Raw genomic sequence first — 130976 nt, forward strand, 5'->3', positions numbered from 1 at the left:
CTTTATTGACACCATTCTTCTCATCGTGAGAAGAACATGTGCAAGAAATAATTGACAATTGACAGCCATTGACATTGGCAGTCAGAATGGAGGGACGTGAACTTTGCAGAACACAGCCAGCAAACCAAGGGTATAACTGTTGTGTGCATTCAAACAGCTTGTGTCATTGCATATGCTCTCATACTCTAACTAATGCAGAGAGCAGCTGACTTGAGCCCTGTTTTAAGATGCTGATCACAATATAGGGCCTTAAGGCTAAGACAGGGTAAGAGCTCTGATTTAAATCTTCTCATTGTCAGCAGTGCAGTGCACACCAACATTACCCAAGAGTATCTGGTCACTATGGTGGCAGCGTTCTGTGTATCACTTCCAGCAGTCAACTTGGGTTTGTCTGAATTGTAGCAAATTAAATCAACTCAATTGTGTAATTAATGCCAATGGGTAAGATGAGTGTGACTCGAGGGAGCCATGGAATGTTTTTTATGTCTTGCGATTGGCGCTTTTCTTTTACATGGAGTTCAGTTTGCATTGAAGTGTCAGTAAGCTTGCTATACAAACTTGTAAGTCATCTATTAATTTTAGATGGGGCTAGATGGGGTTAGCCGGGTTATGCAGTGAATCTTGGATATGTGTTAGATGGCTATGCGATCAGCTCATTTGTTAAAGTGAAAATCCATCCTGAAACAAAATTCAATTGGATTTTATTATTGAATCAATAGATGTGAATGAGTAGTTTAGGCATATGGCTCTCAGAAGCAATAAAACCAATACTGACATCCTATACTGACCTGATAACAGACCTGGATATTTCTATATAGGGCACCCAAAAAAGGTCATATGGGCGTGGTCACACCACACTTTTATTCTACCTATGAGGGCGGATTCTGCCAATGCATTTCAATGGGAAATGGAGCGTTGTTTCGCAGCAATCAGCAAATGGGAGCAAAACCGCTCCATTCCCATTGAAATGCATTGGCAGAATCCGCCCTCAGAGGTAGAATAAAAGTGCGGTATGACCGTGCCCTAAGTGAACAATTCAATGGAAAACCCCTGATTTATGATACGCTGTGAAAATAGGGCTGTAGATGCAACAAAACCACATTTTAATCTGCATAACACCCCCTATAATCAACGCCATATCACTCATTCAAGGACAGAAAAGGGCAACAATATATCTTCTAGTGGGAGTGTGCAGACGACCAACATCTGTCTACTCTACACAATGTGAATATGAACTTACCGCCCCATTACAGGACAAATTCATCAACAAGATAGGGAAGGTAATCTTTGTCATATTGTTGCATTATATAATGGTAACCAGTAATCTATCTAGCTAACGTACATAAACTGAGTGATTTACCATGATTACTTTCCGTGAATTTTGAACAAAACAACAACTAGAAAAGCACAATTCTGTGGAATTGCAAGTGTGTTTTTGCACCGACTTTCAAGCTTTGAGACTTGCATTAGTACAGTATGATGATGTACTTGTACTCACTCACATGACATGACAATTCACAGGGACTCTAAAAGTTGCCTGAATTAATTCGGGCAACTAATTATATCCAAATAGACATGTATTAAGAGCTTTGGGGAATTAAACTTTCTTTCAAAATGTAATGTACAGGTATATGATTAATATTATGTTCTACTGTAACTGCAGTAGATTACAATTACTGCATGGTCAAAATGTTACTATTTGACCCATTTCATCTGAAGATATATTTATCAATGGAAAGAAGAAAACAGAAGGGAAAGGAGAGAGATATGGTGGAGCGTCCTATATAGGCTATACAGCAATCAACTTCAAACAGCAATCAACTTCAAACAAATTATTAACATCTAAACTGAATAAGGGGACATTAAATTAATTTTTGCTCTAACCTACCCAGACCAATGTCTGATTCAACATTGAAAAGTGAAAGGAAGACATAAAAATAAGGCCCGATACTTTCGGCCACTCTTCAAAAGATTGCTGCAAAGCATTAGTGAACTTATATCACATGGCTTGTCTCAGAACCACTCTATGATACTGTATGGTGGAGCCTTTTTCAAGATTGCCACTATGATGCATCAACATCAAATAATGTCCTCCCTGATAGGGCCTGGGGAGAAATCCTTTGTTCTGTTGTAGATGAATCTGAGCCCTCCTCACTGCCAGCTACACACCTAATGTACATTAATTATAAGTGACGCACAACTGCAAAGTTGCATTCAGCACTGAGCTGGGAATGAATAATGTGTTTACAAGCTGCCAAAACCATTCAACATTCCCATTTCTTACCAATGATTGTGAGTACAGCTAGAGTCAATTTGAAAAATGTGTGCAGGTGTAGATTAAAAAGTAGAATGTAATTTGGCAGGGTCTAGCTGTATCCATGGGCATGAGCAGTCTTGTAAATGGTTCAGTCAGCATGATTTTGTCATCCTTAAAAGTGAGCTATATATAGCTAGTTATCATGACTAGCCTAAAAGTGTTAGCCACATTCATTGGATGGGGTTGGCGCTAAGACATTCTCCTGGTTTTATTTTCCCTTTCTTGCTTTCTATTAAATAATAATTGCTTAGAAGCAAAAAAACAGACTTGTATTTTCACCCAATTAGGTGAATATGGCCTTTGTTGCGTGCTTCATCTGGTGCATAACCTTGCAGGTCTGAATGTATTCAAATAGTCAAACCAGTCAAACAATACTCTCACTAATTGACACATCTTAATTCACCCAGAGGGCACATGGAAATCACCTGGCATAGGTTGTTTGAAATTTTGGATTACAAAGCCAGAATACACTTGACACATAATTTAATACCAAAATAAGAATAAATGGGTAAACTGTATTTCACAAAAAAGGGTATGTACCAATCTGGGAACCCATTGGAAAAACAGTCTGTCTCAAGAGACTATCCCTGGTTGTGTCATGCTAGAATGTAATGTACTGTGTGTTCCTGTGCCATCCCTGTGCATTCTGTGAGGAGTCTGAACGCCTAAAACTCAACTTCCAGTCATACTGTGTGTACACCCATCTCTCACTTTTCCTCTGGCTGTCTCTGTCTTTCACCTTTTTTCATTACATCCTGTGTGTGTGTGTGTGTGTGTGTGTGTGTGTGTGTGTGTGTGTGTGTGTGTGTGTGTGTGTGTGTGTGTGTGTGTGTGTGCATGTGTGTACCTAGTACTACAAAAGGTGGGTGATTTGTAACCTTCGTTACTGACAACAGCTAAAAATAGCCCACACCATCTCACCCACCCCTCCCTCTTTTTTTCATCTTCCCTCCATCTCATCCAATTGTATCTTGCCCCACACATTCAGCCTGGTGTACATAAGCATACCCCCTTGTTTAACCCATTCTGACCGGGCACCCATTTTGGTGTCAGCATCGTGTTATGCTTTAGCTATTGAAAAATAGCAGATCTACAAGCTCATATCGCGCCACCGAGTGGCGCGATACGAGCTTGTAGGTCTGCTATTTTTGAAAAATTCGAAGAACGACTGACATTTTTAGAATCTGATCTCAGGTCAGAATGGGTTAATCAGACCAGTTTGTGTCCAGTGGAAACCTCGTATGAATCTGATCTCAGGTCAGAATGGGTTAAAGGGATGCTCTTTAGATATTCAGCACAGTGGTTAATGCTTATGTATGAGTTCTGAGCTGTAATGTCTACTGGAAGTGATGCCTCAATTTTTCACACCCAGTCACTCGGTTTTGAGGTTCTTGGTCCCTCATATGACCCATTACCCCTATGATAATGTAAGTGTTGGGCTTGTTAACAGTGATGCGTGCACAACCACAGTGAAAAAATCGAAATAAAAGGTCCCCACACTAGTTGTGAAGCATCCCAAAAACCTACTGTGCCGTAGTGTAATGTTATATTAGAAGGCTATAATAATAATATTTTACATTGCGTTGAACATACATGTCAGTGAATTGCTAGAATTCTGTAGTATAATAGTTGACTATAATAATTACTACTGTAAAATTAGGTATTATATTGAACATAAATGTTAGTTTATGCCTGCACAGACACATTCAATCATTCATCCTAAAGCTTATCTACTGAACATGTGTTATCATCCACAGTGCAGTGCACCAACTCTTTATTATGCCTGCCCTACACTGATGTAATAAACCTTTGTCTTTCTTCATATGTTTTTATAGATGCGAGTTAATATAAATTAAGCAAATTACTCAAGCATTAATTGAATATCTGATCTACAATGATCTGATCATGATACTAGCCAATGCCTGTCTAAATGTGCTCAAACAACAGTGAGCCGTGAACAACAGTCTTACCTGGACCTGATGAGTTGAGATGATTACAGGTTAAATGTTCAGGCCTAGGTTGTCCTCTTCTGAGGTGAACTTGTGCTCTGCAATTTCATCTTTATGTACATTCTTGTGACCTGAATAAAAATGTTTGTTTTATAATTTACTAACATAGTTTCTAACTCACCAAGGGATGTAACAGAAAAATGTAAACTACACAAGAAACGACTGGAGGAAGAAATACCCTCCTTTTCCTCACTCGGTTGAAATCCTCAGTCTAGTCTCAGTGGTTAGTGATGCGTTGTTTTCTACTCCTTTATGATTTCTGGTCCTTCTTTCCTGTTTCCCTTACTGGTCTCTACCCGGTTGTCCAAGCGACAGTGTCAGTGAGAGTCAGTTCTTTCACTCCCTCAGCAGCTCCTCTCTCATGGCTTTGTTCAGCCTTGTCTCCTGACTGGCTCACTAAAGGAAAGATGGTGGGGGTGGCTGTGTCTAAATCGTCACATACCACGGGTGGATGGACAGTGAAGCTTGAATACTCTTTAAGGGACCTAAAAAGCGGGCAGGGGTGGTTTTACCTGCAGTCACTTGATTTGATATGGGCAATATGAAGCATTGTGTCATGAGACAGGCAGCAGAGCTCCCCTCTCACATTAGAATTGGTTTAGTCTTGTCTAGTCTCAGCTGGGAGGGGGATTGTTATATGAGGGTAATCAAAATAACTGGCTACAGTAGGAGAAAAAGTGCCAGCAATTTAGAAGAATCACCTGGAGCAGAAGTATATTTCAGGCCGAACCTAATTAAAATGCTTATCTCCATCTGAATAAATTATATGAACATAATATAAACATTTACCATAAACACAAATAATGGCAAAAAAGGTCCACAAATCTTGCTGCTCCAACACGTTTGCTATGCGAAATACACACAATGTGGTTGAAGAATTTGTGTTTCACAGTGTAAGTGTAGCAGCAAGCTATTCAATTGTGCTGACTTTTTTCTTTTTGACCTTGCCCTGCACCTGCACTAAAGTGAATGAGCATTACATTTTTGTGAATTATTAAATGATATGGTGCCATGTGTATTTATACAGAAAGAATGTAATTGGTATGAGTTTTGTCATGTTTGCTTTCATGTGCTAGTTGTTTTACCTGAAGCAATGCCTCTAGTTCTGTTTTACCATAAGCCATGTTTAGAATAATAATCCTGTCTCTTTCTCATCTAACATTAATGACTCCCCCTGTGTGATGCTATTGCCCTCCAGTTACTCAGTCATATCCTATTAAACTATCCCCTCACATCTCCATCTTTACTCAAGCTTACATCCCCTCAATACATGCAAACACAGAAATGACCAGTCTATCATCCAAATGGGCACATCAGAGAACAATCTGGCATCTACAGTACATTTCCTATGGTTCTAAAGCTCAGTGGCACTGACAGGCAGTGACCAAGGCAAATAAATAATGGGGTTGGAGGCTGTGGTGCCAGTGTCACTGCAAGTCAATCTGTCTCGGCACTCTGCAGCACACTTTGTCTTCATCCCGTTGGGGAGTCTGTGACAGTCTCATCTGACTAACAGACTATTTCAGCCCCTTGGGATCAATATGGGGAAATATAGTGAGTCGAGTCACATGCAGTGGCTGTGTAGCTGGATCATGAATGATTCAATAGATCTTATCATAGTGAGCAATTGCTGTAGTTAGTGTATAGCGTATAAAGAAACACACAAAGAGTCCTTAGTTCAAGTTTAATGAGTAGCCTACCTCTCACACTGACAGACCTCATTCAGTAAACATGTCACACACATTGGCAGGCAAGAACTTCCAGGCAGTTTGACAGATATGATAACAACTTAACAAGTACATTTAAATAATACAAAATATAACCAACTAAAACACTTTCATTCATACACACATGCAAACCGTGAGGCCATGCCTATGTTCCCTTAGTCCCACTTCAGCTTATTAAACATGGGATGCGATTTAGGGTTAAGGGAAGGGGTTTTGATTGAATAATTTATTAACATGTTGCAAACAGTCCGACAAGTACAATTTAACAAGCTATGCAAAAAGGACAACACAAAACCCCCTGGGGGCTTGTTTCCATTGTGGTCTTATGTAATCTATTCATCATCAAGACATAATTATGAAGTGTATGTTTTGACAAAACATAGGGGCTGAGGGAACGTAGATACGCTCCCCATACTGTACAGTGTACACATACAAACCCATGCAGAACTCTCAGAAGGATAGACTACACTCTTTACTATCCCTGATCACATAGAAGCCAGAATGACTGTGGATGGTCCGATTAAGGCATGTCTTCCTTGATTTGGAATTTTTTCACTTTTCTTTTACACTTTTGGCTACGAGAACAATTTCACAATATTATGAACACCTACGGCACGTGGGAAAAGTTTTGGAATGAATATATATATATATATATATATATATATATAGCTCGGAGATTAATGGTCTCAGCCTATTGAAGTTATGAGAAAGTTGTACAAAGTTCACATTGCGATTAAAATCAGCTACAGCATAAGTGGAAATGGAACCAACTGCAAGTAGTAGCTTGGTGATGAGGTGAGGGTTTTGAGGGGAGGTATTCTGTCTCTGCCTAAGGTGCAGTACAGCTTTAATTGGGGTTAGTTCAGAGGATAGCTACACAACGTGTTGAGTTCACAACCAGTACTATGTGGATATGCACTCTATTTGTAACTAATCCAGTCTGTCGGAGTGTTGTAGTAACCTCTTGTTGCTGAGGCAGGTATATTATTTATATATCTATATACAGTATATACATAGCTATCCAAATACACATGAAAGAGCCTCCTGAGAAACACAGCTCACTTTTGTAGTGAGCTGTGTTTTGTGGTAAACTTTTGGTTACCTCTCTTGTGTATACAGTATATACCCATGGAATGATTGCATTAACGAAAAACCTGACATACAGCTCTAGAAATGGAAAGACATTCATTCCATGGTACAGATTCTGTGTTGGCTGCAGCCAGTCTGTGTCTTCATTCTGTGTTATAATATTGCAGTCAATTGGATTTTCACTAGATTTTTCTTGCCATGCAGACACACCGTTATGCAAACTGATGTAAAAGTCTACACAACTAAGTGAAAACAGCCACTCTAAAATAATTTCAGCACTGGATTGCGTTAACTCATTGATATCTGAGGTAAATCATACAGATGCAAACTTAGTCAAGTGGAACATAAAACTACTACTAGTCTCCACACACTCACACACTCCCCCCCCCCCAGTTATCCAGCAAACAATCTTAAAGCCTAACAAACATTGTGTCAAACAAAGGTACACACTCAGCTAGGACAAAGTATGTAAAATACTCTTCTATCTAATAGGTTGTTGGTTTAGCATATGATACATATATACAAGAATACATAGAAATATGATAAACTATGACCTCTTCTCGAAATAGGTCATTAGATTGTGCCCTGTACCGAGTGCTGCTCTTGCCCTTGAACGCCTGCGCATCTGCAGGCACAAATTGTAGTATAATCACAATCGCGTGACCGCCGTCTACAGACCCCCACGCCTACATGGACATGGCAAGTATATATTCTGGCATTAAAATTTCAACGGTATCACATCTTCAGAGTCTTTAACCCAGTTTTCTGATTTTTCAAAAATAGTAGACCTACAAGCTCGTAGCGTGCCACTCGGTGGCACGCTATGAGCTTGTAGATCTGCTATTTTTCAATAGCTAAATTATAACTTAATAATGTTTAAAACACCAAAAGGGGTTCCCGCCCAAAATGGGTTAAGGCTGATGAACACGAAATATCATCGAATGAGGAGTACTGGAGCACACAGACAGTTGAAGCCGTTATGATGCAGGTGCAGATTAAGATTTTGATGATAATACATTTCATCTGAGTCAAGACTATGATGAAGATGTAATATCATTGAAACGCTTGTCAGCACCTGCAATAAAAAGGCTTTAACTGCAGCGCTCTTCCTCCTTACTGCTACTTGTTCTGCTCCCGAGACACACTGTGTCCTGTCTGTTATGGCTGAGTCAGAGAGATAAACCTTTCTTTTCAAAGATGCAGATAATCTTTGTTAATATTTCAGCAAAGCCAATGCTGAAAATGCCCTGTCCTGTGCATGAGTGTTGCTGGTCTCCATTGCTGTACCGTTTTAAAGCAGTGAGATATTACACAGTCAGTGGCCCTGGTACAGGGCAACAACTGTCAGGAATGCACATGTGTTATGGTCACTAGTCTGCAGGCGTACTGGCCTCACCCCTCAATGCACACCCATTCTAGACTTACACACTCTCAAAGACATCCTATGACAGGAGAACGGTTACTTTTCTCTGGCTACCACAGATGGGTCTCCCTGATCTCAGAGATTATGTTGTTGGCTTTTTGTAATGCCTGTGAAACAAGAGAGAATGGAGGGAGGGGAAGAGATAAGTGCTGGTTATTAAGAGGGCATCTAAAGGAGCATCTCCTGATGCAGTAAGCCTACTCGGGAAATAAAAGCAGCTGCCATCATTATTACCTCGAGCATCTGGGCGACTTCAGTGCGCTGTTGTGCTGTGTCCTGTGACTCAATAAGCAGATCCTGCAGCAGAGGCTGCTTGTAGAGCTGACCCACCAGCTCACTCTGCAGGCGTTCCTTCACAAAGTTCACCAGGAAGTGCATCACTGTCTTGGGTACACTGTAGAGGTAAGGAACAACAATGGCCATTAAGACATTGAGACGCATAGCACAGAGTTACAGTAGCTACAGTAACTGGCAAATGGTTAGACAATTTGTAGACTTGTTTCAGCTGACCTGTCCTGGATGCTTTGGCGGACGATGAGGAAGTAGCTCTTGATGAGGCGCTGGATGACCTCACAGTCCCTCTGCTCCCTGGTGCTCAGCCTGCGAGATATGGGCACTGCCTTGCAAAGAGGGTGTAAGAAGGCCAATGTCAGGGGTGTGCGATGATTTCACTACTACTAAGTGCTTAAATTCACTGTTAATCCCACTACTCACTGTGTCTAGAAGGTTAATGGCATGGCCTTTGCTGGGACTGCCAAAACCCGCAGCAGCTGGATATTTCTCCTCTGCAGTCTTTTCATTCTTCCAGCGTTTACCTCCATCAAGACACTCTGCCTGACGAAGAGGAGAAAAGAGGAAGTCGGCAAGTCAAAGCAATTTAGCTTGAGTCTGGAAATGAAATAATATATTTCAAAGGGATCACTAACACTTGGTTGTATGAACATTATAGATGGGAACGGAAGCACTGTGGAATGAGATGTGCTCTTTTTAACATATGGGCATGCATCAGTTACCCATTTCCTTACCCGGAAGAAAGCAATAACTACCTGTTGTTGACTGTTGACAGATGCAGAGACCTGCGCTGCGTCAGTAAAGTCTGGATGCTTTGTATTGATGTAAGCAAGCTCTATTGCAACTAAATTGTGGACCTGGGGACAAGTATTGAATAAAACACATTTTAACTCCGTGTCCAAAAGACACATCAAAACCTGAACTACAAAAACAAGACATTAGCTTGAGGACCAAACGTAAAGGGCCAATTTGATGATTTGATTTTAACCCCACTAACGGCAGGGATCTAAGGACTAGACCTACGGCTAAAAATCATTCATCAATTAATTACTTAATACATCTGTGTTTAATCACCATTTCATTGGTAACTGGCAGGCGCTTCCTCAGTAATCCAGTCACCACCTCAACAATAGAGTCGTGAAGCTTTGGGAAACGCAGGAGCTCCTGGTAAAACACAAGCATATATAAATATACAGCATATATGTATGTGGTTTACTGTAATTAGAAATGAAATTAATCAATAATATTGATGTTGATGCTTCTACACAAACCTGCGTGCTGTAAGAAGAGCAGTGTTGGATGATTCGCTGAAGCTCCTCGTGCACCAACTCCACACAGCGCAGACTGGGCTCCTCCAGCCGTTTGATCTGCCTCTTCACCAACAGCTCAAATGAAATCTCTGGCACAAAGAGGGCTGGGCGCGGACCCTGTGGAGCGATAATGCACCAGCTGTACCCCACACACTGGCAAATGTGTTATTTTTATGCAAACATAAAGAATGAGAGCTAGCACTTACTGTGGCATTACGGATGGCAGTCAAGACGTCGAGATCGGTTAAGCCACCCAGGGGGTCGATGGACTGCAGTGTGCGGCCAAAGGTCTCATGGAATATGTAGCATATCCGGGCCCCCCCACAGCTGTGGAAGGACAAGATTCAGCCGATGGTTTAACACAGATCTTTGGGGATGAAATGCTGCGTGTCAACAATGTCAATAAAGCTGAAATTACATGCAGTCAACCAAAAAGAGATAATATTTGCACTCAATATATTTACATGAATTAATTGGCCATGGATAAGATATCCATGGAAATGAGTCTGCCGCGGCACTAAATGCGTTGAAAAAGTAAATGCACTGTATATAGATTTGAACTGAAGATTGAATAATGACTGCACACAGCATTGAAAGGTACTGTTGTGACTCACAGCTCTGAGGTCTGGATGTATCTGGCTGTTCCCTCTATGGTGTGGCAGTAATCACTGGCAAACTTAGTGACAATTTGAAGCAGGGTAGCGCTGTGGTCCTCGACAGGCTGCCCATAGCCATTCAGCTGGGCCTGGTACTGAGAAGTCAGCATGGTCACACGGGTCTTCAGCTCTGGCAGGCAGTCACGAATGTGGTGCATGAGCAGCCTGCTGAGCGTTTTGGCCATATAGCGTGAACCGCAGCGGGAGGCCAGAGAGGGATAGTGACGCTGCAGAAAAGCTTGCTCATCCCTTGATGAGTCCTCCAGGCTCTTCTGGGTGTTGATGTCATGCTGACTCCTGGTGAGATTACCAGGAGAGGGAAACAGAGAAGCGTGAAAAAGAGAGCAACTGAGATAAGGCAGTCCACCTAGGAGCACAGCAGGTGTAATTGGGGTATATTTATTGAGATAGCTCCAGCATGGCACAGAATTCTAATGCACCTTTAGGGCCAGTTAAGAGATGCTCTATTTCAGAAAGTATGGTACGTTGTGTAGGAGGAAACAGATGAGATGTTGACCCTCCTCCCCCTCATGCACACAGTTTTCCACTGTGCTACTATAGTGTTTGAATTGATGCGTCAATTGAATTAGATGTCAAGCTCTTAGAACTACTTTGAAAATAGTGTGAAAGTTGTGTGGTTTTCAGCAATTTCACCTTACTGAAAGAAATGAATAAACTGATCGAGTGTATGATAATTGCCCTGAGCACCACTGCAAAAAACAGAACACATTCAATTTGTCTGAAAAGCATGCCAAAAAACTGCAGGGAAAAGATTAAGATTCACTACATCACACATTGTGAAACTGGTGTACCATTATTACAACACAAACTGTGGCTGGGGTCACTCAATGTGAAAATAACAGGTGTGGGGAAAAAAAGAAATGCAAGAACAGTAGGCAAAAATAAGCACAAATAAATAGACAAGCAAGCAAACAAATCCGCCAGGCTGACAATGTTTTCGCCCATGTCCGTCCAACCACGTGTGTGTGTGTGTGTGTGTGTGGGTTCCATCCTGGAGGCCAATCTTTCCGGTGATAAAATGGCCACCAACGTAATCAAAAAAGTCAATCAAAGAACAAGATTCCTTTACAGGATCTCCTCACTGGTCAACAAAAACACCTTGAAGACCTTAACAGGAGCCCTCGTACAAGGTTTCTTTGACTATCCACCTCTTGGTTAACCTGACGCTGCCAGATGAGGGCGGTATTGCGGAAACATATTCCCCAACACAACACTCATCTGGGATCTCTGACGGAGTTGAGCCCTGAGTCAGATCTGCTTCGTACCGAACCAATCAGCGTGAGCTAAAGGCGGGATGCGGATGTGACGGTATATAGACACGTCGATATGATTGGTTGTGTTTGCACGCCCACACGGTGATAGACAGACGCTCCCATCCAATCATCTATCATGTATCTTGAAAAAAAGGAACAGCCCCGTCATCGAATTTGCTTCCGCGATCCCAGATCCAAATAAGCTGTGAAACAAATTTGTGTAGCAAGCTTTTTGGATCTGGCAGCGTCAGGTTACCTCTTGGTACCACAGCACCTCAAAGGCCCTTAAAACAAGGCTCCAGACCTCCCAAAACAAACTGGTCAGGCTCCTACTTGGCCTCACCCCCCGAACGCACCTCACCCCTGCCCACTTTGACAGGCTGGGATGGCTTAGGGTTGACGACAGAGTACAGCATCTTGCAATGGGTCTGGTCCACAAGATTCGATACACCACTAAGATACCCATGTACCTGTCTCGCTCCTATGCCACCAAAATGTGGAACGCCCTACCAACAGTCATTAAGACATGTGAATCCCTTGACTCCTTCAAAACCGCTCTCAAAGGGCACCTACGGATGGCTGCAATTCGAAACTGGCCTCTGTAAAATCTGAATGCCCCCCCCCCTTTCCCCTCACTGTATATGTATCTTTTCCCTTTTTGCTTCCTATATGATGAATTCCTGTTCTGTTCTTTAACTACATAGAAGTGTCTATTTGTATGTCTCTAAATGTTTTGATGAATTGAACAATGTGGACCCTGTTGTAAACAAGTGTAATGCTTAATTGGGTCGTCCACTCACAGTTAACAGTCTCTGTATTGAGTTTGTGCTTGAAATTGTACTGTAATTCTACAAACTGTTAATAAATATTTCAATCAATCAAGTGTGTGTGTGTGCACAAGCACGCATTCCCTGGAGGCTTTCTTTCACATGGGACTGTTCTAGCACCACCAGGAGGACGATTTTTGGAAAGAAAACTGATTTTTCATATTACATCCTGATTGACCCATTTTGTTAGCTTGGCTCTAGCCCCTAAATCAACCCAGGGACTGTATGCTGGCGATTCAGGTGGTCTGGTCTGGTGAGTGACACTGTCAAATTTTGTCCAAACATCGCACCAATCGGTACACGTTACACATTATCTCTATAGTCATGTGAACAAGACGGGTGTGTCAGATTTTTCATGTTCCATCCTCATTGGCTAAGATTGGCTTTCAAAGATAGCAGGAGTAGGGTAGGCCCTGGGTAGGCAACCCGGCCTGGCGGAGACCTGTACACGTTTCTAGTTTATTCTGCAGCCGTAACGACAAATGACAGCAACCAGCAAAACATGCTCATTATAACTGCAGAATGAACCAAACCAAGCTCATTCTTTCCAGCTCTTACATTCAAAACAAACCTGTTAACTACACCGATAATCCCAAGTCTAACGGGGATGACCCGACCCAGAAGAACCTCTAGAGCGTCCGTTCCGGCATCCATCAGGTCCAGCTTAGTGACCACCAGCAGTGTCCTGCGGCCTGAGAAAGACACAGACACAGTATGTGATCATCTCCAGAACTGGACAAACACATTAGATTGTTCTGATAAACAAGTATATCAATGTCATGCCAGACAAACAACACCAGCTTGGAGGCATTTGTAGGCTGTAGGGTGCCTTGGCTCTTAGCAGTGTTGGGGGAGTAGATGAAAGAGGAAGGTGGGCCAATATACTGTACATAATGGCTTACCATCTTGGTCAACCTCACGAGCCAGTTTGAGTGCGTCAGAAGTGGCCAAGTCAGAGTTGGCAGGTGACACGGCGAGAATGAGAGAATTGGGATTAGAGATGAAGGACATGATCATCTCTTGTACTTGAGTTTCAATATCTTCTGGCTGGTCCCCAACTGGAACCTACAGTGACAAAGATTCACATTAGCATTACAAACTTACATTCATGTCAATAATTGGTTGTGTAAACGATGAGTGAGATTCTTTGACAATGCCATCTCATTTGGCAATTTTACATTAAATTTTAACACAAACACAATTAGCAACATTGGCTCACCTTAGTGATCCCAGGTAAATCAACAAGTGTTAGATTCAGGACTTTGGGAGAGAAAATCTTCAAATAAATAGGCTCTGGACTGATTCCCTGGAAGGTATAAAAAAAGGGCAAAGATATGAATCTTAAAATATAACTTGACAGGAACTGAGAAAAACAAGCTGGCCAGGTAGCATTAACACTTAACACTGACCTTTTTGTCACCTGAACAGCGCTCAGTCTCTGCTTCAATTTCCTTACGGATTTCCAGAAAGTCTGTGAAGATCTTTCAAACAGAAAAATGCATGAATGACTCCTGAACTAAGAGCTTCACACAAGACACAGTTAATGAATGTCATTGAAATTGACAAACCTACCTGGTTCTTGCAGTGCAGGAATGTACCCCATTCATCAGCCTTTATGCCTGCGGAAATGGAATAAGTATGAATGATTTTTGTGAAGAGATATATGGAAATGGCAAACATTATGGGTTAGGTTTAGGGGGATAAAGAAAGTAAAATGAAAAAGAACATTCTTTGAATAATTTAAGACAGATCTCGTCTCAAATCTCGTCAGTGAATTTAAACATGGCGACATTGCACAATGTCGCCATGTCATATTATATCAACTGAGGTAATTAGACAAAGTAAAAGCTGATTATCTACTTGTAAACAGAGACCTGGGTAGCTGTGTTGGGTGTTTTGCGTTACCCCACTTCCTGAAAAGTGGAAGAGGAAGACAGAATGTTAGTATAGAAAGTATCCTGGCAGAGTGCAGTAGCATCCAGTTCAAGCAGTAAGATGACATGCATGAGTAACCAGGGTGACTGCATGTTTCAGTAAGTTAAATTGAAGTCATTTAATACCAGTGGCTAGAATTAGACATATACGTAAGACCCACCAATTTCACCAGTGAAAATAAATGAAAAACCTTGCCATCAGGTGGATTTCAAACTAGGGATTCAGGGTATCAAGAATAATATTTCTAGAGCTCAGACTACATTTAAGACTCTACATTGAACTCCATAGAAGCCTTCGATGTCTGGAAATTATCAAATGATTCAGGACATGCAGGCACCCCGAGTTAGAATTTTAGAAAACATGCTCAAGTGTCATGCATAACTCAAGCAAAGCAAAGCCAGTTCAAATTGTATAGTGCATTTCAACAAGGAAAATTCAATGTGCAAATGAAACAAGCATTAATACATTAAGAAGCTCATAGTCAGTCATGCATTTAAAGCTCTTTAATAATGCAGCGAGAGAGAGGTGGTTTGTCTCTTCTAAATTTTAAACACTATAGTGGGCCTACAGTATACGCTCTTAGACCCTTATTAACCTGGCTTCAGAAAATAAAGAAAGAAAGTTACTATGTTTACCCAGGGTAACTGGACTAAGCTCAAGAACTTGTTTACAGCCAGGCCCTGCTCATAGAACATTTCATGGTAGGGGTTCAATGCCTTGTTCAAGGGCACTTCAGCGGTGGTAATTTTAACGTGCCGGTCCGGGGATACGAACTAGCGACCTTCCGCAAACCGTTCGGCCACCGCTGCCCAGAATGAGGCACCAGTGTCATGGCGGGCTCTGAAACAAAGGCTAGTGCATTCGTATTCCCTCAAAGATCTTCTATATTCTAATTTGCCCTTTACTCGGTACAGTTCCAACTTCCAAGTTCAGTCCCTTTGTTTCACAATTGCTTGCCATCCATGTATGGAGAGTGGCAGAGAAACAAAATACTGTATGTGGCTGTCCCTTTTCATGGAACCCATAATGCCCAATTCTTTCTAAAAAAAAAGATTGGTGGCGAGTTAGTTAGACCCTTGGCGGTTTGCTTATAAAAAAGATCAGGAGTCCTGATCTTTTTATAAGAAAACCACCAAGGGTCTAACTCTAAGGAGCACTGGTGATACAGTTAGTAGTGTCACCCACTACCATGTGGCTCCGAGGGAGTCTATCTATGAGAAAGTCTGTTTGTGTGTCTCCAGAGCCAATATCCCAAATGGCTGGACCGATCAGTGCCACATTTCTTGTTCAGTTTGCAAAGATTTTTTATTTTTTTGAAATAAGTAACTTAAAAATGTATTTTATAATGGAAGTCAACAGGGGCTGTGGGAGTCATACATAATAACCAATACATGACTGACATCATATGGTGGCCACATCAAGTCTGAGATTCACATTGGAGCCACTGTTCCGATGTGGACAACTTTAAAACAGGCTTAGTGTAGATTCTGGAAAATATAAGAGGTAAAGGTATATATTTTTTGTTTACCTGTGGTGGAGGATACTTAATGAATTAATTGCTTCCATGGTTATCCATTGATGCTGGTTATTGTACATACAATTCTTGAGAAATAATAGAGAGAGACACCTGGAGGACACTAAGGCATATGCAGCTTTCTTTTTCATTGATTTTAGTCCAGCTCTTAATGCGCTTTAGACTCATGTTACAAACTGCAACAGAGGATTGAAATTAAAGCAAAACACCCCAAAATTACATTATGAAATTCTCAGATGTCACTGTCTGCGATTCTGAGCATATTACATAGTCAAATCCTGAGTGTTTCAATAAAAGAACGTAAACCGAAAAATCTAAACCAAGGATTTTGCTGTGTAGAATAGATCAACATGATACATCACTTTACCAATTTGAAATTGAACAGTGCGTGGATTGGTGTGATGCTCACCAATCACACCAATGTGAAGTGTGAATGTGAAGAAAACTGCCAAGATGATATTCAATCTAAAGTCAACTGGTGATTGATAGTCCAGCAATAATTCACAATGTACACATAAATCTGGTCCCTTCATATTGGTGTCCACACTGACAGCTCACACATATTGCATGCAATATGGTACCACTTAAAAACGGTAAACAAAAATAATGCATTAACTAGAAAGGTGTGGTTACACTAACATGAGTCGCGAGGAATCCACTGGGAACTGAATTCTGTCTTAGTTATAATTATATATTGTGATGTCGTGACTCGTGAAGCATGACAACAGTAACAACAGTGTGTGAAGCACGACCAAAAGCTTAACTTTTCTGTGCAAAAGTTAACAAAAAGCAGGTGCACTTTGCTGGCAAAACAAGAAATACGAAAACGAAAGATAGTGCATTGCCTACAGCAACCACACTAATTAATGGATCCATCCTCCAGGTAGCTCAGATGGGAGAGCTCTCACCTTTAAATCACAGGGTTCTGAGTTTGATCCTGGGCATCACTAATTGGGCGTATGAGTAGTAGCACAGCTTGGGTAACTACAGTAAGCCATTAGCTGATGTGGTGTTCCACCTCATCAAACCATCTCTCAGGGGTCTAGCGGCTCTAGCACACTGTTGCTCGGCTGATACAGCCAATCAGCCACTCCTTACTTACTCCTTATTTACTACTAATATCTTACTCCCTCAAGATATTAAATAGAAGCAAACAGTGATACTAATTTAGTCTGTTACCGGTTTAGTCTGTTTCGGAATTGGCATCCTGGATGCCAATTCCGAAACTCTGCCCTACATTTTCCAGAACGTTATAGCGCCACCATGAGGCCGATTTTTGCCAAACACTTTTATTTTATTACTCCTACATATTTTATCCATACATCACGCAAATCTGTACACAGTATCTCTATAGTCATGTGAGCAACACATCTATCTGTCCGATTTTCCATATTCCAAAATGCCTCAAATTATGAACGTAACATGCGATTTACGTGAACTTTTTTCACATGAGCCTCATGGTGGCACTATAAAAGGCTGATTCGTATTTTTACCTAGAACACTGCACCGATCTGTGATTTGCACGCACACTCCCTGGAAGCCAAGGCAAAACCTTTGACTGGCATCAGGAGGCCGACTTTTGTAAACGAGTAAGACGCGCAAACGTGGGAAGCGAACGCAGCTCGTACATATTTGGGTTTTGGACGTATAGCTGCTTTGGGGACTCCTTGTGCCCCTTTTGTGCCCATATATGGAGCTGAGTGGACCTGGCCCCTTTTGTGCCCATATATGGAGCTGAGTGGACCTGGCCCCTTTTGTGCCCATATATGGAGCTGAGTGATTGCTGATGCAACACACTCCATATTTGGATAGCGGGACAGACACACGGACAGACAGACAGACGCACGCACAGACATGATCTGCTAGGTCTCATAGTAAGTGCTCATTGCGTTCGCAAACACATTTTAAAATGACTCCTACAGATTTTATCCAAAAAGCATGTAAATCGGTACGCAGTATCTCTATAGTCATGTTATCAAGACGGATCTGTCCCATATTTCATATTCCATCCTAATTAGAAATTCACATTGGCCTATTATAGTCGCAACAATCTGTTTTAATTATCTCTTGTCTTATTATACAACATTATTGTATTTTTATTTATTTTTCATTATTATCTATTCAGCTCTCTGTATCTGTTCATCTTTTGCTCCATTCCACCCTTTATTTTATTTACAGTTAAGATCGTAAAGGTTCTATGGCAAAATCATCTTGCACCACATCCTCTTCATAAACTGTTGCACAATACTAGAAGCACAAGTCCTGGTTTCCAGACTGGAAGATGTTGACAGGGGTGGCCCAAGTGGGGCACCAACCTATGCAAGGGTGGAATGAAGAATTAAGGGCACGCCACGTGCACACAGACCTAGATACATACACACACATGTGTGAATTATGACCAATTCATCAGCTTCAACTTTATAGTGTTACAGTTCTAGTTTTGTCTGATCATTTTTCTATTTCATCATTTCCAATTTCACCTGTTTTTCATGTACCGGTACTTGTATGATTTCTCACTATGTTACTGAACAAACACTATACTAGCAATGATTACTATCAGAATATAGCCAAGTGCTATTATCTGGGCTTATAGCAGTGGAAAAATGCATTGCTACTACGCACTGGAAGCCACCCACTCCCACTTCTTTCGGTTGTGGTGGATGCTAACATCTAGATACTGTGTGTAGTGTACACACACTCTGTGAAACTTAAAAGCCTTTTAGATTGATCCTCTATCAAGGTTAGTAGCTTAGACCTCAGGGGGAATGGGTGGCCAAGAGGCAAGGACTATTATGATTTTCTTTCTTGCTGTTTTTTCTACCCTTTCCATTTCATATATTGACTAAACATTTTGATAACTGTTAAGCGACTATGTGAGAAAATAATCTTAAAGTCGCTGAGAGGCGATGGGATGGGCCAGGTTGTCAGACGTGCTCTGCTCCACAAACAAAAGGAATTCACTGGGTCCAAAGCAATGCGTTTAAGGGGTAAGCAAAGTAAATAACTCAAAGGGTGCTCAAACATAAGGCAAAGTAACCACAGCGATCAACGTAAATAAAATAAAGCAAAATAAAGCGGTATAAAGCGGTCAACAAAAGTGCGGCTTCCCACACACCCCCTCTCTCTAACTGTGTGTGAAGCAGGTGAACTAGGTGAGGTATTGAATGAATCAGGTCCGCCCCTATGCCCGTCAATCATCCACATTAATCACCAGTGACAGCCCACTCATTTCATAGACCAAAGATAATAAGCCAATTCATGGCTCCTACAATAAAAACAACAAAGAGTATACCATTTTCCATTTGCTTTCGGTCCTGCAGAGGGGGCACATTGACCAGCTGCAACACAAGCGGTCGTCTTGTGACTATGCCTGTTCCCCTTGGCAAGAAATCCCGTCCTGCAAGGCTCTCCAACACTGAGCTTTTCCCACTGCTCTGTTAGTAGACAGAGATACAGAGAACACGTTTCAGAACAAGATTTGACATGTTTGAAATGAAGCACACTCATGTGAATAACTGATGTAATGTCCACAACTGTAAACAAAACATTACATACCATACCGGTATTTGAAAACACAAATAATATGCCCTATACTGGCCACCATAAAATAAAAGTCTGAGTTCCCCCCCTCCACCGCTTTTTCCCCATATTGTAGGCTACATGTTTTTTTCTACTTTCTTTATATGATGATTTCCTGTTTTTTCATATAAGTGTATATTTGTACGTCTTTAAATGTTCTGATGAATTGAAAATGGTGGACCCAGTTGTAGACAAGTCTTAGTGCTTTATCATGGTTTCATCCACAAAGTAGCAGTTTTTGTATTGACCAGTGCTTTCGTTTGAAATGTACCCATTATACATACTGTGAAACAGTTTTCAATCAAAATCACTCTGTGTGTGTGTGTGTGTGTGTGAGTGAGAGTGAGGGAGAGTTTCATCCTGAAGAGGGTAAGAGATCACTCCCATTTGGATAGAAATTATTAATTGTCTGGATAACTTGGGATTTATTTTCATTGAGGAAGCCTTGTTCCAATAAAGAAGTACTTTTTACCTATTTAAACTTGAAAATGGGTCAAAAATGACCAGCACAATGGAAGGGTTAAATATCAAAAAATACACATTGCATTATATTTAATTCTGTCAGACTGACCTGTGATCCAACCACAACTATTTGGGGGAGCTGAATGACGTCCGCCCCCACGGTAAGGACAACCTCCTGAAGACGATTGATGATGGGAATTAGAGTCTCCATTCTTCTAGTAAAATGTTGTGCAGACTTGACAACTTAGCATGAGAGAGGGAGAGAGCAAGTTCTCAGACAAACACGATAAGAATTAAATAATAAACTATTTGCAACGGGGTGCATGTGCATCGCAAATAGTATTTTATGGAACATAACACAAATGAGAAAAAGGTAATAAATAATCCGATTCCTAACCCACTGATCTGTTGAAATAATTCGATTTAAATGTGGTTCATGCACTGGGAAGACGGAGCACGAGTAATCTAATACGAATATGTAGTGGTCCACTGGTCCTGATGTGAGATAGTGTGTAGCCAGTCGTTACACCATGTCAAGGCAGGAGTCGAAACATTGCATCCTGCAACTTTACAAGCTCTGGGACTGTAGCACAAACCAAACATCACATACTGATCCTTATAATCTCCTTGCCGATGTATAAAGTCTACAGAGGATGCAACAATTAAATCGCAGCAGAGGAAACGATTTTTTTTAAATTGAGTGAACGATGCTAACGAGTAGCTAACACTAGCTTAGCTCTAGGGTGGCCAACAGTCGCCGTTCGGCCTTACCGGTATAACATTTAGATTTTCTTTACACCCAACAGGTCCGTCACTTCATGCTTTTACTAAATCAAGCCGGTTCCAAGCCTTTCATATGCTACCCGATTAATTTATCAAAATTCAGCAACAAGGAATATCAACACCAATATTGTTTACGGTGTCATTGAGAAGTAGCCAGTAGGTGGGGCTCACATTTTCTATCAACGTGATTGGTTATAAAATATGAATCATCACGAGCTCACTCTTGATTGGCGAAAACCTTCATCAGTCAATGTGTTAACCCCGCCCTCTACTGGTCCCTCCACACCCTAGAAACCAATTAAAATACCCATCTATATCTTAAAATTACTTTAATTTACAAGAAAACACATTTAACTTGTAAACATGGTCATGAAATACACAAAACATTGCAGTTTTTTTTTTTTATTGTTTTTAATGGTTTATATAAACACAGTATTTACAAATCATACAATGATTACCAGTTAGATACTGAATAAAAACAGGCTTTACCTTCTGACAGTTAACAGAAAACACGCAGCCATCATCCAACACAAACATAACTAATAAATATCCTCCAGCAGAAGTTAGTGTCTCCTTGGAGTTTGAGCAGCCAGAAATCAAGGGGAAGCCAACAGCCAAACAGGAGTCCTTTGTATTCAAATTGGATTTGATCCTCAAATCTAAATGTCATTATTTAACAGCAATGGCAGGACAAAAACAACAACAAAAACAAAGAGGCCAGGTTTTCTTATCCAAGCCCTATTTGTGATATAATCAGCGGACCGGCATATCCGCAACGAGTCATTAAACGTACACCGGATCTGGGCCCTCTGCAAGAAGATAAGGTACGTCTTCTCTGTGCCTCTGAACACCCCTCCACCAATTTTAAGACCAGAGTTCTCTGTTGCAGGCCGTCAATCCATGTATGAGCTGTCCATGCCATCACTGTCTGGATGAAGTAGTCGTCCTGCCAGGCGCTCAATATCATCAAGACTGAGTTGTCTAAGTGAACGTTCATAATCCTTGAGGAACAGTAAGCAGACATCAGTCAAGACAGTCAGTACTTTGAAAATGTGAGGTGTGTGACTGGGAAATATAGATGACAATAATTCTATAAGTCTATTTTTGGAAACCTAAACTCAATTTCAATATTTTGTTGCAATGAAGCACAACAAGAATGCAGTGTTCATCGATTACCTTGATGAGTTGCTCCTGAACTTTGGCTGCATCTGAAGGACTAAAATGTTTGGCAAGGATGGTAGAGAGAGTCTGCCACACTCCTCCTTGTGGGATGCTGCTACTGCTGCTTGCCATCCCTGTAGCTCCAGTCCTCTCCCCCGCTGGACGGACCACCAAGTTCAACTTGGCCTCCGGTCCGATAGAGTAGTCACTCAATTTGTGTTCATCTGAAAGTACAAAGACTAAACTTGTAACACATAAGGAGCATGTGCTAATTGGCTCAAATGAGCAACGTTCTCAGATGGGTGTGAAACCACAGTTCCACTGGAAATCTACCTGCAAGTGCTTTGCCTTTATAAAGCAATCGCTGCTGATTTGCAGGTATGTTGAGACGTTCCGAGACTAGTTCTTTGACTGTTGAGACTTTCTCATCTTCAGTTACCTGAAAGATGAAAAACACTGAGCAGTGAAAAAAACTATTTTGGGCAATCATGTAAAAATCACAGTTCAGTTCATCATTATTCAATTGGCCAGTCAACGACACCAACATGCTTCACATTTGCTTCCTTCCCATATGCTTGAGATCAAATTAAATGTTAATCAAACACTATAGATGTTTGTCAGCAGTGCAGCACTACCAGTATTCATCATTAGTGTTGATTTTTTCCCCCTCCTGCCCTGTCAAATGTACTGCCATTCATTGTCCTGTCAAATCTGGCTTGCAGCTCCACATTTCTGTAAAGTACATACGTACGTACATTCAGAGGCCCTAGCGAAACCGGATAAACCGGATATTAAAATATGACTCGCAAATGTGCTCAATATTAACAATTAACGAATATAGCTTCAAGTAGGCTAAAGGTGGAAAGTATACAGTACACTAATGCAACTCCACTGATCGTGTACCAGGCACTGCAAATGTTAAGTAGCAATGGCCATGATGTATTTTCAGGAATATAATAATTATTGATTTTAAATAAGGTTCAGTAGTCCAATTTGCAAGATGGAACTTGCAAATAAGATAGACCTCATTCATGTATAATCATTACACAAACTATGCCAGGATGAGGCATTTTAATTGTTGCCATTGGCAACTATTCAGATGCCTCAATCCCACACTGTTTAAAATAAAATGACAGTTATATTGATGTGTAGAGTCACAGCCCAAGTGATATGAATATTTTTGGTGCATAAGTGATTGAGATCAGATTAGTAAAAATGAGCAATGACGGATGCCTTATTGCTGCTGGTGGTACTACCGGTATGTAACTTTTTTGTGAATAGTGGATACAATGTTATTTTGTACAATCTGTATGGTAGTGTATGCTAATACAGAATATAACATTGTGGTGGTTGGTTGTATTTGATCTCCCTGCTCTTCTAGTCTGACATTTAGATCATTGTTAATTTTGTTGACTAAAACTAAAAAGACTAATGTTTTGATATTTAATCGACTAAGGGCCGATTCATACTCCTATTTTAGAGCCGAATAAAAGTCGGTTCGGCTCTGTAGAGCCTACAATGTGACGTCATTTGAGCTTTGGGGGGGCGGGTACCGTCCTAAAGTCGCCTCTTCGGTGCTACTGAAAGTTTCTGACGAGCCGAAATCATTTCGGCACTACAGCGGTAAAATAGGAGTTTGAATCGGCCCTAAGAGTAGACTAAACAATTTCAGAAGACTAAATCGGACTAAGACTAAATGGTGTGATAGTCAAAATACTAAAAAAACACTTATTTAGATGTGGTTCCTAAGTGGTATTGCCTTAAGGTGAAAATTACATTTCTCTTAAATCACACCCGTGTGAAGTGAGTGGTGCAACTCTGTGTGTACCTGGAAGTTTCAGACCCAGGAATGCGCCCCGGGTACCGGACCCCAGGGGGTCCCTCTACTGTACTGTCACTGTACTGTTACACCCGAAATCATCATATATACAGTTAATGTGTGTGTGTGTGTGTGTGTGTGTGTGTGTGTGTGTGTGTGTGTGCAATAGTGACACTTGGTTGTGAAAACAAACCAAACGCTATTGTCGTGCTCGGACAGACCCAGCCAGGGTCAGACACACATAGCTTCTTAAAGTGGTTGCACCACTTAAAAAAGTCAAATAAGTTTAGGGATATATGGCGAATATAGGGCCCTTATTATGCATAGTACTCTCCAAACATTTGACTTCTCCAGACATCTCCCCCATGGTGGAGTGAAGTGACAGGGGGTCTGTACTGTCACACCCAAAATCATCAGTTAGTGTGTGTGTGTGTGTGTGTGTGTGTGTGTGTGTGTGTATACACACACACACACACACATGGTGGTGAAAACCAACCAAACGCTATGTTCGTGCTCGGACAGACAGACCAGCCAGGGACACACACAGCTGTCTATAGGAGTTGCACCACTCAAAAATGTCAGCAACTGCCCAGATGAAAATCCTTACTTCTGTTTTGAAACAAATAAATGTCACACATTTTAATCACTACTCTACAGTGCAATGTCTAACGCTTCTTTTAGGCACAGTGGTGTTTCTGTTGAGGGTATGGCAAACGGGGTGGCAAGGAAAAGGCCCAATATCCAGTGTGTATACAAAATGTTCAATTAAGATCGTTTCACACCAGCACTGTAGTTACAAATGAACAGGGGGTGCCCTGGATGGTCGCAATAATAATGTGTGTAATGTTTTTTATCCCAAGGCAAGTCAATTGTACTAGCTCAAGTTTTTTAAGTTGTGGAATTAAGTATACCAACTCCATAAAGAAGCAGTATTAGAGGAAAGAGATGAGGCCATGCAAGACCCATAAGTTACAGTGCATCAAGTTGTCCGAACTAAATCTTCGGACAAAATGCATAGTTTATACTGTTCCCTAAAGAAGGAAGCCTTCGTTTACTTGGACGAAGCAATACACGAGCCTTTATCAGCAGAGCTGGTTGGTAGAACAAACAAAAACGCTAACGTTACCGCTAAGCTAACAAGCTAAGTGGCTAGGTACCCCCGGTGCTCACCTGTACATTGCATTCTTTTCCTTGAAGCGGTTTTACAGTTAGAATCATTTTGTCGATTCGCTAAGTGCGAGACAACTACTCCACGTTACGTTTTAAGTCTTGAGAGAGAAAGCCACACCAAAAGAGTTTACTGCTTCACAACAACCTCACAGATCCTCGTCAACGATCCATCTTCTTCTAAGGCAATGGGCATCGGTTTATTCTCACTCAGTCGGCGTTGCCAACAGCGTAACCCACAGGTGGGAGTGCGACATTGCATTTCTTATTTACATTTTTTAATTTTGTATTTTTAAATACAGAAACTGTTAACTTTGGACACACGATAAAGCATTACACTTGTTTCACCATTTTCAATTAATCAGAACATTTAGAGACGTAAAAATATAAACTTCTATATAGCCAATTAAAAACAGGAAATCATCATAAAAGGAGGTAAAAAAGGTAAAAACAAAACAAACAAAAAAACGTTTAAGGGGAAAAGGGGTGGGTGGGGGATTCAGATTTTACGGGGCCAGTTCCGAATTGCAGCCGTCCATTCATCATGTGATTCACGCTTATACTGCCCACAGTGCCCATGGCTAAGCCAGCAGCAGAGAAGAGTATCCTACTCTACACACCTGTCCATCTGTCGAGTGAGCTGCGGAGCTGTCCAGCACCCCTCAATGAGAGACGCAGTCACGCTTATCTCTTGCGGTTTGTGCGGTAAGTGATCCTTTCCCAGAACATTTCACGCTGTTTTATGTGAGTTTAGCGCACGTTATGTGAAGACAAAACCGAATGTTATTTGTTTTAAAAACATATAGCCTAATAATAACAACAATAATTGTAATATAGATATAGTAGCCTATACTAACCTAATAACAATAATCTTATAATAGGCTAATAATTATCACATTACGTAATTTGTTTGGAAAATAATATAGGTTTATGTGGGCATGCAGCGTAGGCGCATGTGCGTGGGAATGATAGGTAGGCTATAACTACTGTATAAGGTAGACAAGAGCAAATGGTATGCATGTATAGGCTACAATAGGTATTGTAGTCTATACTTTAAGCTACTGTCTATCATAGTAGACTACAATACCGTATTGTAGCCGCGCGTAACGGTAACATGCTATCATTTTAGAATATCTATAAGCAACTGGTGGTGTGATAGCCAATATAAAAGATTCGGATACCGATCAGTGCGTTGCGTTGGCATAGTATAGCCTAAGCTTTTTTATTTTATATATTTTTTATTTACACAACAAAAACAGTATAGGCTATAGTCTACAAAAAGGTAAAAAGTGCAGGTGAGAAAAGAAACCCATGAAGGGCTTATACTGTTATACATGGTTATTCTCACCTAAAATAATAAACAAATAGTAGGCCTATAGACAAAGTAAGGTATGACAAACAACAAAGTAGGATATACACTTTATGGTGGCGCGTTATAACAGGCCAATTCCTTTTTTTTTTAAATTTTTATATATTTTTTATCCCACGATTTTGCAACCCATTTTTCACCCCTGTGTCAATCATCTAATGTGATCCTGGGCTCTACACACCCTCCACCAACCTGGGGAGAGCAACGGACTTAACTCATGCTTCCTTCATGCTTGAGTGTCCAAGTTGCTCCTTTACACCTGACAGGGGGGAGTTTCCCTGGTTGGACGTAGCGCGTGGAAGGAACACGTTATTCCAACCAGTTCCTTTCCCCTCCATCAGGCGCCCCGGCTGGCCAGGGGGAGGCAGTTTAGAGACCAGGATTACTGCATGTTTTTGTGAGGGTACCTACCCTAGGGGACACGGGGAGAACATGCAAACTCCACACAGAAAGGCCCTTTCGCCAACCCCGCGCCAACAGGCCAATTCCTGTTTTTACCTATAACTGCACCGCTCTGTGTACAACTTTGTATGCGCACTCCCTAGAGGCCAAGGAAAAACCTTTGCCCTACCATCAGGCCGATCTTTGCAAAACACTTTTTTTCCTCGCACAGATCCATAGGGCCTACATCACGCAAATTGGTATACACTATAGTCCCGTGTGATGAAACATTTTGGCAAAACTAAGTGTGAACCACTTTTCTGATTGGGGTGTGTGTGTGTGTGTGTGTGTGTGTGTGTGTGTGTGTGTGTGTGTGTGTGTGTGTGTTGCTCATAAACTTGTGTCACTTGGCCTAGATCTAGATGTAATGGGCACACTTCGAGACCTACAGTTTGCTCTGCAGTTGAAAGTTGAAGAGCTTCACCAGCGGGACACTCTCATAGATGAATTAGAGCTGGAGTTGGATACTAAGGATGAACTCATCCGAAGACTTCAGGGAGAACTGGATCGTCACAGGACCACCATTGCACTCCCAGCACCCACCCCAGGTACTGACAGTGACTATGGACTGGTCTGGATCCATATACAAGCAAATATTAGATACTGTTGTCCCGTACGATTGTATATACTATTGCTCTGCCTGAAAAATGTATTAAAGTTCTCAAGGCTTATGGTAACCCAAGATCCAACAAATAATTCTTCAAACTATACAAATTCTACAGTATGCGACTTCACTCAAAACCTTGGATTATTTGTTACCTGTTATCCACTTTGAGCCTTGTGGCAAACTAAATGCCTATTCTTGACAGGGTGCTCTGCCCAGGGGGAAGAGAGGGAAGAGAGAGAGAAAAGGAAGACCATAATTTCAGAACCCTTTACTGTGGACCATAAGATCCTCGCAAGGCTCGCAGCCATTTCACAGTCACACACAGGCTGTGACAAAAGTCCAGCGTAAGAAAGCATAATACTATTGCTCTGCCTGAAAAATGTATTAAAGTTCTCAAGGCTTATGGTAACCCAAGATCCAACAAATAATTCTTCAAACTATACAAATTCTACAGCATGCGACTTCACTCAAAACCTTGGATTATTTGTTACCCGTTATCCACTTTGAGCCTTGTGGCACATAAGGCCTTCACAGAGTACTTGAAGGCCTTAATGCACGACAATTAAAACAATGATCATAACCGTTCCACTCCCAGGTCACAGAATCTGATTCAGGCATCATTTCTAAAGAGTGTCTTCTTGAAGAACCTTACTGGTGGGCAAACCAGAGCTCTGGTGGACTGTATTCATTCCACCACCGTCAGCCAAGGTTGTTGTGTTATTCAAGAAGGATCCATTGGAGCTCATGCATACGTCTTAGATGGTAAATAAATAATTTCCTATACTTTATACTAGAGACATTTCAATAAAGCATGAGATAAATTCATTAGACAATTCATAGAACAGTAAAAGATTATGACTTTGGAACAGCACAGTGATAATTGTGTTATATTGCATATGTGATTACTTTGATTTGCAGCCAACAGTTATGATAGTGTATAGACTCCATTAACACTTTTTCAAGTGTATCTTTTCAGCTGCTTCCTTGCTACTGTATCTGGGTGAAGGTTCTCAAAAGTGAATACATTTAACAGTATCTCTCAACATGTGTGGCATGGTCACACAAGCAACATGACAAAATCATGTACAGTATACACCCTGAGGGCGAGAAGCGACCTCTCGCCCTCGCATCCGCTTGGGTGGCGACAGACTGCTGGGCGAGCACTGGCGCTTTGGTCAGATCAACATATGGAATGTATTTTGTACTGGTATATATATATGGAGCGTGTCTTGTGTGTACAGGGTTTGATGAGGTCAGATCAACATAAGAAATGTCAGCTCCATATATGGAGATCTAAGGGTGGCAGCGAGGGCAGTGTCTTGAATGTACAGGGTTTGATGAGGTCTGGCCAAGTGGCCATATATGGAGCGTGTCTTGAGTGCACAGGGTTTGATGAGGTCAGATCAACATAAGGAATGTCAGAACAGGTCAGCTCCATATATGGAGATCTAAGGGTGGCAGCGGGGGCAGTGTCTTGAGTATACAGGGTTTGATTAGGTCTGGCCGTATCTTGAGTGTACAGGGTTTCATGAGGTCAGATCAACATATGGCATGTCAGAACAGGTCAACTCCAGGCATATTTGGAGATCTAAGGGTGGCAGCAGGGGCAGTGTCTTGAGTGTACAGGGTTTGATGAGGGCCCAGGTTTCGGGCCTGTTGAGAACTCTAGTTTTCACTTTGGGGTGGACAGTTATCAGTCAAAAGTGAGACATCGAAGACGGGTGGGGTCATATCAACATATGGACAGGATCAACAACAGGTTAGCTCCATAATTGGAGATGGAGGCGTGATGTCACGAGGCGTGACCATATACGGAGGTGTGACGTGACACACAGAAATTCAGGTTTTCATAGTAAATGCGACCTACAGTCGCAATAAGCAGAACTGCAAGCATACACATACATGGTCTAATTGAATCTTCATGTCACATTTTTTTTACATGTGCTTGACTGATTATTTGTGTTCTTTGCAGATGGGAAGTTGGAAATGACGAAAGACGGCCAGAAGCCAGTCACAATCGAACCGGGAAACATGTTTGGAGAGCTGGCACTCTTGTATAACGCCACCTCTCTGTGCAATGTATCAGGTATCTTGTTATATAAGTGCATGCTCATTCAGCGGAAATACGTATATTTATCACCTTATCACCGTAATATGTGGTTTATTCTGGTCAGATTGAGTTGGCATTCATATGATATAAATAATTATTGTTCATGAGATTATCATGGTAGTAGAACTGCAGTCTCAGATTTAAGACATCAGCTGAATGTCAAATCAAAACACTTGTTCAGATCTTATCTTAGACATCACAGATTCAAACATGTCTCACTGAGATTCAGAGACTAAAGTCTTCACTCATGGTTAGACCATGACTTATCCAACAAATGTCAAGAGAAAGACATGGTTCCTTAGAAAATAGAAATTGTGCTATTGTCTCCCTCCAGCATCTGATCTCAGAGTCCTCTGGGAACGTACCAGCCACTGCTACTCACATCTGACCCGATTTAGCAAATAAATAGGCTGTGGAAATGGACCGGATCAGTACAGATTGAAAAATCTGTACTGACACACACACACACACACACACACACACACACACACACACACACACACACACACACACACACACACACACACACACACACACACACACACACGCACGCACAGGATGCTCTCCTTCCATTGCAGTTTTCAAGTCACATCAATGACCCCTTTTTGCTTCTTTTTTTCACAACACCCTGTGTGTCTTTACACACACACGCACACACCGTGCGCGCGCGCACACACACACACACACACACACACACACACACACACACACACACACACACACACACACACACACACACACACACACACACACACACACACACACACACACACACACACACACACACACACACAAAGAAGGAATGTGGCACATTCATGAAACAGATGGTCTTAGACAGAATGTCTTAGACATGACCTGAGCTACAACTGCCTTCTCCACAACAATATGAATTCTAAAACCCTTCATTCTTATTCAGTCATTAACCATGTGAGGTGGGCTCATGTTTGCTCTCTTCCTGGCCCTCAAGGAACAACCCCCCTGAGAGACTGCAGGGGAGTAGGAGAAATGGGGCCAAGGACATTCAAAAGCACAAGTAAGATCAAGGATTGTGGTGGGGAAGAATATTGCATCAGGCCTGTGTTAACTGGCCGACCTTGCCTAATACTGTTTGACGTTGTTTCATTTAGGTGGTTTGAAGGATTCAACTGGGAAGGGCTTTGCAAAGGCACTCTGAGCCCATCCGTCATTCCCAAAGTAAGACTCCTCCACATCTGTTTTGTGGTGTTGCCTCTATCTATGTGCACATAGTTTTTTGACTGCCTGGTTTAAATGCTCATGTTATGTAGCCTATTGTCTTTCAGTTCAACCAATGTATGGAAAGAGCCACACCACCTAGTCACTATACTGAAGATGTAGAAGGCCTACCAGAACTGGAGACAAACTGGGACAAGGATTTCTGATTTATCGATTGTCATTCTGGTTTTGAATAAACAACATTCTGGAAAGAATAAATAAGATTTTTATTTTTATTTAGATATTGTCCAAAGAGTTCTAGCTAAAATTGATTGAATGAATGAAGTCTGCAGGGAATGAGCAAAAGAACAATTCAAAGCCGTTTAAAGTTAGGGTAAGTGATATAGTGATAAGTTAGGGTAAGAGCTTGTAGATTTGCTATTTTCTGTGAAGAGATGGTGGAGGGAAAAAGAGTAGACCAAGTATACCGAGCCAAGTTTAGTGAGTATTTCTCGGGTTTAAATGGTTAAATGTCTGAATATAGTCATTATTGACAAAAAACGAATAATAATAATTTACACAACACTGATGATGGTGCAGTCAAACAATGAAATCTATGAAAAGGTTTAATCTGCAACATAATTTTATATTTATGTAGTGGGGGTCCTTGCTTCATCCCTCTCTCAACTAAGGGCAAGGGGTCCTTTATAGCCTGAAAAGCGTTGAAGACCCCTCCCCTGAGTGTTTGTTCAGTAACTCTCCAGATGAAACATTTTCAAGTCAGGAAACAACTGTAGGCCTATCCATTCAGAAGCACCCAGGATGACACTGCATAAACAAACTGTATCCATTCAGAAGGAGAACTCGCCCAGGATGACACTGCATAAACAAGTGAATTTGGGAGTGATGAGATTAAGGAGCAGACTAGCAAATTAGGGTTTGTTTGATTGATTGAAGTATTTAACAGTTTGGAGAATTACAGTAAATTTCAAGCACAACTCAATACAAAACTGTTAACTGTGGACGACACCATGTAAGCATTACACTTGTGACTTGTTTACGGGTCCACCATGTTCAATTCATCATAAATGGACCAGAGCTATAGGAGAAGACACATTTTGAGAGCTCTGATAAATGGGTAGTTTCCAAATTGGCTGAAGATTGACCTACCATTTATTAAAGAGCTGGAGAGACGCAGAGACCTCTGCAACTGAACAAACATTCGCGCAGACGAAATGAAAGCCTGTGTATCGAGGCTAAACAAACACTCTAATATATCATATCAGCAAGCAATATAACATTATATTTATAACAAATAAATAAAGTTTTGCTTCATGCAAAACATTCCACATTCGACCCTCACTTCCACAGATGGAGCTGGAGGGTCCTTACTCATTTTGTTTCACTTATACATTCTGAGACGCAACTGAAACACAGTTAAATACCAATAGTTAGAAAGTGACGTCAGGGAAAGTGTCCAGGTCGTTGCAGTGAGCGACGCTGTGGGCACATAGGCACGTGGTAAGGGTAACGGGTGGATAGCGAAGTATTGGGACTGGGAGCGCAGCGCAATCTAAAGACAATAAGGTGACCTACAGTACATTTCTTTCAGGTAAGCACCGATTACCTTCTGCAAGTCCTGTCGTTCCTTTAATACATTCTTAAATTGCATAGATCAAGTCTTCGAGAGGTAACTTTTCAACACTCTCCACTCCCTAGCCTGCCCTACATAGTTTATCGCACTCTGTCTACCGTTCTGTCTTTGAGAGTCTTGAGACGTCGTTGCGTTCCTTACAAGTTACATCTTAAAGTTGAATCATATGAAAATATTTTAATTATATGAAATTATTGATCAGCACTCAGGAAAGGCCGACAGCAAACAAAGTCAACACTGCGATGCAAAATATCAGTAACGTTTACCATCACCGGCACCATAGTATGCCTCCCCATTTGTATACGTTTGCGTTTGTTGAAAAGTTGAGCATAGCGAAGCGATCGTTTTTTCTCTTCCCTGAACCAAGATAATTACTAGTTGGAACTTGGAACCGTGGTGGCGGGTTTGGCTAGGAGGAGGATACTCTGTTGGTTCTGCAGAACCAAGGGTTCTACTGATTGTACCTAGCTCTGGTCTGGTTCATCGCTATACTCTAACCTTCCTCTGGATAATGTATTTTGCTTGAGAATTGAGAAATATATGTTATGTTATCTTTCCCCTTCCCAACTCGGACCGACATGTTTAAATGTGTGGATCATGGATGGAATGCACGCCTGAATTGGCATTCCTCGTGTCTCCCTGAGTCCCTGCTCTGAGTGCTCTCCCAAGTCCCAACAGAGCATTTGACAATAACATAGTTACAGTAGGGCAAACGAATATACAGCATACCCCCCCCCCCCCCCAAAAAAAAAGTTTTTCAAGGTTCACTAAAACAGAAAGATTCTGTTGTAGGCTATCCCACTATACAGTGCATGACATGACAGCCAAAGCTAGCTGTTCTAGATTCAGAAATGCTTTGTGTTTTAAGTGCATTTTATACAACAGGTATACATTATGATACATGACCAATGAAATATTATGACCTGCATGAAAGACTGTCTTTTAATTGAGCTATAGGCTACTTGACTCTTTGTATCAAAACCCCTGATTGTGAGTTGTGACCGAGTATGTCTGTGCTTCATTTAGGAATCACAGCCAGAAAACACCAGTGCATTTCAGTCCTATCCCCTTGCTCATTCCCTCCCCATGCATGCATCCTCACGTGTCCCCCTGTGCTCTCATCTCATCTCTTCCCAGACCGTTCTGTTCACAACTTCACATGGAAAGAGTTCATTGCTCTGAGTCTGTTGGTGTGGGTACTAAACAATGTCACATTGTCCCTCGCAATAAACCACCCCCCTCTTCACCTCACTACCTCCTGTAGTTTCGTTTGTCAGGGATAACATTTCCACTCATTTTGCCAGAGAGATGCCCTAAACTACTTTGTGCATTTGCACTGTTAATGTAATTCATAGATTTTTGTAGTGGCAGCGTTTTCCTTTTGATCATTAGGAGTGGAGCATATTAACTTATTAAGTACTACGTGACCTTGGCTCAAGCAGGAGACCAACCTCACTAGCCATCTTGGGCATCAGGTTTGTGTAAATGTAGACGCATGTAGGGCTGAAACAAGCATTTTTTATTGATTTTACCAGTTAATTGAAACAGATCCTGATTGAAAGCAATTGTTATGCTTGCATTTTTACATCTTTTTGCTTCATGAGGGAGGATGTCTGGAATGGTGAAAAGTAAAACATATAAACCTACTTCTGTTGTAATCATTGTTACAGATCGGAACCTGACAGGTTCAGATCAAAACCTAATTGTTTGATTGACAGGGTAAGTCATGGTGTTGTTTTTGTGCCATACATCATTTTTGCTAGATTCTCAGCTCTGTCTCTACTTGTCAGCAGGGGTGAAGTGCACAGACATGTAAACTGCCACTGGGAAGTATTTGCCATTTTCCTGTAAACAGCAGGATGGCATTTTATAGCACCTTTTAATATGAATTATGAGCCTCTCCAAGTATTCAAAGGGGAATCTATGTTACACTTTAGTGGTATCTACACTAGCTTGTGTGCTGGGATAAATATACACTTTAACCACACAAGACTACCCACAGGAAATTCAAGAATGGCTAGGATGTCTAATGCACTTTCTACAGGTAGTAATTATGCTTGTTGACTGTTGTAGAACATTTATTTTCAAAAGTCTGTTATTCTGCTTTCTCTGGGCTCTGATAGGGAGTAAGTGCTTTGAGCACAATAGTGCCTGTCTAGCCTTGACAATAGGCATTATTTTATGAATGGAAGCAAGGGAGGAAGGGGTGATAGCACTATTCGCACTATTCGTTCAGATAAAGGGAGAGAAAATGGGTTACAGCAGGGGATATTCTTCTCACAATGAAGCATCATTTTTTTCCCCATGTGCCACATCTCAAAAGACCATTCATTCCATATACTTAAATAATTTGCATTGTTGGTCCAACATGTGCAAAGTGGCAAATAAACGTTATTAGTTCACATAACTCAACCCATGAAGATTATAAATTTGAGGAAGTGTGGCATTTGCTTCATTCATCTTTTCAGGGGATAAGGAAGTGGGGAAAGATTGGTTTGGGAGAAAGGGGAGGGACATCGCTCTACCCCCTCTTCTTTAGGAGGGGGGGGGGGAGTAAACTGGGTGAGAGGTTGAGGCCTGGGGGAGCTGGTGGGTTTTGGGTGGGGGTATTAAAGGATGATTTCACCACTTCAAACTATCTTCATATAATTGGTACTCACAAATGTTCGTGGTAAAATTGCACGTCTGTGTCTCGTAGGAGGGCTGTGGTCTTTGTTTTTAAATTATTGAGAAAAAATATTATACAAATGTGCCCACATCATTCCTATGAGACACAGACCAAGTAGAAACAAGAATTGATTATATCAATTAATTACAAGCTGCTGCATTATATCCCATGGCTGAGAGGTCGGCTAGAGGCAAAATGTGTGTGGTTGCCTAGAGACGAGGCAGGACGATATTATGTCGTCAGTACAGCCAATGAGAAACATAGGTCTCAACTAGAACTGCACTCTACCGAGTGCATACTTGCTTGTTGCACAATAGTAGGCCATAAATGGCCTACTAGTGCGCAAGCAGAGCGCGCAAGTACTTTCGACCGCTCCAAACCGCTACAAACTGTCAAATCTCAGTTTCTGCCTCTATGTATATGATTAGCGGTATACTGTGGTTACTTTGCGCCCTATGCACCGTCCCAGCCTTTTCGATGCGTATGCACCGTCCCAGCAATGACTAATGACTAGACATACGTATAAATATACTATATAGAGTATGTAGTTGTAATTTGATTAGCAGTATACTGTGGTTAGATGGTTCACAGACCCACTCCAGTTTGCATACAAGCAGCAGAGAGGCACGGATGATGCAGTGATAACTCTGCTGCATCACACCTACGCACAGCTGGAGAAGCCCAAGTCCTTTGTCAGGATGGTATTTGTGGACTTCTCGAGTGCATTTAACACAGTGCAGCCTCACCTGATGGGACAGAAACTCCTCCGGATGAATGTCAACTCCCACCTCATACTGCTCATTCTGTCTTTCCTCACAGACAGACACCAGACCGTCAGATTCAATGGCAACTACAGCTCTAACAGGACTGTGTCCACCGGGGCACCACAAGGATCTGTCATCTCACCAGTCCTGTTTACCCTGTACACAGATGACTGCAGCAGCCCAGACCCTGACATGCTATTCATCAAATATTCAGATAACACGGTTATTGTCGATACCACCAACACCAATAACCGCATCATTGGGCTAATGGACTATTTTGCTGAGTGGCGCAATAACAACTTCCTGGACCTAAACCCCAGCAAAACTAAGGAGTTGCTGGTGGACTTTAGGGCCCGCCCACTCCACCTCCGGCCCTAGAGATAAATGGAATAGCAATAGAACGTGTCGAAGAGTACAAATACCTCGGCACCACCATCGACCATAAGCTCACATTCAAGACCAACGCGGAGAACATTCACTCCAAGTGTCAACAAAGGCTGTTCTTCCTCAGGAAGATGAGGAAGCTTCAGGTCCGACCATCGATCCTGCAGGCCTTCTACAAGTCCTTTGTAGAATCCATTATGACCTTCAACATCACATCATGGTTTGGTGTGATGCGTGCCATCAACCGGAACCCTCTCGACAGGGTGGTTAGGATCAGCGGCAAGATCATTGGGAGGGACCAGGAGTCACTCAGCAGCATCCATAAAAAACGGACAATAAAAAAAATAAATAAAATAAAATAAAACTTTATTTGTATAGCACCTTTCATGACATGAAATGCAGCTCAAAGTGCTTTACAGAGAAATGGAGGATAAAAGAAAAGCATGGCAACAACATTAAAAACAAGCAGTAATGCAGTGAGGACATGAATAAAAAAATAAATAATAATAATAATAATAATAATAATAATAATAATAATAAAAAGAATAAAAGATCAATTAAAAGCAATGTTGTAGAAGTGGGTCTTGAGCTGAGCTTTAAAAATGTCTACAGAGGCTGCCTGACGAAGGTACAGTGGGAGCTTGTTCCATGCCAACGGCCCGTAGAAGCAAAAAGCTGCTTCCCCGTGTTTTTTAGTTGCCATTTTTTTTGGCAAAGCGAGCAGGCCGGCAGTGGAAGACCTTAGGGGGCGGTTTGGGACATATTTAGGCAGGCAGTCATGTAGGTAGGAAGGTGCGAGACCATTGAGAGCTTTATAGACAAGTAAAAGAATTTTAAAATCAATCCTAAAAACAACCGGAAGCCAGTGCAGTGATGCCAAAACTGGAGTAATATGTTCTCTCATCTTAGTTCTAGTTAAAACTCTGGCTGCTGCATTTTGGACAAGTTGTAGTCTGTCAGTTGTTTTCTTAGGCAGTCCTGAAAAGAAGGCCTCTCAAATAGTTGAGGACAACACACACACCCTCCATAACCACTACGAACTAATGCCCTCAGGCGGCGATACAGAGCATCAAAACTCACTAAAAGGGGCTCAGCTAGCTTTGTGCCCACCTCCATCAGACTCTTGAACACCTAGGCTGAACCCCCCCCCCCCCTCCTCCTCGTTGGAATCCCTAACAAACAACCCCCCCCCCCCCCCCCTTTCCACCTGATGGACTATAGTGAACTCATAGGTTGCATACAGTAAACATTTAGATTTTTAATTATATTATGCTTTTAAGTAGTTCCTCTTAAAAAGTCGTTTTTATGATGTTTTATATAGTATCTGTGTGTACTGTGATCTCTGTTGTCTTTACCACTGCACAAAAGAAGTTTCCGAAAGGAAAAATAAAGTTCTTTGAAGTTGAAGTTGAAGGTTACTTTGTGCCAAAAAGTGACAGCCGTCAACCATTTTTTTGGGTATGCAAGAAAAGCAGCAAATCTGTGCCTGGTTTGCTGGGACCAGATTACACAGATGTCCATTTTTCTTACATCATCATTGAGAGCTAGTCATACATATACACACCACGTACTCTGGTATACATACGTGTACATATACATATACTATATAGAGTATGTAGTTGTAATTTGATTAGCAGTATACTGTGGTTACTTGGTGCCAAAAAGTGACAGCCGTCAACCATTTTTTTGTGTATGCAAATCTGTGCCTGGTTTGCTGGGACCAGATTACACAGATGACCATTTTTCTTACTTCATCGTTGAGAGCTGGGACCAGAGTACATGGTGTGTGTATATGTATGACTAGCTCTCAATGATGACGTAAGAGAAATGGTCATCTGTGTAATCTGGTCCCAGCAAACCAGGCACAGATTTGCTTACACAGAAAAGTGGTTGACGGCTGTCACGTTGAAGAGACCGGGCGAAATTATTACTTGCGCGCTCTGCTTGCGCAAGTAACTACAGCAAGTGGGCGTGAAAGCACAGCAGAGAGTGCATTGACCAGCTGTCCTTACACAGCAGCTAGTAAAAAATTGTTCTCATTCAACTGGTGGTCCATGGATCACTGGTGGTCCGTGAAGGAATTGCATGTTGTCCCTGATCATGCATTTAGAAACATAGGAAAGTGAAGACTGTCTTTTATTTTTATATATATTCTTTCCTGAGAAACTAAATGACCTGGTGACCTATGAGGCCTCAATCTTGTCATTTACTTGGAAGTCTTGTAATATCCTCAAAAGTCCATAGACTTGGCTGGCAAACAAGTTATGTTGCACTCTAAACAAACATAAAAAATCCCATAGACTTGGCTGCCATATGACGTTAATCTTCAAAAGCCATGCAAAAATGGTGTGTGAATGAATGGTGAAGGTAATTGAAGAGTTTGTTGTGATGCAGTTGGATGCCTTCCAGTTTTTCTCCTCTTTTCACATTACGCTTTTGGGGAGCATGAACTATTAAATCTCTGGCACAGTGCTATGGGGCGGACCTACAGGCTATGAGCCATCGTGCCACCCCTCCCCCTCACCCCATCTTACCACCAACCCCACACTACTGTACACGGCTGCAACTCAAACCCCTCTCAACCTTGTTCGTTCTCTTGTCCCATCTTTGTTAGACGACAAAGCAGTGGTACAACATGACTGAGAGTAACCTCAGCGCCTGTTTCTGTTAAGCCAATCATGGTTACTTCCTGATGGCCCCCCCTTCCCAGTTTACTGGCCAGGCCTTTTCTTTTCTCTCCCGAGTCCCCCACTCTGCCAAGCCTGTGGCCCAGGGTTGTTCAGCCGGCCATTGAAAAAGAATCAGAACAGGGCTGTGTTTTACTGTAACAAAATGGGGCAGGTTCTTTTATTCCTATTCCTTATCAAGCTGGGTTGGTTGAGACGGTGATGAAAAGTAGAAGTGAGGCAGTGTTCAAATGCTGGATCGTTTTCCCCTTGAAAATTGTGAAAATAATGTATTATTGAAACTTTTTTCCTTTCTTTTCTTTTTTCATAGCAAAATGTTTCAAGCGATTTAAATGTCAGGTTACAGATTAATTAACTTAAGCTGGTACCGTGTTTGTATGCTCTTTGTGTCTGTGGACTCACTAACAAGTTTAGGAATTTTGTTAACCGGTTAATGGTATACATACAATAGTCAAGGTTTATTCTTTGTACTGCATTTCCAAAGCATCCTTTTTTTGTACTTCAGCACCCTTTTGTGCATAGTTCTCAGCAACATTGAGCAGTGTCTTTGAAAGCACAATAATTGCCTCCCATTTCACTGGATTCCATTATCAACGTCATTCATTCATTCAGTCAGTCAGTCATTCAAGCATACTCACACTGCGCCCCACCCTCCCAACCCTGTCACTCTGTCTCCCCCTCTCAGTTATGCATTTTCAAGAGTGGTTACGATCAGTTCGAGCCAACGGTGGAATTAAAGTGCCGGAATCCGAGGACATCTGGAGCCTTCTTCCCTCTTTCCCTCTGTCCTCTTTCTCCCTCTCCTCCCTCTCTCTGTCGCCGTCCTCTCTGTTAGGTATAGGGGCCCTGGCCTCAATTACTGCTTACTGGCTGGTGACACGTCCTCGACCCATGCGTCCCCCCTGTGATCTACAAGCCCAATCTGTGGCTGTCCAGGTGAGTGGATCATGGTTCTGATCTTGGTTCCATACCAGCCTCTATAGTCTATACACCATGAAATTCAAAGAGTGTACAAATGGACCAGTGCTGCTCATTTAACGCAAATTATTTTATTGTGTAAATATCTTAATATTTTGAATAAATAGCAGTAAATAATTGGAAATGTTTCTATACACTGTTTTTCAGTTTAATGCACCACCCTTGTACTCTATGTGCAAATATCAGTGACAATAAAAGAGAACTCTGATTTTAAATTATAATGATTCTGTTGTGAATGTTAATAGGCATACTTAATTAACTGATTATACTGTATAACTGTGAGCGACGAAAATTGCAGATCTTATAATATTGCAGATCAGCTATTTCCGGTGTGCAACACGATGCGCAGTATAGCTTAGTCCCCACAGGAATCTGCGGAAAAAAGGCTCGATTCCGCGGCGAACATTCCGGCGACATTAACTTATTTACCCTAAAATGACCAGTTAGTAGAATCTTTCATGAAGATTCCAATAATCGTTTTTGGGGATCGATTATTATTCATGTTTTAATTATTTGTTTTGGTTGCAAAGGTTGTCATTCAAACCCTGCCCACAGTAACTACAGTTTAGACTAGAGGATACTGTAATAAGTAATATGTTTTCTTTTCTGCTTTAGCATTGTCAATTTGTCATTGTCAGGACTCGGGACAGGGATTCAGTTTCAGTATGAACCATTTGGACAGAATATAGTCGGCGTCCGACTATATTCCACAGACATTCTACTATTCCACGGATGGTCGAGAATTCCACGGACAGCTTTGAAATCAGCTGTAAATTCCGCGATCGCGGATTCCTGTGGGGACTACCAGCTCAGGCTTTGACATTTCTCTAAAGGTGTAGTCACATAATTGAACTTTTTTGTTTTTTTGGGGCGTTTGTTATAGGGAGAGCCCAGCTGTAGACGTTCTGCACTTCTTAAGGATGACGCACTGTTAGAATTTTACTATGATGACACCAGGACTGCGTATGACATGTTCCAGAGAGGCGTGAGGATTGCTGGTGAGCTGCTGTGCTTCGGCAGAAGCGGGGGGGGGGGGGGGGGGGACCTTTCTTTTTTTAAACTAAATTACATGCATGTTGTAATCCCAAGGAAATGGCCCATGTCTAGGCTTCAGGAAGCCAGGGCAGCCCTATGAGTGGATTTCCTACACAGAGGTCTGACAGAAATTCTGTATTTTGATACACAAGTATAACAAGAGGTTTTACATAACACTGTTCCTCACTGACGATCCTGCTATTTCAGGTGGCTGAGCAAGCACAGGTGCTGGGTTCTGGGCTGCTGGCCAAAGGCTGCCAGCCGAACCCGGAGCAGTTTGTTGGAATATTTTCACAGAACAGGCCAGAGGTACACACAATTATGCCCATACAGATTTATTAGATTTTTTAGATTTGTTCCCACACACTGGGTGGTTACTTGAGTTTTAGCATATATATTTTTGGTGATGGCATGTAAGGTCAGCTCTGCCTACCAGCTGCGTCGCAGGTAGGCATTTAAGACTCGAGTGCAGCTTAAATGAGTCGTATTAAGTTTTCACAGAGCATCTAAATGACATTATTAATTAACGAATAGCTACCTCTTGGCAAGTTTTGCCTGTTAATTATCACTTTCGAGGGGTATAAAACATTGTTTTTTGAGTGTTTTGTTGACCTTCGGGTCAAAAGTCAACCTGAGCATCACTACTATCACTACTACACAGATATGATACAAGAGTCTAACTGTGTTACTCTGTCTCCATCTATTGGCAACAGTGGATCATTTCAGAGCTGGCCTGTTACAGCTACTCTATGGCAGTGGTGCCTCTATATGAGACACTGGGGTTGGAAGCAATGGTTCACATACTCAACCTAGGTAAGACAACCCCCTGAAAGCACCACCAATGAAATGAAATCAGTGTGATATTTAATGTCTTTGAGCGAGAAATTAAAAGACTGTACATCAGTGTGATTGCAAGGTAAGAAACAACTATCACTGTCCACTTTTAGCGGAGATTGCCTTGGTGATCTGTGACCGGGAGGAGAAGGCTACAGCCCTTTTGGAGAACAAGGAGAAAGGAGACACTCCCACCCTGTCCTGTCTCGTGCTTTTCAACAACTTCAGTGATGCCTTACTGGACAGGGGAATGAAGTGTGGAGTAGAGATTTTGCACCTGTCACAGCTCATGGTAAGAGTGAGCGATACAGAAGAACTTAGTTATGTAACAAACACAGAGGTTGTAGAGCTTCTATGCTCATTAGTTCTGTTCTCAGGCACGGTATGGCATGTTTTTCACTGACATGGTTGATGGTTGTAGTCAAGGGGAAGGCGCATGAAAGATACAAAGAGTGTTTAAGATTATTTCAAGCCATTTACACTAATGCTTTAGTATAGTGTTAAACAGGATATATCATTGCTGTCAGGAGGATTTTTTTGAGATTTTTTAGATCAAACTGTCTGCTAAAGCAGCTAACTCCACCGTGTCTCCCCCTCTCAAGTCACAATAGGGACTTTAAGCAACGACGGTTTTCAGGACAGCTCCGCTAGGTGGAAGTACGGCTGCTATGATGCAATCGCCGTAGTAGTCAAAATCGTTAAGCAAACAGCCATCGGCGACGGGTTCCCATGGTGACGACGCATCTGCAGCATGTGTCAAACATATACACAGACAAGATTAAAAAAAGAGAATACCCCATCGCGCGTCAGCTAACTTGCCGATAACTTGCTTCTTACATGCTGGACATGATCAGCAGTGAAAAGAGGAAGGTGCTAGAGCAATTTGTGTTATTCTAAAACAGTTTTAATAAACATGGTTATTATTATGACATAATTGTCGGTTATAATTGTCGGTGTAAATGTATGACAGTTTATTTCAATAAACATGGTTATGACATGGCAGGTTTATCTATCGAGCACTGATCCATTTGCGGTTGCCGGAGCGGACTGCAACAGCCGTCGTTGCTTAAAGTCCCTAGTACCAACTTTGATGAGGCAGTATTGCTTTGCTTCTTTTGAAAATATAAGGTTTTCTTTATTTCCTGAAAAATTTACATTTTGGACTGGAGTTACAGGTGGTTCCTCCCCGACAGCAGAGATATACTGTAGAAGAAACAGTGCCAGAGTCAGATTTGAGCCCTGAACATTGTGATTATGTGGACAGTTGTCAGCGTTCTTTACGGGTTGACCAGGGTACTTCAAAGATATCAGTTGTTGTCAGTGTAGAAAGTGTAGCCATTTGCTCAAACAGTGTATTCAAACAGTTAATTCAAAGAGTTTAAATATAACTAAAAACCTTTCTTTTCCCATCTTAGGATATGGGACAGCAGAACCTCAAAGATCCTGTGGTGAGTTTAACGACACTCACAAGATATGTTCCCGCATACAAAAGCATCCAATAAATATGTAATTAGTCTTTAAATACAAACGAAACATATTTTCTCATTAGCCGTCTCGCAAAAGCCTTCAGTGTTTGCTGAGGATTAAACCAGAAGTATATGAACGCCTTTTGTCCTGTTCATATTCATGTTCTTTGTATTGCCGTTTACTTGCAGCCGCCCCAACCTCAGGATCTGGCTGTCGTATGCTTCACCAGTGGAACCACAGGTAGCGTTTCCCCCATAATTACGCTTCTGGTCCTCAACTCTTGAGGTCACGTGCGTTGTTAGAAAAGCGTCCATCAAACGCCTACTAACAACCACTCATTATGGCATGGCCATAGTCTTTTCATTGCCACACAGGCCACTGCAGTAATGCCTTGTTTATTTATCTAGGGAAGCCTAAGGGAGCCATGATCACCCACGGCAACATCGCCTCCAACACCTCCTCTGTTATTAAGATCCTGGAGGTCTGTCTGCACGACATCCTCATTCCCTAATTGAAAACAGCTTCACGGCTACGTTCAGTTCTCATTTCCTTGTCACCATCTACACTAGTCCCCATACGTTCTCCCTGCTGTGTAATGGCATGATTCATTTGATGTTTGATTGTCCTTGCAACTGGAATGCACTTGAGCTAATTGCCTCTGTAAAAGATTGTCTCATCTGATTGCTATTGTGAAAGCTAGATTATATCTGTGATTGTTATACATTACATTCAGTTAGAAAACATTTGGTTTTGCCAACTACGTGTCGTGATTCAAAATGTTCCCAGTTTTACATTTGTTTCTTTGTCCATCCTAGGGATCATTTGTGATCCAACAAGAGGATGTGTCGATCTCTTATCTCCCCCTTGCTCATATGTTTGAGAGGATGATTCAGGTAGTTTAACCTCTGTCCCCTTTTTGTGATTGTTGTCACAGTGTCTGTGTATGGGTTAAAAAAATCAAAAAATCAAAAATAATTTACAAATCAGACTTACCCATCTTGCAGGTGTCGATGTTCTGCCACGGTGCCAGAGTAGGATTCTACCAAGGTGACATCTCTCTCCTCATGGATGACATTAAAACTCTCAAGCCCACCTTCTTTCCTGTAGTGCCTCGCTTGCTCAACCGCATCTATGACAAAGTCAGTGAAATAATATTTGCACCGATTATTATTGTATGTTTATAATTATTTATGTATGTTTATGTTTTTTCTTTTGTACAAAATAATCTGTACACTGGAAATTGATTTTCAGTGCCCAAAACATGTATTTGGCCATGTCTGGTCTTGCTGATGGTGCCATAATAGACATGTAGTCTGCAGTTAATATAACAATTAACTTGCTTTAAGCTCAATACTACAATCAGTACGTTTGTGTTGACTTGCCTGAGTAGATACTCGGTTCAGTGACGTCTCCACTGCGCCGGGCTTTGCTTCACTACGCTGTGCGGCGGAAGCAGGCAGAGCTTAGCAGTGGGGTTGTACGCAACAACAGTCTGTGGGACAAGCTGGTGTTCAACAAGATTCAGGTCAGTGTTTTAAACCTAGTTCCGACCCAAGATAAAACTGTTTAATTTGTATACACGTTGAAAATATCCGATCTACAAGACGACAATGCACCATGAATGCAAAGTATTATGGGCTTGTAGATTTTTTCGGTGCGCAACACTGTTGTACGGCGGAGCACAAATGAAGGATTTGGAACCTTAACAGAACAATCACAGTGGTCTGAATGATCCCATAGACTACTATCTCCAACAGTATCTCTTAACCAGTTTGTCAGACGATCCTTGTTGTGACTATCAAGAAAGCAAGCAATAATATCTGTACAGTACACCATTTAACCCATCTAAATCCCACATCTCTATTCCAGGCCAATTTGGGAGGCAATCTGCGGTTCATCCTTACAGCATCAGCGCCCATCTCTCCGACTGTGCTGTCATTCCTCAGGGCCACTCTGGGATGTCTGATCTTTGAGGGTTACGGTCAGACTGAGTGCACCGCAGGCTGCACATTCTCTATGCCGGGAGATTGGAGCGCAGGTAAAGGGCTGATGTTTGCGCAGCATCTCTGCTGAAAACGGCTCTAAAACGTTGTGCGTCTGTTAGGGATGGGTATCGTTAGGATTTTTGTGAGTCCGATACCAGTTCCGCTTATCGATTCCGGTTCCTAACGGTTCCCTATTTCGATGTATGCATCCATGTGTGTATCAGGTCACGTTGGTCCTCCCTTGCCCTGTGCGATTGTAAAACTAGTCGACATCCCTGAGATGAACTACTACACCAAGAATGGAGAGGGAGAGGTGAGACAGTCTTGGGAAAGGGAAAGTAATTAACATATTGTGTGAAGTAGACCATTTGTTACCTAATAACACTGCTCCTGGCTTTTCGTGCCATTAGATCCTCATTCGTGGCCACAGTGTCTTCAGGGGCTATTTGAAGGATGAGGAAAAGACAGCAGAGGCCTTGGACAGTGACGGGTGGCTGCACAGTGGAGACGTCGGCCAGTGGCTTCCAGTGAGCTGAGTGACAAATAAGGACTATTCATGATCAATGTGTTCTACTGTACTGTAAATAATGACTTTAAAACCTTTCTGTCAGAACGGGACATTGCGCATCATTGACAGGAAGAAGCACATCTTCAAGCTGTCCCAGGGAGAGTACATAGCTCCAGAGAAGATAGAAAATGTCTACATGCGCTGTGTTCCGGTACTGCAGGTGTTTGTGCATGGAGATAGTTTACAGGTACTGCAGGGCTATACATAATATACAGTACGTGATTTATTAGGCTTTGTGCATAACTGTTATCTTGAGTTTCTCAAAGGTGGCATACCCAGTTCAGTTTCCCACAGCAGCACATGCTTGGTGTGGCAATAGATTTAAACCGGAAAGATACAGTATGACACCTTCATACTTGTATGAATTTGTCATACATTACACAGAGAGCCTATTCACATTTTAAATGGTTGATTGAAAATGTCTGAAACAATTTTACTTCATTTTGTATTACTTGGTGCCAGTCTCATCTAATCAGCATCGCTGTGCCCGACCCAGAGGTATTCACTGGGTGGGCTAAGGAGAGAGGATTTGCGGGATCATATGAAGAACTTTGTCAGAATACAGTACGTCATTGTCACCTCTTTGTGTACCAAGCATGTCAGACTTTCACAGGCGCTGTATGAATTTCTAAACTGTGTTATCCTGTTCTTTGAACAGGATGTAAAAAAGGCAGTATTAGAGGACATGACAGCTGTAGGGAAGGAAGCAGGGCTGAAGTCGTTTGAGCAGGTGAGTAATTGCAAAGAAAGTTGTTCATACCTAGAATAAAGATAGCCGACAGTCATAACGCGTTTGTCTGTAGGTGCCGACATTCGTCTTGACGCAAGTCATATTGACAATTATTAATTTGAAAATACATCACCTCTTTGTCAAGCGTAGGGGCAATGCGAAATCTATCCATCACCAAGTCTATGTCTGTGTTGTAATGATGTAATCCACGTAACTCGAGAACCGTTCGCCCCACCAACTTCAAATTCGACACACGCATTCCACACCACCACAGGGAGTGCAGGGCTCGGTGTCAAGTCGGTCGGACCCACGGTTGTTCCTGCCCAGGGTCCATATATGGAGCTGGCCTGTTCCGACGTCTGCATAGACTCCATATTTGGGCATGCCTGACAAAGAACTCCATATATCGGCATTAAAAGAGACAGACAGAATATCTGGGTGGGGCATGCATTTCCAATTTGCATCATTCCAAGCAAGCCAGTGCCCTACGGGCACCGCTCTAGTTAGCCTAATGTGAAAACCACATTTTGTGGTTCAAAGGCGCCATGAAGAACTTTGATAGAAAATTAGTTGTGACTCGATTGATGGCATCTTTATTCTAGGCTCTTAACAATAATTTAGAAAATATACAGACAAAGATGCTAACAGTGTTGTTGTTCACATCTCTTCATTTACCTCCTTTCAGGTGAAGGACCTATACTTGCACCCAGACATATTTAGTGTTGCCAATGGCCTCCTCACGCCCACTTTGAAGAGCAGACGTATTGACATTCGCAGAGTCTTCCAGGAACAGATCTCAAGCATGTACAACAAGAATGTCACGTAGAATTCCACCAGCACCAATGTTGTCAATCAATAGACAAAAAAGTAGGGCAGAGAATAATAGTTGAAATACCTTTTACCTGTGCCTTAATCAAAATATACAATCAGTTATATTTTGGGGTGTTGATATTCCCTCCTGAAAACTCATGAGTCCATCCATTACACAGTCTTCATTACACATATGTGCATTAACACTTTACATACCATGGCTACAGAGAAATAACAATAAATGGGACAAAAACATTTATTTTGAGCATTATAGAAAGACTCCTAATGCACAATTATTGTTGTAGCGCTGAGATTGGACAAGCTCGTATATAGATAGGTTTCTGAATCACAGAGCTGCCGTGACTAATTCACAACTTTACTTCAGTTGCAACTGGTACTTAAAAATATGTATACATTTTATAATGATCACGTGATAGATGTATGTTGCATTTTGTTGACAATGTGCAAGTTCATTCCTGTTCACTCTACCCTACATCTAGTTTCCTTTTATATTATTGATAGAACTTGGATCAAAATTAATTTGTAAATGGAATACAAGGGCTGAACTCTAAATATAAAGCTCAGACATTTGTTGAGAAGTTGCTACTTTAACGAATTTGTTTAAGTGTCACTGAACATGAATTTTAGTTACTGTGAATGATTGTGTTATTAAATTGCATCACTGCTGCCACTGGAAAAACGTCATGAGTTTATTTCTGATGAAATATTCCCTTGAACTGAGTTAAAACAAAATACTAACCCTCACATGCAGGCAATCTCTAATATTTATATACACATTATTGCCTCTACAGCACTGGTGATTAATGTATTGAGACCGTTTATTCTATATATTTTTTACATTGTTGTACATGAAAAAGGACAATGCAAAAGATAGTCTGTAGTGTAGAGAATAATCAAATTGATCACAATCCTAGTATTTATACAAATACAAATTTAAAAAGCATGATAAAATCCACTCTTGTTAAATTAACAACATATTCACTCATTAAATAACATTCACAAATTAATGTTAAAAACCACTACTAATTTGGAAAAACCGCAATACAATTACTCAACTTTAAACAAACAGGACTTCAATGCAGAACACAGATAAAGGGCACACATTTAAAGGCATTTCCTTCAAAGAGTAATTTCATCATCCAACTCTTTTCAAGAATAAAAAAAAATCACCTATTTGGTGTGAAATAGTCCACCTAGCATCCTACCGAGACATTTCCTGATGGCAACAAGGAAGAGGAATGACCATACAATTTGGTCCTAAAGAAAGGAAAACCAAAAGCTGGCTTCTCCAATTTGATTTGATATGGCATACAGTGTGTGAAGACAGGCCTCTATAATAATGTCTATTAAAGTATAAAGGCCACATCCCAATCGGAGAACCTGCAACAACAAACAATAGAACAAAGGATTCTCATTGTGAATAAACTGCAGTTAGGCCTGGTGGAAGTGTTGGGTATGCTCCACTAGAGGGCGCAACCGCTTTGATTTTTGAGAAGTAGTGTCACGAAGTTCTCCACAAATCTCCACAGATATTTAGTTGGGAGTCCTTTCAGCAAAATTGTAATTGACAGGAGAGTTGTTTTCAGGATATTTTACCCACAGTCAAGACAATAACGCAAGTACTTTATGTACATATGTTACAAAATTCATCTTGAAAAAGAGACAAAGCTTAATTAGTGATTAAACCTGAGGGTTGAGTGTAGCGAATAGTACAAATGTTATAATCAACACAACAGAAATCCTTCTGACTCAACACCGCAAACTGTTTTGACATACTGAATTCTTCTGGAACTTCAGATATGCTGCATTATCTGACCCCTGCAGGGATTGCTTTGCTGTTGCGTTACCCTGCTAATTAGTTCTGAGAAGAACTGCTTCATTCCATTATTGGAAAATAAATAGATATATTGGCTTATAGTGTAGTGCTGGGCTAATGGCTTAGTAAATGTGGCATTTCATTTGCTTTGTGAGAGGCTGAGGCTGAACGACATAATGGATAGATGGGAGAGAAGAAGCAGAGCAGCACTCTGCGGGGTGTACAGTGATTGTGTGTGAGGGGGAAAGGAAAAAGTTGTCAGTCTACCCAGGTTAAGGCCCAATGCTGTCCACATGAACTACACAGGAAACCCAAAGAGTGAAATCCATTCAGTGAGGCATGAAAGGGAGGAAAGTAGTGTAGTAGCGGTCCTTCCCTTGTTAAATGTTTCCTCCTCTGTCAGTCATCAGCGACAATGGACAGAGCGCGTAGCTCACTGAGCTTGGCCTCGTTCTCCTTCTCTCTCTGTTCGTCCGTTAGCCCCGCCTGGTCGATCTGATCCGTTAATTCACTGAAGATGTTGTGCATCTCAGTGAAGTACACCACCTGAGACAAGACAAGATATAAGGGTAGTTAACACAACGTAGTGGCAAAAGAAACAGACCGGAGAACCATTGGTTTCCCAATTCAGATTATTAAAACAGTCAAAGAAATAAGAAAACCACCATCCAATTTCATATCCAAACTATTCCAGCCCAGTGTGTAACTTCAGCTTGACTTAACAGTTTAAGGCTGCCGGTCACACACCTCTTCAACCCTACTAACAAGAAGTGAGTTGGGAGGAAGAGGGCTCCGGGACATTATAAAACAACTCAAAGCCAAAAAGAACCAAGCACTTTGGTGGGTAGTGACCCTGCTTTTTCTCCTCCAATCTGAACAAGCCGTACAGAATGTTCACTGAAAGCTTTCTTGACATATCCCACCCCTGCTTCCTCCCCTAGTTCATGAGTCAGGATCCCCAGAGAGTATGCTTTGATGATTAATAGACTTTAATCACATTACAAGACTCCACAAGAGTGGGCAGAGAATGAAAGTACTGGGATCTTCAACCCCTTGAAACACTCCAAAACCACCACCACACACCTCTATATTTATTCACGTAATCATGCATATCCTAGTGTTCTTATTTCCCATTTTGTCCCCAATTTAGTCATTGTCAATTCCCACCATGTTCGTATAAGACAAGTCCCTGTCACTGCCAGCCTCTACTGTTCGGCGGGTGTAGACAACCGTGTGTATTCTCTAATACACATGTACTGGCAACATGTATTTGCCAGTCACTTATTGACATGAGGCGTTTTCACAAGGAAGGTTTGGAGGAACACGCCATCCCCTTTCTGTTCTGCTCCCAACAGGCACCCGACCGGACCCAACTCGCTAGTGCAGTGTCAGAGAACTGGCTTCCGACCCGCAAACCATTGGCTATGTTTGCGCATCACGGCCAACCTGGAGGCACTGTAGACTGCAGTGGAATCCAACCCGTCTCTTAGTTTGGCAGGAACTCCTTGCATCGCCTCTACAGTGCTCTTACGGTAGTATTGGTCACTAATTTGGTACTGGGCCTGGGTTGTTAGTCTGTAAGCTGAGACAGGAGGGCGAACATCGGTAGATGCTAGCATTGCAATAAACTGAGTTATGAAATCAGAAAAATGGCTAGTTCAACCTGGAAACCCTTGCACCACTAATACATTTGGCAGAATTACTGGAGAAAAAATCCATAAAAGTCTCAAGGTAGAATTTTTTGCCAGCTAATGGAGGCCTTCGGGTCAGTGCTTAGTCTCAAAGTCTTTTGTGTTTATACCAAAATTTGCCACCTAAACCACATGAGTGGGCCTTGAGTATTGGGTTACTGCAGTTTGTGGGGGTAATGTGGATCTTTTTTCCCATTTCAAAAGTGGCTTGTTGAAAGGGCCATCGGAAATGTCCGTTCCAGTGACTATAATGTACACCAGATCAGTGTGTGGATGTCCCCTTTAACATGGAGACTCTATTACTATTAATCCAGTCATCATGGGACAGCGCACAGGAAGGGACTGTGACCACCGGCACCTACTGCATAAAAAAGGAACCTTTAGGTTTATTTATATGACGTTTGTCAAGGCATTTTTACACACCACTGATTGCTTAATATTTATAAAAAGACTAATATGACATCGCTAGAAACCTATCCCAATAAAATACACAAATTATACAGGAAAGAAAAGTGTAAGCAGTTAATCCATTATACCACATTGTTGAAAAAGTGCTTTGGGAAACAGATTTAACAATTGGACAGATCAAATGCAGAAAAAAAAAGAGAGAAAGAATATACACTGCAGAGAATACACAAACTGAGTGTGACAGTGGGAATACTATGAAGACAAAGTCTCAATTCAGCAACATCTGTACAGGTGGACAGTTCAGGCTAGAGCAACGTGTCCCATCGACAGACACTGGATGGGACTCCTGGTGGAGGAGCTGGAAGCCTCCTAACAAAGGCAGTCATTGTGCTTGATTCTACAGCCTCGGGGAACTCTGCAACGCTAGCCTGGAGGAAAGGGAGTGGAGAACTACACTGAGCAAGCAGTGCACGTGTGCTCGGGCCAGCGATGAGTTCCACTGATCCACTGGCCACCCACGTGTTGCTTTGAGTGTGTGTGTGTGTGTGTGTCAGATACATGAATGAAGATTAAGTGGAAAATAATAGCTTAATAGTGACAGTTAAGGAAGGTTCCCATGCCAATGATGCTAGACATTAATAAGGTAAAAGCAAGTAAGAGCTCAGTTTATGCTTTGATAGTTGACCTGAACTTGAGAGTTGAGTAAGGTAATCGTATAGTTTAAACAGGCACCCATGTTCCATCCTGTAATCCTATGAATTGACATAAGGTCTATGGATAATCTTGTTTCACTAATTAGGAGCATGTGCCAGTTAACTGTCAAAAAAAGGAAATGATATGACATGTAGCAGGCTGGGGGCAATGGCACTGCAGCAGACGCCCAGCTGCTTTAAGGAAGCCAACAGCGCCAGGTTGAGAAGGGCTAGCAGGACCAGAGTGGAGCCAGACAGACGTGGCCTTCCCGGGCTGTATGCAGTGTTGTGGGCCATCACTGGAAGATAATTACATTAGCACTGTGTGGACAAACAGGAGGCTAGGGATAAGGCACTCCTTCACAACACTTTCTCCAATGTTTGACCCATCGTCTGCAGGAGCAACAACTCGTGTGCAGTAAGTATGCAAAGTGTGTCTGTGTGTCCACGTGAAGCACTAACCTGTGCCCGAATGAGTGCCTCAAAGCTGGGCTGGAAGTAATCGATGCGACTGTGGTAGAACTTGGGCATCTCATCCAGCAGCTGCTTGTTTTTGGCCTCAAAGTCCTCCCTGACCGGTCTGAGCTCCTCTCTGGCCTGTTGGGGTGGAGGTGAAGGGTGGAAGGAGCACACCAATGTTCACCATCACTTGTGGTTTTACACAACATTCTCCCATATCAACAATCCAAATCATCCAGTTTTTCCTTTCTTTTTTTTAGTGCAAAGACAAACAAACTACACATTAGAAACATTTCAACAGTGTAGTTTCTTATGGTTCATTCGAAAAACAAAAACATTTGCCAAATTCCCATGGAAAGAGACAATCTGAGAAAAAGGCAGTAATCACGACCACAGTGAGGAGGAGTAGGAGTAGGCAGACTTGGCTGTGAGGACTCCAAGGCAGGAGATGCGTGTGTGTGTGTGTGTGTGTGTGTGTGTGTGTGTGTGTGTGTGTGTGTGTGTGTACGTGTGTGTATGTGCGTGCGTGCGTGCGTATTGGTGGGTAGTCATGTAGGCATGGAGCTAGGAATTATGGGACGCACCATGGATGCACGTGTAACCTAGAGCTAGTGTGTGGATATTTATTATTGCGGGAAGAAGTTGTTGTGGACAATAACACATTGTGAATATTGCATCGTCCATCAATTAAGCGTCTTCTTTTTCATATCCTGAAATGGCTCGCTGGTGTTTTGTCAGGATCGTTTCTTTAAGTGCAGAGAGATTCAAAGGGCAGGGATGTACGAGGCCTCTTCAGGCTTTGTTCCCCTGACAGTGCCTTTCTCAATGTGTGTGGGTGGCTCGCCATGTGAGGATGTGTTAGAACCCAGGCAATACTGCAGCACTATGTGTGAATGTGTGTGTGCCTGTAGTGGCTTCGGTGTGTGCACTGTGCAGGTGTGTGTGTTTATGTGTGTGTGTGTGTGTGTGCGCGCGCGCGTCCACAATTCTCAATTACGCGCCTGTGGATCCGCAGTGATGCCTTTTTTGAAAAGGCAATACTTGAGAGCCTGGTAGCTTGCGTGGGTGAGGGGAGCGCACATGTACAGTACAGTATGCATGTGCTCAACTATTTTTGTTCATATCCAGTCAGCATTTGTGTCTTGTTCACTTATTGCACTCTATTCAAAACACTGGCAACTTGTAAAGAGCGCATGACCTCTTCTCTGTAGAGACAGAGGGAAGAGTTCAAGTGGATCAACACGTGCAGCGACACAAGACTTTAACCATTTGGCCACAATCTTTAACCTATTTTATTAATCAGAGTAAGAAAAATGTAACACACACACACACACACACACACACACACAGGATACAAATAATAATACCTGATGAAGTTTGACCATTATAGGTCCAGTCTTTTCTTTTTCTTCGTATTTCTCCACCTTGGACTGTAAACGTTTGTAGTCCTGCAGTGCCTGCTCTCGCCGTTTCACAGCCATGTTGAGGCTGGGGAAGACACCGCTGTACCTGAGACAGACGAGCACAAACAAACTCAGGCACCTGCACATGTCTGACACAACTCAGAGAAAAACAATAGTGCACAGCACTGCACACTGTATACACACACACACACACACACACACACACACACACACAAAAGAAGAAAATAAAATACACCAGAGACTTTTTGGGAAGCATTGCAGTTAATGAGATCCTGAACCAAAGTGTTATTCCATCTATAAAACTTTAGGACATATTCTGTATGTATCAAAGCCTAGCTTAATAAGCATCGGTATCAATTACTAAAATTCCTTATTGCAGATGCAGTTTCAAACCCCAGGGGACAGCATTGCATTAAGCTGCTTCTAATCTATTATCTAATTACTGTAGTGCAAAATGGCATGAAACAATTCATTTGGCGACAATTATTATATTCCAAATGAAAATTCAGTCTTTCTATGAGAATCCTCAGTCTTCGGCACTAAAAATAGGAAAACACTCATCTGTAACTTAGCAACAGGAGTCCGAGTTTCATCCTGGGACTTGTTGCACTGGTTTTAAAGGCAAACTAGCAATATACTGTATAGAGTGTAGATAAATGGAATAACTCGACCTCTGTGAAAACATCTATGATCCCAAATAAATTATAAATTAATAAATATTCATCACTCATTTAGCCTCCTCTAAGCTAGAATATATTCTGAGATATTATAGCCCGATTCATACTTAGCTGTGTGCATGTGTCGAGCACCACCACCAACAATAGCAATCTACAACCATGATGTGTCGTGTGCACAGCACGCAACCACGTGTAAATCGGGCACACAATATCTGGGGCGCAATAGTAATTGACTGGATTGTGTCGACCACATAATTGTAACGTTCTTGTTCGATTGCGGCCATAGTTGTGAATTCCATCCCCCCCCCCCCCATCTACCTTCAGCTGTCATTTCTACACTTACTTACTACTCTAAATTAAAAAAAATGCAACAATTGCATTAAATGATAATTTAATGTTAATGTTGATATGCAAGTATGATGAAAATTGAATGCCTACAGAATAACATAGGCCGAATAAACAGACATAAATAATGCAAGGTGAGTAATGTGACGGCAGCATAAATCGGAACCCCTGCAGACCAGGAGTGTCATTTCTGAGAACATTCATCCAGTACGTAACAAATAATTTCATCACCTCTTAATTGCACAACAATTGTAGTGCTTTGTGTAAAAGTAGGCCACAGAATCGTTCACACAGGTGTCTGTTGTTAAACGTGAAATGAAAGAGGAGTTACACACTTTTCTCTCGCACCAGTGACTCATTTAGACTATTTCATCACTTGTGTAGGCACACTATACAACCACCCTAGTTTATTACGTCTCCTTCCACCCGAAGAACTATTAACGGGCTCAGTGTGTGGGCACGATTTACTTTCCTCGCTGAGCCAGCCCTGGCCATTCTCTACATCTACACAACAGGTGAGGGGGAATCCACTGAGGGATCTGTAGAGTGGTTGTGAAATCCAAGAGTAGTCCAAGCACTGTCTGTCTGTGTGACTAACCAGAGGGTGGAGGGGGCAGGACAGTGCGCTGGAGGGTGCAGGGGGGGGCTCCAAGTGACGTGGGCTGAGACTCCGCCTCTGGCAGACAAGCAGGGATTGTTCCCGACAGGAAGTAACACAGTTGTAGAGTAGGGAGTGGTATTGTATCACTAGTGTGACATCACAGAGCCAAGCCCCACAGCCCACACTCTCTCGCTATTTATAAAATACCACTTTGGCCCAGTTTATGGCAGGGGTGGATGCTGTTCCTCTGGTCTTACTATCTGGCCTACAGTCTTAGCGTACACATACTTGGGAAGTGCCAAGGGATTATGTAACTGCCCTCTAGGCATGTGCGGCACGATTCATTTGGCCGATGACAACTCACAGCTCACCAACTTTAAAGTGACACAAAGCCTGGCCACATTCTCATTGATCCGCGGCTTCACACCTCACTTCACACCCCCATTTGAGTCACCTTGTGAGCTACCGTGACACGTTGCTGCTCTCTGCAACTCTTAGAAAAGCATGATGATGTCATTATAATAATACACATTATTTGTATAGGACTTTTCAAAACAAGGTTACAAAGTGATTACTGGTTATAAGGAATGGCCCACGTAGCCTCAGGTTGAGTTTCTCAATATTGTGGAAATAGTCGAGGCAACAGCGATGGCATGAGGACTCTGTCAGGTGTAGAGGACTGTTGTTAACATGTGATCACCAGTCTCTATTTTATTGTATGTTTTTGCATGGTTCTTAATGTCTTGTCTTGACTACAAGCATTACAAATTAAATGAAAAGGTTTCAGTACTGCCAATAGTAATCAACTGCAGAAACCAAAACTGTAATAAGAAATTATCTACACATTGCTTGTGCATCATTGCTACAGCATGGAGTCTTTTCGGGAAGTCTCCATGAGGATGTCAGTGTCTCAACTCTCTCAGACCAGTGGAAGTCAATATAACTCAGCTCTGTCAGCACAATGTGTGACAGTAGTCCTGTTTTAAAGGTCACCGTTTGCACTGTGTAATGATAGTTTGGTGTAAAACTGGACAGGAGGCGTACATTTCCCTCGATATCCCTTGGCCATGGCTCGGCCACTACCGGTCAGCCGGATAGGTCTGTATTTGTGGTCGGTTCTCGTCAGGCCGAAGTCTTGTGCTAGGGCTGAAGGCTGCACAGGGCCAAGGGCACACCGCTGTCCATACGATAGATCAGGGTGTGGTAAAAAAGGCTGGATGGAAATAGCATCTGGACCGGAGAACGTGTTTATGAGCAGCTGCCAATCCACAGACGGGCCGGTCTGACCCGGCAGCCAAGCCCTAGTCTAGGCCAGACACCCTCAGTCTGGAAGGTTGACCGCCCCAATTTGTCACTATCACATAATTTATGACTAAGAAAAAACAAAACAAAAAAACACTGCATACTACAAAAACACATACCCACCTACAATGTGTCTGTCAATGGTCTCAGATGAGGACCCATTGAATAGGACAGTGGTTTCAACCACTGGTCCGGGGGACCACCAGTGGTCCTTGAGAGGGTTCCAGGTGGTCCCCAGCTACGGATCTGTAACCATGAAACCAAATCCATTTGGTTTCATCTTACGATCTCAAGAGTTAAATTAATGTTAAACATCTGCATTACTTAATTTACAATAAGTCTACACAACTAGAGAATGTAGAAGAATTGATCAACGCTTGCCTGTTGCGTCTCCTTATGGTACCAACATCAATACAGTGTGTAATTGTGGACAAAATCATATTAAACAACAAAATATTATTTTGTTTTGGGCCTGAGTGGCTAAATCTCATCAAATGAGTCTTGAGTCTGTGGCTCAAATGCTGAATAAAATGGGCCTTGATATGAAAAGGCCAATGTGATATGAATAGGACAATGTTACTTTATGATGTAAGTTCGCAAGTGTGTAACAATATGAGTACACAAAATGTAATTAAATAAATACAAAGGATTGCCATCTGTGAAAGTGGTTCGATAGCAGAGGACCAATGGAGCCTGCATTTGTGAAGTTCGTGCAAAGCAAAGCCCTCTTTGTTTCAACAAAAGAAAGTTTTGCTCTGCCATAACTTGCCTTGTGTTCCGTTGTGCATTGTCTCCGTTTGATCGAAAGTGAGAAGACTCATGCAAGCAGGATACATGATATCCCAGATAAGCGTGGTAAAAATAGGGACTGGCTACTTGCCATCATGTCACTATATACTGTACAATTGGAGAGTGGAATGAAAAAATAACCCCCCAAAAAGAAAAATAGAAAGTTATTAAATTAAAAACTACAATAAAATGTTACAGATATGTCAAATGAATGAGGTGGACCCCTGGGCAGACCTACTCCAGGGACAGATACTTCCTGTGATTGATAGGGGTGGTGCTGCCTCGTCCAGTCATTGCTCAACCCAGGGCAGAGGTCTCAAAACAGGCCTGCCTTCTGTCTCACCCAGAAGAGCAACGGAGCAGAAAGGGTTAGGTTAGGAGGCCCAGATAACACAAATGCCTCTTGCCCACGCACTCCCCCTCCCTTCACATAAACACAGTGATGTCACTGAGTGTGACCTTGCTGAGTGGATACAGAATACACGGTTGGGACTGGGAGTAAGGGAGACGGAGAGATAGAGGAAGAGAGATGGAAAAACAATAGAGAGAGAAAAAAGGTAGAGGAGAGACAGACGGGAAGAACGAGAGGTAAAGGGATAGAAATACAGGCAGACAAGAATGATAGAGAATCTACTCCTTTCTTGAGTTAATTTATTTAACAATATTTACTATGTATTACTAGCACATTGATCACCAAAGGTGTTGATTAGCCTGCGAACCAGGCTAATTCAAGGCTCTCCATTAACATTAACATATTCCTTTTCAACATTCTATTTACAATCATCCAAAATCACCCAAAAGAGTGTTTTGACAAAGACTAAACAATGAGAAAAATTAATTAGTGGTGGACTAATGGAATCCTAATGGAAGTGCTAATGTATAGTGGCTTTCATAGATCAGTTTTCCATAGAAAACACAGTGATTGTACTAAGTGTTTTTAATGAAGGGGGAAAGTAAATGAAGAGGGTGGTTTACCGTGGCTTTCAAAGTAGTCTATGTACTTACTTCCTCCTGCCTAACTTCATGGCCTAAAAATCCATCCTGTTAAGATAATACCCCCACCCCCCACAATCTGTTTGTCGAATGTGGTCTCTTTCAGTGTGTGTGTGTGTGTGTGTGTGTGTGTGTGTGTACTATCCAGAGACAGTCGTGCTCTCCAACCAATGCATGGCCCAAGACCCAGGAAGCTGGGACTTTTGCCATATTCAGAGCCTGCCCACACGTCCGCCTGCCGCCCACCAGGAAGAGGAAATTAGAACCATTCCATCCTGTCACTGCTCCACCATCAAGAGCGCACAAGCAGAAACAAAGCACATGCAGACGCTGTCTAAAAACTATTTATGTCTTACAGAGGAGTTTCTGTAGAAATATGTGTTTTGGTGAGACAGATCACTCTTTAAAAAAGGGGAAATAAATCAAGACACCGGCAACGTCGTAGGGGAAAGTTTAGTGCAAACTTGTGCAGCAAACACATGCATGCAGTGCACCCCTCATACTTTGTGTACACATTAAATCTGTCATACACGCCCCCGTCCAAAAAGGAGCCTCCGGGGAGGAGCCGCAAGGAGGAAGCGGAACCTTAACAAGCATTCGGAAGACGGGTGGGATCACTGCTCCCTGCCTGGCCACTCCCTCCACAGCTACCTCTGGTCTGTGTGTGTGTGTGTGTGTGTGTGTGTGTGTGTGTGTGTGTGTGTGTGTCTGGAATCAGTGAGGGAGGGAGAAAAGGGTTAGGCTTCAGGAATGGAATAGCACTCACTGCATGCCCAGATGGGGGCGAGTGTAGGGACAGAGAACCAAATAAAACTTTCTTCCAGACACACTACACACCACAGCAGCACCATTTATTCACTGGCTGCTGGGTCCTCATTTGAAATTCCCTATTATGCGCTTTGCTTAGCTGACCTGAATAAAATCGTATTTGCAAATAATTCTGTACCCGTTTGAACCCGTTCAGGAATGCAAAAAAATCATAAGAACCATACACCGATTACAGATCTCACCTAGCCTTCACCATAAAATGAATCATACTCTATGTCCTCTCTGTCTTAAGTGTAAAACTGAAGAGGGAAATTATATTCACTGTACAGTATATGGTCATGTCATAAGATTAAACGATACTGGTTGGGTATCGTGCAGCAGTTGAATGAGATCTTTAATATGGAGATTGAACCCGACCCCATGCGTTTGATTCTTGGGCTGCTTGTTGACAAGATTGTTAACAAGTTCCATACAAGTCTGTTTAATCTCTTAATTTATGCTGCTAGGAAAAATATTCTGTTGTCTTGGATTAATGAGAAACCACCAACTAAAAAAGATTGGCGCAAAATAATCATGCAGTGCATGCCGTTGGAATTCCTAACCTGCCTGCTACGCTCCACCACAGATACCTTCTATAAAATATGGGACCCATATTTGAGATTTGTTGGCCCTCAGTTAGCTACCACCTTGACCATAGGGTTCCTGGACAGAAGCGATGCCACTAACCTTGATGGATAAAGTTATGTATGTTATTGTTATGTATGTATATATATGCATATCTTTTATTTTCTTAAATTTTCTCTGGAGTTGTTAACCCATCTAGACTTTCAAGCTCCAAACTGAATGTGTCCATATTTGTATATTATTTTTTGGTATGTGTATAACTGGGTCCTTTGTTCCACAACTTGCCTGAGCTGAGCTGTCTGTTTTTGTTTGTTTTGTTTTTCCTGTCTTGTCATTGTCATAAAATGTAGAAATCAATAATAATATTATTGGAAAAAAAACAAAAGTGTCCTGATGCAGTATATTTTACACACATCATTTTGAAATCCAAACAGGCTCAAACTAATTTGCCCAGTGTCTTATATAGACTTAACAAACTAGCCAAACGATCTACAAGCAACAACACGTCACTTTGCGCTGCGTTTGTTTGCGTTTTAAAATTTGTATTAAAAAAGTTTTTAAATATATATTTTAAATGTAGGAAAAGAAAATGGTATTTTTATTCTAGTCAAGATCCATAAAAACTGGTCCGTGACCCACAAATGACCCACTGTTTGGGAAACAGTGGCCTAGACTGGTTAAGTGGTTAAATTAGACAATATACAGTAGTAGCCACATCCATCCAATCTGTGATTAATAGAAATTAAGATTTGACACCTACTTCTTCAGGGGATCAATAACGGTCTTCTGAATCTGGTTGACCTGAAAATAAACAAAACAGAAGTTCAGCAATATATACAAATAATAGAAAATACAGCAGAGACAACTGTTGTCTTCATCAATCAACATCACTGGCTTTGTGGATTCAAATTGTCAAATTGAGTTAAATCAAGATGTAAGTTGAACAGAGTAGCTTCTACAACACTCACTCATTAGCAGCAAGATACAGCTGTCGTTCAAACAATCAACAATTGTGTACATTTCAAAACACTGCACTCAAGACAGAAGGGGGGGGGGGGGTCTATCAAATAAACTTTCATGACGTTGACTATTTTATTGTACACAAGCCCCGCGGAGAAACCCTTGAATATTCATCGAGCTCGAGATACAAAAGCATAGGTGTCAAGGGACGGACATGAAAGCAAAGCCCCACTGATTTCAAATCCTGTGGAGGGTGGGCTGCTTTACAAGATGAAAATTCTTTGCAAACAAACATTTTAACAATAACAGTTTATATTTTCCAGCATTCTCCTTCTGGTTGTGAGAGCCGACAGGGAAGGGAAAGGAGGAGGTGTGTGTGTCTGTGTCGGGGGGGGGGGTGTCTTTGTTAAATGGAAGTAAATGAACATCCCATCTCGAGGCCTCCAGCCCCAGCATGAAGTCTCATAGACAGAAGTTGACGCACATTTAATAAAGTTTCTAGTGTCATTTACAATGCAGATTTAAACAGACTTCAACAGCACTACATTTGATAAGAATGCCAAGTTGGCCTGGCAAACAAGTAAAAGCATCAAGTCATGAAATGACAGCTGCATGGCAACAGTGAACTGCTCCGCTAATCCTACTGTATGTTCACTCGTTATTGAGAGGGTAGTCAATCACTCACGGCATGACACGAAAAGCAAGATCGCAGCTGTGCTTTGTAAATGCCCTGACCATCTCCGAGAACACAGCACTCAATGTTTCATACAGGCAGATTTCCAAGTAGAAAATGGATGATTGTGGTTTGAGGGAAAATAGAGAACCAATAACAAATAAGTTCATGGGAATTCACATTTTCTGTGTTTTACATATTCACACCATCCCTCTCCCTCCATGGATTTGAGCTGTGCTGTTGCTTCTAAGGTGAGAGCATGCAGTGAGCAAGGAGAACAACAGCGGTAGATTTGCTTAAGCATGCTGGTGGCCTCTACCCTCTGCCCCTTCCCACAGAGAGGAGGGGCAGAGCTATTCCTTGGAGGCCTGTGCAGAGCCTGAGGCCAGCGCTCAAGCAGTAGTCTCCATCAGTGAGTCACGGGGCATAGGCCATCCCGGCACACAGGCCTCCCAAAAATACACGCAGATCGCAGAGGAAATCAATACCCCTCCAAACGGCGCATCCTTTGCCGCCATCCATGCTGGGGCTCGGCTTCGGCAGCAGTGTGCCGGCGGGGCTGTGCACCCTCCTCAGCCCCAGAAATAAACACGCAGACCTGGGCCACTGCTGCCTTCATTATCACTGCACGTTTTATCTGCTAGCTCTCTCACTCGCAGGCCCCGCGGCAGAAAATCTCGTCTCAGCACCAAGGAGAGCAAAAGGGTGGATGCTTTTGTGTCTGTTTTGCTTGAGCAATGGAGTTTGTTGGGTTGGTGCCGTCAGAATCAACAGTCAGCTTGAAGGGAGAGCTGGTGTTGTGGTGAGCTGTGCTGGGCTTTAAGAGCCTTACCAAACCTGAGGTGATATTCCATAGATATTGTGCCGACTAGGAAGAGTGTCCGCAATCATTGTTTTGCCCACAGTTTGCTTTCAGCCACTTTTAGCACTTTTAGCATGCCAACTCATGAAACCCGGCATTAGCCCATAAAAACCAACCAAGAAGTGAGTCTACTGGGATCCAAACTGCTTGGCTCCATCACTGTCTGACACCTCTGATAGTGAGCCAGGACAGTGATGCAAGAAACATTTGAAAGGGTATGTACCTGCAGTTTAATGGGGTGAACAATCACTGCTCAACTCTTTCAACTGTAGTTTCAATTGAAAATACCTTTATTTATTTTTATTTTGCAAATGTGTAAAACATCATAACCCTAGGAGTGTGAAGTGATGCATGTCCACAAGATGACGTTCAGTTGTGACATCACAATAGAACACACTGATCATCTTTATTCTAGGCTGGATCACTCTCTGAGTCTAACACACATCCCAAGCACAGAGATGTGCGGGGAAATTACACTTTACAGAGCCAACCAACGCCTACTCTTCTACTCACTGTGCAGACAACCTACACCTTTTGTTACTGACCTAGAGACCGCCAGAAATATAAAAATAAAACACCAAGGGGCTGGGCCGGCCTAGCGGTCCGGGCACGTAGGTTGATAATCCTGACAGCGTGTCGCGGATTCGACTCCCGATCCCAACGACCTTTGTTGCGTGTCACCCCCCCATCTCTCTCAGTATTTCCTGTCAATATACTTTCAATCTATCAATAAAGGCACAAAAACACCCTAAAGAATATAATAATAATAATACAACAACACGTTGAAATATCCAGTTCTTGAGGCTGATAAGAGATGACTGTGCAAGCCCAGGTTCAGCCTGGCACTGGAGGTCCTGCTGTTAATTTTCAGGCCTGTTGAGAACTCTAACGTCCACTTGCCTGGTGGGTTTCAAGCGTAATGTAGGTAAACAACAAGAGTGCAATGCTTCAGGTTTTGCCTATACATAAGATTATTAACGTGCTCCTCAACATAGTCAGCAAAACATGGCGGATAACATTGGTTAAGAACTTCCTTGCATTAAAAAATAATAATCAGCAAGATACAGTACAAATCTGAAGAATGGAGAAGTAATTTCATCTTGAGAGCAGTCAAAATGGCAGGAGTGTTCTTCTTGGCAGTCAACCAAGCCAAGTCTTGGAATGGACCCATCCCCGGGTCACCAACCCACAAGCACAGGCCAGCCTGCATTCTACTTTGTCTAGTCACTCAAAATGGCTCCTGTAAAATTTGATGAGATGTGAGCACAACCAGTTTGAATGAACACGGTTACTGCGGCCGAAGCGGAATGCAGAGGAGACCAAATGTTAGCTCTTTTATTCTTGATGGTGAGAGACCGGAAAATGCAGGAGAGAGAGTGGGGATAACATACCGCAAAGTGCCTTGGATCAGATTAGAAAGTAGAAACCGGGACAGGTGCAGCAAAGACAGAGCTTATTTAGGCTGTATGCACTGTTCACAGGTGAGTCAAAATGCATTTACTTGGGATTTTTACAAGTGGGACCTCAGTACTACTTTATATCAAATGTACTGTTTATCTAACATATAATTAAGGGAATGTCTGTCTTTCCCCGCTCCTCCTGGCTTGCCCAGTTGATCTGAATTTGCACACAGACATACATTGACCATTCCATAATTTGTTTCAACTAAACAAATTTAACGCTGTTTATTAAATGTATTAGTTAATTCGTTTTCCCCATTGACTTATATGGGAAGATCGAAGACTCCATTTAAGTATTTTTTACTTGGAGACCGCAAGCGCTATATTTACAAAACTTGGAGGCTCATAATAATTACGAAAATGTATTTAAAAAAAAGAAATATATCAGTAGACCTCATGGTTGCACTATAACAGCCCATGTTTTGCCCTTTAACTTGAATCCTAAGTCGTAAAATCACACTTTTTGCTCTTCCACCTATAGACTTTTTCCTTATAACCTATCCGATTAAAACACCACAGGCAGAAATTTGATAGTCCGTATCGTTCGGCCGTAATCGGCTTCCAAAGTTAGTAGGAGGGGCCTATTTTTAAAAAAATGCCGCAAATCACAAACGGAATGTCAAATCCACCCCAAATTTTAATTTAATTCCATCCATAGGGGGCACGGCAAATGCAAAAAAATAAACCTTTCTTGCAGAAACAGGATTTTTGGGGCATAAATCCCCTTACAGGGGTGACTTCACATTGTAATTGAATGGCTAAATCTGCGGGAGGGGCCTATATTTACGAAGGCGTCTGTGCGATTGAGGCAACCACACTTGCTCCAGAATTGCACCTTTCCTGTACTACTAGTCGAGACCACACTGATTACACCTCAAAATACATACATCAATAATATGATCTATAAAAATGGCATGACACTGTACATAATTGTGGTGTTAATATATATTATTATAGGCCTCTGCTATATTAAATACCAAGAATTTAAGAACCGATTTATTATTTGGCAGTTCGATTAATTGCTAGATTGATTATTCATACTCATCCACAACTCAAAGACACAGCTTTAAATTCAATATTTTGCTGACACCATAGATAAAGTATCAGCTCTCTACTTTTAGCCTTAACTTGAAAGACTCATTACTTTCACAAATCAATGTTCAAGTGTGACCAGACCAACATCTGTGAATTTAGTCTGTGGAGAGATTTTCCCATTAAGTGAGGCTCCTTCCATTGTGTTCTTAATTTCAGATGCCAATGAAATGCATCGCTCTGGTCTACAGTACACGAATAATGTGTGTGCAACAATAATGGTTTATTTTTCTTCCCCTTTTTCGCCCAATTTAGTCCTTATGTCAATTCCAGGTTTCCCCCTCACGTGTAGTCCATGTCACTGCAAACTCCTACAATTGGTTTTGTGAGAGGGTGTAGACAACCACATGTCTACGACCAATACACATTAACACTTAGCATGCTACAGGTTAAAGTGGACCTAGGATTGGTGGTGCTAAGCGATTAACATGGGATTTTTGAACTTTTTTGGGGGCCCACAGCAAGGGGCCTCTTATAGCGAGAATCACACCGCATAAATCAAAAGAAAGCCTAACTTGTCCACTTCCATTTAAAATTATGATTCTACCATCTTCCATTCTGGAGATATTGACCTTTTTCTAACACCTGCTTTTGCCTGCACGCTGCTCGTTTGAAAAAACAACAGAGATATGGAGGCTTGAAGTTGACAGATATTTCAGTTCAGTTTTTTTAGTTCAAAAGACCGATATAAAATTGAGCACAAATAATATCCTAAACAAACCATATACCGAATGAAAGCCCTGAATGTCTACTTTTAGGAGGAAAACAAATACACATTGATCCCATGTACAGTTTGTCACTAATTGGCTATTGAATGCAGCTTGCGCCCACCAGAGAACTTTAGAGAAGGCATGGACCCGAATAATATTATTCACAAAATAAGGCCTATAGCGACATGTACATACTATATACCGTATGAAACAGTAGACTCTCTGCTTTCATAAGAAAAATACTAATACTGTAATAATAATAAAAATCACACCCCTGTGAAGTGAGCAGTGCAATGTTGCACTGCTCACTTCACAACATTGCACTGCTCACTTCACAGGGGTGTGATTTTTATTATTACGAGTAAGACGCGCGAACGCGGAAAGCGAACGCAGATCGTAAATTGCAATAACAATTAGAATAAATTACAGACATGATCTGCAGGGTGTCATAGTTAGTGCTTGGACCACGCCAGCTCCATATATGGTCACAAAAGACGCCATCACACTCATGTCACCATGACTCAGCCATAACCATATAAGGAGTCCCCAAAGCAGGACCACGCCATCACACTCATGTCACCATGACTCACAAATCACTCAGCTCCATATATGGGCACAAAAGGGCCAGGTCCACATATACAGTAAGCGGGACAGAAAGCGACACACACACACACACACACACACACACACACACACACACACACACACACACACACACACACACACACACACACACACACACACACACACACACACACACGTGATCTGCTAGGTCTCATAGTAAGTGCTCACTGCGTTCGCAATTACAGTATTAGTTTTTTTTCTTATGAAAGCAGAGAGTCTTGATGCACATATCTGATCATAAAACGGACTTGGAAACTTTCTTCTGCCTGCATCGTCGTCAATCTCTCTCCTAAGTTGTTAGATAGAAAATATACATCAGCCTCAATCGTAGCCCCATATGTGCCCTCTCCCTACGCTCATTCTGTGATTCTGTCATCTCGGAGCTACAATCGCCGCGAGACTCGAGACTGGATCGGTGATTCATGTCTGGACATTTTTGGAAAAAAAACAACGACGATGGTGGATGCGGGCAAAGCAGCAGCAGCACGTCAACAATTATAGGGGAAATAGCTTCATCCACCACGGCTTCCGCAGTTTAGGATGAGAAATGTGTATTCGTTATACATTACAAACGGGTCGATGACGTCCCAGACGCCTTCATTGCGGTCTTATCACTGCAATTATAATGAATACAAAGGTTACAATTGGCTGGCGAAGACGCTATGGCTTGCGATCTCCAGCAAAGTACATAAAGCGGCGAGTTGATCATGGCGGTCCCTCGATAATGTGCAATCTGTCCATGACTGACTCCATGTGTGTTGCAAACGTTATGAAATCAAATGCCGATCGTTGCAGGTTTATATACGGGCAGAGAGCAAATCGCGTTATATCTTTTTCCGAGAATGAGAGAAGTGCAAGGCAAGCCTATGCAGTTGAAAGCAGTGGGGAGTGGGGGGGGAACTGCCAATGCGATCCAAGACGAAGAGACCCCCCCCCCCCACAATTCTCCCTCGGGAGAAACCATGTAGAAACAGGAGGGGAGGGGGAATCGAGTGTATTCACACACACTAGAGCATGGACACATCCATTTTAGATCCCCTGACATCTGCGTTGGTCTATGCCGGACGGCCGTCTCCATTACGTCGTAATGGAGGGCTGCCTCCTCGCATAGACCAACCAATAGGCGGTGCCAGACACTTCTCAGACCAACACCTCTTTTCAGGAGGGGGGGGTTTTAACTCTTTGTAGAGCCGATCGGTGTTACATTATGAGTTGTCCGGGCGCGTATATAGTTGAACTACAGAAATCAATAAAAAGACGTATTTCGGACCATAAAACGTATAGAAACGTCATGCGCATAGCACGTTTGCGTATAATAAAGCATATGGATACGCTATTAGCGTGCGATGTGTTAAGTCACCACTGCTTATTTTCACCCGACAGTGAGGAGTTTCACCAGGTGCATGCTTTTCCTCAGTTCCGCAACCCACTGAACAGGTGCCCTGAGCAAGGAGTAGCAAGTGTAGGAGTCACTAGTGCAGTGGCAGAGATGGCCAAGCTGGATGCAACGTGGAAGATTCAATCTTGGTGGTGGGCTGGAACTTTACCGCTGTGCCACCCAGACATCATGTGCAAAAGTCTAAGTCCAAAGGTTATGTAATACTGACATAGATATGAACAGGCGTTCATTTACAATGCTGTATGTAACAAAATGTGAAATAGAGCAATGAAACTGAGGCAGAGTAAGAGACTGAAAGACTCAGAAAGAGCACAGAAAACAGAGCAAAAGTGTGAGAGATTGCGGCGACAATGACTGACCTTTTCCTGGTTGAAGGAGTCCATTCTCTTCATGGCTGTGTCCAGAGCAGTCATGGACTCTAGAAAAGCTTGGTCTTGCTCGCACAGTGGGTTATTCAGAAGATCCCCAGAGATCTTCACTGCTGCCTTGGACATGGCTTGAGAAACACAAAGGATAGGGTTAAGACCAGATTAAGACTTTGATAGGAAAACAAGTTGTGGATGAGAAAAATAAAATTTGTAGTAAAGGCAGCAGCAAACAGTAGCTAGTGGAAGCCATTTTTCACCAACGCATTCATCTAATTCAGGGAACTAAATGAAGTGGTCAACATTAGAGGTACTCGCTATCCTAGGATTGGGGCCAATTTATACTTCTACACACAACCATGTAAGACAAAACTTGTGACACGTCAACAGCTTTTCTCAGTTGGAAATACAGAATTTATGTCGTACAACATCGCCGTGTGGTTAAGTATACAGTAAAATAGCCTTAAGGCTATGAACATTTCACTCAAAAGAAGGAACAGAGATATTCAGAAGTGAGCTTTTGTAAAAAGCAAACGCAGAAGTGTGCAGAGTCTATTGTATGAATTTGAGGGGGGTGATGGGGCTTGCTGCTGTGATGAACATCCACCAAAGCACCGGGAAACTGTAAATCTTTCAACTCTGTCAGCACCAATTACTGTTAATCTACAATCATGCCACTTTGTTTTAGACACAGAGCACATACCAGATTATAGCATCATCGTCAAAATAAATGAGCTGCATTGCAGACAGAAGTCGTTAAGAGAAGATCAGACATGGAAAAGGGGCTGCATGGAGATTGTATACTTGGTTCCCAGTCATATTCACTCTCTTGTGACTCCCGTAATACCCGTTTTCTTTTTAGGGTATTGCTTGGGGATGTTTTTGCCTTTATTTGACAGATTATAATAGGTAGACAGGAAGGGGGGGGGGGGGGAGAGAGATGGGGAGGACACACAGCAATGGTCATCCGGATCGGGACTCGAACCCACTCGAAACGCTGTAAAGCTGGCTTACCAGCTAAGGTGCCTGGACCACTGAGCCACGGCCCATGCCATAATAACAATTTTCAACCAGTCAATCACCTGGGGATGGGTATCTTCATGTCTGTCTCTGTCTATGGCATTGGGACCTCATTTGACACAACCGTATCAGACAAGAACTCATGATTCCATGGTCATAAAATTAAATTAAGCTACACCAAGTGTGTCCATTTTAATGTGAATTTTACATTCAAGTCTGCTTAAATCATTTGAACAGTAATGGGTAAAACATAACTATTACCATATGACTCCAGTGTAATGGTGATTTCTACTGCCTCCCTCTCATACAGCCTAATTGAAATTATGGACAGGAGCAGGTCTTAAACACATTGTTATCATTCACCAGCTAATTGTCAGTGAGTTAAATGGGAGTCTCCCAATATCACCACTCCAGACATGATAAATGAGAGACGATATAGAAAGCTGTGTAGAGCATGCAGTGCTGACATGTTGAGTTGGTCCACTCCTTTGTTTAGTGGCAGTTGGTGGAGAGGACCTGCGCAACAGATGGAATCCATTAACTATAATGAGGGCCTGACAGCAACGATACTTTGATGAGGCAGACATCCATATTCCAGAGCACAAAGGAAAGGAAATGAAGAATCCTCTTCTCACACCCCCATTCTTCCCTTCTCCTCCACCCCCACAGGCAGCTACCTACCAGGGGCAACATATCATACTCTTCCCAAACACACATTTTCTTCACCCCCCCCCCAACTGACAAAGTTATTTGTGGAAGATTCACCAGATAAAATGAAAATAAAACAATTGTGTGAATGTGTGCATCCACTGAAGAATACACAAAATGACACATGACCTGAATAGAATACAAATGAAAATGAATTGTGTGCATTCACCAATACCCTCTGCACACACTATAGCCTTGAATTCCCTGCCACACAGCATCAACTTTGCTATATATTCCAAGTGTTAAAACTTTATAAAGCACCTGGAGATCAATGGCACAAAAAAGCAAGTACAAGTGGATGTCAGATGAACATACCTATATCAGCCTCTGTGCTTTTCTTCATGTCCTTATGAAGTTTCTTGGTCTGATCCTCCAACCTAATGTGACAAGGAGATGAATAACTGGTTCGGTTCAAGTTTGAAATCAGGTGACGCAGCACAAATCTTTATCACGATTATTTCAAATGAGCAATTAAGGGAAACAAAATCACACTTGTGTGAAGTGCAGGGCAGTATTTAAATCAGTGGTTCCCAAACTTTTTCATGTCAAGGACCTCCAAATTGACACTTATCAACTTTTGCCGAAGCATAAACATACACATGACTGTATATGTATGAGAAACAATGGCAAAAGTTGGAGCTTCCAGTGTTGGAGATCTTTCTGTCAGAACCAGCAGATGGGAGAAGACAGCAGAGGAGAAAACAGGCTCAGTACATCGTGTCCAAAACCCTTCATCTACAGCCATAGCTCAAGACTTATTGTAACAGGCGAAGGAATAACCCAATCCACAACCAGCAAATAAACACCTACAAAGACAAATATGCATAAAACCAAGGTTCCAAATGGGATTAGACATTTCATTGATTTAATATAAAAACACATTATTATGACATCCGTTAGCTAATTAAAAACACGGAGAGTCCTGCTTGTTACTGTCAACTACATTTGCGCTTAAAAGCATTAATGTCTTCAATCATCCCTCCACACATTATTCCAATGATGGGTGTTAAAAATGGCAATTACCAGACTATGGAGCCTGAAACGCGTGCCATTCATTATATCAATTAAGACGCACAGGGGACTGTTTAGAAAGTCCCTAGAGACTGCTGTCACATCACTTTTCAGGGTTTGATGAAAGGGGAAAGTGGAGGGGGTTCCCATTTTCATCTTCTGTCAGAGAATTATGTTAACTGCTGAAAACACAGTCGAGTGATCCGAGGTATTGGGGGGAGGGTGGCCTTCGTGGTCCTGAGATGCAAAGACACGGGTAGTACCGTCAACACCTGATCTGCAGCTTAGTTAAACAGATTTGTTTCACACCCTCCCAAATCTGTCCAGCCATTGGCAGCCTATTTATTGAATATTTTCAATGAGCAGTAATAACCAACAAGCAGTTTTAACTTATACAGAACTTAAAGGACCACTTCACCACATTTCAACTTATCTTATATAATAATAGGTCCTCACTAATAATCATGATAAAATGGCACGATTTTTCCATACTCAGTCTGTGTCTCATAGGAGGACTGTGGGCAGTTTAGAAACCTGTCCACCAGTGACATCATCATTAGGCAGATCTTTTTTTTAGATTTGTATTATCGTGAGAATGATGGCTTCCATTTTCGCATTGTAACTTTTCAGGACTAGAAAGCCTGCAGTTTCTATTAGCTTGTATTCCCCATTGCCCACAGCCTCCCATGAGACACAGACTGAAGAAAAGAATTGCACCATTTTTTCATGATTCTTAGAGAAGCCCGTTATGAAGCCACTTTTTTTGAAAATTCAAATCCACAATGTTGGAACTTCCGGTTCCAAAAAGCACCGGGAAAGGAATGGCCAGGTGCTTTCCACCTGGCCACAGAGACCAGACCCTGTCCACCACGGCTTGCACTGTTGGTTGTCACTTGACCCACACTGTCACTGACTGAAGCTGTGTAGACAACAGCCAGCACTACTGGAACCAATGGTTTTAATACCTAGATATCGCAATGCACTGCAGGGGATTTGTGACAGAGGTATGGAGGTTTTGCCCCTTCTTCAAAGCCAGGCAAACACACGTAAGGACGGACGGACAGGGTGCAAAACACAGATAGTCGAGATAATATGGCACAATGAGGCAGCAGTGTTAGGAGAGTAGAGTTAGGCAGAAATGTCAATTTCGCCAAAAGGTTACATCTGCAATTCTGAAATAAGGCTAACGAAATGACAGTTGCCCCCACTCAAAGCAGTCGTGTGCATGTGTGTGCGCACGCGTGCACTGTGACCATGAGATGCATGCAACTCAAAGATGATCATGAAACATGATGTTGGAATCAGTGAAGTAGCTCTGGACTGGCTAAGCTCCTATTTATCGAATAGATCCTTCTCGGTGACTCCTCCTCCTCTTCTTCCCCTCTCTCATGCTGAGTTCCCCAAGGCTCAATACTAGGTCCCATCTTATTTATTTATATATATATATATATATATATATATATATATATATATATATATATATATATATATATATAAAATATTGTTATGTGAATGACACACAATTATACGTCCCCATAAAGCCTGGTCACTCTGACTGTCAGAGTCTGAATCGAGGCCTGCTTAAGTGACCTCAAAAATTGGATGTCTAGAAACTTCCTGCAACTAAATGAGTCCAAATCGGAATTAATTATATTTACCCCTCACTGCCCAAACACACAAATTGCTGATAATTTTACCTCCAGTCTTGGTACCCTCTCCAGAAATAAAAAAAGAAGGCCCGAAACCTAGGTGTAATGTTTGATCCTGAGCTATCCTTTGATTTCCAGGTGACTAAGGTAGTCCAATCTTGTTTTGACCAGTTGAGACAACTACAGTAGCTACGGTCAGGCCATTTCTTACTTTTTCAGACCTAGAAAAAGTCATCCATGCTTTTATCTCTTCCAGATTAGATTACTGCAATGCACTTTATTCAGGTATCAGTAAACAGAACATTCACAGACTACAACTGCTACAAAATGCAGCTGCCAGGCTACTGACCCGCACTAGAGAGAAGTGAGCACATTACACCGGTCCTTGCGGCACTTCATTGGTTACCCTCAAGTTTTAGAATAGATTTATAGAAAGATTTTTCTACTTGTTTTTAAAGCTCTAAATGGTTTTAATATGGCGAGATTTTGGAAACTTCAATAGGGTTTTGCTGGATGATCTCAGGCAGCAGCCAGGCTTGTTGGGAGTTTAAAGATTACAGATGTAAACTTTTATTTATCTTTTTATTTATCATCAGATGATGATCGAGACCAACGCTGCAGTAGGCAGAGTCACCAGACCTGAATCGCCAGGACATATATTTATTAATGGTAGCAATTCAGGGATGGAGCCAGGCTAGTATGAAACCGTAGTACGTACTGAAACCATACTACAGTAGCGTGTAGGCACAGAGGTGTATTGTTGTAGCATTGCAGACTAGTTCGATAGCGGCCTGCACTTCAGACACTTAATAGCAGTGGATTCATAACTTGCCCATAAGGCGGACCAATAAATACTTTTCAATTTAGAAAAACAAGCTTCTGCTGCCATCATTCTTAGAACACTGATATCTCTGACTATGTTTCCAGATTCTGCCAGAACAAAAAGAACATGCACGAGAAATTCTGAATTAATCAACTGCAATGAACTCGCCAATTTAGGCCAGATAGCTCTACTTCTACTACCATGACACAATGCAAGGATAGACAACATAATATTACGATGATACTTGCCACTACTGGATGCACTACACTTGTCTGATATGGATCTCCAGGGTGGAGAACTTAGATGTCTGTACATGCCTGTCCCTGACTCATCCATAAGGTCTATTGGTGCCACGCCTCACTGATAAAGAGCCCTCCTACTCACCAAAACCTGTGTGCAAAATAGTGCTCCCACATAGCCTTCAAGGCCCTCAGGAAATCTCCTTAACCTCAGCCACACAGACGGGGAAGGCCCAGATCCATCAAGCATTCGGTTCTTAGCCAAGTGTTGTTGTGAGTATAAACAGTGATAGTACATTAGTCACTTGAGAGAAAGCTATAAACTTTTTGTTTCTGAGTTGCTTGTGCACGTTTGTGTAAGCTAATGTAATTCTTTGACCATATTAAACGTGTACCATATTCATAATATTATCCTCCTAGCCCCATCAAACCTCTGATACAGGAGTGACAGACAATAACTCAAAACAAATCAAAACAAACCAAATTGTTTGTTATACGTTTACTGCAAATGAAATATCATGTGATAAATTATGTGGTATCGGATTGGCATACTCATTGGTACCAGTACCAGCATTTTGGACAATATCCGCAGTTTTTTTCGATTGTATTGAAACAACTCCACTTAGTATTGGATTTCATTATCAGGTTGTTTGCATTGTGATGTCATCTATTGGATAGATGTACAGTATGTGTGATTATGTATTCAACAATTCATTGGGAGCCTAGTCTTACTGGGGTCAGCTGATCTCCCCTGGCAAACTAGGTATTTGAAGGTGTGGAGAATAGATTCCTTTGTCTGAGGAACAGCCAAGATGCTCGAAACACCATCTTGGTGGTAATACAATAAATGAACTATGGGAGCATGATCCAGTGTGTAGACTGTACTTTTCTATTTTAACATGTTACTCTGTCCAGCACCTGGGACTTCATATTTTGTATGTGCGTGCTTTGTCAACTTTATGCATAATTATTTCCATATGACATCACTGGAGGTCACAGTAAACACAGATACAACATAATCATATGGTCTTCTAAGCTGTGCTGAGGTGAAAACACACAAAGTAATAAAAGGAAGGTCACTCCCAAGAGCTCCAGGGGCCACTGTGATCAGGTGCATTTTCGTAATTTGATTTAGCAAAACTGAAAAACAATTGTTTGATAATCCAAGTAAGAAAAGAACAATGCTTTACACCCACTATAGACTTGCATCTGCAAAATGCAAATTAGTTAAGGCAATAAAATCAGTGAGGTCTCATAAAGAAACCGGATGGCATTACCACTGAGATTTTAAAGAAATATGTAGTGATAAACTAGAGCTGCTTCTCTTGGATGTTTATAACGAGTAAGGAGCGTGGTACACCTACTCGGATTCAAGCATCAATTTCACTCCTACTTCAGAAAAACATGACTCCTGTAAGAAATCTACAGTAGACTGAATTGTCAAGACTGTATGAAGGACACAAGACTATATGAAGGACTATACGGTATGAAAGGCATATGTGTATTTTGTTATAGGTGTGTTGCCCCTTATGGGAAGGCCATTGAATGGTATTGTACTTTTCATTGACCTTTTTTAAGTACTAGTTAAAAAAGTTAACTTACTTTTGGAGTTTGTCATATTCACGCTCAAAGTCTCTTTCAACCTGTAAAAAAGGGGGGGGGGGGTAGGACATTTTTACCAATGGAAAAATGGGGAACATTTTTACCAATGGATTTTTAAAAAAATCATATAAACTTCTCACTAGTTACATTTGACATGTGGGTTCATTTTAAATGTCTTTCCCTTAAATTAGTGGTTAATCACAACATATGCCAACATGATAATGATAGCACTCCCCCCAACCCTGTCTGAGACCCAACAAACATTGGTTACAGAGGTTACAGAGGTAGCTTGTCTTGTGGTTCTGTGGGCCTCTGGGTTTAAACACACATTGGCCAAATCAACGAGGGAGGCAGCTGCCAGTTTGTCACCAGCAGGTCATCCATTGGGCTGCTTCTATCCCACTCCATGGTTAAAGCCCTGGACAGCACAGGAAGCTGGGAGGCCAGTCTGACAGTGCCTGTTGGGCCACAGACCCCATTACCCTGGAAGTGGTTTTGTCCAGCAAGGAGAACACCCACTCATTGGCATTTCAAGGCAACCACCTCTGCCCCCTCACATGGGGCATGGACAAATTGGCACCCTGCAAGTCTCTCAGCTGAAGCACACTGATGAGTTGATTTAGGCTACTATATTAATGTAGCTCTAACTATGATCGCTACAGACTCCTAAGCACATTGTTTGTATGGTAAAACTAGGGTATTGTTTATCCCAAGTAGATTCTGTTAAATGTACAGTTACTTACAGTTTTAGAGACAATCTGCTTCTTTGGTTGTCCAATCTTGAATGGAATCCTGAAATGAGAGGAGAATATTTGAGACATGACAGATAAAACCATTTGACACTGGCCTGCCCTAAAGACTTTCATGGTTTTGACTGGCATCAGTAGCCTGACGGGTGGGGTACAGGGTATTGGCCTAAGTGAGCAAGCAAGGCATTCTGATGCCACAGACTGTCAATTTGAAACCGTTAACCCCTGCTTCTCTGGAGTGTGTGGCCAGAACACTGTGCATTAACTTCCTGTCATCACTCGTCGACACATCTGGCTCCCATTGCAGCCGGATATCACTAATTAGAAGTGGTTGTCCCCTGTGCTCTGTGTGGCTTTTCTGCAGAACCCCCTGCCACCAATCAAACACAGACACACATGCTATATTGTGCAAAAAGCCATAAATCACAATTGTGGTATTTTTAGGCAACTGGGCACCCCTTCAGTCTAAGGTTTACAGCAGACTTGAAACAACAAAGCCAGAGCCACAGCTTGCCTATAAAACAAAACTTGAATCCAAAACTGCAATTCAATCAAGAAAAAACATTTTTACAACTCAAAGATGTGTGATTGATTAGATATAGGGCAACTGCAGGCAGCACAGACTACAGATAAGGTGTGTAGTTGTACCGCATTTTCAGAATGGAATCCAAAGTTGTACTCTTAATAAAAAATATACAAAACCAGACACCCTAGTTACAGATCCCCCACCCCGAGTTGAAGTACTGTCGCATATTTTACTTCTTCTTGGGTGTTTTATCCCCCTTCCAAACCATGCTCGTCTTTGGTAATCCACGAGAAAGAGAATGCTTGCTTTAGCACCACACATGGCTGCAAGTTGTCATTGATGTGACACCAATAGCCTGAAATCTAAAGGTACATGATGGACAGTTGCTGCTGACAGGCTGAGTGAGGTAGCAGCTGCGTCAAAAGAAAGGTGTGTAGACTAATGAGATGGAAGACAGAGGGTGTGAGGGAGAGCTCCATTGTGCAACCTGGGCACAAGTGATTGTGTGGGGAAGATCCTTTTGATGACAGCTCAATCATGAAACCTAACATGGCCATGTAAGGTTTAATATGAATTACAGGTAAAAGCCCGCTTCCATTGGTTGGAGAGAAAGTATCCTAGACACTTACTGCTCATTTTATTTTACATACATGAAGAAAGCACTTTGATTTGTTGAAAATTGTGTTGTACATGACTGCACTGTATATAACTAGACCTAAAATTTCAGTGACTTTCAGATCCAGAAATCACGCTTAAGAGGACCAGTCTAATTTGGACTTCTTGCTATTAGCAGAGATTGCCCACCTTCAGAAAATGGTACATATTCACTGGCATTGAAATTGAAAAAACTCTACAAGATGACTTTAAAGTTGGTAAGAACATGACAGGGATTTTGTCATATAGGAATGTGTCTCTGAAGGGAAACTTATTATTTTGCCATTATGTAAAATGAAACAGTTTTCATCCATATGAATGCAACCAAAATTTGATGACATTCCTTTGAATAATTCCAAATTTGGGCAAAGTTTCAGATGGATCAGAGCCCTATTGACTTCCATTATGAAATTAAAATATAATATTTCAAAAAACATTAAACATATGTGGAAAAACAATTAGTGTGGAGGTACTTCTGTGGCCTAATGGAAGTGTCAGGGCCTGAATTTCGGTGTAGCACTGCAACAATTGTGCATATTAATTCCTGCAAATGTAGTACTTATAATGCGGGACAATCCCACACACATTTACAGAGATGTTAATAATATAATCAGAGCCAACGTGACTAGCGGGCAGCGGGACATCAGTACTGGTCACTGGATGCCGCTGTATAAACGCACATGCGCTCTATCCCGCTTTCCAGGGTCTGCCTCCATCTACATACAAGCAGAGAGCCCACCTCTCCCTTCCCTCTCTGGTGGCTATGCTTATTGTCTCCACCAGGCCGAAAGGCAGGGCTGAGAGACTATGTTATGATGTTTGTACGTCCGTCCGTCTGTTCACAGCTAATCTGTGCAGTGTGCACACACATCTGTCCCAAAATGTTTTACATAGGACTGTTATAGCGCCACCAGGAGGCCGATTTTTGCAAAACATCTTTTTTATAGTACTCCTACAGATTTTGTCTAGACATCACGCAAATCGGTACAGAGTATCTCTATAGTCGTTAAACGATACCGGTCTTTCAGAGAATGCACGCAACAACACAGTGAGTGTGTGTGTGCGTGCGCAACAATCAAACACATTAAATTTAATGTACCAGCAAATCTTACTCAATTATTTGTATGTTGTTTGGCCTGTAATGTGTGTGTGTGTGGACCTCGCATCAGTGCCACAGGTTCACGTTCACAACTTCACAGTATACACTGTAGAGGAATTTTCGCATCGCTTGTGAATTGACAAGTGTGTGACTGAGTGTGTGTGTGTGTGTGTAACAACACATAATAATAACTAATAACCCATCCGTTACTACATGTGGAGTCTGTCAACTTCCGCAATTTCATTCTTCCCATATTGCGCTGCAACGCAAGTCTGGGATGAGCTGCCCGGCAGCGAAATTCTAGTAACTATAACCTTTGCCCTGCATTTTTCACATCTGTCGTTTATAGTGCCACCAGGAGGCCGATTTATGTAAAACATCAAAGCCAGAATAAAAAATATTTTTTGTAAATATGTGTTTATCCGTAGGCTACAACAGTAGTTGTAGCCCGGTTCTGGGAACCGAAACGGTTGAGAAATGACAGATGTACCGTGTGGAGGTCCACGAGGGGTCCCCGGAACAAACGCTATTCCCATGCTCGGACAGACCGAGGGACCCAGGCAGGGACCCAGGGACACACATTGCTGGACAATGCAGTGGCTGCACCACTCGAAAATAATAATAATAATACACGCAGTGATGATAGTATGGCTGGCTACGTGAGAACTGTTCTTGTGCCCAGAGGCTTTAAAAATAGTGAGCAGTTGTTTCACATAGGACAGACGCTGTGAGCACAGAGGAGTTATAAAGGATAGAGAGCCGACCAGGTGAGCGGTTGATTATTTCCTGCGCAATGCGCATAGTGTGCGGCAAGTTGACGGCCAAGATGATCGAGGAGAAAGACTTCCGTGAGCTGATGGCATTTCTCAAATCATCTTGGCCGTCAACTTTGCGCACACTACGCGCAAGCAGCTCACTACTGGCCAATCACAGCGGGCTGTGATCCGCTCTACTATATTATAACTATGGGCTGTGGTGGGATCCAATCAATAATAACGTTTTTTAAATGCAGTAATGCACCTGCATATACAGTATGAAAGGTAAGTCATCCCTGCAGGAGGCTTGGGTTCAAATCAATCCTGAGGCCTTTGCTGCATGTCTTTGAGTTTCTATAGTAATCTCTACTCAATCACTTTAAGAGTAAAGCAGAAAACGCCCCCAAAACTCAGATAAGAATTTAAAGTTAGTTTCACTCATGCCATAGTTTTGGTGAACCAAGACCAATATGGAAAACTCTTTGTCACTCACTGACATTCCTCAGCTCCATCTTGGATGACTCATCATCTTTCAACATCTGCCAGATGACAAGCCTAACTTTACAATGATCACATCAGTCATGATAAAAATAAATGCAGCTTGTTTGTTATTATGCTGAAAATAGCAGATTTACAAGCTCACAACGCGTCGCGTCCACCACACGTTGTGAGCTTGTAGATCAGCACATGGAAATATGCAGGCTGAGACGTTTAGAAACTTTCCCCGTCACAATAAAAGCACATTAGCTTTCACATGTTCATTCCATATAAAGAAAAGACAGGAGGAAAGTGAATTCGGTGGCATTTCACATTGCAAAAGGGTGCAGGGAGAGTGGGCAGTGGGCACCTCAGTGTTAAATATCCTTATTGGCCATTAGGTTGAACATGCCCATGCAGAAGGTAAGGGGTGTGTCTCATTTCTGTTTCATATACAGTAGCCAAATGATAATAACGATATGGAAAAATGCACTATAGGTTAATTCATTATAATAATTTCCTATAGAATGTGTGTGAGTGAGAAATATAACATGTTATGTGCTTAATTTAAGGCATTTATGCTTAAGCCAAGAAAAACTTTGCTAGCCTTGGTGATAAGGTCATGTATTAATACAGCGCTGCGGCGCTATACAAAAAAAGGTTGGTGCTACCTAATTTGTGGTGGCGCTACCAACTGAAAAGGTAGGTGGCACCAGTGCTACCTGTGAAAAAGTTAGTCTGGAGCCCTGGAAACAGAGCATTAGAGCGAGATAGGCTGCATATGCATATATGGGCATATTGGCCGGATCGGTAGTGAAACGTAGGTGTAGTTAAACAAAAAAAAGGCAACATTGTACTTGTTCCTTTTTAATCCCCGGAAATAACGGATACGGCGTAGGCTACATTCAAGGCTAAATAGTTGTAAAAACCTCTTTGTGACACAGTAAGTAGTCATAAGAACCACTAGGCATAGTTGAAATCATTTATCTGATCATTGCTCTGACCTAATGGGCTACACGTCACTCTTGTCCAGTCTGCACGTAAGCAAGGACAAAGGAACAGTCTTCTTCACCGGGCCAGATTATGCATCAACGTGGAAGAAGTAATGGCTTTTCCCTAAAATGTTGAAAGCGTATGCCATCAGAGGGGTTAACGCATCACCAAAACTAGCATATTCCACAAAGCACAGAGGGCTAGTTGAAGACACTAGGAGTGGAATTGTTCTGACAATGACCCTAGAGTCAATCCTTTCGCGTCATACAAGCAAGTGTACAGGCTCTAGTGGAATGCATCGGTCAGCAGAGCCAATAAAGGCCTCTTTTCACTGGGTCTTGCACCCCACTCTTGACCTTGTGTTTGGCCGTGCGTGTTGGTGGTCATGTCGCTTGCCAGCCATTGATTGTCTGGCCTAGCCAAGTGATGCTGTCTTGCATGTCCACTGGCTCTCCCTGACCATGATAGTGAAAATGGGTGGCGGATGCAATTCATTTTGATGAAATTATTATAGGTCTGATGATCCCATTAATTTTGCTTAGTGGGTTGGGACCCGATTGTTGGTCACGGAGCGATTTTTCAGTTTTTTATTATTTCAAAAGATTTTCTAAAATAAAATAAATAATAGTTTATAAGTCAAATAGAAAATAATTTAATGTAATTGTAATTTTCAGAAGTGAAAATAGCCCACACACACACACTTTCGGGTGAGACAGTACAGGGACCCCCTGGGGACCCCCACATGGTAACTCTGTCATTTCTCAACGGTTTCGGACGCAGGGCGGCTCACCGGAACCGGCACCCTGTGGATCTGGAAGTTCCGGGGACGCCCACACGGAGTTGCACCACTCAGTTCACATGGGTGTGATTTTACTAGTTTGTGTCGCGGGGAGATGTCAAATTTCTCTTTTGGGTCTTGAGCTAAAAGGTTTGAGAACCACCATCTAACCTAGAGGTTTCCAAAGGCAAATCCACATGAAACAACTCAGTAAAGCATGCTCAGTACCATTCTACAGTATAAATTCAAGAGGTATGTTAATAATTGTGTATTTATATATTAGCACCTTGCCACCTTCATTTTAAGTGGTTTACAATGAGTGTTGTATTCATCCATTCACACACCGACTGTCACTGTGTAGGAAACCAACCATGCAAGGCACCCCCGTTACCGCAGCGGGGGCACTGGCAGCCATGTTTGTTTATGTTTGGTCCATCGCTGTTGTTGACGTCATCGAGTTGAAACGGTGCTGATTGGCCGTAGCCGCGGTATCAGCATTTCAACCAAGGCACCACCAATCCGCCAAGGACAGTCACCATAACTGAATCGCAAGAACTTTTTTTTTATTGGCCGTGGCTAGCGATTCAGAGGCTGGAGCCAGGCTATCGCTCTAGTGCAATTTCGAGCAAAATAAATTAGATAGACATATGTATAACTTCATATATAGGTAAAGGTATATCAGGAGGACAACCTTTAACATCTGGGAAAGCTCATATTTCATGATATTAACAGTCAAATTAGTTCAGTGATTCACTGTGATTGACCAATCAGAATCACCCATTCAACTACTAAGCCATGTAATAAACATTCAAATAGAGAAAAGCATTATGGACTGTGTGATCAACACACACAATGAACATGTATAAAATGCAGATACACGAGCACAAACGCACACCTAAATGCGACCCAATTCATAATCATTGTAGACAAAGAACCTTACTGTCTCTCTCCCCCTCTCTGTCACATACACACAACATTGTGTGCAGGGACACATGTAGCCACAGACATTTTGGTGTAAATGAGACATGAATTATAAGCTGCAAAATATTTAAAATGGCATGTACTGTATGAAACTCCATCACATTTCTAATTTGAAACTTGAAAACAGTGCCAGTGCACACACAGTTTTAAGCTAGACAGCATTTCTCGTCATCTTTTACTGTGGCTAATCTACCTATAAATAATGAAATGTCTTATTAATTTCCTGTCCGGTTCCCCTCAGTAGCAATTGATCTGAATTTGCACAAGGTCATTGACTAATTAATAGTATATGCAGTATGCACCCAACTGCAAAGCCCGTTTTTCACTTTCCTAAAACTTAAGCTGTTTTTTCGTGTTTTTACGTAAACATTTAACATTCTATCGTCACGATGGTTATAGCCCCTCAAGCTACGGGCTGAATGAATCAAACGCAGGTGCTACTATTAGATTTCTGAAAACATTTAACTTACGTCCACACACAGTGTTTTAGGAGCAGGAGGATGCTTTCACTAGTTTGGATATCATCTTCATGCGTGCTTATGTGGCACGTGGATGTCTACACATAGCTTCACTAAAACAGTTTAAACGTGCATGAGCGTATTAGTATTACGATTATTTTTCATGGCGGTTTTTATGCTAATTTATATTTATGGAAAAAGGAGTAACAGACCAAGCAGGTCTGAATGAATTCTGCAATGAATCTCTGTATTAACAATTCAACAGGAATTTTGATTCAAAGATATTTATCACCATATTGCCCACCCTATGGGCCTACCCCTACGCCTACCCCTAGGTCTAATCCAGGTTGGTTGTGTTATTAGCGCACCACTCATAGCTTCGCTCAAACAGTTTAACCCATTTAGGCCTAAGGCCGATTCTAAAAACGCCTCTAAATCCTGACCTAAGGTTTCTGAAAACCTTAATTTTTTAATACTGTACATACTGTACAGAACCCAAATATGGGTGCCCGGCCTGAGGGGGTCAGATACCAATAGGAGTGCCCGCCCAGAATGGGTTAAACGTGTGTTCGCGTCGTGGTGATGGGACCTTAGAGTATATATGAATAGACGGCACCCGGAGGAAACCCTGAGGTGAAATGGACATAGTGGCCTAATTTGGTATTGCAAAATTATGCTTGTTATGCTTGCAAGTGTTCCCATAATATCAAAAGTTATAGTATTCCATGGAAGTAGGGATGTCAGGGGTTAACCGGCTAACCGGTTAGCCGACCGTTAAGAAACATCCGGATATTTTTATCAGCTTTAACGGTTAATTTGCATAATACTAAATGCGTGTTCTGATCTTAAATCCCTTTATTTTAGATCGTTTTTAGTAATAGTACAACATAAACATTACAGAGACTGTAGTTGTCACTGTACAATACTTTAAAACAGTTGTCATGTTGCACACATGCCTAAAACTGCTATTTGCGCCGCCCAGCTTGTCACACTACAGGCTGCATGAACAGCGCTCGGGCTCTGTTTTTTGCCCACTCAATGTCCCACAGTTCTCTGTTGTACTTCAATGGCTAGTTGGCTACAAGCCTACAACGGTAGCTTTGCGGTAGTCAAAATGTAAGCGAGTGACAGGCTGACAGCAAGACGAGATGCAGAGACCTACATTATTAAATCCATTATTGGCCATTTGGACTGGAGGGAGAACGTTTACAGCCGCTGCCGCTTCCTCCTCCTCCTCCTCCGCCTATCCGTCTCCCGAGTCCCCACACTGGCACGGCTTACGGCTAACAAGTTAGCCATGTGCTATCGATGTTTGAGGGTTTTCTCGTCAGCGAAAAGTCAACAAACAGAACACGGTGACATGCATGCTGATCTTTCTTAATAATTAAAAAAAGGCTTAGCCCATGCGTCCAGTGGCTTTATAGGTATAGAGTGCTCAGATCTGGACTGGATAAATTTATGTTTTGGACTAGAACCGGCGGACCTCTGTACTGTAGACGCGCAGATGCATGCATCAGCATCATACAGATGCGATGCGTTGTTTATTGACAACAATTTATTTATATTGTTAAATGTTGCTTTTTTTGTTTGTCTTTTAAAAAGGAGCATAAATAAATGAATGTATACCATTAGTCTACCAACTTTAATTATGTAGCCTATACGTGCATATTACATTTGGGGTAGCCTATTAAAAAATATTAACCACTATCCGTTAATGACCCGGTTAATCCTATCGGCTAACCGGCTGGGGAAACTATCCGTTACTGACATCCCTACATGGAAGCATATTATGCTTCCATGGTATACTATAACTTTTGAGGAGTTGGTTTGCTGGATACGTTTTTGAACGTGGCGGCGTTTCAAACTCAGTTTACAAGGAGTAGGCTACAATTAATGGACGCACGTCGCATCAAGTAGGATTCACTTTAAATTGTCATTATGAAAGTTTCTTGAATTTTGGCGGAGCAGATTAATGCTCCGCCAAAAGTAGAGGAGTTTGGGAAAATGTGTTTGCCATAGGCATGGTAGCATAGGCATGGTAACGCGCTGCCTGCCTGTGTGTGGCCTACCGACACTGCCCGTCTTGACTATCCACCGAGGTGGTTATAATGCTGGATAGTCAGATGCGAGGTTACTCTCCATGGTGGGAAATAATAGAGATTAGAGAACTATAACTTGTAACTTTTATTTTTGTAGAAACTAATATTGTTTATACCTTTTGCTTTGATGGAATAATTGATTGAACATGCATTCCGTAATATGATTTGATTTGTGTGTGTCCTAAAGTGTTAGTGTTGATTGTGTAATTTGTGTAAACTTGAAACATTATTGTACTATAAAAAAGTCTATTTTCCCTTCATCTTTATCCTTTATAGTGTAATAGTATTAGTTAACTATAATTAGATTAATACACGATAATCAACACTAACACTTTATTTAGAACACACCCAAATCATATTACGGAGTGCATGTTCAATCAATTATTCAATCAAAGCAAACGGCATACACAATATTAGTTTGCCTAGTTTGGATGTTAGTTGCTGCATTCTGTCGCGCGTGCCAAGCCGTCATTCTCTTGTTGTATTATTTATTTCTCAATCTCTCAAACGGACAGGGCAGACCCATTACTGTTGTGGATCAAGGTTATGTTATTTTGTCATCTGACACCCAAACCATACAGTGTTTATTTAATTTGATATCTACAATGGTATATGTCTCCACAGTGAGGCTGGAAAATATAGCCTAGCAGCCTACTACTATAGAGCGTCGCAGTCCCTCCCCCTTTCAGAACGACGAGTGGCCCAGGAAATGAAATGCAATGCATTTCTCCCATAGGATTTTCTTTAAGTATTTATTTAAAGGTAGAGTAAGTGATTTCACTCAAAAGACCTTAGGTTTCGTTTTTGGCTGCGGGACCTAAGCCTTCGTCCAATCAGGATAGAGAGTCAAAAATGAAACCTACGACCCCCAGGGGTTAACTGGGGACAGGGAGGAACTCCTTATATGGTCAGCACACTCTATAGTAGAGAGGATTATCACAACAAAACACACAATGTTTTGGGCCGATCAAATAATTTATAAGAAGAAAAACTTCTTCTTTCTAATGATTTGATCGGCCCAAAATATTGTGTTCATTGTCATGATTTGTCACGATCCGAGTTGGCTTTGTCCGCGGTGTAACAGTCTTTAAATACTTAAAGAAATTCCTATGGGAGAAATGCATTGCATTTCATTTCCTGGGCCACTCGTCGTTCTAAAGGGGGAGGGACTGCAACGCTCTATAGAGGGTATGAGTGTGACATCATCAAAGCAGAAGTTATGCGGTAACGCCTACTGAGAGGCAAAAAACTACTTTCTAGTTTCTGGCCTTGACAGCCCATACATCCAAAAGTCCTATCTGGTTGCATTAAACAACGTTAAACAATGTTAAACTCACTTTGCATGTTGCTTTTGCCACTCGATGTGCCATTCACTTTAAGCATGCACATACCCTCTATGGCCTACTAGGCTACTGGTAGGCGGATAAATGGCAACCAGAATAACCCGTTCTGAGTGAAACTCCTCCCTATGCACTGGCCCTATACATGACAAATTCTCTCAAGTGCCCAGTGCCCACTCTTCTGCACACAGCTAGTATGTGACCCTCAAAGTACATCACAGATCTTTACATCTTTGCAACTCATACAAACTAAACAGCCTTTTTTGCACAATGGCAGAAAAATACATTCAAACACATGAGTGAGCTTAAAGGTTATATCCGACTTTAGCCTTAGCGTCCAAACTCTAATTTGGCTGGTTGGTTAATGACATTATGACTGTGTGGCAAAAAGAGAATACCGGTAAGTAGTATTACTGCTTGCCTTTACATGGTCTTTACAAGTTTAGCATCCAAAAACAAGATATGTTGGCATGGAGGGTGAATCTAGTTAAGCCTTTTAAGCTAACGTTATGATGTTTTGTAAATTAGTTTGAACTCAAGCAATAGTCTGAGCCCGCCGTTCATTCGTTCCGTCTGCGTTAACATTGTACAGATTAACGACTAAATAAACGATTTAGAGCATTTGCAATTTTGTTCAACCGTTCATTTTTATAATTTATATTCTATTCAACCTGATTCGGCACTTGCAGAAGTTAGTCTATAAACCAACAGACCATAGATAAGGTCATAAAGTTCTTGAGAGTGGAACCCTTTCGTTCCACACCAGGAAATAGACCGACCCATAGCTAGGGATACAGTGTCGCTTGGCAAAAATGACGACATTTTTTACACAAGAAAGTGTCGACGCGGCACTTTGTTGCCTAAATTACGTCATTTGTGTCGAGTTAGCACGCCCGTTCTACGAAATATAGCCATTAGCCTTTAATCCGTTTGTCTGACAAGAACAACAACGGTGGCATTCGAGTTTATGTGTTGAGCTAAAATATACCAGTCTCCAAAATGAACATTAGTAACAAACGCACACTTACCAGCTCATTTTGTGTGAATGTCTGTAATAATTCCAGTTTCGCAGAGTAGTTTTATTTAACGTCTTCACAGGACTTCATCCCCCTTTAGTTTACATCACAATCACCAACACTCCGCACAGGAACAGGAAGCCACGAGTGTTTCCTTAAAGGAAGTTGTTTCGCAGAAACAACAGTCAGAACATTATGAGAAGAATAAAACCTTCTTTCATTGTATTTGAGATTGATGCCAAGCAGTACATTAAAACAATTTATAACTCAAAAAATAAGAAAGCTGCGTGAACTGTTGCTTTGTGTTCACTCTTTCATGTTTTCTGTTAGTAATCCCCCTGGCTGTATTAATAACTTTGTTGTTAGTGTTTGTAATGTTACATACATATATTTTATAAATGTATGTACATATATAAATATATATATATATATATATATATATATATATATATATATACATACACACATACATACATACATACATACATACATACATGTATACATACACATACATGCGCATGCATGCACGTACGTGTGTGTGTGTGTGTGTGTGTGTGTGTGTGTGTGTTCTGGCATGGGGGGTCAGATCAACATATGGAATTATTAATTATGTACTGGCCATATATGGAGCATGTCTTGAGTGTACAGGGTTTGATGAGGTCAGATTAATATAATGTCAGAACAGGTCAGCTCCATATATGGAAATCTATGGGTGTGGCAGCGGGGGCAGTGTCTTGAGTCTACAGGGTTTGATGAGGTCTGGCCATATATGGAGCGTGTCTTGAGTGTACAGGGTTTGATGAGGTCAGATCAACATATGGAATGTCAGAACAGGTCAGCTCCATATATGGAGATCTAAGGGTGTCAGCGGGGGCAGTGTCTTGAGTGTAGGCCTACAGTGTTTGATGAGGTCTGGCCATATATGGAGTGTGTCTTGAGTGTACAGGGCCTGTTGAGAAGTCTATAGTTTTCTGGCTGCACTAATAACTTTGGGGTGGGCCCGTCTAGAGTTTGAATGGACAGGTATCAGTCAAAAGGGAGACATCGAAGAGGAAGGACAGGTGGGGAGGATCAACATAATGGAATGTCAGCTCCAAATATGGAGATCTAAGGGTTTTAGGTTTGAGGTCAGAGGTAAAGTTGCTGGCCGGCTCCATATATGCAGATCTAGGTGATGATCCAGTCTTCTCCATGTATGGATATCCAGGGTTTGCTTTACAGAGCAATGGAGAAAAAAAAGAAAAGCAAGGCAACGACATTAAAAAACAAGCAGTAATGCAATACAGTGAGGACATGAATATAACAAAAAATAAAAGATCAATTAAAAGCAATGTTGTAGAAGTGGGTCTTGAGCTGTGCTTTAAAAATGTCTACAGAGGCTGCCTGACGAAGGTACAGTGGGAGCTTGTTCCATGCCGACGGCCCGTAGAAGCAAAAAGCTGCTTCCCCGTATTTTTTAGTTGCCATTTCTTTAGGCAAAGCGAGCAGGCCAGCAGTGGAAGACCTTAGGGGGCAGTTTGGGACATATTTAGGCAGGCAGTCATGTAGGTAGGAAGGTGCGAGACCATTGAGAGCTTGATACACAAGTAAAATAATTTTAAAATCAATCCTAAAAACAACCTTTTATGAGGTCAGTGTCGTGATCTTCATATATGGACGGCCATTGGCCAGTATGGGTGTGCGTGTGTTGATTCAAGAAAAATAAAAAACTGAAGATAATTGTATCCTTTTCTTTATTCAAGTACTTACATAGAAATAACTAAACAGTTGCATTACAACAAACTGAAGTGCCGAGTAAACAAGGGAGCACATCTCCCCTTCACAAGGTTATAGTAAAGTCCATTACAATATTCAGCTCATAAAAGGACCTTATTATAAGGTATAGTAAAACATGAATTAGGCTAAAAACATCCACGACATTTTAAACAAGACCCCGTTTTCTTAAAAGCCAACAGAACATATTCCCAGTGTGTGTTTCCAATTGGTCTATTTTAGCTGTTGAAAGTTATCCCATTTCACTCGATGTGACTTCTGTTTTCATGCATATAAAGTAACTGACCCACCGCCTTTGGAATCTCAGGGTGGCAGTTTGAAACACTTTCGTGCACATGCAAATCATGAGGATATACTGTAATTAAAAGGAAAACACAAAAAACTGAGGCATCTGAACAGCAGTGCCACCATGACACATTGACTACATAATCCCTGATGCCACCTTAGTCCACACGAAGAGATGAGTAGCCCATCATATCTACACAATATTAAAATCTTAAAAAAATAAAATAAAAAACAATATCTTGAATTGCCTTATTGCCCAAGGCCAACCTCAGTTAGACTAAAACAAACAAGTAAAGCTAAACATAAACATTTGCCACAAAGCTGCCTTCAGCTTTAAGCTGACTGGGGTTACATCTATGATTTGTTGGTTCTGTGGAGTTTTTATCTCTTATTGTATTTGATCATCCAACCCTGCAACCCAATTTGGCACAAAGATGGCTGCTAATGTTGGAACAGATCCAACATGGAGCAGAGAGCTAGGAGGAAGCAAGCTCCTATTTAAGGGCCTGTTTTTGTTATTATAACCATTCAAAAAGAACATAAAAACAGGAGGTCCTATTTGGACAAAATAAATTAGGCTACTATTAAGAAGGGGCTGTTTTGTTACATTGAACAAATTATTGTCATATGAATAAAATCCATACTTGACCATTATCATACCATCATTATTCTTATTATTGATGCACAGGATTCAGTGGTTGTGTCTGTCTGTCTGTCTGTCTGTCTGTCTGTCTGTCTGTCTGTCTGTCTGTCTGTCTGTCTTTCTGACTGACTGCCTGCCTGCCTGCCTGCCTGCCTCAAAGAAGGTGTGTGTGTGGCGGCGGCGGGGGGGGGGGGGGCTGCAGGGTCATATACTGTGTACATGTAAAATGTATCGTTCACATTCCATTGAAAAACTGTATCAAAACAAAGGAGACAAACACAGTCAGATGATGTGACCGATCATACATTGAGTTTGCAAAGTTGTAATTACATGGCTTCTGGGAAATATTTTGGTGTAGTCTACGCCTTGCTCTGTATCATTCCTTAACACATAGCAAGATAAACACAGTTATCTTTCAATGGAGACCACATTCAATACTATAATTAAAAGCATCCATTGTCACTAGCATGTGTCAAATGAACAGGGCAGACAGACACATCATCTCTTTTAGTAACACTGGACAGCTTTTGTTTCTGTTCTATCTATGGTTTTTGGTCAAATAAATTGGGGTTGAACCAGAGCCTGTGTTTATCAGTATTTAACATAAAATTGTACTTGACAGTGTAAGAATTTATTTAAACCTGAATCTTAGACTTGGGTGATCCACTGGATAATTACATGAGGAACTGTTGATGTTTTCATTGTTGTTGCAGTAGAATGGGTTAACTCAAATGTATTTTTTATTGTACAAACTATTTATTTACAGTTAGACGGTACTGTAAGTGTGAACTCTTCAACTCTCACAAAGTGCAAGGAGGTCTGTTCATTTACCCATGTAGATGAGGCTGAGAAAATAGTTTGAGGCCAAATTAATTGGAAAATAAGTGGATACTTGCCAGGAAGCACAGCACAGTGAAAACTGGTTTGCCCTGGAAAAGAGGAGCATGGCCTTGGATGCTCATTTGTGAACGTAGGCTAGTCTTCTCAGTGGCCACGCTTTTACTAAACCTCTCATTTGGCCTTTGCATTTGTCAGTCAATATTTCCTAAGTTTAATTGCACACTGACCATTACAATATTTTCTCCAGCACACAAAAACAATGCCTCAACAATGTCTCTGTCTTTTCTCCAGCACACACTTAACATGGCGAGAACACAACCAATGCATACTGAGAAATATGAAGTCCACTAAATGGAGATTTAAACTAGATGAGTGGCTCTAGGCAAATTAAAGTATGATTAGTGTCACTTGTTATGTAAATGGTCACTTATTTTGGCCAAATTGTAGGGTATAGTATTTGCAGTGTAGTGCAAACAGAAAATAACATAGTTAAGAACAGTGACAGATTTACCTTTGGGTATATGTCATTCTAGCCTTGGTAAGTATCTTGCTTCATTATTGAGCTAATATCAACAAAATGCCACACTAACTGAGGTCTTCTTTCTTTCTTTCTTGTTATTGAATTATATCAGTTTGGAGAAAGCCTTCCTTAAAAAAAGAAAGTATAAAGCACAACAAAATAATATTTCAGAGAAACTTAATTTACTACCAACTTACTACTAGATCGGTTTATAATTTGTCATCCATTCAGGCCACAGTTGTGCATTTACAAAAACAATTACACTTTCAGATACAGTACACCAGAGGCTCAGAGGATGTATGTGACCTGAGGTATTTACTCATATCAAGACGAGAATATCGTAGCACTCACATATCAAAATCTCCATTGTCCTTTAATGTCTTTCACTGTAAAGCACAAATAATCATTCAGTATCCTATTCATCAGTCTGCATTCGGTTACTCATTTAACACACGTTTTTGAGTGCAGGTAAATGCACAAAGAAGTGTAATGCTGATATAGATTTGTTTATAATAGAGGTTATTGATTATTCTGATTTTGCCCAAAATGGAAATGGGGGTTGGCAGGCTTAAACAAAACTGTTTTCGTGTTTTGTTTATTCAGAGAACACATTAGTGCTTCCTTGATCCACTTACCACGGTACAAAGTATTTATGAAATGGAAGATACGACATCTTATTCAGCATTGTCTCAATGCTCCAGACTTTTGCAATGAATTGTGGCCATAAAATATTCTGTATTATAGTTTAACTACGTTAAAAAAAGCCTTAAGACATATTCTGCACAAGCATTCAGTCAATTGAAAGTTTGTGTATGCAGACATTTGTATTTACAGAATGTGCATGTAGGCATGCACGAAAAATGCACAATTGAATACTGTATTATGGTGCATTTGACCGTCTGGGTACGAAAATGTAAGTTCTACGCTACCTGCATATATATTTGCATACTGTACAAAATAACATCTCCTTAGAACTCTCTCCATATTGTAAAAAGCTGTAAACTAAACATGGATTGAGATATTTAATCTTCTCACACAATGTGCTGCTCATGTTTTTGTAATTAAAAATGAAGTAGTTTAAGTATATATATATGTTTTTGCATTGTGTCTAAGTACATGCTTAATACTGTCAATCACAGACAAAAGGCCTTAATTGTGTTATCTCTGCTTTTGCATGTTTCAGATTTACCAGCCAGAGGCAGACACTGGAGTGTTTAGTCTTTTACGCTTTCAGTATTTCATTTACGGGTTGGTGGATGTGCATTCTAAATGTGAGTATGCTGCGTGGCATAACTGCAACCTAAAAACATTTGTGAGCTGTTAAAAATAATAAAATCTTTGAAATGCTATTATGATGTAACACTATACTTGAAGCCACCATATGAACATGTAACATAACGTCCAAAAAGCAATGTCTCAGAGCTACAGACCACAGGTTGTGTTCGCATACAGGTCATTCACTTAAATAAATTCACTGCAATGTGACCCGAATATATATATTCTATGTGACTGTAAATAAATATGTCTTGGCAAAGACATTGATTGCTGCAAATGGGTTTGTTTTATATCTATGGATAACATGACAGGACATTTGTTTGTGTTGTATATCCCCCAAAGAAATCAGATTCAGCCATAAACTGGATATGGCACAATTGTGTGCAGATAACTTTAAATCTCATAAGCAATTTTCAAGCATTTTGGTAGAGTGATATTTCCTTGAAGTCAATGTGTGCACTAAGTTGTTATCGCTGTTATGTTTGGCAAATGTCAGGCACAATAATGAGAACAAGGTTGGCTGTTATTACAATACATTTGGCACATTCGTTTAAGAAAACAACATTCAAATATAAAAAATACCACATTTCAACAAAAACAACAAAAAATAAGACAGTCAAGTGCCACTAATAAGGTATCCATGACAGTACACAAATTTAACCAATTGCACTTTTAAACAACCCAATAATATTAATGCATACAACTCTCTTCTATCTTGTCTATTTCAACCCCTGTGATGGATTCTGGCATCCTTTCGATTTAGAAATTCTCTTAAAACTTTACATGAAAGTGTATCCACCTCCAAAACATATTGATCTACTGTGGCTTTTTGGACAGAACATGCCTCTCTGTTTGTTGGCACTGTGTTAACTTATAATAGTATCTCAGGCCCTGCATTACTTGAAGGAGACTGTATAAGCATTATTTCCCTCCTACTCAATTTAAGGACATCCATCTCAAAATAGAGAAAGGACAAATCAAAAGAGAAAGGGGTGTAAAAGAGAGTAAAAAGTCACCTATTTATCTCATAGTGGGCATGATCCTTTCCTCCTCAGTCTCTTTATGGGGCATAGGGGCGGTCCAGTCTATGCACAGGTAGTGACGGTCATGATGCTGCCACTATTGCCCCCCACACTACCACAGGAACTGGGGGGAGAGTTGTGGCTGCCAGCTGCCCCACTGCCTTTGTCAGCAGGCTTCTTGTCTTTCTGTTTTAGGTGAACCTTAGCATGTCTCTTGCGCTCGTCACTTCGGGCAAACTTGCGTCCACAGAACTCACAGGAGAAGGGCTTCTCGCCTGTGTGGGTGCGGATGTGTGTGGTCAGGTGGTCGCTCCGGCTGAAGGACCGCATGCATATTCTGCACTGGAAGGGTTTGTGACCCGTGTGGATGCGGAGGTGACGTGTTAGCTCGTCTGAACGTGAGAAGCGTCTGTCACAGTTCTCTGCTGGACAGGCGTGTGGCCGCTCATGCACAGGCGTTTTGCTGGGCCGGTTCGGGTACTTCCTCGGCCGGATGGGTTTGAGTGTCAGAGTCTGTGGAGGTGGGTGGTGCTGTGGGAGATGTTGCTGCCCACCAATGAAACCAGGGTGAATCTGCTGCTTATCTTTGAATGCTCTGATAGTCTCCAGTGGCGTGATAGGTGGAGGGTTGACCCGTATGGGGTCCATGGTCTGGAAGGGCTTGTGCTCCATGACACCAACGTCCCCTTGGTGATGGAAAAGATTGTAATCAGGTATCATGGAGAAAAGGCTCCCATCCATGGATGGTTTAGAGGTTGAGTGATAGTCATTGCTGGGGTATGCAAGGCCAGTGCTGGTAGCAGGGCTGTGATGGAACGAGACCTGGTCCTGGTATAGGTCACCACAGGTAGAATAGGCAGGCAGTGGTGGACCATACACTTGCTCCATGTCTGATGTCTGTCCACCCATGCTGGCTGCAGAGGATGTCTGGGTTGTTACCGTACCAGGTGATGGTGAAACGCCCAGGATTCCTGCGCTGACTAAACTAATTATATTGTTATCAGAGCACCATCCAGAGCCACCAATGCCACCTGAAGGCGGAGTGTCAAAGGCAAACTTCCCCAGGTAGGTAACAGTCTGTCCACTGCGGTTAGATTGGAAGCTGGATCCATACTGAATCTCTGCTGTTCCTTTCTCACTTCCCATGCCCAGATCCATGATGTTATCTGAATTAAAGGGGGTAAAACACATAATGTAAATCATTATTTTGCACAGTTGCATAAAACATTCAATGAACACCTGATGAACACACTGTGATTGTGAACGAAACACACTCTAAAACCGAAATCTATAAACTATACTAAATATGAACTTGCTTGATTTCAGTGTCAATCCCTGGTTAGTTCCGAAATTCAGCTTTGCTGCATATCCCTGTATAATAATCTGCCAAAAAGAGGTCAAAAATAAAAGTAGTCCAATACAGTTCATAAAGAAAAAGTGAGCGCTGTCAGACCTGTAAGTTAACTGACTGACTGCTGCATCTGAGACAGTGGTGTGTGTCTCTCTCTCTCAGATCCCACAAGCTCTCATAAATCAAGACCTAAACACCCCCTTTGATCCAGTCATTGTGTCCCACTGGAGGACAGCCAAACAAACTCAATGGCTAGATCTTATTCCTTTCACAGTAGGACAGATTATGAGGCACTTCGACCACGATCACGGGTTCAAAAAGTATTCGCACCAAAGAAAGATAAGAAATGAATAAGGAAATTATATTTGTAAAAGATAAGAAAATACGTGCAAATTCCACTCTCAATACCTTCCTGTCAGTATTCTCTGTCAATATAGTGATGTGAGCATTTTTGCAGCATTCGCCAAAATGCTTTTATCATAATTATTTTTTCTGTTGTATTTTACAGCTAATCTGAAAGCGCTATTCCATATCCAATACAGAAATGATTTGAGAGGCAATGCCTTGGTGTTTACATACTCTTTCTATACTGTTTTGAAAAGACATCAACAGCCAATATAAAACTGTCCTTACAAATTTCAAGAAATTACACAGTATTCAATAACTATTAGTAATTACTACTGTTTTCCTCAATGCAAAGTGTCAAAGACATGATTTTACCTTTTTTGTTCAAACCTGAGCAATAACATGAATGTATATCCCATTCTACTATATAGGACCTACAGGTAGATTTAGTGGAAAATTCTGATTAATTGATTAGCATATAATAATGTGGTGATCTTTTATTATTAGTATTATTAAGCCTATTATTATTACATCAACACCTGCATCATCTGTAACACCACTTTTACAATTTTATATCCTATTTTGTCTTTTAAAATGTGAAACTTAACAGGTAATTAAAATGTAACAATACAATGCTGCATTTAATCATAGGCTAGTGGATGCTTAAGTGTGTTTTATCCAACCTTGTTCCATATTTTCAGTTTGGAGTGGACCTATATTATATCCTGTTTTTCTAAAAGGAGCCTATCACAAAAGGTATAAAATGTCTAGGCCTAGATTTAATTTAGAATATTGTAAAGTGTACATAACAGTGTTACACTATACGGCAAATGCATTGATTTGGTATTTAAATCAGCTCATTCAGAGTATCAGCACATTTTCTCATCAAAAAATAAATTAAAAAGTGTAGCCTATTTTCAGACTCGGGAGAACCTATAATTGCGATTGAGGTAACCTATCTAACACAGCATGGTATTTTCAATTAGTCTAATCTCGGCCTATAAAATGATAGTTATCCTCAACACTGACCGATCACCTCAGAGGCAAAAGGTGAGGCTATGCAACAAGTAGCCTATAGATAGACTATACCAATTGATTTAACGTCAACTCGCGACACTGCATATTAATATGTAAAGTATATCAGCCTATCAGGCCTACACATTCAATTGCAATAAAAATATATTTAAAGACATTTAAAATGTGCTCTGGTTCCGCAACGTTGGCTATCAGTGAATGTAAAAGGGTATACGGGCCTATAACAGAAATAACTGCGGCGACACGCGCGCCTATATAGAAGCAGACTGGACATTTGTATAGATGTTAATAAAATTATGAATGAAAACCTCTGTCTGAAGAAGCCTTGCACAGTTGCACTGATATGCCCGGGTCATCAATAGCCTACGCTCATCTCAATCTACGCCGGCCGTTTAACCTTTATTTAGGTTATACATTCCAATTAACAATAGGCACATTTATATAGCTTGCGCAAAACAAGCCTTTATTTCACAACCTTTTAAACATGTAATTTTTACTTGTCTGGGTTTCAACGAGTGTAAACCCATATAGGCATAGACAACTGTTGTTCAACTTGGCTAGTGCATGCATTAAAAGTATAGCACTTGTTTGAATTGTTGAATTATTATAGATTAAATCATTGTCGCTTAAAACGTACACACTTATAGCTTGGTAACTTAACTTCACCCCATATAAGCCTAATTCAAAGCAATAATTAATATAGAATATTAAAAAAAAGTCCTACAAAAGTATTGGGCGCCGCTATACGTAGGTAAATCTATTGCATGCTTGTGCGTCTCCGCCGAGCGCTAACAGGTGCCGGGCAGATAGGAGCGCACCGAGCGCTGGAGACAACTGTTGCCTTGTCCGCATGCACGCTCTAAAAAAGTAGTTTGAATGACTTCCACACACAGTTTTGGTGAGGGAAAAAAAGGGAGAAAAAAGTGAGGAAATTACACGACACCCTTACCTGTATTCATCTGTGAATAATGGTTAATAGAATCCGTACTGGTGAATATATTCATAGACGTCGGGATCTCCTCCTCGGGGTAGAGACTGTCGGGAATCGTGTTTATTAAACTGCTCATGGTAAGAGGGAGCTTGTCCGCCAGTTTCCCTGTCATAGCACTTATTCAGTCAGACATAGAGATGACAGCGTATACGAACAAATATCCAGACAGTTGCACTAGTGTTCTCAGGTTGAAAACACAGACGGTGATGATGGTGATCAGTCATATGAGAGAGGATTTAGGAGCAGGAATCCTGTCTGTGCTGTATCCAAGTTCCCGCGGAGGCAGCCCTGGATATCCTTGTCCTTAAACCAGAGCTGTGTTGTTATTACTAACCAGTGTGAGTGACAACTGTTGGTCTGCTTGTGGAGAATATGAAGTCAGTGAATCAACTGTATACGGTGGTGGTGTTGGTTGCACGAGAGCAGCGCTACTTGCTCTATTGGAGCTTGATAGGGGACTCCAGTTTGCCTGTATTAAATAGGGGGGTGGAACATTTGCGTGACGTAGATGACCATTTATGGATAGGCTACACAAAGCGAGGCAGTCCACACAGCACGTCAGCCCGTGGAAACCAGAAGCGAGGAGCAGTCCGTGAGCCTGCACCGTGACCGGCACAACTTCCAGTTAAAACGTAAAGTTTATAGAGGTTAAATTGTCTAGCACCGGAATTAGGCTACGTCTCTAGCTCGCATGCTCTGCCATTAGAGTGGAACAAAAAAAATACATCATTAATTAATTAAATCATAATAAATGATTGTATCCTCATATGTGTAATTTCTAGATTATACACGGCTACCACATGTTGCAGTTTGCCTAATCGAGTGCACGCTTGTAGTATAGTGAACGTTTAATGTCAGGCTACGACAACGACAAATAGCTAGTCCTATACTGTCAAGTTCAAACTCAGTCTGAGAGGGAGACTGAGACACGGGGATGAGGGGGCGACGCATCATCACATAAACGTATATAATGTAGCCTATAGCCTACATAACTGCCTGAAAACAAATTAATGTTGATTCAAAATTCGTAGGTTGAGCAGGTTAATTCACGGTTTTACCTTTGTCTTTACTTCCATTCTATTATTCTAATCCACGTTGATAAAAAAACCCACTATATTTATTTAACCACATAGGCCTATACTTGTGCACGGAGTTTTAACTGTCCTGTATTGCAGAACATTGGTTTAAAACAGTCGTGCAGCAACATTGGCTGACAAAGACCATAATTACGGAGTTAATCGCTTGTAAATATTGCAAGCGCTTGGTAAATCCACCGGCTTGCTTTGACTTCAAGCGCCAAGTAGCCGCTGAAGTGGAAACTCCATATTTGGTATAATCCGGCGACGCCCCTAAATGTCTGTATTTGGTTAGCAAAGTTCCGGTTGAACTGGTAGGCTAGTGGAAAAGTGATCGGAACACAGACATTTAAAAGGAATCACAAAGAAGGACAACGCGTCATGGGTCTCTTGCTCTCTTCTCTTCTCTTCTCTTCTCACTAATTTACCAGCTTGTAAGAAAACACCTTATCTGATAGTCTACTAGTGCCACATTGTTTTGGTAGGCTTACATATACAAATGAGTATGTTTAGGCTATGGAGACAGTGCTTAATGTAGTTCATTCCATAGTTCTATTTTTGTCCAATCCTGTGAAACTGATTTTGCTGACTTATCACTTGCTTACAGAAAACGTGATATTACAAAACTAACAAAAGACTGGATGAAATTACAATACTTTAGACCTGAGAAATTAACAAAACCACAATGAACCAAAACTGAGAACAGTGTGTGGGAGAATGAGTCTGCATCATGTTTTGTGTTTAGGGGGAATATACAAAAGTAAACACAATGTGGTGGGATCTCATAGTCTCATTGCCATAGGCACATAACATATGTTTAAGTATATGTGTGCACTGTGCACATGCATGGATGACATTAATTCTTGCAAAGACTCTACTACCAATATATTGTCTTGAGATGACCTGTGATGGTGTCATTCAAGTTCAAAAGTTTTCATTTTCAATTGCTTGCTATAGCGCTACCCTTTAGCCAATGGTCATGGGCTTCTCATAGTCACCGTGACTATATATGATGCATGTGCATTGTGCAGTGGTAAGATATGATATAGGCTACCACACATAGCAGAGGTTCAGAGTTCAAAACTCAAAACTACTTGTTGGAATTGTCCCATAACAAGACACTTGTTAAGGGACTACCTTTTATGCAGAGCCTGGGTTTTTGATGGGCGCTGATGGGACGCTTGTTTTACAGCGCCGGCTACTACTAGTAACCCTAACCTCAATAAAACTATGCCTAAACCTAACCTAGCTGACCAACTGCTTTTGATTGTGCCCGGAACCTCATGTGTCACTAGAGGTGACCGAGCCTTCTCTGTGGCCGGTCCCACACTGTGGAATGCCCTGCCCCTTCCCATTCGCTCTGCCCAGTCCCTGGGCATTTTTAAATCTCTCCTAAAGACCCACTTTTTCTCCCTGGCTTTTAATATACCCTTCTTATACCATGTTTGTATATCCTTCTGCTCTCACTTGTTGCTTTGTTTTTGTTTTCTTTCTTTACATGCTCTTGTTGTTGCTTTGTTTTTGTTTACATGCTCTTGTTCAGCACTTTGGTTTGTCTTCGGTCAATGTAAATGTGATATACATATAAACTTTGATTTGATTTGATAACCTCAGTAAAACTATGCCTAACCATAACCCTAATCTGTAAAACGCCCCCCTCAGCGACCATCGACACACAGGCTCTGCAAAAAAGACTCTCCCAATAGTTAGGATTGGTACTGTAAGTGCAGAGAACAAATGTCACGTAGGCCTATGTGGGAAAAGTACAGCGGCCAAAAATACCCGAAAAGAGTGGGGACAAAAGTATTAGGGGTCAAGCCCAAAAGGGCGTAGATCCCTTTTGATATCGTAAAAATCTGCTGTTTAAGCAGTTCTGAACTATTGTTTTTCACGAAATTCAGCAATATGGTAGAGGATCCCTCTAGAACTAAAGCTCACACTCATTCGTCAAAAGACCTCTGACCTTTAGATCTCTATGATTCTTTTTAATGATTGCTCTATCCATTTTTCAGCCTTGCATTTCCATACATGCCAATGGAGTCTGACTCTGGTTATGGGACTACAGCGTTGACAAACAACCCCTACAACCAATCAGCGTAACCAAAAACGACGTCATAGCTCATTGTGTATATTGTGTACTGTATATCTTTTTTTCTTTTTGGGCTTGACCCCGTCTTATAGCTGCTTGCAGCTATATTTATTATTATTAAGACAGGGTCTTATAATCAAGATTCAAGTCAACAGTGGATCTGATATTCACATCCAAAGATGTGAAATATATTCACACACATTTTTGTCCAGCTTTTGGTGTATGTGTACAATGTGTACAAACCTTGTCCTACACAAACATTAATGACGACGATGAGGACGCAAATTCTGATTGGCTGGAATGAGATAATGTATGATGATGTACGATGATAAGAGCGCCCCTCACTTCACACGGGTGTGATTCAGAGATTTACTTTCTTGGCATGCTGCAGTGCAGTGTGCTTATAGAATATAGTGCTGATCGGTCCAGTGGTTTGCAAGATTGGGTGTGGACAGATAAACGGTGGCCCCTAGGAGACAAATGTATAGTCTAACCCTAATCAACTTCAAGGAGAGGTGAATAGACTATAACAAATCTTCAGACTTGATTCTAATAATTATTTTCATAATTAAACTCACCATGGGGACATGGTTGAAGAAGATAGTCTGTAAAACAACAAAAGTACTTCTAACTTCGCTGTCAAACCTAATATTAGCATGTGTATATTTATAGTAGCACAGATGGAGTAATTCCATTCCTATACAAATGGCTGCCTTGATTGTCACATTTGGAGATAGCATCACATCACTTATTTATGTACAATCACTGCGGTCACTTTCCTCATGGGAACCCTTTGTCTCTGTGAATGGAAAGTCGCCCTGCCCAGCTGGAACCATGCTACCTGTTGCAGGGCCTGTTTCCTCGACTGTGAGATGTGCTGTCACATGGGAGGGAGTCTTCCAATGACTGTACATAGGAGGGTGATGTCGTTACATCACTTTGACTATACAGCTACAGCATTCCGGCTCCTTTGCATATGGGGATTCCGTGGAAACAAATGGCTTGTCCTAGATGGATATCTGACTCACTTTAATGAACACAGCGGAAAAAACACAGCATACATGGATATATAATTAAATTAATATGTGCTTTTGTTTTTGTCCAAGCAAGTAGCAGTGCAAATTATAGTTCCTCATTAATGCAAATAAATGTAAGCACAATTTGGAATGCATCTAATATTTCTTTATTTGTGAACATTATATGTCCTTTTTGTGAACCAAAGGGTTAGGGTACATACAGTCTTATAGTTAAGATTAATAAAAAAATCACACCTGTGTGAATCAAGTGGCGCAACTCCCCTCTCTCTCTCTCTCTCTCTCTCTGCTCCGTTAGATTAGCTTTATTATGGACGCGCTGCCGTCCACCTCCCATTATACAGGCAGACTAAAAGCTGAATAACTCCTAATGTACGGAGCTCTCCGTGGTTTGGTCAATTAGCGCGATTTTCGGAGGTCTTTGCTGATAATCCGGTGGTCTAGATGGAAATATTGGTGCTTTCTAGAGCAAGGATGGTTATATTTTAGCTCGCTAGCATTGACGCTAGCAACAACATCTGTTTCTGTGCTGCGTGCGCAGCCTCACAGGCACCAGTGGTGCACTACACACACGCACACCAGTGGTGCACGCGCACGCATGCGCACACCACTCATGCTCATTTACGTACGTACGTACGTACCACGGTACACGGAGCTGTAAGCTGGATGTAGAAGTTGTTGCACCACTTAAAAATCCTCTAAGGATGGTCAGTGATTCTAACCTGACGCTGCCAGATGAGGGCGGTATTGCGGAAACATATTCCCCAACACAACACTCATCTGGGATCTCTGACAGAGTTGAGCCCTGAGTCAGATCTGCTTCGCACCGAACCAATCAGCGTGAGCTAAAGGCGGGATGCGGATGTGACGGTATATAGACACGTCGATATGATTGGTTGTGTTTGCACGCCCACACGGTGATAGACAGACGCTCCCATCCAATCATCTACCATGTATCTTGAAAAAAAGGAACAGCCCCGTCATCGAATTTGCTTCCGCGATCCCAGATCCAAATAAGCTGTGAAACAAATTTGTGTAGCAAGCTTTTTGGATCTGGCAGCGTCAGGTTACAGTGATTCAGGATCACAATCAACTTGGTAACACTTAACGAATAATTTCTGGAAAGGTGGCATATGGTACATAAATTGAGAGGTCAAACACCTGATAACAAACTATCCTTACACCTGGGAAAAACTGAATCCATTCTCTTCGGATCAAATAGTAATCTCAAAAAGGCAGATGGCTTCTTGGTTAGAGTTGGTGATGATATTATCACACGGAAGGATCAAATTACCTACCTAGGTTCCATCCTGGAGGCCAATCTTTCCGGTGATAAGATGGCCACCAACGTAATCAAAAAAGTCAATCAAAGAACAAGATTCCTCTACAGGATCTCCTCACTGGTCGACAAAAACACCTTGAAGACCTTAACAGGAGCCCTCGTACAAGGTTTCTTTGACTATGCATCCACCTCCTGGTACCACAGCACCTCAAAGGCCCTTAAAACAAGGCTCCAGACCTCCCAAAACAAACTGGTCAGGCTCCTACTTGGCCTCACCCCCCGAACCCACCTCACCCCTGCCCACTTTGACAGGCTGGGATGGCTTAGGGTCGACGACAGAGTACAGCATCTTGCAATGGGTCTGGTCCACAAGATTAGATACACCACCAAGATACCCATGTACCTGTCTAAATACTTCCTTAATGTAAACGAAGTCCACACCCACAACACCAGAGGGAGTGCAACAAACCATGTACAACCCAGATTCGGCACAAACAAGGGGCTAAATTCTTTTAGCTCCTATGCGACCAAAACGTGGAACGCCCTACCAACAGTCATTAAGACATGTGAATCCCTTGGCTCCTTCAAAACTGCTCTCAAAGGGCACCTACGGATGGCTGCAATTCGAAACTGGCCTCTGTAAAAGCTGAATTTTTATCTGGATTGTACTATGTTTTTGTATGGACGTGGTGTTGGGTGCCTGCACATATGCACACATGGCATAAACGCATGGTGTTGTGTGCAGGCGCCCTACACTCTGTCTTTGTACTATGGATTGTACTATGTTTTTGTATGGACGTGGTGTTGGGTGCCTGCACATATGCACACATGGCATCAACGCATGGTGTTGTGTGCAGGCGCCCTACACTCTGTCTTTCGTTTTCTTTTATCCCCCTGTTCCCCTCACTGTATATATATTTTTTTCCCTTTTCGCTTCCTATATGATGAATTCCTGTTCTGTTCTTAACTACATAGAAGTGTCTATTTGTTTGTCTCTAAATGTTTTGATGAATTGAACAATGTGGACCCTGTTGTAAACAAGTGTAAGGCTTAATTGGGTCGTCCACTCACAGTTAACAGTCTTTGTATTGAGTTTGTGCTTGAAATGTACTGTAATTCTGCAAACTGTTAATAAAGATTTCAATCAATCAATCAATCTGTGTGAAGTGAGGGGCACTCTTATCATCGTGCATCATCATATATCATCACCTTCATCTTCAATGTTTGTGTTACGCAATGTTTGGGTTTACACAAACACTCAAAATTGTCCATTCATTGTCAATGGCATTTAATGTTTGTGTTTGTTGCACACAGCATAGGCAAATGTTGATTTTCTTTCTTTTGGCAGACCACAATCTGTGAGGGGCGCTCTTATTCTTATGTGATACATCATCACATTGTGTAACCACTAACCAGAGTCCATCCATTCGCAAGTATGGAAATGCAACTTCTTTGACGTGGCCAAAAAAAGACAGAAAAGTGGATTGAGCAAATCAGAGGTCTTTTGACGATTGAGTGTGAGCTTCAGTTACTGAGGGATCCTCACAGCCCTCTATATCTTATTGCCGAATTTTGTGAAGAACGATAGCTCTATTACTGATAGATCTCTAACTGCCAAAACTGCTAAAATGGCGGAATTTTCACATAAATAATAAGGGATCTTACACCCTTTGGACTTGACCCCTAATAATAATAAATATAGCTTCAAGCAGTGATAAGACGGGACCAAGCCATAAAGTTGGAGACCAGAGATGATGTCACTTCATTCAATCATATAATTCTAGATCTAAAGGTCAGAGGTCCTTTGACGAATCACTGCGAGCTTCATTTATTGACTGTTTCCCATGACCCTCTACCACAGGGATACTCAAATAGATTTACCTGTGGGCCACATTACAAAAATGGCAAGGGGCCAGGGGCCAGTAGATGAAATTACGACATTAATGATACATTACTGATAACTAAATAAATAAATGTGTTACATTTTCTTGCATAAACACAAAGAGCTGTTTCCATAACTGCACAAATTATTGCACATAACATGAGTAGCTGTTATAATAACATAATAACATAACATGAGTAGCTCTTTGCCTGCCTGCCTGCCTGCCTGTCTGTCTGTCTGTCTGTCCATGAGTAGTTATTTGTCTGTCTGTCAATGAGTAGCTGTCTTACTGTCTGCCTGTCTATGAGTAGCTGTCTGCCTGCCTGTCTATGAGTAGCTGTCTGTCTGCCTGCCTGCCTGTCCAATTGTCCATGAGTAGCTGTCTGCCTGCCTAATTGTCCATGAGTAGCTGTCTGTCTGCCTGTCTATGAGTAGCTGTCTGCCTGCCTGCCTAATTGTCCATGAGTAGCTGTCTGTCTGCCTGTCTATGAGTAGCTGTCTGCCTTCCTGCCTGTCCAATTGTCCATGAGTAGCTGTCTGTCTGTCTATGAGTAGCTGTCTGCCTGCCTGCCCAATTGTCTATGAGTAGCTGTCTGTCTGTCTATGAGTAGCTGTCTGCCTTCCTGCCTGTCCAATTGTCCATGAGTAGCTGTCTGTCTGTCTATGAGTAGCTGTCTGCCTTCCTGCCTGTCCAATTGTCCATGAGTAGCTGTCTGCCTGCCTGTCCAATTATCCATGAGTAGCTGTCTGTCTGCCTGTCTATGAGTAGCTGTCTGACTGCCTGCCTGTCCAATTCTCCATGAGTAGCTGTCTGTCTGTCTGCCTGTCTATGAGTAGCTGTCTGCCTGCCTGCCAGCCAGCAAGTTGGTTAACAGAAAATAAATTGTTATGGCTGAGTAAAATAAAATACAATAAACACAATTTGCCTGAAAATAGATTACCCAGCTATGACCTTTTTCATGAAAAAAAATGAGTAGTGATATGGCTGACTGAGTAAAATAAAACAATCTACCTGAAAATAGATAGCTATAAGTGAAGAGCAATTTCCGCAATTACCATTTCCGCAATTTCCATTTCCGCAATTTCCATTTCCGCAATTTCCATTTCCGCATTTCCGCAATTTCCGCAATTTCCATTTCCACCATTTCCGCAATTTCCGCAATTACAATTTCCGCAATTTCCAACTATTAATGGCAGCTGGGTTTCATCATTCAAATAAAATAGAATTCTGTCCGTTTAGCTATAAAATTATGTCAGGGAATAGGGATACGCAGTATATGTCTTTCATTTGCATTGCATCTCCCCCCCCCCCCCCCCCCCCCCAAGCTTTTATTTTCGTTCGAGTAATAGTACAACTCTAATAGTATTACTTATAATAATGTAATTAAAGATAACTTCATTCAGATTTATTTATTTTTATTTCATTTTCCAGATTTTTTTTTCTTCTTTTTTTTAGATTTTCATTGGTGGGCCAGTCATAATGGTCCCGCGGGCCTGATGTGGCCCGCGGGCCTGAGGTTGAGTATCACTGCTCTACCATATTGCCTAATTTTGGGGAAAGTGACAGCACAGAACTGCAAAAAGTAGCGGCAGAAGAAAAGACGATAGGGGCCTTCGTCCCATCGGGCTTGGCCGATAATAAAAATAAATAATTAATTTAATTAGTGATCATGGCACATACCTACCTCATAAAATGTCAGTGGTCGAAAGGTATTAAGGAAAAACAGTTTGAATTCCTCTTCAGATAAGAATGTACATTAGGTTTAAATCTCCAGGTGGAGTGAACTGTGCTGTGCAGTCAGTCAAACCTGTAGGACAATGGCAGTCTGTCGGGGTCAAATGCACAGTAAATAAATGTGCAATGTGTTCAGAGGACCATACTGTTGACATGCATTTAACAGATGTCACATTCAAACCCATTTTGCCACGCTTCAGAACAAGCGATGAACTGGTGGATGTGGGGAGTGGCCCGAGTGGGAGTGGAAGGGAGGGGGTCTCAAAAGAAATCCTCTTGCACTTCTTACAATTGACAGAAAGAAAAGATATATAGAAACTTGAGTCATTATGCATATTAGATCACTTGGTACGGTTAGGCAATTGAATTGATTATACAAATTCCTTTTAATTAATGTTAGTTTGAATAAATTAAGGAAATATTAAATGCCTTTCTCATATCACCAAGGGATCCAAGAAGGTATTTTTTCTTTAAAGGAATGCAATATACTGTGCACACTTGAACTGCAGCTGTCACTTTTTTATAATCGTAATACATCAACTCTCCTGATAATTGGTGTAGAATAAACATACTAAAGGAAGCTGTAAGAGTGGCAATGCCCAGCTGTTTTGGCAGCATTATCTGTGAGATATAGGAGAAAAATAATGCACTTTGTGTTTGCAGATAAATAACTTGGCATCCTATTAGTGAAGTGATAGATTCAAGTAGGTGGTTTTGGAAGAATAGTCTCCCACTTGGCGTACTGTGCACTGAGTGCCATGTTGCGGAATTATACTCTACTTGCCAATTGTTAATAATCTCATTTTATAAACGATGTGAGCAAACCAATGCCAAGATAGAAACTCCAACTGACAGATATACCACACTTGTTTAAAAAGGGAACGGATTGTCTTAAAGGACCATAATGCCATCAATACCTGTCATTGTCTATTCACAGCTTCAGCCACATATTGCGCATGAAAATAAACCACCTTTCCTGTTAATGGCTTTATTCTTATATTTACTGTATCATTAAAATATTACCAAACTCCAACACAATGTTGGCGTGACATTATTGCAAGTGACGAAGGTTTGAATTTGGTTTATAAATCAATCCCTTCCTCCAGGGGCTAATAGTTTTGGTTAGAATTTTCAATTCATGCTTTAAAATGCATTAAAAATGAGAGGCTACCATAACTACATTTGGTGTGTTACCTCTCAACAAATTCCAGGTCACTGCAAGTTGGTGTTCATACTGAAATAAATAAATAAATCCAGTGGCTGCCTCAAAAATCAAATGGTATGCTGTACGGTATAATGTCAAGTGTACAGTACAGTGAGTTACATAACAGTCATAAGGGCCAGGCCAGAGCACCGGTATGGTCCTTTAACAATCTGTTCTATAGCTACATGTGTACTGTTTCAGTTGTTTTGTTTGTGGACAGGGCTGTTTTGACTGCTAAGTTGAGGAGGCAAACAAAGTGAATACAGGACAATTTGATCAATGATCTTCCAGGGTTCATGGAGGGGGCACATAGAGGTTTACCAAGGCTGGCTTAACCACCAAAGGAACAAAAACCTCCATTACCTACTCTAGCCTGGCCCGCTGATGAGACACCAAATTGGGGTCAATGAAACCACCAACAAAAGATTGATCATCGCAACATCAAAGTCCCTCATGTAAATCCAGCCCTTTTCAGACATCTGGGGTATTGATACAAACCTTTCCCAGAGGACAGGTGCTGGTTAGAAACCAATATTCCTCATGGGGGGGTACACTGACCCACCCTCTACAAAGACCTGCAGATGTCTGAAAAGTGTACCTCCTAGTCAAAGGGTTGAAAAGTTTATCCACACCATCCTCTACAGACCTGCCAGGTGGGACCCTTATGCAACCGCCTAAAGTTCAAAATGGGTTCATCATGCTACAGTTAAATTCAAGGACACTTTACTTTTTCCAGATAGAGAAACTTTTATGTTAGACTTATCTCTTTCAGACAACACCCAAAATGGTCAGTGGAAAGATGATAAACAATTTGACAAAAAGTATGTTCCTTTTACCAAAGACTAAAGCCCTATAGCCCCTCCCCCTCCCCCTGACACTCTAAAGTATTTTGGTTCAAGTTCCACTGTGGCTTCCGGCTGTGTTGCGGTCTCGGTTTCACCTCCCACTTCCTTTTTTTGGCCCTGACGTGTTTCCTCCCCTGAATTAGACTAAACTCTTTCCACGCTCAGTTGTGATATCAGGCTCTCTTCCCTCTCTTCATGACACTGGTCGGAAACTAATAAGAAAGCCCCAGTGAGTTCAAAATCAATTTCCCCAAACCCAGAGTCCAAGGTCAGGTGACAATGATAAACACAAAGCTACAACAAAACCTAGTTAGATGATGCAACAGCAACATAAGGGACTACAGTATCTATTCCATTCAAAGACTAAAAGTAACGTGTCGACCGATTAAGAAGCATTCAAGCTTCAATTTATTTCAGATCAAGTGCATATAATTATTTATCATATTAAATAATAACATTCCCATCATGTGTGATATCTACAATACTGCTTCCAAACATAAGCAAAACAGTTATGAATTGGCTTCTTTCACCTCTGTGAATTACTCGTGATGACTCGATGACGCAAACCACAATGAGAATCCTCGTCAGTCTTTGTGGTTCTGGGTGAGGAACTGCACGGCAGCCACTGGCACTCCCAGGTCAAACTTTTCAATGAAGGCTTGTGGGTCCCAATTACCTATAGCATAACATAATGTCACAGAGATATGTCCTTAAAAAATGATTACATTATTTTTTATATTGTTTTATAATCATTATTATGTTCTATTGTTATTTTGTTTAGTCTTTTTGCCATGTGTCCCATCATCCCATTCTCAATTAACTTACCTGGCTAAAAAAGATTGAAATAAAAGAAAATACATAGCCTAGTTACAGGAGAGGATTTATTTTAAATAATTTGGTAAAAATGTACCTACCTAAAGGTTGGATCTATAATGTATTATAATGAGCTTATAAGGCATTATCTTATCATAGTTGTTTTGTTATAAATGTTTATAATCAGAAACAGTCTGCACTCACAAGGACAAATTTACCGCAGCAGCAGTCTCTGCTCATTAGAACTACCTTAATGTTATAAAGTGTCTTTGTTATAAGTTGTTATGCATTATAAACATTTATAACAAGTGTTATGAAGCATTATAAGTACATTATAATGCATTATAGTCCTGACCTTTAAGTAAAGTGTTGCCTGGTAGTTGTAATGTGCTGTTCCATTAAGTAATAATGCATTAAACCTTGTTATAAGTTTCTATGCATAATAATAAACACTTATGTTTAAGTGTTATAATGCCATATCAGTGCATTATAATTGTGTGCATTGTAGACCCGACCTTTTATAAAGGTTTGTTTTCAACTATATAATTGAAAAGAATTAAGACTGAATTAGAAAACTAATTCTATTCATTTCCTTACAAATAAACGTCTTATTAGAAACAATCTGTCTTCCTAAACACGCTATCACATTCGACTGGATACATTTAGTACTATGTTGTGAGTGCAATTACTGAATGCATCTCAAGTGCATTTCTAATGACCACTTGGTCTGTGTTTAAGGGGGTAGGAGGCCGAACAGAGCAGCACGCGGCTTGGGGATGTGAGTCACTGAGAACAGCACTGCTGAAAATAAAACATGTTGCTGTAAACGATGGAGCGAGGGAGGTGGGAACGCAAGGACTTATTGGCAAGAAGATATGATTCAGTCGTTTTTTTCCCCCTCCCCTTTTAAACAAACACCAGACGGCCATCCGGCTGGTATGACAATATCACTTCATAGATTTTTGACAAGCACCCCGTTTCCCTGCAGCTCCCCACTCGCTTTAAGACACATTCACAATCAGCATTCCAAGTTTAAACCATGTGTGCATTAAAACTGTGAACTTCAAGGAATCCTGGGGAGTGTGTGCGTGCATGCACGCGTCGCACGCATACTGTAAATACAGTATTTGGCCATGCATAAGACAATATCCTACTCTCTATTGTACGGAAAGGTTACAGAATCACTGAATGATCTGGTATTTCCTTGTACAGAATAACTGCATTAACAGCTGCTCTAGGATAGTGTAGGAAATTAATCTTTTGAAATGAGAGCCAACTATTGAAAAGATCCAAATCTGCAGAGGGAACAGTTCCACAGTGAGGGGGCTAGCTCTGCTGTGACTGGATAGAAACATCACTCCTGTTGACCTCTCAGTGCAGCTGCTTTACAGGACTTCTTTGTGGCTGTTTTTGCCATCAGGGAGCCACAATTCCTACATCCTCCAGCCACGCAAAGGAGTTCTGGGAGGAAAAAGATACTCTCCTGGTACCATACACATCCAGCATTCTCACCTCCCGTTGCTAGACAACATTTTTCAAAAAGGCTCATATATGTTTGAGATTAAATACCTTATGAAGGGATTTGATTCTTCAGGGGAGAGAGGGGGTTTCAGGAGACACACAACTCCTATTTTTTGTTTTCTAATTTTTTTGGTCCCTGCAGTCACATTCCTGATCACATTCCTGCTTAATCCCAGGAGACAGTCTGGAAAAGAACGTTATTTCTTGACACGTCAATTACTGCATTATATTTTGATTAAATAGGGTCCTAATTGACATGCAAACTACCTGAAGAGCAGAGGGTGCTGTATAAACGTATACCTGAACATTCCCATGCTTATTCCACCTTCGTCTTTAGCCTTAAAGAAACTGACACTGTGTGCCGGAGTGGCCGCAAGGTCAAGCTGTGTTCTGAGCTCAGCTGTGGACATTGATGAATAATAGCTCGAAGTCGAGGAGTACCTGAATCTTTCCAATTGTTCTCACTGTGAATGACGATAGCCTGCAGACAAGGCTGTGAAAATCAAGTGAGGGGCAATGGAGTTATGTGACCTGCCTTTATGATAGGCCATGGCCCCTCTGGCCTGTGCTCCGTGAAGATAATGTCCCACCTCTGCAGATCCCCACCCTCTCCTGGGTGACCAGAGCTGCATTCTAGTAAGAGCTTGGCCAGGCATCAGGCTAGGCCAGGGGACAGACAACTTTAAAAAAATACAAGGAAATAGTTTGTGTGGTGGATTTAACTTTCTCTGAGGTACCGTAGTCGGGACATTATTTGACATTGCTCATCTGGCTTTAATGGGCTGTAGGATAAGTCAATGTTCAAGTTCACATGCAAGAACAATACATCAGGCACTGACATTATTGTACTCCATGAAAATATTGCCGTATAGTAACAACAGCAACATCGTTCATTTGGTGAAATACATGACTTAGAGAATCTAAATGAAGCAGGGCTCATAAAGTATCCACATGAATAGACTTGTCTAAAGTTGTGTAACATTATCATTGACTGCAGGCCAAAATCAAGAAAATTGACAATAGCTGGTGTTGTCACCCAGGCAGGGCTGGTATTCTGCAAACGCCTAAGCTTACAAATAACCTTAAAATAGGTTGATGTCTGTTTTTAGCACGGAGAGACATGTTTCCACTTCTCCAATCTGCGTGCTCATGGAAAGGACAGATACCGTAGGACCTGGGGACGATGCTAAGGGCATTCCTCCCTCTCTTTTGCTCCTCCGCCTGGATGCTGGAGGAAAAGTGAGGTTCCTGTGAGGTGGCACAGAACTGGCACTCTTGGCAGTGTGGGAGGCGCCCAAATCTAACCACTCCTGTGAATCCCCCAGACCTGGCTGTCCTTTGCATCACAATGAAGTCAGAACAGTACTTCAGAGTGAGAGCTTTCACATAGCCTGTTCATGTAATATTGATGATATCACTCTGTGGCCTGCCTAAGTTCACAGCCCACCACCTACACACCAGCCTACATTGATGCCATGCATGGTAAAAGCTCTCGCCATGCCTGGGGGACTCCATGTAAAAAGATTTAAAAAATATACCAGTATATACTGTATATCTTTAAATATAGAATTTTACATTGGTTATTTTCCTTCCAGCTTTAAACCACAACATATCTGCAGCTTAAGAATGTGGTTAGTTGTTATAACTGGCAAATGCATATCTAACAAGGTATCATCAATGAAATCACATGCAGTTAAGAAGAACTGAAAACCACAACATGAAGGAAAGGGAAAATCTGGGGATAAAACACCACACGGTAAAGTATGGTATGCTATTAAGACAGCTATACTGTAACAAAAGCTAACAAACCAGTTCAAGGATGGTACCAAAGAAGGACAAATGGTGATTTTGTTTTTAGCAGTGAGAAGAAAAAGAGAAGAGAAAATACAAGTACAGAGAAATCATGTCAAAGATCTCCTTCATGGCAGCTACTGTAGTTCCTGGCTGAAGCTCAGGCCTGTTGCAGCATCCAAGCTCCTGCCTCTCCTGACTTCATGCAGCTCTGATTAATGGCAGAGGCAGTGGGTGGGTGGGAGACATGGATCTGCCCATTACCACAGTGCAACATTGCAAATGGCTTCAATTATTGTGGAGTGTGCTGAGCTGGCAATAGGAGTTGTAGGGAGCCTAGATGAGGAGCATGCAGCATCACCCAGTAGCTACAGTAGTCCAACTACTGAGAGAAAGAGAGAGAGGGGGACGGACAGAGAGACAAGAGAGATAGAGAGAGGAGGGGAGTGGGAGCAATCCATTCATTCACACAACGTGATGGTCATGAATTTAGTGGTGGAAAGGAAGGAAGGAATGTGTGTGTGTGTGTGTGTGTGTGTGTGTGTGTGTGTGTGTGTGTGTGTGTGTGTGTGTGTGTGTGTGTGTGTGTGTTTGTGTGGTGGACCTGGTCTCAGACAATATCAGAGGAGTACAGGACAGGACAAAAATAATGTATAAACACAGCACTGTAAAACTAGACTGGTTTGATCACAATGACACATGTCAATTCACTACAAGATATTCCAAATACCCCAGATATTGTGTTCATTAAAGGACCACTTCACCACTTTTAAACCCATATTCATATAATAGGTCCTCACTAATAATCATGATAAAATGGCACGGTTTTTTTCTACTCAGTCTGTGTCTCATAGGAGGGCTGTGGGGAGTTTAGAAACCGTCTTCCAGTGACATCATCATTAGGCAGATTTTTTTTAAACAATATCTTTTTTACAAAAAAAACATTATCGTGAGAACGATGGCTTCCATTTTCGCATTGCAACTTTTCAGGACTAGAAAGCCTGCAGTTTCTATTAGCTTGGATTCCCCATCGATGATGTCACTGGAAGACGGTTTCTGAACTGCCCACAGCCCTCCAATGAGACACAGACCGAGTAGAAAAAAGTTGCGCCATTCTTTTCATGATTATTAGTGAGGACCTATTAAATGAAGATAGGTTGAAAAGTGGTGAAGTGGTCCTTTAATGAAATTAGATAAACTGTCACTATCTTTGAAATAGGCTGCCCATTTGATTTGTATATGGACACTTGTTTTACAAACTTATGAAATATCAGCCTTTGGTGGAACATATTATGGCCTTGGGATATAATTGTCAACTAATTGTATTTGGAAGTCTGGGCCATGTCCATAAACTTGTGTTCCCGGGGTCTGCAATTGGGTGGATTGCAAAAGACAAATTAAAAAAAGGTGGCTAAATACTGTTCTGTCTCAGCTATTATGGGTAGTCCGTCTATCTGGAGAAGGCGATGATTTATCCTTAGGTGGCTTAAAGGAAAACAATAATCCTGTCTAGTAGTGTCAAGTAGTAGTATGTCATCAATGTGCTATAGTTTTTCCTCTATGTGTTAAGCATGTGCAGCAGTTGTATTTGGTTGGATCATAATAATGTAACCTTCTTCTGATCAGTGTTTGGATCTACTGTATTGCGCCTCTTGCGAACCAAATTAAATATTTCAAATGTGTGCGTGCGTGCGGCAACCATGGTGACCCACACTGTTAACGCATCAACCACAACTGCAATGCCATCAGTGTGATTCCTGGCTCAGGACATGGCCCGCCATCCTTCCTCTGCCTTCCCTTTCCTGTCTCTCTTCACTGTCCTGCTTAAATAAAGCAAAAAACACCATTAAAGAATCAATTTGAGCACTCTGGCCATGCAGCGGTGAAGTACCCATGGCCACCACTACAGAGTCTAGGGGTTTGAATCTTCCGTAGTGCATCCGGTTTGGCAAATCGTCTACCCTATGGCAAATGGGCCAAACCGAGCTCTAAACGAAAACAATTGACCATGTTCAGGGGAGGGAAGACGGGCGGAGAGGGTGATCTTTGATACTACACAATACTCTTACACACTGAGGCGGCGCCTGTCAGTGGGGGACACTGAAAGCGAGGAGTAGGATGGAGACCCTATGTCCTCCCAGTGGGGGCTCCTCGTCCTCACTAGCAGGTGAGCCAAGTAGGATACAGCAGAAGAAACACAGAGATGTGTCTGGAGGTGGGAGAAAAAAGGGCTGAAAAGAATTGGCAACTCAAATAAAAAATCACACCCGTGTGAGGTGAGTGGTGCAACTCTGTGTGGGGTCCCCCAGGAACGGGCCAATTCCGGCGAGCCGCCCCACGTCTGAAACGGTTGAGAAATGACAGAGTTACCGTGTGGGGGGACTTCTACTGTACTGTACTGTACTGTACTGTACTGGCACGCATGTGCGTGTGTGTGTGTGTGTGTGTGTGTGTGTGTGTGTGTGTGTGTGTGTGTGTGTTAGGTTGCACACAGGTGGTGAAAAACAACCATGCTATTTATGTGCTCAGACCCATGCAGCCACCCAGCCACACACATAGCTCCGTAAGGGAGTGGTTGCACCACTCAAAAACCAAAAAACTATTCAAGTGACTAAGTTACCACCTGATAAATATATTGCCATGCATCTAAATATGCAGCTAAATATTACCTGACTATATAAAAATTACACTTGTGTGAAGTGAGGGGCTCTTATCATCATACATCACATTCCGTGCTCAGCCAATCAGCCAAGCACATTCTGTGCTCATACACACAAACACACAAAGCTGTGCATTCCGTGCTGATACACACATAGACCTTTATACACACAAAGCTGTGCATAGGAGGGGCTAGCGCCTCCAAAAAGGAAATACATTAGACCTGATGCACAATGTTGAGGTCAAAAACAGGAATCCGGAGATGGACTGTTCATTTGGATCAGACCCAGTGTTTCCTGCCCTGACATTTTCTCCAGTGGCAGTCCAACAGCAGCAGGACACAGTGCTTGTCTTGCCAACTGGCTGAAAAGTGGCACCAGGGCCCGGCATACGTATGCCGGCCCTCAACCCTGGCACGGGGGCACTGGGACAGCCTTCCTAGTTCCTGCGCTAGAGAGAAGGGGGATTCCCAATGATCACACCCCTATGCCCAGTGCCAGGAGCACAGCCCCCTGCAGATCCCTGTGTAGCAACCAGCTGTCTTCAACAGTTCCATGACCCACATTTCATAACCTTAACACAGGAGCCATCACTGCCTCCCGCAGTTCCTCTCAACATCTCTGCTCAACCTCTCAATGGCCCTTTATTACTCAAGTGATGGTCAAAGATGAAAAGAAAAAGACAAACAAATCTGCTGTAAAATTGAGTCAACGACTGCGCCACTGGAAGTGGAAAACGATCATTAGGAGTCTCCCTCCCACGGCTAAATGCTTTCCCTTTGCAAATCACATCAATTAATGTCATGGGCTACTGACAAATGCCTGTCTGTGCCATACCACATGGAGGGGGGACAGACGTTAATAAGTGAACCTACTTAACAGGAGAGTTGGGGAGACAAGGATTCCCTCAATTCCACTTATCTATGCAGGAATACCTTCAAAATGGCTGAGTGGAGGCCTCAAGGTGAACCCATGATAACATGTACAGGCATCACTCATGACAAGGATTCTACATAGTGAAATCATGTGTGTTCATTTAATTCTTAAGTTTCCGAGTTAAATTAGTTAAATTAACAAACTTTGTACAGTATTCTCACACACATACACACTATTGGTCAGGTTGAACATTTTGTTGTTGCCGCTGCGAGTATTTTCTCCAGTTTTGTCCATTACGTGAAATCGTTGATTATCCAAGATTTCTTTATTTAATTTCCCCTTTGAAAGCAGTTGGCAAGAGAGAGGAAGTGATCCGGAGGGAATTTAACTCATACTGTACACACAGTATAGTGGATTAAAACTGGGTGGATACAGTCAGATTAACATTTTTGTGAAGTGTGGTCAACAGCTGCGAAGCACAATCAGTACAACAAAATCACTGTATTATTCATGCTGTATCTAGTGAGATAGCTACTCATCTCAACCTCCCCCGAATTTGAGCTTGGATGAATAAATGGCTAAAATAAGTGCATCTATTTTGACATTTCTCCTTTTTTTCTGAAAAGCTCAACATCAAACAGCCCTCAACCTAATATGTCTGGATTGTTTACTGACAATGCCATCGAAACTACAAAAAAACAGAGACCAGCAGCTTGTCAGACCCTGAGTGGACAGTGGAGCCGAGAGACCAACACCCCCACCCCCTGCAAGGTATCTGCAAGTGTAGTCACCTACTGTAGCTCATGAGCATTTCCAGTGGGGAAAACTTCCAAAATGGGGAAACTTGATAAAGAAACAAATAACAAAACAGAAAACTTTGCAAAAAAGACAAGGTCGTATTTTGTGAGATTATTTGAGGATAGCAATGCCAGTAATGTATATGATAATATTCAGAATGAAATGTGTGAAATGGCGAAAGAAATAATAATATTGTACTCATGTGTGATGACATGGTAGTAGTAGATTTTATGTTTCAGTAGAGGGGATAACAACAGTCAGGTGTGCGTGGGAGCCTCACAATACTTGAGTCTAACCCTGCGGCGTATCAGTGTTGCAATAGATTGACTCACTGACATCATTAACACTTCAATGTGAAATCAGTTCTTGTTTGCCAGCGACACCGTTGTACGATGGAGTGTAAATTAAATAAAGACTTATGGAGTAAAGCCACTATGAGAATGGGCTTCAGAAACTCAAAGCGCTTTAAGTACTGATAATTATTTGTGGACACATGAACAAAAAGAACAAATCATATTACTTGAAGCTGGCCATGAGGCTAATGTATACTTACGTTCTTGCATAACTAGGCTAGAAATGGAATTTTGTCTTATAGATCAAGTATCCAGAAATTATTCAGGTTACTCGTGGCATAACTGATATTAATGCAACAGCAAACTGTTGTCTGTTGTGTTGATTGTTATTGTGTATATAAATATCACAGACCGATAGATAGAGTGAATATACTTCTTACCCAGTGATGACTTCTCATCTTTGGTGAGTAACAGTTTCCTCTCTGGCTGCTCAAACAACATGAACTGGTAACGATGAAAACCAGACCGTTGAGGAGGGGTTGGGCGGGCATATTCTGATTGAAGAAACAAAGACAAATCGAATAGGTGTGATAACCAAAGCAACGTACTAGTTAGATATATGTGTAGTATACCCTTTACATACATTCATGCACATATCATAAGGATGAGGACAAAACACTTAATATACTACAGTACTTACCAGACAGTGTGGTACCTTTTAATTCTCCTCTACTTAGTCCATCACCCTGTTGGTTCAGAAACAGGGTTAGTTAGAGTGAGTCCAGATTCATATAGACCTTTCCAAGTTATTAGCACTGCTAGTGTGGGGCTGTTGGTCAGTCCAACACGCACGCATGCATGCATGCATGCGCACTTTAATTTGTAGCCATACTAGTGAGAGGATAGGGCTCTACTGCCAAATTCATACTCTGTTGTACCGGTATGACGCTGTCTCAGGGTGAAATATCAGCTCTACAACACATTCACAACGCATCACAACGCATCACAACGCATCACGTGTTGCATCACATTGTGTGCGTGTAGTACTTTTGGCATGGGACATTGTACAAAGCATAAATCAGGCTTAAAGATGTCAATTGTCGTTCGTTCAATGTCCTTTGGTCTCATTGGGCGTAAAGAGCAGCAGGGCTACTAGCAAACTAGTAAAGTTGGGTCTTTCATAGCCTTTTTTCAAACAAAAGCAAATATAGTGTACTTTTTGTGCTATTCACGACAACACCATTGGATTATTATTGCTAGACCAAACCTTTTTGGATGGTTTCTCTTAACCTCTATGTTTCACTATCCCACCATACCCTCGGCTGAAACCTCTATGTTTAACCTCTATGTTTCACTATCCCACCATACCCTCGGCTGAAAATTCCCACAGACCTAAATTCTCTGAGCACGAATTTAGGTCCTATGTTCAATCTTTTTATCCCCCCCCAGGAAGTGAGGCAGGAGAAGCCATTTAATTCCTGTGGCAATTTCTTCTAAGTCTAACCCTGCATGTATTCAATTCCACAGGGGTGGACTTCATCATAATTTGTCATGCTAAGGGATTCTAGTATGTAGAGTGATAGTAAAATAGTGAGGCCAAGTCAATGACTGGGAAAGGGCCACCATTTGTCACCAGATGCTTGAATAGCCTGGCTTACACGAAGCTTGACTTAAGACCCCACAGTGCGCCAGACTCCTATCAAAAGATTGTGGCTTAAATGTGTCAGTGCTTACTATGTAAAAGGATCTGCAATATTTAATATCTGGAGACAAAGACAATTCCCAGGCAAATTAACTCAGTGATTGGATTCCCAGGTAGCAAATTCCCATATTATTAATTGTATATTAACTTCCTGTTGCCTAGAAACAGGGATCATGTAGGTAGGCCTGGTATGAAGGTAGCATAATTTCCATGCACATGCTCTATGATATATTTGTCAAGTTACACTCCCAATATCCCCATGAACCATATGGTCAGGCAGTTGACTGCAAATAGCACACTGGAATGTTTTCTTAATAGGCTCAATTGCTTACTGTACTAACATTGCATCCTTGAGTGGGAGGGAAATGACTAAATATGTTTTCTGTTAAAGTGCCCAAAACTCACTTGACATAGGAACAGAAGTCCCCATCCCAACCATTGCATTTGGTCTCATCGCCACTAGTCTGTCCTCTTTTCTCCACACACAGGCTCCCCCTACAGGGTGCCAAATGTACAGCACTAAAAGACAGCTCACCACCAGGACAACAAACAGAAAATTCAAGGACACCATATCGCCATCTCATCTGGGATCCCTATCCATTCTTTCTCTGACTTTACAATTGTGCAATTAAATATCACGGAGGACTACTGAAATATGTTACATTTCCTGCCATAAATGTTGCAGCTTCACTTTTTCACCACTAACCCTAGAAAGCAGTTAAGAGATGCAAAAGGAAAACTGAGAAGGCATGGACGAGCTATGTTCTCACCCCTGTTCGACCGTGCACGTGCGCGCGCATGTGTGCGTGATGTGTGTGCGCGTGTGTCCGCCTGTGTCCATCCGTTCGTCTGTGAGAAGCTAATCTCTGGCACCGTTGGACCGATTGGCGAAACGGTGTGCACACACACTCCCTGGAGGCTAGAGCAGAACCTCTGCCCTACATTCTTCACATCTGCCTGTTATAACGCCACCAGGAGTCAGATTCCTGCTACTCCTACAAATTGTGGCCAAACATCACGCAAATACCTATTACATTATCTTTATAGTCATGTGATCGTATTTCTTATATTCCATCCTGATTGGCTACGATTGGCAACAAAATTCAGTGTTTTACAAATCGATAAATTAACACTGATAATTTTACTGCCTGCACGAGCACACTTCAGATCTGCTTTAGCAACTGGTGCTGTATGACTTGGATGATAATTAATACTTTGATACAGATGTGACATGATACAGTATGAGTGTAGTGTAATAGTAAAATATATACAGTACTTTACAGTAACTCTTCCTGTTATCAGACCATAACAGAGCTCACAGACTGATAACAATGTGAGGATTAGTTTCAAATACTTGTGTACTTGTGGCTGCATCCACAGATCAGCGAGAAAGTCTTTATTTAGAATAGCCAGAGTCCTAAAGTGTAAAGTCTGCAGGATCCAAACTCATCGCCATAGCAACAGGTAGACAACATTTCCACTTCCACATGCACTCACATTTTCTCACCATGTCTCAAAGCTCTGCTCTCGCTCAATCCTAATGAAACTCGCTGGCCTTTTAATATTATTTCAGTACAGGGTGAAAAGACGTGCAAACGATGCACATACTGTACTGTAACGTGGTTGCTGTCCGGTGGAAACCTCGCATCTTTCTACTTTCTAAGTTTTTTTGTAATTCTATTTTCTACTTAGTCATACAAGAGTGTGCACTAAAGTAGTGATAAAAGCCAATCTACAAGCGCACAACGTGACTCTGCATGTGAATATACAATCTCATGTACGGTGATATTTTTGGTGAATGTTACCTCCCAGAATAGGGATGCTGGGGGTTCAAGTGGTTTAAATCGATCATTTGATGATCTGTTCCATTCCAAAGGAGAAAATAGGGGAACAGTAAAGTTGAAACAGGTCAGAGTCACAGAGGTTCTGTGGGGACTTGATCACACTAATCTGGACGACATTCTCACTGGAACATTTTGATTGTCACATGGTAGGCGGGACTCCCTGTGGGCAACTGCTGATGGGGACAGTCAAGTGCATTGGCCTTCAGGTGGATAAAAGGGTTTGGCTGTGTTAACTGTATTTAAAATAAGAGGGGGAGTGAAGATTAAGATCTAAAATCTAACTTTAACTTACATACAATTGGGGTGGTTCTATTTTGAATCCTTTGAGACATATAGTCACAATCTTATTATTTGTAGACCAGATTAAAATAAAATCATTAAGAATAAGTAGGGAAATATTGAAAGCTGCAATGACATAATGTGAAGACAAACTTTTAAATTATGAAAGTCTGATATAACTTTAGGCTGCATACAATGTTTAAAAGTTGATAATCGTGTTTTCCACTATTACAATATTATTTCTTTTTAGTATTTATGTATTCAGCACAGTATAAAAAAACAATACAGTGAACATACAAATATAAGAAGGGTAAAGTGCTAGGCTGAGGCAAAAAGCCCAAGGGGCTTATACGAGGCCTCTACCTACAGTATGTAAAACACAATGAAACATTGTACAAGAAATATAGAATATCCAGAATACATGATTGCAGTATAAAAGAACAAAACAAGAAACAATACAAAAAACATGATTAGAATACTTGGTTATCTACATGATTAGAGAAAAGAAGAGATAATACAAAGACATATAATTAAGTGATATGGTCAATTAAGTGGGTCCTAAACTTATGTTTGAAATTATTTAAGAAGTAGAATTAGATGAGATTGCCTTATAGGTGTTCCTAACCTTAACCCATGTCTAACCAATCACTAGTCTAAACTAAGTATGCACCCCGTGTTCCATAGCTGGGTCCCTCTGTATCTGATGGAGAAATATGACACAGACCAGTATGGAACTTTGGGAGATGTAAATGATTAGCCTGTCTCGTATTGAAGTGGTGTACATCACTGTTGAACTGAAAGAAGTCTTTACATGGCAAAGGGAATTAAACTGGCTGGAACAATACTTTGAAAATAAAGTTGCAGGTTTGGTATGTATTTAAATTAAAGATTGGTAAAATATTGAGTTGTTTGAAAAAAGGGGCAGAATGAGCAGACCAATCACTGTATGTGGCAATCATGCAGAATCTTTTTTGAAACATATGGAGTTTGTGCCAAAGTATTACTGCAGCTGATATAACTAGAAAGGTGCAATTCTGGGAAATTGCAAGTGTGGTTGCACTTTCCCTCGAGCAGCTTGCTAAGCACAGTATGATGATGATGCATTGACCCACATGCCTAAGTAAGTCGGGCAAGGAGGGTGGCGCGGTGCATGCTTGTTGTACTGGATGATTGTTGGAAAGGTCCATGGCCCCTTTGTTGTCTGTTGTTTGCAACATCAGACTGTGCATGAGCTGTTTCTACCAAAGGCTCCATGGCTTCTCTATGGGATTGATCAATTTGCATTGGACTTGTGGTAACTGTAACCTGAAACCAACCCTGTAGAAGACTCTAGACAGTTGCTATACCAGAATGTAGACGGGTGCTATACCAGAATCTAGCATGCAGTACTTATCATCAGCAAGAGCTCACATGTTACCAACAAGAATCTGTATGATGGCATACAAAGGGTGAGCCAAAAAATAGCAGCCAGGAGAATGAGACTAGCAGGACACTGCCAAAGACATCAAGAGCTGCCAGCCAGCAAATTAGTGCATTGGGAACATACACACGGACAGCGGTCATGAGGACGTCCCACATTAACATACGTGGATGTACTCAAGAAAGACACAGGAGCACTAGGCACCAACAAGCTGGCCAGATGTCTGGAAGCTAAGATGGAGAGGTCGTCTAAGGACGGCCTAAAGACTACACCTCAGTGCTGCTATTATAAGTATTTGTTGATGACGTATGACGATGTGTTCACTGTTGACCCACATGAATCTGAACAGATCAGGAGGATATCATGCGGCTGTGACAGTCGGGTACATGGTGTACGTGATTGGACGATGCAACAGTAACGTGAACAGGTTGAAGTTCACGTCTTCAACACAGTGTCTTTGTACTGGAGGAAGTTGCCTCCAGTTACACCTGGAACAGGAGAATGTCCCCTTGAGGTTCCCTCCATGCTGCTGTACAGCACAGCTGTACTGATATCATCTACATCTGGTGAGGATTTAAGTTCTGCAACGTGCTTTATGCATTTGATGTTGACACGCACAAATGGTTCAAACCACAGGTTTCTGGGACTGTTCCAGAGGGGAGGTACTTCCACTCAGCCTGTGTCTTGTGGAAGGTCATGTACTGTATAGAGCGTCGCAGTCCCGCCCCCTTTCCAGAGCCGGAGAATAATTCTCTGTTAATTTTCCTCAGACTTTGGAAAGGGGGCGGGACTGCAACGCTCTATATTCATGGAGAAGAGACACAGTCAGCTGTGTTCACTAGTACAACCATGGTCTGGTCTTTAATTAACACATGATCTGTGGAAATTCAACCTAGAGACCTTTTCCTGGAAGAAGGTTGAGTCCAAGGGGAAAGGCCCACCATGTATGATGTGCTATTGCATGGTGGGAGATCGTATCTTCCTCTTTGGAGGATACAAATGGATTTGGGAGGATGGAACATACAAATATGCATCCTTTGATGACCTGTATGTCTTAAACTTAAGTCCTATAGTCTCAAGACGTAATGTAAGTAAGCAGTCATTCAGTGAGGTCTGGATCGGTCAGAACTCCCACACATCAGGTAGGAATTGGCAGCTGTGACTACCAACAAATAACGTGAGTGTTCTCACTGGATGCTGAAGATCTTCATATACTAACAGCCATAGCTGAAGGGGTAGAGATGCCGCTTGGGAAAACCAGGGTTTGATTCCCGACCCCTGCAATGTTCTCAGAGAAAGACACTAACTGCAAGACACTTGGTCCCTAACTCAATAAAAGATAACAGTTATTGGTCCGGGCACCTAGGCTCCTAATCCAACTCCTGATCCCGACGACCTTTGCTGCATGCATGTCACTCCCCATCTCTCTCCCCCCATTTCCTGTCAGCTTACTTTGTCACTATCAAATAAAGGCAGAAAAGCCTTTAAAAAAAGATACATAAAAAAGATAACAGTAAATCAGTAATATATATTATATACCCCTCCACCCCCCAAAAAGGATATGTACTTCGACCCATAAATGAAAGGTTTTATGGGTCATGGTGGCACGTATAGTGCCACCATGAGGCCGGCTGATGTAAATATTAGTTTTTCTTCTTTTTTTATTATAAACCTCCCCTCCAAGTGTTTTAAATTTAGCCCTTACAGCATCCTAGAAAACAATACTTGCAATTAGAGTTCTTACATTTCCCCATTCAAGTCAAGGGGAAAATTAATTCACAAATGTAATCTATACAACATTATCTCAAGAACACGATTCCCGGTGAAGTCGGTCGATTTGACACGTGGCTCGAGTGCATGCCGCCAAAACTGTGGGAGGAGTAGTGGGAGAAAATAACGTTTATCTAGAAAGAATAAAGTAAACTATAGTCTGGTTGCCCTGTTAGGGCAACTACAGTAATAACTACATTTATATTAATTAGTGTCTGTCAGGTGCAAATTGCACCTGACAGACAGCCATTACATGTACAACACATTGCACCGTGTAATGGCTGTTTGACACAGAGGCATGTTTCCATATTGCAAATCCATGACAGCTTTGTAAGGGGGATTCAAAAGCCACATAGGGCATTGATGGAAGCTAATCTTTGATCAATGTCATCATCAGATAAGAAGCTACTCTGAGAGTGCAAGGTTAGAAAAGTCAAAAGCACAGAGGCAAGACATTCTAGACATCATTGGTTGTTCAATAAAGGGGAAATACACTATTGATACACAGGCCATCTGGTTATTTGTACAGCTAAAACACGAACAATGGTTGTAGTTTCGTTATATGCCTATTAGAATTACAAAGTAATAATCAAGTAGCCAAATTCTTAATTATGTTTTACGTAAATTTCTCGCAAACTACTATGAACACTAGGTTCGATTGCTCTACAGTGCCTGTGGCTTGGCAGGGTGCTCCAACAATTACAATTACTGTAGCTATGTTTGCGGATAGGAATCAGGTTGGGGAGGGTGATCTCTGTCACTGCAAAAATGACTCTTACAGGTTAGTCCAGGCATATTGCCCGTCCATATTGACTTCCACACTAACCACTGTGCGCACAGTATGCCGGTCAGCGCACAGCTCACTATAAAATGGCACATTTGTTTTTTCTTAGAACTTTCTCTTTCCCTCTGGATAAGTGTCAAGTTATTATCAAGTGCAATATCTGTCAAGAGGAGCATGGCTAGGATACAACTTAGCTTGGCCTACAGTTGAATTGAAAAAAAAGGAAAAGAAAGTGTGTGTGTGCGTGCACGTGCGTGCATACATAACTGCTCAGATACTGTATAGGAATCCTCAGAAAAGCCCCCTCAGGTAGGAGGCGGGTGGCTGGCCGATGGAGAAGGCTTGGTTGGAGGGGGTGGTATCAGGAATACCGACATGCCCAACCGACCTGCTCCTTGCCTGTGTGGGTGAGTGCTTCCCTTTGTCAGCAGTACAGTTACTCATCGGCCCCCTCCTTAAATGCACCCACCCCGCCCCCCTCCACCGTTTCGCTCACGCACCCTGTAAACCCACACCTACGACAATCAGCACCCACGTCCTTCTAATGCATTTCTGAGAGCATCGTTCTCCCTTTCACTTGCAGTCAGGCTAACAGACGGGGAGAGAGAGCATGACAGATGGTGTTCACAGCTCTATTCTGAGGCTGGACGTGTACAACCACAGCCAGCCCCCACCCCACCACCACCCCCTCCTCCGCTCGCTCCTCTTCCACTCAAGCCAAGCGCCTATGACTGCCTCCTCATCTTCGCCTCAGTAATCAGCCCATTCATTTGCAGGTTTATTGTGGATTAATAGACTGTCTCATAAGGACTGTCACAGTTTACAGGATAAATACTTTTTATCCCCCCCCCTCCCCAAAGTGAACTCAGTGCCCTGCAGTAAAAAAAAACACACATATAATCACATAAAATCATTAAATGCTGTATTAATGCATTTTAATGACATAGTTTATGGTAACACTTTCTACCAAGCCTGTGCTACATACATTATAGGCATGCTTTGTTAGTGTTATCATGCTACAGATTTGTGACTAACTGGCTATAAACCATCTCATTGCAATTTCTCAAAGTATCTGATTTGAATGACCTTTAGGCTAATCTCTGGAAGTTAGAATTGTAATAAAAGTGTTTTAAAAAGCTTGCTACACGTTATATAATTTTATAAATTGTATTATCAGTTATGACTTGTATTATTTATTATTTAGTTACAAACATTTTAATGCCTGGTGGAGTTCACTGAACAGCCATTGGCTGATAAAGCAGTCCACACAGTAAAAACCCTAATTTATCCATTTGTAAGTACAAATGTAACCAAATGGACTCTTACAGGTGAGTGTACATGGGTACAGAGTTAAATGAACACTGACGTATATTGCTGTATCTTGGGCTGGCAAGAGGTGATCATGTGTACTTGCTCTGTGGAATGGTTTCAAGCAAGACAGGGTGAGGGGCAGTGGGGGAGCCACTCTAGATCTGCTCCAGTGCATCAACAAATTAACTTAACAAGTTCCCTACTGGCCTAATGGCTGTGATAAAGAAACTCATTTGGCCGTGGTAATGAACTGACTTAGAGAAACACAAACAGTCCAGTTATTAAGTGAACTCCAGCCATCACTGACACTAGCCAACACACTACAGTACACCAGGACCGCACTACTTTGGTCATGCTCATTAGTAGGCCATCATACTATTACTCAAACCACTGACTTAAGAAACTACCCACCCAAACTCATTATCACACTCATCTATTCTGTCTAATCTGCATACATTAGCCGCACAAATATGGGTTAAGGCGGTGGACTTAGCGCTACAGTTCACTGGCTCCCATAGAGCAGCGGGGCAGAAATATGAGCTAAAGTGAGAGGATATTGATAAACTGATTCACTCTAACCAGGGCCTTGCAACAACCTTAGAGCTCCAGCGTGAATGTATTAGTGCCATGGCCCATGTGTATGTATGTGTGTTGATGAGTCTGTACTTTAGTACTGTTGAGGGAAGCCCCAGTCTGAGTTCCCAAGGTAACAGTCTGTAAAGTGGGGGCTGACTGACTCATTTGGAGGGAATCCTGGAACCTGACCAAGGCTGCCCACTCCCCCCTGCTTCATCAGCACAACAAGCAAACAAGGAGACGACATGTCCCCATATAGGGCTTCCCACTGACGGGGGTGGCAGTGGAAAATCCCAACCTGAGCTTGCCTAAAGTACCAGGAGACACACACGCGTGTGCGCGCTCGCTCACTTGCTCATGTGTGCAAACACACACACACACACACACACAAATACGTGTCCGTGCACACACAGAAATACGTGTCCGTATGCACACGCACGCACGCACGCACGCACGCACACACACACACACACACACACACACACACACACACACACACACACACACACACACACACACACACACACACACACACACACACACACACACACACACACACACACACACACACACACACACACACACACACACACACACACACACACACACACTAACATGGTTACAGCTATATCCAGGCCTAAGACTTCACACATGCATAGTCGTCGGAATGAGTCCATTATAATGAAGGTGTACTGTACGTCTATAAAAAAACATGCATAACACTTGTAGGGGTTTTGATGAACACAGAGGAAGATGTTGGAGATGTGAGGGGGTGGAGAAGAGGAGGAAGATTAGGCTTATTAAAGAGTCAATGGTAAAGAATTAAAATCACCTTTGAAGTATAAACGATGACAGTGGAATAAGGAAGGACCCTGAAACCTATCGGCACCGCAGGGCACAGCAGAGCACACAAAGGGTAATGTGTGAGAGGATGATAATGATGAAGGAGGGCGAGTAGGTGGACAAGTGAACGAACTCTGTGCCCACACAATTAATCTAGTAATCTTGTAATTGGAACATTAGAAAAGATCAACAGGCGTGTAATTGAACACTTAATTAGTTCAAGGTCAGTCTATCCTTGAATGACTTTGAGGTGACTGTTGGCTGCAGGGGCACAAATTAGGGACAGTACAAAATGGTCAACAGTTTCAATGGGAAGAAAAAAATGCTACGATCAAGAGAAAGGGAAGAGAACATAAAAAAAACATAGTTTCTCAAGCTTTATAATTTCAAGGACCCCTGATTTGCAATGTATTAGGCCACAGACCCCAATTTGATTTTTTTTTCTTTTTTATCTCTGGGTCCCCAATCCTCAGTGTTAATTGAGCGTACAAATTTGTAAATTCTCTTGAGTTTACAGACAAATATAGTAAGTGTCCATTTCGTTCTTATTCTTAACTATCAATCATTTCGCTGGGGACCCCCTGGCATCCTCTGAAAGACCCCTGGGGTGCCCAGACCCCCGCGTTGAGACCAATGACATAACTACGTGCATTGCACTTGTTGATAACAAACTAACAGCAACAGCACAACTAGCATTTCAACAAAGTCCCCATGTGTGACCCAGTTTCATACATATATAAATGTTTTTATTTTTTCACGACAAAGCCAGCTGATGTGTTATCTGTTACAAACTCTTGCCAGTGTATTCTCAGAAAACACTGGCAATACAATGACTTGATTTTTGGGAAGCTGGAGAATAATTAGAAATATTAACACAGCGGCAACCATCAAGTAAACCTGTTCAGTGTTCATGTACGTATGGACAGAACAAGAGGAGCCATTTGATTTGCTTCACATGGTTGTATCTGTTGATAACTGTATGGTTCATTCAGTGTCTGTAGTCATTAACAGCTGAGAGCTGGTACAAAGGGATTTAAGAGGCAGCATTACTGTTTTGAATCACTGGATGTTTAATTCTTCTATTATAATTGAGGTAGGTGCAGGACAGAGGTTATGGTAACTGCTGGAAACCTGTCCCACTTCACGGAAAGGTTAATGAACCTTACGATTCCTATGGGAGATGGAGTACGCTGTTAATTTGACAAACGTGGGAAATAAATGCTTTTATGCTTTTATTGACGGTGACCAATAGCGGCCTTTGCTGGAATGAAAGGTTTTAGTCTTTTGGGTGCTTTGCTACGAGGCAAAACAATAACGTGGAATGCATTTGTTGGAAGAAACTAAGTACATAATTGTTTGAATAGCAATTTCAGGCCAAAAAGCATCTTCATTATTAATTCCTACTTTTGTGGAAAAACATATTGTGCAAAAATGTACAGTAGGCTACTGCACGTTATGAAACCACTATACCTCTCCTCTGAATACATTTGTGTGAATGAGGGATTTTTAAAAGCTGTGTTTTTGAAATCTACATATTTCCACATTCCATTTCACATGCTGCTGAGTCCAGGTTTCATTTTACCAGGGCATCAAGGGTGCAATATACGTACTGCTGGAGAACAGCGGGTATAACGGACCTGCGGATGAACTGAATTACTCTGTAGGTTACAATATACAGAGGAGCTCATCAGAAAATGGCCATGATATGTCTGATCAGGACAAGGGTTTAGGCACAGGTCCAGGTATGTACATACAGTGTGCATGATTAAGAGATTAAATGGATTATCTCCTTACCATTCAAAGAGGCTGACGGGGGCAGAGATGTGGTCTTTTTCTTTTTGATATCCCCTCCCTCGACTCTGAGCCAAGACACCCCCCTCTCCCCTCATCTCTCTCTTTCTCCCTCTCCCCAGCAACACTATGCACATTGTTTCTTATGCCTGCATGTACTGTACTCTTTGCCAGAGGAACACACAAGATTCTGAGCTCTGCAATCCCTCTTAACCTTTGACCTTGGCTTATTGTTACCTGTGAGCACCACAGTGGCAAACATGTTGTACAAGTACTGTACAGCCCTGCAAGCTGTTTGTGTTCTGCAAGCATGGAGGGCAGGGAAGGAGGGAAGGAAGAGAGGGAGCTATTTAATCCCCCCCAAAGGAACTCCCCTCTCAACCCGTATCGTGAACTCGCAGGCAAATCGCGTTGCTGGAAGGCACACCACACACACATTGCTGTCTTTTTAATTTCATCAGCTGAAGGAAATCTATACAGTGCTTTGGATTCTGACTTAGCCGTGCAGAGAAGTGAACCATACAGCACCCTGGAATGTAAACAGGTTTCTCACCAACTGTAGCATAAAAATACCACAATGCAACAAAGCTTGTGGCTATGATAGTGGTCAATAGTACAGATCAGAGGTCTGAGTGGATTTTCACAGTTGTTAGTTCTAAACTATAACAATAAACAACAAGTTGAACAAAATCCAAAGAAAGGTCTTTGAATATACGTGTGGTACCTTTAGCTCAGATGCTACACCCGCCTTTAATGTATATGCATTTTCTAATCTTGACAGTACCCTTTCACAGATATTGAGTCAGTTTGTAGCTGCCAAAAGCATCACTTCCTGAAAACATTAGGGGGAGCGGGAGTTGGGGTGTTGTTGCCACTTCTCTCAAAAATAGCAAATTATCATCATCATCAACATGATCATCACAAATCTTACAAACACAACACAGTCAATTACATTTTATTTTACAAATGGTTGGTTGAAGTCTGTTATTTTAACACAAGCGTATCTGCTATCTAAGTGATAGCACTTACCCTAATGATGATGGGCAGACTATTAACCATACAACAGGGAATTATAACTTATAACAGACTCAAATGTTGTTAGTAGGTACGATATCAATGCATTTGCACATCACAAACATATTGTGATGTGCAAATATGTTGTGATGTTAATGGTTCTAATTGCCTGTATAAAATAAAATAGTTATCTGTGCTATTTTTTACTTAAATTAAAGTTGGCAACTTTGCAATAAAAACAGCGATAATCAATATATTGGGTTTCACGAGGTAATATCTACCAATTTTGTGCTCATATCAATCATGG

General features: G+C 41.6%; 6 protein-coding genes across 7 annotated transcripts in view; 1 reads left to right on the plus strand and 5 right to left on the minus strand.

Moving 5' to 3' along the window:
* Window positions 1-6003: 6003 nt before the first annotated feature.
* Window positions 6004-21363, minus strand: LOC308317439 (dynamin-1-like protein). 2 transcript variants are annotated; one of them, XM_080766435.1, is made up of 17 exons: window positions 21205-21363; window positions 20543-20676; window positions 19685-19826; window positions 14496-14542; window positions 14333-14404; window positions 14143-14229; window positions 13826-13988; window positions 13495-13615; window positions 10781-11119; window positions 10373-10493; window positions 10128-10283; window positions 9931-10020; window positions 9612-9713; window positions 9280-9399; window positions 9076-9185; window positions 8800-8959; window positions 6004-8672 (listed from the first exon to the last, which is right to left on the minus strand). In XM_080766435.1, the coding sequence occupies exons 2-17, from the start codon at window positions 20642-20644 to the stop codon at window positions 8616-8618; spliced, it is 1989 nt and encodes a 662-aa protein (XP_080622561.1). In that variant the 5' UTR covers window positions 20645-20676; window positions 21205-21363; the 3' UTR covers window positions 6004-8615. The 2 variants fall into 2 exon arrangements, 1 of the variants encoding a protein (XP_080622561.1); XR_013964258.1 differs by lacking the exon at window positions 6004-8672 and having other exon boundaries at window positions 8930-8959; window positions 9280-9395.
* Window positions 21364-21627: 264 nt separating this feature from the next.
* ubl4a (ubiquitin like 4A) lies at window positions 21628-25547 on the minus strand. Its single transcript, XM_080766089.1, has 4 exons — window positions 25367-25547; window positions 22711-22816; window positions 22393-22601; window positions 21628-22217 (listed from the first exon to the last, which is right to left on the minus strand). The coding sequence occupies exons 1-4, from the start codon at window positions 25412-25414 to the stop codon at window positions 22110-22112; spliced, it is 471 nt and encodes a 156-aa protein (XP_080622215.1). The 5' UTR covers window positions 25415-25547; the 3' UTR covers window positions 21628-22109.
* Window positions 25548-32531: 6984 nt separating this feature from the next.
* On the plus strand, window positions 32532-48154 carry acsl2 (acyl-CoA synthetase long chain family member 2). Its single transcript, XM_080765062.1, has 20 exons — window positions 32532-32675; window positions 39906-40156; window positions 41082-41196; window positions 41288-41352; window positions 41441-41542; window positions 41947-42046; window positions 42181-42359; window positions 43483-43515; window positions 43723-43774; window positions 43942-44015; window positions 44350-44427; window positions 44539-44673; window positions 44925-45059; window positions 45404-45572; window positions 45744-45832; window positions 45930-46046; window positions 46131-46274; window positions 46550-46651; window positions 46746-46817; window positions 47503-48154. The coding sequence occupies exons 2-20, from the start codon at window positions 39908-39910 to the stop codon at window positions 47641-47643; spliced, it is 2151 nt and encodes a 716-aa protein (XP_080621188.1). The 5' UTR covers window positions 32532-32675; window positions 39906-39907; the 3' UTR covers window positions 47644-48154.
* A 294-nt stretch (window positions 48155-48448) lies between these two features.
* bin3 (bridging integrator 3) lies at window positions 48449-87489 on the minus strand. The gene is made up of 9 exons (XM_080765063.1): window positions 87372-87489; window positions 76178-76226; window positions 75435-75475; window positions 70426-70487; window positions 68377-68513; window positions 60998-61038; window positions 54082-54223; window positions 52718-52852; window positions 48449-50010 (listed from the first exon to the last, which is right to left on the minus strand). The coding sequence occupies exons 1-9, from the start codon at window positions 87377-87379 to the stop codon at window positions 49864-49866; spliced, it is 762 nt and encodes a 253-aa protein (XP_080621189.1). The 5' UTR covers window positions 87380-87489; the 3' UTR covers window positions 48449-49863.
* Window positions 87490-91548: 4059 nt separating this feature from the next.
* Window positions 91549-97805, minus strand: egr3 (early growth response 3). Its single transcript, XM_080765560.1, has 2 exons — window positions 97398-97805; window positions 91549-94883 (listed from the first exon to the last, which is right to left on the minus strand). The coding sequence occupies exons 1-2, from the start codon at window positions 97549-97551 to the stop codon at window positions 93781-93783; spliced, it is 1257 nt and encodes a 418-aa protein (XP_080621686.1). The 5' UTR covers window positions 97552-97805; the 3' UTR covers window positions 91549-93780.
* Window positions 97806-109050: 11245 nt separating this feature from the next.
* Window positions 109051-130976, minus strand: part of pebp4 (phosphatidylethanolamine binding protein 4) — a 62808-nt gene continuing 40882 nt past the window's right edge. The window contains exons 5-7 of the mRNA XM_080765910.1: window positions 118036-118081; window positions 117776-117889; window positions 109051-109262 (exon numbers count right to left, since the gene is read on the minus strand). Coding sequence (XP_080622036.1) covers window positions 109171-109262; window positions 117776-117889; window positions 118036-118081 — 252 coding nt within the window. The 3' untranslated portion in view covers window positions 109051-109170. The remainder of the gene's footprint in view (window positions 109263-117775; window positions 117890-118035; window positions 118082-130976) is intronic.

This window comes from Protomyctophum bolini (assembly GCF_963924005.1).
Source record: "Protomyctophum bolini genome assembly, chromosome: 6".
In the NCBI taxonomy this organism is placed as follows: Eukaryota; Metazoa; Chordata; class Actinopteri; order Myctophiformes; family Myctophidae; genus Protomyctophum; species Protomyctophum bolini.

Bases quoted from the DNA above. Each gene is read 5' to 3' on its own strand.
- LOC308317439 (XM_080766435.1), bottom strand. From the start codon at position 20,644: ATGGAGACTCTAATTCCCATCATCAATCGTCTTCAGGAGGTTGTCCTT. The intron at 19,827-20,542 runs GTCAGTCTGACA...GTCTACTAACAG, and splicing joins TAGTTGTGGTTGGATCACAG to AGCAGTGGGAAAAGCTCAGT. The intron at 10,494-10,780 runs GTGAGTCACAAC...GTCCTTCCACAG, and splicing joins TACATCCAGACCTCAGAGCT to CTGTGGGGGGGCCCGGATAT.
- ubl4a (XM_080766089.1), bottom strand. From the start codon at position 25,414: ATGATTCTAACTGTAAAACCGCTTCAAGGAAAAGAATGCAATGTACAG. The intron at 22,817-25,366 runs GTGAGCACCGGG...TTCATCTTTCAG, and splicing joins GAAAAGAATGCAATGTACAG to GTAACTGAAGATGAGAAAGT. The intron at 22,218-22,392 runs GTAATCGATGAA...CTGTTCCTCAAG, and splicing joins TTCAGGAGCAACTCATCAAG to GATTATGAACGTTCACTTAG.
- acsl2 (XM_080765062.1), top strand. From the start codon at position 39,908: ATGCATTTTCAAGAGTGGTTACGATCAGTTCGAGCCAACGGTGGAATT. The intron at 45,060-45,403 runs GTCAGTGTTTTA...TCTCTATTCCAG, and splicing joins TGGTGTTCAACAAGATTCAG to GCCAATTTGGGAGGCAATCT. The intron at 46,047-46,130 runs GTGAGCTGAGTG...CCTTTCTGTCAG, and splicing joins ACGTCGGCCAGTGGCTTCCA to AACGGGACATTGCGCATCAT.
- bin3 (XM_080765063.1), bottom strand. The intron at 70,488-75,434 runs GTAAGTTAACTT...TTGTCACATTAG, and splicing joins GAATATGACAAACTCCAAAA to GTTGGAGGATCAGACCAAGA. The intron at 54,224-60,997 runs GTAGGTGTCAAA...CGTCTGTCTCAG, and splicing joins GTTATTGATCCCCTGAAGAA to GTACAGCGGTGTCTTCCCCA.
- egr3 (XM_080765560.1), bottom strand. From the start codon at position 97,551: ATGACAGGGAAACTGGCGGACAAGCTCCCTCTTACCATGAGCAGTTTA. The intron at 94,884-97,397 runs GTAAGGGTGTCG...CCTTTAATTCAG, and splicing joins TTATTCACAGATGAATACAG to ATAACATCATGGATCTGGGC.